This window comes from Polyodon spathula, chromosome 18 (genome assembly GCF_017654505.1).
Source record: "Polyodon spathula isolate WHYD16114869_AA chromosome 18, ASM1765450v1, whole genome shotgun sequence".
In the NCBI taxonomy this organism is placed as follows: Eukaryota; Metazoa; Chordata; class Actinopteri; order Acipenseriformes; family Polyodontidae; genus Polyodon; species Polyodon spathula.
The window spans coordinates 6,723,425-6,856,676 of NC_054551.1; the positions used below are offsets into that span (position 1 = coordinate 6,723,425).

The 133,252-nt window shown below is 37.5% G+C and overlaps 1 protein-coding gene across 1 annotated transcript; it reads right to left on the bottom strand.

Moving 5' to 3' along the window:
- Positions 1–59,119: 59,119 nt before the first annotated feature.
- On the bottom strand, positions 59,120–121,420 carry LOC121331248 (protein shisa-9-like). The gene is made up of 4 exons (XM_041278516.1): positions 120,421–121,420; positions 116,579–116,697; positions 69,522–69,659; positions 59,120–59,548 (listed from the first exon to the last, which is right to left on the bottom strand). Exons 1-4 carry the CDS (start codon positions 120,936–120,938, stop codon positions 59,175–59,177), a joined length of 1,149 nt encoding a protein of 382 aa, XP_041134450.1. The 5' UTR covers positions 120,939–121,420; the 3' UTR covers positions 59,120–59,174.
- Positions 121,421–133,252: the final 11,832 nt, after the last annotated feature.

The following is a 133,252-nucleotide window of genomic DNA, read 5'->3' on the forward strand; positions in this document are numbered from 1 at the left end:
CCATTGCTGCAGAACAGCTGTAAGTTGTTAACCCCTTACTTAACACATTCCCTGAAAAAGTCATTTTTGTATAACTCTGAAATATTCATTATATTTCAGTTTTTGGTAACCTAAACTTTTTTTTAACCTCTGGCAGTTTACCGCTTACCTTTGTACCATTTCAGGTTATTCACTGGACTTGAACTGCTTAAATTTCAATATAAACTGGAAAAATGGGGGTGTTCTGAAACTTTTGACCGGTACTCTGTGTGTGTGTGTGTGTGTGTGTGTGTGTGTGTGTGTGTGTGTGTGTGTGTGTGTGTTTATGCAGCTGGTTATCGATATGTAAGACCACATCCCTTAGACCGACAAGGATGGCTGCTTTATATACACTGTATACAATGAGCTAGAATGGTGTGTCAGCAAGAAAATTGGCAAGAAAAAACAACAGAAACCCAGTGATGAAGTCATACAATAAAGAGAAAAAAAAGATGGTTCAGGCAGGCGGTCTGCAATTAGGTTGCCAATGCTCTCTGAGTGGCATAAGAAAGAAGTCCCTTCTCCCCTGTGTTCTTTATCAGCTTGACATGATGTTGCATTAAGTGGTTCTGTTGAATATATTTGTGCAGATTCTCTCATTAAATCTGCCCGCTCATTCCCATGTTTTCTTTATCTCCCATTCCTCGTGTAGGCAGACTGAAATGTAATAAAGCACCACTTCAGAGTTCATGGTTTCCTTTCAACTCTTTTATTCATAGACTTTAATCTACAGGCAGCTTTGAAAAAAAAAACAAAAAAAAACACTTTGATTAACTTGACAGTGTTGAGAAAGGACCTTCAGTTTAGATTGTTAAACACACACCTATGTGCTCTAAGTTAAAATCTTATTGAGCAATTACCATATTGGCTTTACTGTGCAAAACTAAATAAAAATCCTTAATACTACACAACCTTTATAAACATTTATTATAATGTGTCAGTGCACCGTGGTTAATTATTCTTTGTGATTTATCATGTTTGCTTGTTCTTTTCCATGCTTTTATGTGCTGCCTAACATATATACATTACACAGTATAGCAAAGATAGGAAACTTGACATGGTGCGATTAAACATGCAGTTCTTACTAATTTGCAGCTGTTTCCTGGTTGCTAGGACTCATGAGAAACACAATCATGTGAATCATAGGAGACACAGCGGTTGGAAGGGAGCTCCAGAGGCTGCTGGGAAATCTATTCCCCCATGAGTCATGTGATTATACAACTACGCAATCAGAGAAAAGCACTGGGGCAAATTTCTGAAAATTACTAAACTTAAAAAATCAGATACGCAGAGCTACAATGGATTTGTGACTGGCATAATGCATTGCACTACTTTCAAGTTATTTTATTCATACATAGTAGCTGTGTCCTAAACAATTCAGCTGTAGTTTGGGTTTGTGGGTCTGGCTGTAAATTTTTTTAGTTTGATTTTTTTCCTCTGTATAGCTAATTACTAAGGGCATTTCCATGAACTGCACAGACTATCACCAGCCCTGTTTAGCCACTTGCCACGTTATTTGAATTGAATTGAATTGAATGTTAATTACAGCAGTACCATTTATCACATTACTGTGCCTCTGACATACATGAGGATGTTGGCTGCTGTAATTATATTACATTTTAAAAAAGCCATTTTAATTCCTGACCTTGCTTTCTGGGAAGGTTGTGTATCTGAATCTAATTTATTTGCTTGGTTGGGGATTTACATTAGAAATAGTGATATTTGCTCTAGTACAGAGGTAATTTGCTGTATTTTATCATAGCTACATATTCAATGACAGTGAAGTGGCACTGCAGTGATATTCTGTCTGGTAATGTTTTCATATACTCATGGTATCACAAAGGGTGAACCAATACGCACTTGTTTTTTCCTTGACTGTGGGACACTCCAGCTATAATACAAGGACAATCGCTTTCATTTTATTCAGTAGCTGAAGTGACAGGGAATGCAATGTATGCTAGTTGAGTGACTTGTTAATATCTACATGCCTAAAAGCTGCCCAGCTGTTATGAAAAGTTGAAACAGGGCCGCTGATTAGCACGGATCTGATTGCTTGTTTCCTGTAAAATAAGACTGCTTTTTGAAATTCTAAATGAGATTTTATATAGCCTATATTGCAGGGTTCAGTATGTGATAACAACTTTTATCACACGGGTGAGGATGGCTTAATATCTCATGAATGGCAGAGAGATCCATCCTGACAATATTTTATTCTAAATGATGCAATTTCTTTTTAACTACATAGAGGTGGTGGAATGTTGATTATGTCATCACAGTGGTAACCAATTTATCACATCAACTTTGTTGTATAAAAATATATATCTGTACAGTATATATACAGAACATAACATGTGTCCTGTGCATTCACAAGCAACTAACTGACAGCCAACTCCAAGTCATTTGTGTAATTGTGTATACAGAACCACCAGCCATCCAAGATCCCATTATTGAATATGTTCTATCTGCTGTCTGCTAGAACAGAGTAACACAAATTCTGTGTTGTTAAAAAAACAAACAAAACAAAAAACATTATAGAAGTACTTCAAAGAGAAAAAAAGCAATAATTGATTCTTTGGGTTGCACCATTCTAACACCGACACACTTAACTAATCAATGTTTCCTGTACTGCTAAAAAATAACACCCCATTTTAAAGCGGGCCTTTCTTACACACACAAGCGCGCATGCTAAGGCACACAAAACAAAGCTCGTGTTTTTTTTTACCAATCCTCATTTCCTCTGCACGCAGTACTGCTGCTCTGGTTACTATGACAACCTAAAATCCATAAACTCCATAGATGGCAAGTAACAAACCCAGATACCCACAGTACCAACACAAAATACACTTTGGGAATTGGCTGCACTTAATGTCTTTTCTCATTGTCTAGTGGTAGGGTATGAGAGAGAGAGAGAGAGAGAGAGAGAGAGAGAGAGAGAGAGAGAGAGAGAGAGAGAGAGAGAGAGAGAGAGAGAGAGAGAGAGAGAGAGAGGGAGAGAGAGAGAGAGGTTAAAACAAAAACCGTCACACATAACATACATAACAAAAAAAAAAGGTTTCTAAAGGTTTCTGTTATGTATGTGTGAGAGAGATTTGGCTACACTGAAAGCTTTGGGTCTGTATTGAGGAGCCTTTGAAGACATTAACGCAGATTTATATCACCAGGCTTGAGTCACTTTTATTTCATTAAAAACCTTTGGGAGATTTTAGCCCGTAATCCTTCATAGGCAGTGGTGGTTCCTGACAGCTTCTGTATCTTACTTTCTCTCCAGTGCCTCAGCCATGCGATTTTCTACCTAGTCCTATCAGATTATTATTTTCTTTTTCCACCGTCTATGTTCAGCTGGTAATACATCAGTGTTCACAGGACAGCTAAATTACTCTGAAAGATCTGACACAGTGAATTAGCACCCTGGCACTGCTGAGCAACAGCCGGCAATCTTAAGTGGGACTGAGTTACAAGTACCAACAAGTTCAACACAGGCATTTTTTTTAACTATTGTATTAAACACGCAGAACATTGATGATAACAACTGCAGAGCTGTGTTGTAAGACTGATGTGTACTGCAACAGCAACAGAACAAACAGGTGGATCTGGTTAACAGTGATCTCTAATTAGGATTAGTGCTGATTTTGGGATGTGAAACCAGCAGTATGGGACAGTGCTTGGTGGGCCAGTAGGCTAATTCACTTGCCTTTCATGCTTTTTGACCTGGGTTTGAAATTAATTTAATGGTCACAACTCAGCGCCAGGTGCTGATTGGTTCACATCACACATTTTGGCACAATTGGCAGTCCTAGCCACATTTCTATCTACACCGCAAAACCAGTCAGTGAAACCTGTCTCTCGTGTCGTGGACCTTCATTAGTTAACTTCTACCATCAGAGCGAATCCCAGAGATCAAGTTCTAACAGCCTGCAATCATAACTGGGGCTGACAAAGTCCCAGCTGAAATTGGTCTGATCTCAATCTGCTGGTGCTGGAAATGAAGGAGTCTGATTCCAGATTGTCAATCGCAGTAGCAGATGAAAATGGTTAAAGAGAGTCCCAGGACTGAATGGTGTTCAGGTCAGGATTGAGTTGAGAAAAATTCCCCATAATATTCCTAGTTAGCACAGATGCATCTTCATTTTACTCCTGTAGTTCTGTTTGCACAGTAGAACACAAAGATAGGGTTATCATTGCAGTCATTGTTTACACTTCTTAAGCACCATTTTATTTTCTCTTTTCCTCTAAGTATGTGCAACTTGTAACACTTGGGTTTTTCACTCTATTGAACTGCATTGAACGGCAGGACCAGGAGGCGAACCTGCAACCATACGGTTAAAACGAATGCCTTACCAGTCAACTAAAGAGCAAGCTCTCCTGTTGAGAGGAAAGTATGTGTCTTATGCTGATGGTAGCGTTATAAAACTATCAGTCACTAGGAGGGGGATCATTACAAGCTGACAAGTGTGAATTGAAATGCTCAAGTTAATTTTAAGCACTCTTTCAAGCAAAAAAAAAAATAGATAAAGAGATGTGAAATTAGCTGTACCACAAAAATAGGACACGCATACATTAAAGACTTTTTTTTATTTCATTTTGATCTTTGTTTAAGCCTCACCGCATTTCTCCACAGCAGGTATAAATGCTAAAGTGAAGAGGTGAGACAAAGTAGATGTTTGTGCGCTAGTTGTAACTTCTTTAATGCCAGGATTCACTTGCAACAAGATAAAAAGCCATGTCTTTTATGTACGTACACTGAACGCAATACTGCCTCTCACTATCTAAGCTCTAACAACTCCATTGTGATGATGGTTTACAAAACTGCATGCACTTTAATATACTCTACGTTGGTGACACTGTGAATAACATCTCCATGAGGGGCTGGCCTAGGCCTTATGCAATGTTTTGTGCAAAAGCTGTTCAGTCATGCAGGTTGTATTCCTGGACAGTTGGAGTCCGGGACCAAACTGAAATGACGGATGCACCCGAAGCCTGCCAATTACAGTGGGTTGGATACCGAACAGATGTACTAAATGATGCAGAATGCTCATCTTCTGAAGCGTTGACCCTTGTCCTCACAAATGCTAGAGGTGACCAATGAGCTGTGGAGAACGGTGATTATTGGCTCTAGCTAGGACGCCCCTTACAAGCAGTGAATGCAGGAGCTGGTGGGGGGCTGTACATTAGCTATTAACAAAGTTAGCCTTGCAAAGTGTTGTGTTTGAGTGGATGGACATTTGGTTGGAGAAATTCCTGGCATTTGTCTGCTCAAATATGGACTTGCAATAGAAATCCATGTTAGTATCTGAATTACATTTTTTAAAGAGGGGCACTTTTCTGAAAATAAACCAGTTTACTACTGATTAGTAAAATAGTAATTGAACAATTTCAGTTTTTTAGAAAAGTTTGTGTAAAATGTTAATTGCAAAAACAAAAATCATACAATAATCTGCTGTGTTGGTGCAGTTAAACACAAGGCAGAGTGCTAATGAAAAAATGAAAGTAAACGGCAAAAGTTTTTTTTTTTTTATTTGTCCAGCTTTTTCAATGTTTGCTGCCTCAAGTAAAACAAAAGCACTCTGTCCTAACAAATTCCATATCAAGGCTTCGAGAGTAAAAGGATATGGTAAAAATAAAGAAAAATTCATGATTCTTATTCAGCGTGTCTCCTTTGTACCCACAAGTGTTTTATTCATATATCATAAACAATTCCACCTTTTCATTTCACGAATGGCTAATGTCTTTCTGGTAGAACAGAGTGCTCCTGTATGTAAAGCCAGGATAAGCACATCATGTAATAAACAATAGATCAAGCTTTCTCTTGTAGAACAGTCGTCGCCTCACCTTCTAATCTCGCTGAGTAACACAGTTACACACTTTATTGTAAAGGACTGATCATTCTGGAACCCTGGTGGCCTTCCTTCTTAGTTTAAGTTTTTCTTCTCTGATTTGCTTTGTCCTTTTTGAAGACAGTAGCTTATTAACACAATGTGACAGTGTTTTCTTTGGGGGGGGGGGGGGTAAGGGTGTTAATTCGGTGTGAATTAGGCATTAATTGATACATTAAAGCCTCTAGCTCCTGAACAATAAAATCCAGGGTCTCAACTTTAGCATTAATAATTTTGAATCCAGGTGTTTCATTTTTTAATGTATTTTTAAACCCTGGGAATTCGGGTCTTTGTAATTAACACAAGGTATTTGTTTTCTTCGAATAGTAAAATGGTAATTGAAAAAGACAACAACAAACTAAACAACAACAACAAAAAAAGATGTATTAATTAAGAAAAATAACTCCTGTTTTTTCCAGGAAGCGGGGGTGGGGGGGAGGAAGAAATTTAATGAGGCTTCTTAAAGTCAAGGTTTACAAAAATGCACACATGTACACAAAACCAGTTAATAATATCTTAATGTAGACTCTTTTGCTCAGAACAAACCAAGCTTTTGGAAGTAAGACCGTTTTTTAAGGATGTAAGACTGAATTATTTTCACAGTTAAGAGGTGTTTAAATGTGATGAATCTTAGCAAAAGGCTTGCAGTTTGGGACAACAGCTTGACTAGGTCATCTAAAATGTATTTAGTTTAAATTTCAAACTGCTCATGCTAACACTTTCCAAAGCCATATTTTAAGAATAATATTGTTTGAACACAGTATGATTATTCACAGGTGGGACTGTGTCTGTCTGTCAGTCAGTCTGCCAGAATCAATAATGTAAAGGAACTGTGCTGTGAGGCACCTTGAGGCAATGAGTGGCAGACTCTGCATAAACAAATACTGGTACAGTTTTGATATACAGTATAAAACAAACTAAATTAAATGAAGTCTGTTTTTTTTTCTTTTTACCTTTATTCTGCACACATATTTCTGCTTATATCTATCTATATATCTTTCTAACAAGCTGAATCTTTACTGGACAGACTGTGTGAACATATCTGTCCACCTTTATCCTAAACTATTTATTTATGCACAGATACGTTGCACATATGTAAAGCCCCGTATTTTTCGCAAATACAAAATAGCACGAAATAAAACAAAATATAACATATAAAATGAAATGTAAATATGAAACGAAATAAAACGAAATGCAAATATAAAGCTAAATAAAACGGCAAATCATTACAAAGCAATCATAGAATGATATTTTTAAATTGGAATAGAAAAAGTACTTTAAATAAATACTTGCAATCATAGTTGTCAAGGCTCAGCCGTTACCATAGACACGGTCTGAAGGGAAACGGAAGATCTGACTAGCACTTGCGCAGATGTATAATTTGGAGCGAGTCATTTGAGAATTAAAATGTGATGGAAGAGAAGATATATTTTTTTCTAAAATGCCTAAACCACGCATAACAATTAAGCAACGCTGCAAAGAATTTGAGCATGAGGGGCTGTATGCAGCTGATGGTGACAAAATAATGATGTGCAGATTTTGCAACTGTCAGCTGGAATGCGAGTCGAAAGAAACCGTCGTTAAGATTGTTTGCTTGTATTTTGTATTGTATGCTAATTCTTTGTTTTATTTCAAGTGGTGCAAACTTTGCACTGGAGAAAATGCTGTTTTGGTTTTGAATGGATTTGAATGAATTAATCTTGTTTATACTGGAGCCCTGCTTCAGAGAAATGGGATTGAAATACAATTCCTATGTTTGTTTGTTTTTTAATGGGTAGATTGCTGTGTGTGCAATTATTATTCACGGGCCTCTACACATATGTAACTGTAATACTGTTTCTGCACATCCATATGAAATAAAAATGCATTTTTAGCAATCATAATGAACTCCTATGAAATTCGTAAAACCAGTCTGTGAGTGGCACAATATAAAAATCAGCTCAACCCCTCCTATTTATAAACTTCTGAATATCTGTAAATATAATTGCATTCTTTGCCTTTGGTTGTCATAATAGGATTCCACTGTATCTTACTATATATTTACTATATATTAGTATATATACAGTTAGACATATATATATATATATATATATATATATATATATATATATATATATATATATATATATATATATATATATATATATATATATATACTTTTTTTTTCATAGTTGACAATGTTTTACGTCATATACATTTCTGTAAATACTTGAAAATGAAAACACAGGTTACACTATACAAAACAAAACATAAGGAGTATCAAAGCAATGTTCAAGAAAATTGAAAATTATCTCTAAATCTTGGATTCCTCAAAATAGCCACCCTTTGCTTAAATAACAGCCTCACAAACACAAGGCATTCGGTTAACAAGTTTCAGCAGGAAATCACCCGACATGTCTTCCCAGCTCTTCTGCAGCAATTCCCAGAGATGTAGGGCATTTGTGGGCAGCTTTGCTTTGACTCTTCTGTCCAGTTCATCCCATACAAGTTCTATGGGATTGAGGTCTGGAGACTGGGCAGGCCAGGTCATTAGATTGAGTTGTCCTTCACTTTCCTTCTTCGGGTCATTATCTTGATGAAGAATGAAGGACTGCCCAACTAGCTGTAATCCTGATGGAATGGCATGCCTCTGAAGTATGCTATGATAGCCATGCTGGTTGAGCTTGCCATGGACTTGGTAAAGATCACCAACTCTGTCACCAGCAAAGCAACCCCAGACCATGACACTGCCTCCTCCATGCTTGACAAACTTTTGACTGGTACTATATATATATATATATATATATATATATATATATATATATATATATATATATATATATATATATATATATATATATATATATATATATAGAAAATTAAAGAATTCAGTTGTGCCTGTTAAGCCATTTGTATATCTCAATCACAACTGAGAAATGTGTTAATTGTAAAACTGGTTTAATTTAAGTTTTGCCTTGTAAATTGGCCAAGCCTTAATTTTTGATTAACAAGCACGACATACAAATAAGATCGCAGCATGTTAATAATTGACTAATCTTCATTAAAGCTGTAAAGAAAAATAAAACATTTTATGCTGGACACACTTTACTACAACCGTTCTGTGTGACTGTATTTACATTAATAAAGAGTTGTTACTGCTTTGAAATGATTAAGGCTTACGATTTAAAAGCCCATTTTGTTGTTTCATAGGAAAAACCCTGTAAATGAAATCAATTTGACAATTAACATGTTTCTCAGATGTGATTAAGAAGCCCTGATTATAACCAATATAATTTCTGTGTCCATGTTAATAGATTTCTAAACAATACATGGTTGGGTTTTTGGATACAATTAACAACATTTTACTTAGCATACATTTTTATATATGTTAATTATATTACCACACATTTATTGCAATTATACTATAGACTGTAATCTACAAAGAGTAATCCTTTGACCACTATTGCTTCCCATTATGATTTCAGCACCATGGACAGCAGTTATGGCAAATATTAAAATAATACCAAAAACTCATAATGCACTCTCTGGCTTGTTGAGGACAGTTAGCAGAGCATCAAAACAGTGAAATAGTCAATACAAAGTTCCAGACATCCACTTAACCCCTGTCTAACCTCTATACTAATGTATGGACAGAAATGGGGTTAGGTCTAAGAGGCTGGAGCCAGGTAATGTTAATGAGAATAGTCCAGGGATATGGTGAGACCGAGTGTACTCAGCAGTATACCCTACAGTAAAGTCACCTTTGCTTTCTATTTGAAACTCACGGCTAAGCAAATACTGTGGAAGATGACATTGCCCTAAGACAAAAATGTAACAGTGTAATTACATACAATACAATAACATGCATACATTTATGCACATGGATGAAAAACATATATTGCTTGTTTTTCAACAACAGTATTTCAAGCAATACTGTTTTGTGCTAGAATGTTTTTTTTTTGTTTGTTTGTTTGTTTGTTTGTTTTTTTGCAGCAGCAGCATTGTATATTTCAGCTATAGTCTGTTTTTCCAGTGTTTACTTGTTCAACATTTTCTGACTGGCTTTATATACCCTCATACAGTCCCTTGCCAATTCATTAGAAATACATCCGTAGCTATCAATTCTCTCAATCAATAGCCCTGCAGTGATGCTGGATAAGTGATCCTTGTTTGTTTCTTTTTTGGTTTGATGCCATTTTTAAAGTCTGGCTTTGTTGACATCCTTCCTTATTAAGAGCCTGACTGAATCACAGGCTAGTAATTCAGCACTGACTCTGTTAACTCCTACCAGTCTGGTGCCCAAGGGTACACAATTGAAGAAAAACACTGTTCTGTGAAATGATAGGAGGCATAGGCATTTGCACGTCCACGTCAATTGATGTTTCTGATTGAAAACAAATGATTTCATCACCAAAGTAATTTGTATTACTTCTCAATAGCATTCTTACTAAATCACAAGACATAACTGCTATACATTCAGGATAATTTTGCTATTGAAACCAAGTTTTATCACAATTACAACTACTAATACAAATAATGACTAGTGCTTCTGATTACAGGGCACTAACTGGTTCCTCCTGAACTTACATGGTAACTACTAGTAGAATAATTACATAGAAATGGCAGGTACATTGGAATTACCATGGAATTATATCAGTTAAGAAGATGCTGTTTATAAGGTCATGAAAGGTAATAACCCCCTAATTATAACACTGTAATTACATACTGTATATTCATATCCTTTAATCTACAGTGCTACATACATACATACTACTACTACTACTACTAATAATAATAATAATAATAATAATAATAATAATAATATAATAATAATAATAATAATAATAATAATAATAATGTCTTTATTCACCCAGATAAATGAGGGAAGTGGGATTTGCTGAGTTTCGAGGGGATAGAGAATTCAGCACACATGATAGTGTCTATACATTCTAATTAAATGCCAAGTCCCTTTAGCTAATGCAAAGGTGATCAAACACTCTCAGTGATCCATGACACAAAGGCCCGGAGCTGAACACAGGTGACACTTGAACAGGTGATGATTTATTACCTGGAATCCATGATTAAACTCATTTCCGTCCATATATCTGGGAGAACATTTCAGAAGACATATTAATATATACTGTATAGATATACACCTAATGGCAAAATCATTATCAGACAACAAGAACTTTATTGAAAGAATATATCAGATCCCAGAAGAAAGAAATCAATCTGTATATAATAAATAAGACAAAGAGAATGCCTTTATTTTGTCTAAAAAAATAATTTAAAGATAAATGCATAAGTGGATTTTTCTAAGGTACCTATAACATGAGTGTAAATACATGAATGAACTAAGTGAAGAAAAAGACTTACTGTTATTTCTAATGCAATTATCATTGAATAATAGCTGTTGATTGAAAAATGAGTAGCACAATTTCCATTAGCATAAGAACACCCATGTGTACCTAATTGCATAACTGTCATTACCTTTCTCCATATTTATCTTTATAGACAAAAAGTTGACATCCTGATTTATTTACACAGCTTGAGGCAGTTTAGAATAAGAAGACTGGATCTAGTCTTCAGTGACGTTTTCAGGACACAAAGCCACGGAACCAGACATTGCATAGCGCTTGGCATCTTTGGATTTGCACAGGTCCTTTTGTGTATGGCTATCAATGAAGGAACTTTGTGGGGGTACAATTACAAGTTTGATTTCAATCACAAAGCCCACATGAAAATCAATACTCATGTAATTAGGTTGAGCTGTGACTCCAGTAAAACAATGTGGGTAAAGTTATTGATGAAACAGGTAGCAGTCTGACCTCTCAGTGTTTCTCTGCAATGCATGTTTCATGCAATGCAATTAGCCTGTGAATGTAAGGGACACAAAAAGACATTGTAGGCAGCACAAAGCTGGAACAAGGCAGAAGCTGCCAGTCAAAGCAAATCACTTCAGTAAGTGACCCGGTGTCAGATGTCTTTGTATTACAAGCTGAGGGGCTTGTTCAGGGGAAGAACCATTCGCTTCACTTGCGGACATTCTCTCACAATCGTCCCCCGCTGTCAGCATCTGCTGCCTCAAGAGAATACTGCAAGGTCAGCCCAGAATCACTTCGAAGGGGGGGGGGGGGGGGGGGGGTCACTGTAGGCAGGGTCTTTGTAAAAGGATAGAAACACTAGAAAAGAGGATTATCTTTTCTCCCACTTCATACCTAAAATTTTTTTTATGGACTTTAAAAAAAATCCCATGTGGGTCTGACACAGGTAACCATACCCCGTCCCTGTGTTTATTGGTATTATTTACGTTATTAATTTAAATGCACTATTTTTGTGTTTGTTCCAAACAAAGCAGGTTTTTGTTATTGTTGTTCCAATACAGCATGGTAAGGTTAAAATACACCCATTCACCTAAACCGGTGGGAGGTGGCCATCTTAATTCTAAGTCCAGCACATTAACGAATTAAATTATTGTATCACTTTATTTTGGCCGGTGAAATGCCACAGTAGTGGGGGTTCGGTAGTCATACCACTAGAAAAGCCACTTATGGTGATCTTTTTATTGAATATTCATAAAAATTTAAAATTAAAATAGTAAGGGGATGGTCTTGTTGGTGTTAGTTATACGGTGTCCCCCTACCAGAAGTTCACAATCGTTCGTTGACGTCAAACGTCATTCAAGTGGGCAAGCAACTGCATTTTTGCAGTATTAAATTTACGCAGACTAAAAAAAAACCATATTTAAATGCTTCTGTCAAGGATCCAAGTGATTCCTTTCATGTGGGATACCCCTTTAAGCAACTTAGTTTTACTTATTTTTAAATAAAATACATAAGGCCATTCTTCTTACTGTTAAAATAACAATATATTTGAATAAATCCTTTGATGAAGCTGCCCACATGAACGTGGATGACTGATGCTTTATGGGTGGCTGGGCAACATTCAGTCATACATCATTCATTATACTTAATTAGAAGGACAGTCTATGCCTAACATTCATTTGAACTTAATGATGAGTTCAGGAGTCAGTTGTATGCCTCCCTTTTGAATTCATAATTCTGTATAAAAAAGGGTATCTGTTAGAAACCTTGATAACACTGAATTCTTGATTATATATCATGCGTGCATACATAAAAGAAGTTATGCCTTTTTTTCTTTTAGTGCAATTATTGAATAAACAGCTGTCACAAAGAATTCAGCATTTCCTGAACTCATATGTGAATCTTTGTAAATTAAAAATAATGACAATGCAATTTAGATCCTGTATCTAGTGGCTTCAACAATGTTTTTGAGTTACAGATGCACAGTACATACTTAATAGATTATTTAAAAGAGAGAGCAGAGAAAACTAAGCTTGGATTTATGTTATGGAATGCATCTCAAATGGTAAGTGTAGTAGGTTTGCCGCTGTTTGTTAGTCTTAGACAATAATACCTTGCAAGTACACTACTTATTATTTAATGATTGATCATTTCTAGAATGTAATAATGTTTTTTTTTTGTTTTTCGTTATTGATGAACAAAAAACTGTCCTTTAAAGCATAGCAAAAGCTTTGTATTGTAAAAACATGATAGGTAGCTAAAACTGATAATAGCAAACTTGCTTGGTAACTTGAGATATGGCTATTGTTATATTTTCCACAGGGCTGGTGCTAAACACTGGACACTAAGGTCAAGCCAGGACAAGATGTATGGCTTGACCAACTCTACCCTGTTCAGAACTTCTGTTAGATTCATTTCTCCTAAGGGGTGTAATCTTTGTAGAAGTTGCCTCAAAATATGTCTGCGAGCCTACCCTAGGTCTACTGTGAGCATGTTGCAATTACAACTGGGCTATGGAGATATACAGTATATAACAGAATACACAGGAGTGATTTCATTTGCATTATCCATTTTAAGTAGGAACACACATGGCAGATGTTTCATATGTTCTGTTTAAATGCAGTTGTTGCCCGGATGCCACTATGGCATGTGGTAATCTTTTGATTAAAATTGCTCAGGTAAAGGTACAGTTGGCAGGCAAGATGTTGTAACACAATTATTTTCTAATTTGTGCACCACCAATGTAAGGATAATCTACTGGGAGAAAGTAGAAACCAGGGGAAAAGATGTGTCAATGCACAGCGGAGAAAAATCAGGAAGTTTAATTGGATTTTTCCAGACACAAATTTAGCAATTTGCCTTGTTATACAGCTACAGTTCGATGGCTCCCTACAGTTTTAGCAATACCTACTGTTCTAAATGTGGTTGGTAACTCAATATATAACATTCACCAAGCTAGAACAGACATGATGTGTGGCTTCAGATATGAAAGATGTATGAAGCAGTTCAATACAGAGATGTGTTAATAAAAGCTATATGAATTATGGATAAGATGTTCCTCTGACTAGGTTCTATATCCCTTGCTCATATACATAGTTGCTTACAATATAATAATGATCTTAGCAATCTATTATTGGGAGAAAAGTACAAGTTTGGAATTTAAAGCAAAACAGCACACTGGATGAATAATTAATGTTCTCATTTATTGTAGGACATGCTCATCCCAGAGGGAGTCTCAATCTCAAATCTATGAAGCCCCTATCTTGCAACAGATAAATCTATCTAATTTCTGTAAATCCATGTGAGCCGCAGGCAGTCGCCATAATATTGGTCTTAACGGGTTTCGCTGAACAGTAGTGCTGGGTAAAGATGGAAAAAATTGAGTTTCTTTCACCCAAAACAATATGAGATTTAAGATTTAAGTCAGTTATTATTTATATGTAGATTCTTTTTTTCATCACTTTTCTCATTGCAAGTCTTTCCGTGCTTATAAAACAAAAGAGACCTTTAAAGCCTTAGATTGTGTTTTCTACTAAATACACTATAAATCAAAGCTCAAAGTTAATGTATGTTTGGTAGCATTTTGCAACCCAAAATTCTTGCTACAAGTTTTTTTATGGAGTAACATTTTTCAGATACCTTACCTTCATATGATCTACCCTGAGTGAACGTGTACATAATTATTGGTATTAGTTTTTTTTGTTTTGTTTTGTTTTTTTAACACATAAGTTATTAGCATCTTTCATAAAGCGGGAAACCATTGCTAATAGAGCTTCCCAGTTTGTAGATGACTGAGGTTTGTACCTCTCCCACATAGATATGCGCGGCCCACAATGCAAATCATATTAGACAGTGGAGTACAAATACTGTCACAAATCACAACGAGGATACCATTTCATGGTATGAAGTTTATTTTATAGACCAAAAGTGAAATTAAATAACTGTAAAAACATTTTTGATATTTTAAGATATCAGGCAATGACCTAACAGGATATTACATTTATTCAGTGTCTATAAAATGCTATCGACTCCGGTTTTGTTATATTGTTAACCCTGGTTTCACCCACGCTAAAAATGAACACATAATAGAGAGATAATTATTACATTATCAAAATTCTGACAAAGAGAAAAAAAAAAAAAAACAGGCACAAAATGTCACCATGATCCAAGTAACGGCTTCTTTGTTTTATCAGTACGAATAATAGACGAAATAGTGTTGAGGGGCATTAAGTTATCTATCTGTTTTCTTTTTATAGTAGATAATCACTACCTTGTGTACTTCTCCTGCTTAACTAGTGGAATGTGTGCTTGAATGTGTGTACATATATGGGGTAATTTGAATAATTAAAACACATTTTAAATTATTACAAAACCAGAAACTTTTATTGAGTGTACATCTGCAGTGTAATATAGTCCCAAATTGAATTTAATTCATTGTTCACTCATTCAAAATCATTTGCACATGTTCATTTTATTGTGAATTTCCGGATGGAAAATGTCATCTCACTAGAAACTAGGAGTCTAAGCACAAGCTGTGATGATAGCCGAAGGTTCAATTGACACTAAGGAAGTAAGGGGAGCAGCTGCGATGGAGACTAGGTGAAGTTAGAGCTTAAGTTGAGTTTGTGAACTAATTATATGCGAGGCACACATATTCTAACAGGTTTTCATCCTTTTGGATCTCAAAAGGTGTTTTTTTTAGTTGTAGGACACCCTATTGTCCATGCTGTACCAGATAAACCAAACTTTACGCATCAATCTGAACGCGGTGTCAGGGGACAGTGCCTCCGTTTCCCCCAGACACTTCAAATCCAGGCTGGGGGGGGGGGGGGGGGGGGGGGGGGGGGGGGGGGGGTGTCTGGCCTTGTCTTTACCTGCTTTTCTAAGTTTTCCTGCCTGACAGGAATACATTATTGCCGGTTTTAAACTCACTGTCAGCAGATACTGTATGTTCTGACAGGAATACATGTTGTAAGTGACCAAACTGAGCACTGCACTTTTTAACTTTCCATTGATTGATTGATTTGCACTATTTGTTATAATTTTGCCATGATTTAATTGGTTGTTTTATATTATATTACTTACTATGTTTAGTTTTTGCTTTGTGTGTTTTATAATTTTGTTGTATTTATTATTAGTACACTGGTGATCAAACTGATTGACATTCTGAGGAACCTAATTGCATCACCTGTTACCCAATACCTCATTTAATTACGCACTGCCTATAAAAGGTGTGTTGTCAGCACAGTGCAGGCAGAGAGCAGGGCAGATTGTGTTGCTGGAGGAACCAGACCAGACCAGACCAGACCAGACCAGACCAGACCAGACCAGACCAGACCGGACCGGACCGGACCGGACCGGACCGGACCGGACCAAGAGGAATTGCTGGAGGAACAGACTGCAGGAAGAACCTGGAAAAGTTGGACCAAGAGACCAAGGGAAGTACAGTCAAGTCTTTTTAAGTGGTGAACTTTGTCAAGCTTGCCCATAACTGCACAGGGCTACAATAATTGTGTTCAGTGTGTGATTGGAAACTATTTTATTTGACAGTACAACACACATATATGGACTTTAACACTATAGAGGAGTTATGAAGTGTGTCAAATAGTATTATACTGATGGTACATACTCATTGTGGTGGTCTGTATATAAGATGACCTGCTGGAGTATTGTTAGAAACTTAAAATTGCAATGCAGTATGTTGCAACACAACTGCACTGACTGTGGCTTTTGTTTGTTCTTTTTGCTTGTTACAGCAGAGACCTGGGCCTGGGGTTTTGGACTAACCCCTGTTGGACAGTGACCAGTGGACAGCATTCTGGATAGAGAAAAGCTGGCCTTGGGTTTTGATGGGGCATGTCTGTGGGGAAAATTTATAGTGAAGAGGACAAGGGCCATTTCTGGCCTGGAGTGATACTACAAGCTGGGACACAAGGAATATGAGGTTGTATCTTTCTGTGCTACGGTCTCCCTTCTCAAAGTCGAGAAGCACCGGGATCCTCCCTGCCTATTTTCACAATTGAACTTTTAAGATAATGTTAACCTAATCAGTTGTTTTAGTAAGAATTGCCATTTTAGATAGATGTCATATTTATAGTTTTAGTTGGGATGGTATTTTATTGTGTAAATTGTGATTTGGATAAAGATTATTGTGACCATTCATTGCCATAAAAATTGAAGCTTGCTTACCTGTGTTGTGGTCCTTAAACATTCAGCTGGAGCAGTCTGAGTTAGTGTCGCAGAATCCCAAAAGAACCTGTGGAGAATGGGAAGGGTTAACGTTTGTACACACAGCTAACAGTGTTTGGTTTATTGTCACCTGGTCAGTTCTCTACCAGTTTTGTGCGTTAAAGTGATATACACTATTGTTGGTTTTAAACTTGCTGTCACCAGAGATGTTAACTTCTACTGTTAAAATGTGCATTTAGTCCAGCTCAGTGCTATAAAGCTATAAACTGAATTCTGGTTCCTAGCTGAATTTCTTGCACTGGCATAAAATTCCTTTAATGCTGAGATTTTTTTGACTTGCGTCTACATTTTTTTTTCTCTAAGTACATTAACCAGCCAATGCTGTAGGTTTTTTCTTTTCTTTTTTTTTTTTAAATCTTTGATTTCTTCTATTCATTTAGCTGTTCCTCATCTACAGTTATGTGTCTATTCTTGCTGGTGCCTTTATTTTTCCTTTTTTATTCAGATGGACTGCTGTCTGCACTCAAAGTTGGTGTTGTACCAGTTATGTGGCGTTTCATCCCTAAATATATTAACACTAGAAGCTCCGCGGCAGTCATTTTGATGGTTCTTGGTTTTAAAATGTAATTTTCTCCAGCTGTGTAACACATATGGGGCTGTGCGTTCATGTACCTTTCTGTCAGTATGTATTAAATAGTCTCACAAAGCATGAAACGCAGGAGTGCAGAAATAAAGGAGATATATTACATTATACCTAAAAGCCCTGGGAGAAGTCACATTGATGGCCACACAGAAAGCAACTGTATTTTTATTTACCATTCTGCAATGTGTTTAGCAGTAATCAGATTAGTTTCTACTCTCTGTCTGAATGAATGACTGACAGTCTATTGTTTTCAATCAGCATTTTGAAGGCTGGTGCCTGCTTGCCAGCTGCGCTGCTATGGGCAATCGATTAGCATCGGGACTAGAAAAAATAAATACCAGAAACCGTGGAGTTTTACTACGCAACAAAATATGGAGTTGATGTTTTGGATCAGATGGCATGGAAATATTCAGTGAAAGCTGGCTCCCGACGGTGGTCTGTTCAGGTGTTTTACAATGTATTGGACCTAGCAGCCTTCGGCTCCTGGGTACTTTACAAAGAATGCATGTGGAAGAATTTACCAAGGAGAGAATATATTTTACAGTTAGCACAAGAACTTCACAAGAAGCATTTAGAACAGAGGGAGACTGCCAAGCATAGGCCCACAGCTGAAGCTGGAAACAGGTTGGCAAGTGTAATAAAAATAAAACTTTGGACAGCTGTGCCCTGTGCAGAAAGGCAACATGGACAAGCACATTATCTGTGTTGATTGTGAACGGCCTTAGACTCGGGTAAAGGAATACCCTTTTCTCAAAAAAAAAAAAGAAATATAGATTTTTTTTATAACTTCTTGTGCAGTGCATTTCTGTAAAAAAAAATTTTTTTCCCCTAAGTTTATTTATCTTCGTTGTTCAGTTGCTTTTATTCATCTGATAATAAACAGATTGCTGTTGAAAGTAAAAAATGTATTACTATCGTTTCAGTTTTATAAATATGTACCGTATGTTGTAAACCGAAGTCTGTTCAGATGTTTATTTATTTTTCTTGTTTTGATTTTATATATGTGTGTGTGTGTGTGTGTGTATATATATATATATATATATATATATATATATATATATATATATATATATATATATATATATAACTAGTAACAAATAAAATGGCAGTTTGCCATGAGATTTCTAAAGTAGTGGTGCATAGTGATTTATTCAGTGTGAAACGGCTCATTAGTATGCAAGCCATGCTACACGTTATATACGGTCTGGTTGATATCCCTTATTTTGTTATTACTTAGTCAATTTCTTCAAAATTGTACAGCATTTAAAAATGCAGTGAAAAGGCAGGGTGGGGGCTTACATATTTATGAACAACCCAGTTAGTCTAACACATTGCATTAAACTTTGAAATGTCCCATGCTGGAATTAACTTTCATCAAGACAGCTTGGTTTTTAAACTTCTAATTTATAATGCCGTACAATGCAGGATTCAATGATAATGTGGCACGTGTTACTTTTTTTTTATAATCGCTTTATAGATGTATATGATTTGTTAATTACCGGAGTCAACAACTGAAGACAGAAAAGAGGATAATTTTGTATCATTTAATTTGCACCGATGAAACATAACCTGGTTAACTGTACAGATGGCATATCAAATGCTTAGATGACAAATATGGTTGCGTTCTTGTAGAACTTCAGGATAAAACAAAATACATTTCGACAAGGAATTGCATTAGTTCCATTACTTTTTTGAGCACAAGGTGGTTTCAATAAATATTTTCTGATTTAAATATAGGCCTACTATGTGATAATTTGGGATATTCAGTCTATTTTTAACAGTACAGTACGTAGGTGTTTATATATATATATATATATATATATATATATATATATATATATATATATATATATATATATATATATATATATATATAAAACATAATGTTGTTATTCAGAAATCAAACATAATGTCAACATAACTGATGTAATATTTAATACATATGTCTTGAGTCACCAATTTAGTTTTTAAATAAATAATATTTTTATTAATTTCAGGTGTTAGTTCATGAAAGATATGCAGGTAAAAAAAACAAAAACATACAGTACACATTTCTATATTGAAATGAATGGCTAGCTGACACAAAGCTGACTTACAGAAGCAGATAATGTGGGATGTGTTTAAAAATATTACATTTTTAATTCAGAATACAAAAAGACTTCTCACAATATATGGAAGCAACCATTACAGTGAGGGCAGGTTCCATGCGAAGAATACTAGTGGAAGGCTAAACAGAAGTGGTCAACTATTCACACTCAATTACCTTTGAAATTCTGGTAGTATTACCTTTGTAATAGTATGGGAATTTGAACTATGGTTGAAGTAACTGCACTATAACTGCATCAGGGCATACATTACAGTCAAGTCAAATTGTACATGCAATCAATTCTATCATGCTGCAAGTGTTTAAAGCTCCATGACTGTAGGCTACACACACAGGGCAATGAGCAGAACGCGATGAAAAAAGGAAAGAAAAAGCATTCCAATGAATAATCACTTTTGCTATAACATGGCAGAGTCTAGGTCTATCTAAAATGGTGCTGTTACATCAAATGAAGCCACTAGCTGAAAAGTCTGTCTGCATGACTTATAGTGAAAAGTTTTACATCCCAAAGAAGCAGTGGTGCAATCGGAACCCTATATTCATATTCAATTATTGTATAGACATTTATCAACGAGAATCGATGCACTGACCTTTTATTAGAACACTTCCGATTATAAAAAAGAAATACAAAGGACTTGAGTTTTTAACAACTGAAAAGAATATGCGTGCGTCCATTAACATTGTAATAATAAGAAAAAATACTATATTTTAACAGAAGTCATTTCTATCTGAACTATGGTTGTTCATTACTGTTAACATTTTATGTCCAAAGCGAAACATTGTAATTAATCTCACAAATCCTGACTAATTTATCTACCGTACTAAATTCAGCTTCTTTTTATATACTATTGCCATCTAATCCAAACACAACATACTTTGAAACAAAAAATATAATAATAATAAAAAATAATAAAAAAAAAAAAAAAAAAAAGCAATTGCCTTAATTTTTTAATCAAGAAAACCTGAATACAATAGGCCTACTTCTGATTTGGCTTGTCCAGCGGGAATGTAGACGCCTAAAATGTGTATCCTAGCAATGGACTAATCTACCTTACAAGCACTAAAAGAAGCACGCTCTCATATGATCATGGTTTTAATGCAAACTGGTAACAAGAGACTTCAAACTGGGTTCTAATGTGATACACCAGTTCACCAATATGTAATCAAAGCTTGGGAAATTTAAGGACGGCTGATCAATAATCGATGCATTGATTAATTGTTGCACCCTTAAAAGAAGACATGAGTTAGTGTTATAATGCATTGTACTGTTATACAGTCAATTTATAACGAGCAGTTAATCCCTCATCAGCATACTTGGAAGTTTGCCAATCCTTGAGTATTTCTAGCACAATGGTCCTCTTCATTTTCCAGTTGCACTTGCATTCTCTGCAGTGGCATAGTGGTAAATAAAAAATAAAAAAGTGGGTAAATGCCCTTGTTTGGTGCTCCAGGTCATTGTTTCCAGTTTTTTAATTGGGTTTGGAAAAAACCAAAAAAAAGCAAAAACGAAAGACATTAAAATGCACAGTGGCTGTCAGTCAAGCCGCTGCAACACAGTTAAAATATGTTGTTTTTAACCCAGGATTTTCATTTCACAAGAGAGTAGAAATGAGTAAACTCTGTATCCCTTGTATGAGAAGTGGGTAAATGCTATATTGCCCAAATAAAAAGTGGGTAAATGGCGTTAACCTGCGTATACCCTCGTCTACACCACTGATTCTCTGACTAGCCAGACACACATCCCTTTTAAACTTTGATAACTACTTGCTTTATCATTTTACAGCCAACTACTGTAACCAACTGCTCTTTGACGTATATACTACACAGTCAATCACGTACTATACAGTAATGGTTCAGCATAATGTGCTGCTGTACTATCCTAATAGCTCCTGCTAAAGTGATACATTATTGACCATGTTGCCTATCTGGTACACCACTGTTTCCTTCAGTTTAAAGAAATCTCATGATGCAATCATGGAATCATTCAAAAACACAAAAGGGCATTTTCACAATGGAGTATCTAATAAAATGAGCAAAACAATATAGCCCAACCCTGGGAGCTTTGCTTTAGTTCATTTTGTTGTTACTGTTCTTTTTCCATCTATCCAGCTATATTTTTAGGTTTTTAATTAAGAAAGAGAACTGACTGTGATGTCAATAATCATATTTACCTAGACTAATTTAGTTGGCATTACTTATAAATTATATATACACCCTTCCACAAAGGCATATTTCTTCAGACAGCAGGATAAGACAATTAAAAGCCCTAAGCTGCTGATATTACACGTGCAGTGTTTGATGGGGTTTGTAAGTGTGCAATGCATTTACAATCCTTTGTGGCCAAGGGTAAAATATTATCATGTAAGTATTAGGAGACATAGATGGGTTAAGTGATGTAGTAGGTTAATTAAATAGCTTTTCATATCTGGAGGTCTGGGCTTTCTGTTACAAGTTATAATAGTTATAATATTTCAGTGGTCTCATCTAAGCCTTCAGTGGAAAGTAGTCTACAAAACCACAAACTGTGGGAACTTTGTGACTTGCCATGTTTCCAGGAACTGTAGGACATGCTGTATAAGTTAAGCCATCCTGCGCTGTGGGATGCAGCCCTGAGCTACTCCACCTCATCTCTGCAACGATCCCTCAGTAGAGACATCAGGACTGTACCATGGACATAAGAAACATAAGATCATAAGAAAATTCACGAAAGAGAGCAAGCCATTCGACCAATCAGTGCTCATCTGGGTCATCTCAAAACTCTGACCAGGGGTTACGGGATTCCAATGATTCACCATCAACAACATGGCTAGGTAACCCATTCAATACCCTCAGTCCTAAGCCTGTCTCCACATCATTTCCAACTGTTTCCAAGTACTTGGGCAACCCGGAAAGTTACCAGACAACAGTTGTCAGGCAATCCCTCAAGGGGAATTGAATCACCATGCGAGTAGTCACACAAACATATTAACCTTCTTTTTTCCCATAAACCTTTATAGCAAAGACGACCAATGACAACCAGAGACAAACAACCACATTTGCGGTCCCAGGGCCAAAAGTGGGTAGAATGAAACATACACAAAGCTATCTCATTTTTATGAACAGTTGCTGACAGTTTAAGGCCACTAGAAGGTTTATTATTTCCCATTGGAGAAGCTCAAAGACCTTACTCACCTGATCTGCTAAACTCATATCTCAGGACTGAATGCTCTGTTTAGCAGGCGTGCCTGGAAGTACATGATGTTTATTAAACTATATTATATTACACCAGAAGCAGCTGTCTGGAAAGGCATTGCAGGCAAACTGCAGAAACAAAACTAAAAAGTAGGGCTGTTGGTACAAGACAGAACTACATGCAATGTGTGAACAGTGATGATATAAAAGTTTGATTATTTATTTAATTAATTCTCTTTACAGGGGATTTATGAAGCTATGGGGAGCGAGATACAATTAAAGTTGCTGAGCATTATCAACATTGAGAAGAGTGAGGCAGTCTTTTTATTGTGTCAAGAGAGTACTCAAAAATGCAATTAACAGCAAATATATGTTCATGATTAAAAAGCTCAAGAATAAGACCGGTACGTTGGAGTTTTATTCCAATACATGCTTTTAATTGATTTATAATTACCAGCAAGAGAACACAGAGCTGTTAATATAGAAATAACGGCCTGCATATTTCCCTTAATAACCTTCAGCTCTGAGCAGATGTGGTTTTCTAACATGAGGGGATGTTAGTAATTCTCTATATTGCACTGCCAATGGGTATTGAATGCTACAATGTTGAGACCACTTTACACATTGTGTTACCCTTTCTGGTAAAGCTGTGGTTTGCTAATGAGTTTTGGAATGTGGTTAAACTTCTGATAGGGATGGCAATCACAAACACTCATTTCAAGACCCAGGCTACTGATGAATTATGTGTCGATATATCTCCTTAGATAGTCACCAGACAGTTGACCACAAAAACATGTTCCTTGAACCGGAACCACTTACCATCTGTCCAGGTTTTACTGCTTCAGAATGTGAGAGGTCCTTTGAAACACAATGAGGCAAAGACTTTGAAAAGTGGATTGGGAAAAAATCAAGACCATCCGCTACAGTACTTGTTTAGGATTCAATACATTTTTTTAGATCAAGCACTTGCTCTAGGGTGACATTTAATTAAACTTTCCTAGGATGTTCTGTACATGGGTTTAAAATCAATGGCTTATTAATAACGCTTGCTTTCCAGTGCCGGTAGAACATGAAAATTACCCGGATCAAAAACCTTTGCTGTATTTTTTGATTGAATTTTCCACTTTTACTTTTTAGAGCTTCAAATAAAGCTGTCATATGATGAACCTCTTATTTTCTGGTTCTTAATGCCTGTATTGCCCTTCAAAACTGGAGTAAAATCTAAATAAATGCATTTGAGCTGACAGATCATGTCGTTTCTGTACAATTATATTTGTCTGCCAAAGAGATATCAGCAAGAAGTGCATTGAATTATTGGTGGATATTGATTTATACCATTATTATATCACTGGCTTGTCAATGTTTGAAAATGTTACCACTGCGATAGTATTTAAATAATATTTATCTTCCTCTAATGCATGAGACCTGAACCACCTTCCTTGTTTTCTAAAATGGCAAAATGTATTTGAACTATGGTAGGTCGGCTGTGGGGCTTGTCCATTTTTTAGATTGTGTTGTAAGAATATGAAAACCAGGCTTCTGGAAGTGTGTTTCTAATAACTTTGAATTCCTTCCAGCTCTTTCAGAACTGCAGAGAAATTTAGCTACTGCGGCCATATCAAATAAACTCTTTGCAGACGAATTGCAGATCAATCCCAACCATAACAATTTCAATGGCCTTTGTGTAGCGAAGAAGCTGTTTGTGTGATTTTAACCCTTGTGTACAAGGAAGATGTGTGTTGCACGAAGACACAAACTCCAGGACAGTGTTTCCAGTGACTTAAATGAGTGAGTGAGCCCCCTTAATTTGCTCTTTGAACAGTGAGCTCTGTCACAGATAATTAGTTGCATGCCTCTCTCTCTCTCTCTCTCTCTCTCTCTCTCTCTCTCTCTCTCTCTCTCTCTCTCTCTCTCTAAGTGAGCGCTTTACCTACCCATGGTCTCTAAATGAGACACACTTCAAACACTCGCTGACGGTCTGGGATTATGCATTCATTTCTCTCCAGCTTGTGGTAGAATATATTGTGCTGTATTCCTGTGTAGACAGCTTGCTTTCATCTTTTAATTCAGTTATCACAGGAGCTATGCACTGTTGTTAAACCTAAAACGGGGCGCTCAAACTGATACAACACTATCTTCATAGAACTCCATATGTTTATGAAATCAAATATATATATATATATATATATATATATATATATATATATATATATATATATATATATATATATATATATATATTTTTTTTTTCTTTTTTTTTCAAATAGGCCATTATTGTAACACCCGCTCGCTCAAAGGGGCTACAAACAGATGGGTTCATTTTAATATGTACTCTGACTATGCCAGTTGAGTGTAATAAAGCACAGACCAATATTAAATCATTGATCAGGTTATTTTTATTTGAATACAGAGTTCAAATACTGGGAACAGTGTCACCAAAAAAAAACACAGACAACATAGATCCATAACGAAAGCGAACGTTTTTGTTAGGCAGCACGGTTCAATATCCATGGAGTGAACTTCCATTGCTATGCTGATGATACCCAGCTATATTTGTCCCTCAAGCCAGAAATTTCTTCTACCTGGGTATTATTAGTTACTTACCTTACAGATATCAAGCATTAGATGTCACAGCATTTTTTAATGTTGAATTCAGATAAAACAGAGGTTATGCTAGTGGGATCACAGAACCAACTAAAATGAATCATGGGATTATATGAGCTTGACCCTTGAAGTCTCTCATCAAAACTTAAACTAGAAATTAAAAGTTTGTGGGTCATCTTTGATCCTGATTTCTCATTTGAGACTTACAGTATATTAAAGAAGTTACTAAAGCATCTTTTTCCCATTTGAGAAATATAGCCAAACTTAGACTAATTATTTCTGTATCTGATGCCGAGAGACTAATGCATGCCTTTCTTTCATCTAGAATTGTTTATTGTAATGCACTTTATTCTGGTGTCCCAAAACGTGTGGTATCCCTCTTGCAGCTTGTTCAGAATACCGCCGCTAGTCTCTTTACACTGGCTCCCTGTGCAGTATAGAATTGATTTTAAGATGTTGCTGTTAACTTACAAGGCCCTGAATGGATTAGTACCTAGTTATTTGCAAGAGTTACTGACGCTGTATCTTCCAAACCACACTCTGAGATCACAGGATGTCGAGCTGCAGGTTATTACTAGGGTTAACAAAAGCAACACAGGAGGAAGGGCTTTTTCTTGTTGAGCTCCAAAATTATGGAATGCTCTGCCTTTGTTTGTCAAGACTAAAAATAGACTTTTATAAAATGGCTTTATTATCTTAGTGGGTTTTAATGTAATTTTAAAAGTGCTGCTTTTGTATTATGTGTATACTGTTATTTAAATGATCTGATAGTGGCAGTTGTATGTGTGACATGCTATACAAATGTATCGTGGTTTGTTCTTTTTTTCTGAATGTACTGTACTGTGCATTTATAAAAAGTGAAGTGTTTGAGCAGGTCTCTGATGACTAAATACATTTGAAATACCTTGTTAGCTGCTGGACAGCAGTCAGTTAGCATTGTGTATTAAGTGAAGACAATATATGTGGAATCAGCAGCTATAAACGTTTCAGGCAGAAAACTCTAATTATATGTGATCATTTGATTGACAGGTAAACCTTTGTAACTATCACCAAAAGTCAAGCAGACATCAGACTGATTTGTGTCAACCTTCAATCAGTGCCAGCTACCAAAGGTAATCAAGCCATGTACATTTAAACCTACCTCAAGTTCCTTTGCAAGACTTGTTCTGATTGAAAAATAAATCAAATTTAATCAGTACGTTCTGTTTAAAAAATGAAATTCTGAATCTCGCAATGTTCTTGTAATGGTAGAATGTTCATTCCAAAAAGGTTCTGAGATGCCAAGTTTTTCCTGCCTGGTTGTGTGTGTTCCATAGTTTAGTTACAGGTGAGAGGGAGGAATTGACTTGACATTTCCCACAAAACATTCAGTACTGGTATAGAGTACATAATTCCCTTAGTAGTGCTTAAAAAGTGTTCATAAACAATGTAAGATGATTTAGGTCCAATAATTTCTGTTCCTATTTTTGCACGTGTGACAGGGAAACGTCGCGGCCTGGATGTTATGGACAGGAATTGATAGACACAGAAAATCTGCAGCTCAAAACACTAATGCGCACTTTAATGAATAAACAAACAAAACAGACACAGACAAAACACAATAACAAAATAACAGGCACAAGGGCCAAAACAAAAGGTCTTCATAAACACTCACGATTGCACATACACAAATGAGATGGGACAGCATGAAACACAAGGCACCTTTACCGCCCATATGGAACAAATATATATATATATAATAAGAAGTGTATGATACTTATATTTTACCAACATCATTCTTGAATTAAATTGAATATATTAAACATAGATTATCAAGCTATTTTATACATTTTTCATGAACAAAAATTGGCCCCTTTTCTAGATATGAAAAACATATTAGATATTTGATAAATATATGTTTTCTGTATTTAAAATATGTAAATGTGTATATATGTTAACTATATCATTAATGCTTTTAAAATATAAAGTAAATATATTGAGAAATATATACCGTGCATCAAAAGAAACTTGTTACTATTATAACACATTGTAACAAAGTGCCCGCCCCTGTGTATATTATCTGTTATGTGTTGCGTGTGGTGTGTTTAAATGTTGGTGTATAGACATTGGTACACGGGATATAAACGGGTCTGTGTAACACGAGTGTTTAAAAATGTATATGTGTATTTAGGCACGAGGATTGCACAGCACTTCACGTGCAAGTAAAATGTAGTAATATGTGAGCACGGGGAATTGCACTTTATTAATTCACGTGCTGGGATTCAAGTGAATAATTAATTGGTAATTGAATCCCAGCACAATAGTATATATAGATGCACGTTGTCACATACTGGCGGTTGGGTGTTCGGTGAGCGGAGAACGGGATTGGAGACGGAGGAAATAAGCAGCAGCAGTAGTAATGATAAGAGGAGAAAGTATCCGCTCACCGTGTTTGTCAGTGTCTGTGCGTGCACCGTTTTGTTAAGTTTAGTCTGTTTTCGTTTGTCTATTTATTTTGGCGTAGAGTGCCGTGTCCTGTGTTTTTCGTGTTTGTGTAAACCTTTTATTTGGTATTAAACCGGCGCCAACAGGCGTCTTCATCACTTCATTTCATCCGTCCTGTGTTTTGTGTATTGCATTACCTTTCCTGGTTCTGACGCCGCCCACTTCGGCCGTCTCTGTGACACGTGGTGTCAGAAGTGGGATTTAACAGCGCCTCCAAGCGTCAGACCAGGAGAGGTTTTTTTTTTGTGTGGGAAAAAAAAAAAAAAAAAAAAAAAAGGGGGCGTCTTTGGATTACAAAAAAAAAAAAAAGAAATGGGGAGAAGCAGGAAACAGGATAAAGAGGTGAGGGACAGGGAGGAGGAGTGCCGCCTAAGGGCCAGACATCCCCGGCGATGTAACCAGTCCTTGCCGGGGTGCCTCCTCTGCAACCAGGACCATCTCTTTGCCAATTGTCCCTTCCGCTGCCCCTACCAGGAGGGAGAGGAGGAACTGCCACGGAAGAGGAAGGCAGAGGTCCCACCGCTGTCTCCACAGCCGCACCAGTCTCCTGCAAGGGAGGAAGAGCCGCACCAGTCCCCTGCAAGTGAGGGAGAGCCGCACCAGTCCCCTGTATCAAGGGGAGACTACACACCGCTCCCACCTCCACCACCAGGAGACTACACGCCGCTCCTACCTCCATGGGCAGGAGCAGAGCAGCAGGAGCTGCCTCTGCCTCCGCCACCTCCACCGGCAGGAGCAGAGCAGCAGGAGCTGCCTCTGCCTCCGCCACCTCCACCGGCAGGCGCAGAGCAGCAGGAGCTGCCTCTGCCTCTGCCACCTCCACCGGCAGGCAGCAGAGCAGCAGGAGCTGCCTCTGCCTCCGCCACCTCCACCGGCAGGAGCAGAGCAGCAGGAGCTGCCTCTGCCTCCGCCACCCTCCACCGGCAGGAGCAGAGCAGCAGGAGCTGCCTCTGCCTCCGTCCACCAGCCACCTCCACCGGCAGGAGCAGAGCAGCAGGAGCTGCCTCTGCCTCCGCCACCAGCAGAGGGTGAATGCCTGCTGGGTCCCTGTCCACCAGCAGAGGGTGAATGCCTGCTGGGTCCCTGTCCACCAGCAGAGGGTGAATGCCTGCTGGTATCACTTCCCCCACCAGCAGAGGGTGAATGCCTGCTGGTATCACTTCCCCCACCAGCAGAGGGTGAATGCCTGCTGGTATCACTTCCCCCACCATCACGAGGAGAGGAGCTGGAGCTTCCTCTGCCTCCACCTCCATCAGGGGGAGAGGAGCAGGAGCTGCCTCTCCCTGCACCACCAAGGACCAGGACTAGATGCTGGCGGTCCTCAGCAGCCCTTGCATAGGCTGCTGAGGGAAGCACGGGGAAGAACCTCCCGGCTGCAGTGGCCGAAAAGAGGTCCAACACCCGCACCCCAGCTTGTCCTGACTGCCAGCCTCGCTTCGCCCAAGGATGCCAGCCTCGCTTCGCCCAAGGATGCCAGCCTCGCTTCGCCCAAGGATGCCAGCCTCGCTTCGCCCAAGGATGCCAGCCTCGCTTCGCCCAAGGATGCCTCTGCATCGCCTGGGGTTGCCCGCCGCTCTGCATCGCCTGGGGTTGCCCGCCGCTCTGCATCGCCTGGGGTTGCCCGCCGCTCTGCATCGCCTGGGGTTGCCCGCCGCTCTGCATCGCCTGGGGTTGCCCGCCACTCTGCATCGCCTGGGGTTGCCCGCCGCTCTGCATCGCCTGGGGTTGCCCGCCGCTCTGCATCGCCTGGGGTTGCCCGCCGCTCCGCATCACAGCCGGAAGTACTGTGGCCGGAACCCCACGAAGGGGAGCTGCCGGCCACGAAGAAGGGGGAGGAGGTCTGGAGACCGCCAACCCCAGCAGCAGTTTCGCTGCCGGAGGAGGGGGAGGAGGTCTGGAGACCGCCAACCCCAGCAGCAGTTTCGCTGCCGGAGGAGGGGGAGGAGGTCTGGAGACCGCCAACCCCAGCAGCAGTTTCTCCGCCGGAGATCGTGGGGGAGGTCCGGAGACCTGCTCCCTCTGCAGTTTCTTCCCTGCAGGAAGAACGGTGGTTGAAGCCCCACCAAGGGGAGCTGCCGGCGCCGAAGGAGGGGGAAGGTCAGGAGACCACACCCCAAGCAGCCTTTCCGCTGCTAGGACTACCCTGGCAGGAGAATGCTACCCTGCTGACAGCATTACGACCTGTGGGCCCCTGGAAGCCTCTGGTCCTGGCCAAGGACTTTGGGCGGGACTTTTGGGCTTTTAAGGGGGGAGGTGGCCATTGAGGCCATGTGTGCTTTGCACAGGAGGGGGTATATGTAACAAAGTGCCCGCCCCTGTGTATATTATCTGTTATGTGTTGCGTGTGGTGTGTTTAAATGTTGGTGTATAGACATTGGTACACGGGATATAAACGGGTCTGTGTAACACGAGTGTTTAAAAATGTATATGTGTATTTAGGCACGAGGATTGCACAGCACTTCACGTGCAAGTAAAATGTAGTAATATGTGAGCACGGGGAATTGCACTTTATTAATTCACGTGCTGGGATTCAAGTGAATAATTAATTGGTAATTGAATCCCAGCACAATAGTATATATAGATGCACGTTGTCACATACTGGCGGTTGGGTGTTCGGTGAGCGGAGAACGGGATTGGAGACGGAGGAAATAAGCAGCAGCAGTAGTAATGATAAGAGGAGAAAGTATCCGCTCACCGTGTTTGTCAGTGTCTGTGCGTGCACCGTTTTGTTAAGTTTAGTCTGTTTTCGTTTGTCTATTTATTTTGGCGTAGAGTGCCGTGTCCTGTGTTTTTCGTGTTTGTGTAAACCTTTTATTTGGTATTAAACCGGCGCCAACAGGCGTCTTCATCACTTCATTTCATCCGTCCTGTGTTTTGTGTATTGCATTACCTTTCCTGGTTCTGACGCCGCCCACTTCGGCCGTCTCTGTGACACACATTTATTTTTTAACTAAAATAATGTATATAAATGATGGACATTGACAAAATGTTTTTTTTCTTTTTAATCACTCGATCATTCATCCTTGATGATGACACGCTTGAATGACTATGACTGAAGCATATGCACTTAATCATCGAATTAGTGAGACAGTTGATTGGACACTGGATATGGAGTGATTTCAGCTGTTGAATTGCAAGCTTGAATAAAAGCAATAAAGAAAATCACAGAAAAAACAATATGCCACATCTGTCAAAAAAATATAAGTGATAAGTTTCTTTTGATGCTCAGTATACAATTTATATGAGAAAAATACATCATGTATACATTTGAAATCTGAAATGTAATAGAGAGTATGTACCTTTGTGTGGCACAGAATAAAAACAAAACAATATTATAGCCAAACAGGGTACTTAAAATCATCTTTCTGGATTAATAAAGAAAGTAACACCTTCAGCTCTTATTTGGTAGAGATTGCCAACAGCAGTGACTCAACGCTCACTAACACAAGCACACACACGCAGACTCCTCCCCACTCTTACGGACGCACACACCTCTCCCAGCTCCCAGAAAACAACTAATTTACATGAGTCCACTCAGGCAATATCTTTATATGATAAATACAGTACATATTTAATGCTTTGTATAATAAATATATTGATTAATATTACATTTAAAAAAAGGTAAATACATGTTTCAATATGATTAAATATATAATTTATGTACTGTATCTATTTAATGTTTAATCAATGTCAAAGGTCAACATCACATATTAGCATCATTATACGTTTATGGGAAACTTATGAATACATTCTTAATGTATTTTTATTCAGTTCCAGAATATTTACATCAATTGTTGCTTAATATATATTTTTAAAATATTTAAACAGGAAGGCAGGCAGTGAAGGAACCTATCCTGAACACGTCAGAGGGAAGTTATATATATTGCAATATTAAACTCCAGCTTATTTACTTTTTGTTTTCTTTATCAGATGAAGTTTAATGTAATGACAAAGCTACTGCAGGCTCTCGAAAGGTAAAAAAAAAAAAATCTAAGCAACACTTTACTTTAAAAATGCAGAAGGAAATACTGCATTTCTGATCAGTAGACTAACCTTGGTCAGTCAATGCTTTGTGAATTGCTCACACAAGTGACTGCATCATTATTGGTGATCCACAGAGACCAGTACTAAAAAAAAACACTAGCAAGTCTTGCAGTCTGGAGCTAGCTATAACTCACTGCCTTGGAATTGGTCACCGGGGACCTGAGATGATATAGACATTTGTAGAGAAAAAATACTCTACTCCATTTCTTCCACTCCACTGAATGACATATTATAGTCTAGTTAGCAAATATCAAACTGTGATAAACCCAACAATGCATTGGACCTAACCTAAACTTTCAATTCCACTATAGGCTTTCCATTTTCACTTAAAAATCACTGACCTTTTCCACATACATTTTTTCATCTTCCTTGTTGAATTTCACATTGCTAGACTGACAGCAGGGAAACAACACAGGAGGATACAGCCGCTCAGGTAAACACATGCCAGCTACAACTTTACCAGATACAGCACCCTCTACTCGGGTTAATTTGGAAACAAAAAGGGATTGGATCTTATCATTAAGGTAAGAGGGATAGCATTTTTGTTTCCTTATGCACTGACCTTTTACAGTATTTACAGTAATTTCCTTACTCATAGATGAAGCATCTTAAAATACACCATTACGGTAAACGTTTGTCATTCAATACCTGGAACAGGAAAATTTTTTTTTTTTTTTTTTTTTATTGTATATGTTCTGTAGAGTGTTTTTTTTTTTTTCATATGGTTACTCATTTGCAAACTGTATAATTCTCACCTGTCAGACAAAAAGATACCGGATATGGGATCTGGTGTGATTCAGTCAGCAAATAGGTATTCACAGACATAGTGCATTCCTGAATTAAACTAAGTGCAAAAGTACAAACCATCAGGACATGTTCAGGGTCAGGTTTACTTTCCATGGTGCATACTCACTCTCTGACAACTATACTGTGCATCCAATACCTATTAAGGCATACAGTTAAGCAATGTCTGCCAAAGCTGAAACCACAGCAGGTTTGCTTTATCTCCTCTTAAAAGCTGAGTATACATTATTATAGATCTTATCAATTTTACTTTAAATCAAGACGTTGAAAATAATTCAAATGATTAGGTGCATGTTAATAAAAAACACATGCCACTCACTGTCTGATAAGTTGACGAGCATTCATTCACCCCAAGGCTCAGAGACAGAGTCACTGAGAAATGCAGCAGTGTGTGAACTATACTCATTACTCAGCAAATTATCTGTAATCATGCTAGTTTGTATCCTAACAAGCTGGAGTGGTTAGATTTCTGTTGAGCTGTAGTATTGGAATCCACCACTGTGAGATGCTATCCACACGGAATTGTGTCACAGGGAATTGATTTGACTTAAGATGACACTCTACATGTTCCTTTAGGTATCCTCTTTATAATATCTGTCTTAATAACGATTTAGGAGAATTGAGGTTGCATTGTTCTTAATACATCACAGTTTTCTTCTTCTTCTTCTTCTTCTTCTTCTTCTTCTTCTTCTTCTTCTTCTTCTTCTTCTGTTTGCTGTGGTACAGTTGATAGAATATATCCCTTGCTGCCATTTCTGTAAACAAGGTATTCATCTCAGCTGTTTGTTCTTGAATGGTTTTTTATTTATTTATTTATTTTTGGTAATTGCTGTTTTTAAATGGTAGCCAAAGCTATCAAAATGCGTTGTGATAAGTAGGCAATCTAGAGGCTTCAATGTTAGCCTCAAGAGAGCCCAGGTTCAGGGTATATCTGTCTTTCAGGTTTCTGAAGCTTTCTGGCCTGTCACAAAGGTTCTTTAATTCTCTCCAGAGGTTTATGATGTACAGTTCTCAGCATCAGACCACATTGAAGCCTGTGTGAAAGACTGGAACTCTCTCCTGATTAGTCTCCTAAAATCACAGAAAGCCTCGCTGTTCTATTTCTTTACAGAGTCATTTTATGCTATTTTCCTTGCCCTCCCTTGTCAGTGTATGAACCTGACCATCCAATTCTAGGTATTTTTCCCGATAGCTTCAGGACATATAAATTTAATTGGCTGTAGTTCAAGTTTCTGGTTGAATCATCCCCCTTGGCAGACATTGATGTCTTTCCCCCAACAAAATTTTCACCAGTTTGAAGCGGCTTGAGCTGCAATTTATAGCTGCAATGGGGAGCGGAGGTAATATGCTGTACATCATTAATCCTTCTGTTGGAGATCCTCTTCATCAGACTTCTTTTTCCAGTTGCATTGTAAAGGATCTCATCTACGACTGAAAAACATTGTTCAAAGCATGTAAAAGATATGCCTATATATGAGTATACTTTTTCAGTTTGGGTACAGTGAAACTATCCATTTGACCACACTACTTAAACCTAAACCCAGAACTTATGACAAGTACATACACAAGCGCCACCTGGTGGACATTTATTCATAATAGCTTACAGAACTTAATGATAAACACACAAAGATATTTATGTCCCATTAAAATGAATGTTGGGTGCAGGAACCTGATAAAGATTGCACATTGTAGTTCTGATAATTTTCAACCGTAGTTACAACAATAGTAAGTAGAAATATTAAAATAAACTAATACACTTGTCATTTATCCCTATTTAATATGCTTTTACAGCAAGGATTTATGTTATTGTAGAATGCAATACAGCTCAGGAAGCATCCTGGTTACCAGTCAGACTGCATTATTGGTTTAACTGGGTCAGAGATTTAACACATTTGTCTCAGAATTTTAGAGGCAAAGTTAAGTGAAGGAAATTGAAAAGCTAGGACATGTGTCACAACTGGGGCCTCAGTCTAAGAAGTTATTCCAGTTAGCCTAAATACAGTGCTGGGACCTGATCCAGTTATGTCAATGTGCTCATTTACAGCCCCTGTAAGGACAGTTTGTCCACCTCTATTGGTAGATTTCTCAATTACACACAATGAAAAAAATGTTATGACAACATGACCCCAGAATTTATTTGAAATAAAATGTAATTTTTTTAACTGCGACCTATGCAGTCGGTACCGGTACTGATTTGCCAGCATGAGAGACACAAGTTTTTTCTTTTTATGCATAAGACAGGATAACACAAGCAACAGCAATGTCAGCTTTCCCACAATGCCCTGCAAGCATGCCTAAAAGGTGGAAGTTACATCTCTATGGTCATCTATCTAATACTTGTCCTTTCTTTTGTTATGTCACATCCAAACACTTCATCTCAATTTTTACTCCAATTAAAGTTATTTTGTACATAGTATTGTTTATCCAACCAGTATTGGTAGCCTGTTTTACTCATGAACATATCTTTAATAAGACTAGTGTTAACCTATTGCGCCCCATAGCCCCGGGGGTATGTGTTTCTATTGGCTGTCAAGGTGCTTGGTTTGTGACATGAGACAGGCTTCTGAAATGGTCATACTTCGGTACTTCGAAATGTTTCTTTTTTTTTTTTTGCTTTTTTAATAATGTGTTTAATATAGGAGCAGCGCTATGGAAACAATGCCTTGAATAGGGATTGATGGTATTGTGCTTGACTGTCTCTAATAACCGAATTAACCTCAGGAAAAACAAGAGAGCATTCGCTAACAGGGCTGGAGATAAGACCCTTGGGGCCTTCGCTGAGTTGTGACAGCGCCGATGAAAGATTAGCATAATCCTCAACTCTGTTGTTTCATTTATCGTCTCAGGTCAATAAGTCTGGAGGTGCTGTCTCTCGGCGATCTTCCAAGGGGGCAGGGCCAACCGGGAATAACGGCTATTTGTCAAGGCTGTCAGCAGAGGTAAACAAGAGGGGGGCACAGTAACCTCCATGGAGCGTGGCCCACACAATTAAACTGCCAGCTATACCAGGAGGGAGGCTGTGTGCAGTATATTGTATATTGCAGGAGCTCAGATCGCTAGTCTTGAGGACAAAGCTCTTTGTTATTTTGTGTTATATTTGCTGACAATCAGATCGGCCCAGTACTAAATTTTTTATACTATATTGAGTTGGCTGGTTCTCAAATCCCCCATATCTATGAAAAGCATAGATAGGTGCTGAATGGTGCTATGAAATGCTTAGAAATGCCCTATAATGTATTGAATGTATTCTCCCCTAGTATTCAGTTCTCCATACTGTATTGAATATGAAGACTATTGGACCTCCAGTAAGAGAGTTCTCTCTACTGCTTTGAATCTGCCTACTCTCAGATACCTCCAGTCTGAATGTTCTGTGCTATATTGAATTTGCTAAGTCTGAGATCATTAGTAAGGAATTCTCTAACCAATACTGAACTTTCTGGCCTTCATATCCCCAGTAAGTTTTCAGATTGAACTTAGTGTTAGAAAATGCCCCAGTTCTTATCTATATTGTATAATTTATAAATATATAATTAGCATTTCATTTTCATATCTTGTTCGAAAAGTCATTTTAGAAACCTTTGGACTTCAGGAGGCTAGATACATCTTATTCATAAAAAGTCTTACCAAGATAAATATTCAGATAGGTTACTAATAAAGGATAGGCAGACACATACAAATTAGATGGACATTTAGAAATGTGTACTTACAGATATGTATTTAATACAGTATATTAAAGACCTATACAGTACAACCAAAGCTACCCTCTTCCATTGCACTTTAGTACACTTCCACCCTGTTGTATCTAAAGGGGGAGAGGAAGGCGGTGGCTGCATTCTCTTTATTTTATTTCATTATGCACACAGTAGTACAGACATATGGAGACAATGGCTTGGTTTGCATGCACTTGAAAATCGACTCTACAGTCATGACTGTGTGACGTTGTCACGCCAATACATCGTGAAATAGCAAAAAGGGCGTCCTTTTGGCAGCATGACTTTAAGGGCAGGGTCAATCACTTTCTCACAATAAAAATAGCTGTAAAAACCCATGTAAAACCCATGTACTTTCTATCATTGTTTTAAGATATCCAAGGAACAACAACAGGGCTCCACCTCTTCTACCACAAGACAGAGCCAGGTGCACTGGACAGATGATGAAACCTGTACCCTCTTCCAAATTATAACAGGCCTGGACATGATGGAGAGCTTGGATCAGCCTAGTCAGAGGAATGTAAACATATACCCACAAGTGTTGAATGCTCTGACTGAAATTGGCATCCTTTAAGAAGCTTAAATACTTGTACCTGCAGGAGCGGAATTGCCTGCGGCAGTCTGGGGAGCACTCGGGATCCAAATTCTGTTTCTGGAAGGAGAAGCACCTGTTGATGGGGCAGCAGCCAGTGGCAGTGGCCAGTGACAATGTGCTGGACACATCATCCTCTCAATGTCCTCTGATACAGCAGCCCCAGCACAATCTGAAGGTAACAAGCTATGTAGTGATAGAGATGTAAGATTTATGATACAGAACTGGAATGAACTGTTATCATCATCTGGCATATTGTGCAAGAAGTAATGAGTATCGTTAACAGAAATGTACTGTATCGCCAATATATAAGTGTAAAGTTAGCACTAAGTTTGCATTTGGAGACAGAGAAAAGCATGCATTTTAACCCTGAAAGAAACACGATACTGAATGCGCATTATGGCAATCTTTATTGAAATCGGAACAGAATCCGTACTTAGCCCCTTCAAAGCCTACTATAGCTACGTGTCACTATTTTTTATTTGTGTGTTCGCCTATCCCTAATATTTAGTTTACTGTTACTGTATATGCATGAGTGTTGTACACCTTTAGAATGAGAACTGTAGTTTGAATATTTATAACATTACAAGGCATCCATGTTCTATTATAATGTGTGCATTTTAAGCGGATTCTGTGCCTAGCAGTTCTACCGCCTCTGCACACCCAGGACCAGCACAGTTACTGGCTTCCCCAACTGTTTCTGAGGAGCGCAGGCAAGAAGACGTTGCGGTCCCTGAGGAAAAACCTCAGGGGCAGCGTGAGGGAGGAGATGGACCGATGGATGTACATGAACATCAAGATGCTCAGTCTGGTACTCACCTGAAGAACTGCCAGTGCATCACGCTGCTCAGGAACCTTGTACATATCTGTTGCCTACATATCTCCTGTTTGCAATCTTATATGTAAATAAGGATCAAATACCGTTCTCACCATTTTTACATATTTTTCATTTTTTTGTTTTTAGGCCTATTATATGTTAAACCTGTGTTGTGTGCAATTCTTGGGTAGAAACATATAAATGTATTAATATAATTTAAAATGTATACAGAGTATGCGGAGGGGCTTGTCGGAGGGGGAATTCAGGTATTGCATGCTCCAAGAGCATCGCTCAGTGTGGCTGGAGCATAGGAGGATGCACACCCTGATTTCCCGCACCGCTGTGAGTCAGGATGTGCAATTCAATCGTCTCTTGCAAAGGCTGGACAGAGCAGATCAGCACCACCAACAGGAGGTTGAATTGCACCTGGACCTAATGCGTACACTTAGACGGGAGTTGCAGATGTTTAATGAGGCGGACACTCGCGCCTCTGGATTTTTTCTCTCTTTGTGAGGATGTTTTGGGGAAGAGGGGAAAAGGGATGGGGGGGTAAGGGCATTTATTAGAGGGTAAGAAGGGCATTCCTGATGGCTTAACGATGGATTTTACGTTATACTTTACCATCCACGGTCATCCACTACCTGAATATAAAGTGGGCATCTTAAATGTTAATACTTAATGATCATACTTTTAAACAACTGTATAAAAACGTTACTACTTTACCATCCACGGTCATCCACTACAGCCTGTAGAATTAATGATGCCCAGAATTTACAGTTAAGTAGTCCCAAGCATGCCTGCGTGGAGCAGTGATTGCGATGTGTGTGTGACCTATTGCCCCCATTGTCTGAGGCAGACCATATTTGTCATGCTCACGCCAAGCTATCGTTTGTGCTTCTCTTTCATCAGGCATGGCAATATAAGTGGACTTGCCTGCAGACAAGAGAACAACAGAACATGTGTAGGTAACAATGATCTGTACTTTTGTGGACCCCGAACACATTGTCAGCAACAATGTACTCTGCTGCAGTAGCCAGCATGTAAAGTCCCAGACCTACTCTCTTCTGCAGTGGCACAGGTGTATGGACTTGTATTACTGGGGGCTCCATATCTACCCTCACAAGTTACACCACAAGATCAAACATAGCTCTAGTGACCCGAAAAGTTTCAATCCATTGTTCACCCAAGAAAGACGGATGAAGCACAGTCTCCTCCAGATAGAGGGTCGTTGTTGCACCTACATTTGTCTTTCCTGTCTATATACAGGATACAGAGGTCTGTATATAGGGATGAACCATTTGAGGATTGAAAAACACTCAAGACACGAGAGCAACAGTTACACGATTCCTTTACTGTTGGTGCTGCAACAGGGAGTAGGATCGCTCCCAAATGCGCACGATGCGAGACAGTCATCTCTTCTCTTAATCCTTGATTGTCTGAATACTATGCATGGACAGAGAACACTTTTATATAGTAACCTAGAAATAAAGTGACAATACTGATTGTGCACCCCACCCACACACATACAAAATCTACATTTATGGTCTACTTTAATGAAAATTAACTTTTAGATGTTCCACAAACGCACACACACACACACACATACACACACACACACACACACACACACACACACACACACACACACACACACACACACACACACACACACACACACACACACACAAATATCAATTCTAAGTAGAAGTACTTAGTAGAAATTATATTTTATATAATTGTGTGTGTTGGAAAGGTAACCAGACAAACAAATAGCTGATGTGCGATAATTCGGAATGTGTGCGCCAACACGTGAATTAATTTCTCTTGTTAAATGTTTTTATCTTCATGGCAACACAAGAAGCTCTGCACACGATATTCAGAGTCGTTCTTTTCCTACATAGTAAGCAGACATTTCAATATCCTCTCCCCTCAGTGGCTGTGAATTGAGTAATCTGCATTGCTACGGATGATTTTGTTTCCTAAATCAGAACTGCATAGCAACGCGTTTCCTGAAAAGTACGGCAAACGTGTCGTGAGGAAAACTTTCATGACTTGTGATTGTAAATGCCGCCAATGAGAGACACATTTGCCTAAATAAAAATGATCTAAAACTGATAGACTATTTCATACAGAACATGTTAGTGGAAGGAGTTAAGATGTGTTTCCACAGACTCTAGCTGGGAAGCCTTTTGTTTAATGGAGTCTTCTATTGGCAAGGTCTAATGCAGAATTAATTGGTCATAAACACTACACACACTTTATCTCTATGTTTGAATGCAAGTAATTAATTTTTATTCCAATTAAAGCTCTTTTGTACATATTACTGTTTATCCTACCGGTATTAGTAATCTGCTTTGCTTATAAACGTATCAAAGTCTTTAATAAGAAATTTAAATAAAGAAAGAAATGCATACATAATTCTTCTAAATCGAAGCTGTTGCCAGTGTGGGTACTGCTGTGGTATCCTAATGCAAAAATTTCAATGCATTTGCACTGGGGAAATTGCTAATGCAAATGGGATATAGTTGTTTTGCTATTTACAGAATTTATGTAAGATGCAATACTCATTTAAATATATAAAATAGCTTCAGGCTGTTTAATTAATCATTGTAGTTTTAGTTTTATCCTAGCAACAAAACTAAACTTATAACAGGTTCTGTTTGTTTTCTGATATTTGTTCCTCTTGTCTATTTGGATTAGTGCCTGGATCTTTGGCTTCGAACCATGCAAAACAAGTTAAGTTCCTGTCAAGCTGTAGTTGCAAGACTCATGCACTTTGAAGGCAGAAATCTGGAAACCCAGCCTGTCTTAGTTCACCTCTGAAAATGACACACTATGGAGAAGACAGTGCCTCTATGTTGGTCTGCAGATATTAAGAGTGTGCAGTGCAGAAAAGCAGCTGAAAGGACCTTAGTTTCGGAGACATCATTTAAGACATCCCTATGGTCAAAGAAAAAACAAAACTGGACTATCAATGCAATGTAAAACTTAGAAGGAACTAAGCGAAGTAGACAAACATTTCAGCTGGTGTCATTATGTGTGTGCTCAATGCAAACTACTAAATCACATGATTATTGAAAGGTGAGTTTATTAACATAAACTAGGTCCCCTGAATCATGAAAGCAGGTAAATATGCACTCTTGTCCACGACTTTCCTCCCCAACCCATATATTGTATTTTCATGGTCTGCCTGGCAGTGGGGTAAAGTTTTAATTGATAATCTGTTATAAATGAGCAATAAGGCATCTATTAATATGTTATAAAGGATGCTATTTGCAAAAGCAAATTGTGTTGTAACATCATGTAATTGAGGCATAGATAACACATCACTTCACTACTTTTGAAAATAACATGAAACTTTACACTTGTAAAAGTTATTGCCTTTTAATAATCATCATGCGTCTTAAATCAGAATACAGGAAAACCCTTGCCAGTTTATTGCTGGGCAAACATCCTGCAAAAGTGCATTCAGATACAAAGGAATATGAGATTGCATCATAATTCCAGTTGGAAGGGGGGGGGGGGGGGGTTACTTCTTTCCTTTTAAAAAATTAATATGTAATTAAATACAGAAAAAAAAGTCTGGCAAAAACATAATCTGCAGTTTTGTGTCTACGGCACCAGTGGGATTAAACTCCATACTGGTTTATATAATAATACTGTGGACCTCATTTATGAAGTGGCAGTAATTTGACCAGAATGGCAGGAGAAAAATTTAGATGACTGTGCATGGTATTCCCCAGTCACACCCTATTTACTAACTACAAAAATGCCGGTCAGAAAAATTCTAATTAGCATCCAAATTGTGAGTGGCAGGTCTGAAGTTGCGCACGGTGTCTATTACAGGTGAAGGAGCTTACTTACTGGTGGTGGCAGGGATAAAAATATCAGAAAGATAGAAGAAAATATGCTGAAATCATTTAAAATAATTTTGTATTATCTATGTGTCCTATAACAATGTGAAGCCTACAACGCATCAGAATGGTTTGTTTTGTACCGTATTACATATAGGAAAGACTAAAAAATAAAATCTGCTAGGTGTTCATTTGATTTTACTACTGTACTGTTAACCCTATTGTACATATCTATATTTTTACTTAATGTAATGTGTACAAACACATTAATGTTATTTTAATACGCCCTCGTATTTATTAGACTATTCATATTTTTTTGTCAGCACTATAGTGCTCTCCCCTGTCTTCTTTTACTGATGCTTTTTCCCCAAAGCAAGTTACAAATAATTATTTTACATACAAATTCTGGCACCCATTTATACATTGCTCAAGTGCACATGAGCACTGTCACGATATTGAACCCAGGACCTTCTCAGTCAACAGTCTAAAGCCCTAACCACTACATGTATAATGCTGTTTTTGTTTTAGGTTAAGAATATATACATTTTTTTTGCAACCAGCTGTTGGAGAGGTTTCTTAGGGGGTTTTATTTATTTATTTATTTGTTAGTTTAGTAAGTTTATTGTTCATATATTTGTCTATATATTTATTTTGACATTAATTAATTCAAGTACTATATATGTATTTTTATGCTTTCATTATTTTATGTTTGTTTAATAAACATACATATACATAGTATATATATATATATATATATATATATATATATATATATATATATATATATATATATATATAAATGTACACTAAATATACACTATATGTGTGTGTGTGTGTGTGTGTGTGTGTGTGTGTGTGTGTGTGTGTATATATATATATATATATAATCTGCAGGCCATTCTCGCCTTAGCTAATGTCAATGTTCATGACTCAACTATCAGAAAAAGACTGAACAAGAATGGTCTTCATGGAAGGATAGCCAGGAAGAAACCACCGCTCTCTAAAAAGAACATTGCTGCCTGTCTAAGTTCACCAAAGAGCACATAGATGATCCATAAGACTTCTGGAACAATGTTCTCTGGACAGACGAGTCAAAGGTAGAATTTTTTGGCCTCAAAGAAAACCAAACACTGTGTTCGAACAGCAGAACCTCATCCCAACCATCAAGCATGATGGTGGTAGTGTGATGGTTTGGGGCTGCTTTGCTGCCTCAGGTCCTGGATAGCTTGCCATCATTAGCAACCATAAATTCTGCTTTGTATCAAACGATTCTAGAGGAGAATGTCAGGCCATCTGTCTGTGAGCTGTAGCTGAACCAAAAGTGGGTCATGTAGCAAGACAATGATCCTAAACATACACGCAGATCTACAAAAGAATGGCTGCAGAAGAAGAAATTCCGTGTTTTAGAATGGTCTCGTCAAAATCCAGACCTAAACCCCATCGAAATGTTGTGGCAGGACCTGAAGCGAGCTGTCCATGCAAGGAAGCCCTCAAATGTCATTGAGTTGAAGCAGCTCTGTAAGGAGGAATGGACCAAAATTCCTCAAAATCGATGTGTCAGACTGACCAAAGGAAATGTTTAGTTGAAGTCATTGCTGCTGAAGGGGGTGCCACCAGTTACTGAATCTAAAGGTTCACATAGTTTTTCACACATGGATATTGAATTTTGAATCATTTGTGGATAAATAAATGTTGAAAAAGTATCATGTTTGTGTCATTTGTTTAATCAGGTTATCTTTATCTAGGACTTAGATTAAGATCTAATAACATTTTAGGTTTGAAATATGTGAAATATGTAAAAATCCTAAGGGGTTCAGAAACTTTTTCTCGGCACTGTATATTAATAGCCTAATAAATATGAGGGCATATTAAAATAACATTAATGTGTTTGTACACATTACATCATGTAAAAATATAAATATATACAATAGGCTTAAACAGTACAGTAGTAAAATCAAATGAGGGTTTATTTTTGTCTATCCTACATAAAATACAGTACAAAACAAACCATGCTGATGTGTTGTGGGCTTCATGTTGTTGTAGGAAGCAGATAATAAAGTATTATTTTAAATTGAAACTAAATTATTTCAGCATATTTTCTTTTCATCTTAGTCTACTTACAATTATCCCAAAATATATCATAGTGTCACATTAACACATTATGGCTACACAGGACCTTAAATAGGTGCCATTTCAAATCAGTATTTTTATTAAATAAGACAATGAAAAGCCATTTGTTGTATGTCTTATTTTTGCCAGGTCCTTAATGATGTTCCGTATTAACTCAATATATTTGTTTTAGCTGGAACACCAAACAAAACCACTAACGAATCTTTGCCCTGTGCCCGTGTCCCCTAAATCGCTCATTATTTGTGTTTAACATACTGCTTTACATATATAAACATCATTAATTCAATGCAAATGTGGTGGAGCTTCTATTCCGCCCCTTTCATTTTGCATCCTCTAAATTCTTGTTTTCCACACGGAAGTGGGAATAGTAAATCAGACGGGGACAGAACTGTGCACAGTAATCATGTTTTGCATACGGTAAACGCTTTCTTAAATGAGGCTCTGTGTGTCTTATTTCTAGTACAGAAAAAAAAAAAAGTTTTCAGTTAGGTGAGAAAAGTGATTTATGCATTCTATATGTGTCACAAAAATGGAATTGTCATGGACATGACCAGATGGGCTGTTGGAAGAAAATATGTGCAGTCTTTTGTGCAGTCATTTCCAGTTACCTAACTCCAATCGCTGACACTCTATGACTGAATCCTTAATTGCCTAAAGTCATTGTTAAGTCTCTTCTGGAGAATGATTGAAAGCAGGGGTATTCTCATTCTCCAAAGCTATAATTATAACCAGGCACAGGACTAAGGCACTCAAAACAATGCTCCATGTGGAAGAATTTTAAATGAAGGTCCCTCTGGATCATTTCAACAGCACAGTTCTGTCAGCTCAGCAGCAACTGGTTGGCTTCCAATCCCACATGAAAAATAACTGTACTGCAGTTACAGGGAAGGCGCAGCTAGACTGCCACTTACATGTGGAATATAGCTCTTTAAGTTCTTGTGTTCTTTAATGACTGGTGCTGGAGCACCACAAGACGCACTATATGTCAGAAAACTGTATGTCAGTGTTTAATTATTAGAGTACTGCAGTGGGATGCAGTATTTCAACTCAATAACTTATGGATGCACTACATTGATGGAGGTCTCATGCATATTTTGCAGTACTGTACAAGTGCAGCATTTTTTTTTAATGGAATAAAGTGTCTTTGTAATGCATGATGGGTTATTAATTCTATTGTTTTCTTATTATAGATTCCTACAGTAAGGGTTGGCTTTCAGCTGAGAATGGGAGCTATGTCACCACATGCAATGAATCTCAGAACACTTGATTGCTGCTGTTGAGAAGATCTGTTTGGATAGACCCACAAGAAACAAAAAAAAGTTATTGGTCTTTAAAGTAGTTAATAGTAATGGCTTGTTTTTTGCCACTGGCATTGCCCAGCTGTGTTTTTTTGTTTTTTTTTCTGGGAAAAATGAACCAGCACATATTGCCTCCAACAAAGGATTTCTGGGAGAGATTTTGTTTTAATGAACTATTCCACAGGCAGCTATGGGACTGAGCATCTCTCTAGCTCCTTGGACGATTCAGAAGTTTCATTCTTTCTTTCTTTCTTTCTTATCTTTTCTTCAGTAGGCTTTCAATGTCGTTTCTTTTCTGTTCTGCTACTTTTTCTTACATTCCAGGGTATTTGCTCCACTGAATTTGTAACACATTTTTCAGCTTTATTTTTTCTTATTATTATTTCATATACAGTACGAGATGCAGCACAGCATAACAGATTGCTTAAGACCTGTCAGAATGGAGAAAGATAACTGCTCTGTCCAGTCGTCTATTACAGAGATAGGGGATCTGAAGGTGTGTTTGAGAAATAATCAGGGAAGTTTAATGTCACCTATCTGCTATGCTGTATTACCTCACTGATTTATTTTATTTATTTTTTCGTTTCTTAATACCTCCATTCCCCTTCAAAACTGGAGTAAAATCTAAATAAATATATTTGAGTTGACAGATCATGTTGTTTCTGTGCAATTATGTTTGTCTGTCTTGAAATCAAAGAGATATCAGCAAGAAGTATTGCCTCTCTCTCTCTCTCTCTCTCTCTCTCTCTCTCTCTCTCTCTCTCTCTCTCTCTCTCTCTCTCTCTCTCGGCTGGCTGTGGAAATTATTGTCTTTCAGCTTTTCCACATGAACAGTGAGCAGAGCCAAAAAGGGAACAGCCAGTCTCACAGTGTAAGGTGTCGGTGCTAAATATATAATAACACAATGGCATTGATTTTCTGGTGATCCATACATTTTGTTTTAATGAGGTGGGATTTGTGAAAGGTCGATTTCTTGGATTTTGCAGATTGAAAAGAAAAGTATTTTGATGTTTTTCTGTTAGTCATGGTTATGGAGAGTTACGGCAGGGAAATCTCAACAGTCTGCTATTATGCATAGTTGACCCTCTCCACCCTAGATGTTTATTTATGCCTGCTGACCCATGAGGCACCTTATGTTAGATGTGTTCTGAATAATGTATTTAAAATTACATTGAATTCCAAACAGATATGGGGAAAAAACCCTTTAAGGAATTATCACAGGGCAAATGAAATTGAAAGCCAAGAGGTAAACCAGGCCATTCTGATAAGTGAACACAAAATATACAGCATCATCTCAAACAGCGGTGAAAACACAGAGCTTAAACAATCCGACACACACAATATACACACGTCCAGCTTGTTATCTCTGTGCATTGCATTACACAGCCAGCGGAGGTGTCTTGAGAGTGTAATAATAAGGTGCCGCATCTAGAGGATGGCTAGACTGTGGTCCAGCTGCACTGCTTATAATGACATTGTATCTGCAAATCTGTACAGCATAATTGTTGTAATTCAGAAGCAGACCAAAAAACACAAATGATGACACAGAATGGAGATGAATAAACTATGGCCTGTTTGCTATTTTTGCAATACTTTTCTCTGTATTTACTGTTGTCGGCATATGCACTTCATTCATTGTACATGTGTTTTGATACCATATCTGGCCTAAATCATGTCTTACAAAGGAGCATATGTTTAAATACAAGCAGTGGAGGTATTTAAAGATATATATAGGATATAAATCCTTCCGCTGGAGTTGTTTCCATGGCAACACAGTAGGTGGTTTCTAAGCAGTGGCTACAGCAGTAACATTTGGCTTTTTGTTTTTTGTCCATTGTTTTCCCATTTGTATGCACAGGTATGGAGTTAAGGTGGAGGAGCTGACAGGGACGTGCACTGTGGGATGAGGTCATCGTTATCACTGCCTGCAAAGGCTAACTCTGCATATATATATATATTTTTTTAACTCATTTGTCTCTGGTATGTAAAACAAGACATAAAAGTAACTGTTCTAAAAACAAAAGTGGTACTGTAACAGAATAGAACAGGGGGTGTGGGCAGGACATCGAGACAGCGAGCGCTACTCCTCGATACAGGAGGTCCCGCTAATCCCTGCTCCTATCCACATTCCTTTTCACCCGGTGACCGGAGGAATTTCGCTTTTCCAGTTCTCATTGAGTAGCACATTATTGCATTATAGTATATACTATCATAATGTGCTACTCAGATCACATTGTATATTATTAGCTGAGTTCCAGGAGGCCTCAGCTGAGAAGGAGAAAGATATGCTCCCACCAGAGCAGTGTACACTGGGAGGACTGAAGAAAGGTAGTGGTACTTCCTGTGGAGCAGAAAAGGATGATATCACCAGTGAAGGAGCATCCAGACCAGTACTGTCTATTTTATTATATACCAGACATGAAGCTTCTAAGTGAGTTCAGTTTAGGGACCACAAAGGAATGGGCTTAGGATAAGCATCATAAACAGATACATCTGTAAAAAAAAAAAAAACATAAAACCAAAAACATTTGGATGATTAAAATAAAAAAGTGTAACAAGAAACAAGAAAATCACAGGTAGTGTGTTTAACATTTAGTGAAGTTAATTTCAAATCATAGTCTTGTGTGCTATTTTGACATTTTCTGTACACTACAATGGACTTGAAAGATCGTAGGTATTGTAATACACCTACATTTTTAATTAATGCCAATAATAGCGAAAGCAGAATTGCACCCAACAGGGAAATATCACAGCTGTTAAACACAATAAATTATATTAAGATTATTGTTTTTAAATGTTCAGAGGGGTGCATTGTTAAATGACTATAATTTCACATGACAGTTTTCTCTTCTCTTCCATTTTAAAGATGTTTTTGTCTGTGGAAAAATGAAAGCCAGCAGAAAAATGGAATGTAGAGCATATAAAGTGTGGTCGGCCTACAGACTTTCTTAGCAGACTGCCATGCAACCAAACATTTGTTCTTCTGCACAGATTTGCATGCCTTATTTTTCACAATTCCCTAGTGATGTCCCTGGTTGTTTGAAGCCTTGTATTGCAAACAAAGTGCAAGGAAACTGTATTCATTGTAAGACACACTTGACTCTGGCACTGTTTGCTTATTAAGTCAGGTACTTTAGGACCTTTCCTTGCTGTCATGCTTTTGCTCTGAGCTACCATCTAAGTTGATAAACAGTAGTTGCATGTTTAAATACTAATAGGCCTGCTCAAGTGTTTTATGTATTCATTTTGCATCTAAGCACTGACGCAGACTTTAAATCTTTTTAGCATGACATTGCTGCAGTTATTCAGCACTTTACATTGTATGTTTGACCTATCCTGACCCGTCCTCAATCCCTCAATAATCACTCATGAGCTGCATGAAGACAGCAGCAGGTAGCGCTCCATGTTACAGGGCAAGGGAGAAGACCTGTTGCATTTATTAACCTTGCTTTGCATGCCTGACAGGTAAAGGATAATACTGGTGAAGTTCGGCGTCGTGAGGGGTGGTGGCGCTATGCTCACTAGCTCCTGATACCCTTCACCAAGATCGAACAGACCTTAAGTCTAGTGTTGGGTTGTGGTGGCCATCTTGGTGAAGGTAACTACACATGTGTTTCTGTACTCTTCTTACAGCCATTATCTGATACACCTGTTAATTAGTAACAGGTGTATCATTGATTCAGTAGGAGGAGTTAGGAGTATAGAAGGGGAACGTGTGAGATACCGAGTTGGATAGCCTCAGTTCCAGCTCTGTACCATGTGTAATCACTTGAACTTTATTGGACTTGTGTGACTTGTGTACTCTGTAAATGCTCTTTGTCACACCCTCAGACCTCCCACATCATCTGCTTCAAATTTAATCAAGCAAGGCTTTGGCAGAAGCATTAAATGCAACTGTGGCAGGCTGGCGAGTGGATAGAGGCCCAGAGACAGACTGCAGTTCAAAAAAATATACTTTTATTATAAATAGATACAAAAAAAAAGGCACAAGGGCCAAAACAAAGGGACTGAAACACAAAAAGACAAAAAGCAAGATGTACAAAATAAAGGTTTCCAGGCTGGGCAATGCCTTCACTGGATTTAGAAAATTGAAAAATCACAACCTACAGAACACCAACCTGCTTCCTCAGCTCCCTCCTCCCAAATGAGAAGCAGAGGCCTCCTTTTATGTCAGGTGGCTGGGCGCTGATTGATCGTTAATTAACCTAATCAACAAATCAACCCCGGCCACCTGAACATAATAAACCCAGGCAGGTAGGGGAAATTAACCCCATCCCTGCCAATTTAAAAAGGGCAGAGCTTTGCCCTACCACAACAACACTAAACTTTAAAAGGTCAAGCAGTCTAATCGTATTAATAAATTGCATTTCAAGGTATTTTTATTGCACCAGCCACTGTAGAAAAACAAACAATAAAAGTGGTTGAATACATCTCTGATTCTTACTTATTTGAAAAAAAAAATCATTGTTGCAGTTCACAGGTTGCAGTTATACTGAGTAAATACGCTTTGACGTGTATTATTCATGAACGTCAACGTTAAAGGGTTAGACTTTTGGAAACATGATGTCATTTTAAATTTATTTCTATTTTTAACAGAGAGTGGGTGGGCTGTTTGATAATATTTAGGAGGGAATGTAACCTGCTTGCCAGTCTGTTGATCTTCAATGCCCAAACAAGCTTCCATGACTGGCAATTTGTTCAGAGTAACAGACCCTCATTAAAGGACTTCTATACATTGTCCAAAAATCCATTTCCTCTCAGCAGCCAGACAGCTCGTCAATAGAATGATGCTGTGAGGCACGGGGAAATAAAATCAATGGTTTCCTCCCTATTACTGTACAAAGATTGGAAAGTGGGCCAAACTCCATCTTCCTAAATAGTAAAACTGAACACCATTTTGCTCATCATTTTTATTTTGGTGCTGTGGCTGCTAATATTGATTCCTGTCCATTGACAGTACACACTCAATAAAGTGGCCAAGTATCTTCATGCTGGAGTGGCAATGTGATAATAAAAGTAAAACCTTGTGATTGGTTACCCTCTGTCTCGTTACCTGCAATACCCATTAATTGAGATCTTAGTCAGGCTCTCAAATTCAAACTGGCACGACAATGAAATCTATGTTTAATTCTGTACCTAGATCAATCATTCATTTGCTTTGTAAAGAGCCTTGTGGCACTCCAGCACATTTGTAAAGCTAAAGACTGCTGTTATTATTTTAGTTTTTAATGTTTTTTTTTTTCCTTCTTGCCTCCCACACTTCAGGGTTCTGGGAAAAAAGCAACGCTGTTTTCCCCAGTTAGGGGTAATGTTCACTGTTTTACTCTTTAACTGTGAATTAATAACCTACAAAAGGTTTGAAGTAAGTTTGCCACTAGATCTGTTAGGTTCTGTAAACCTCTAGTTAACTACAGGAAAAGGCAGAAAGTTTGCCCTCTGATGGATGACCATTGCATTTATATAAACAATTGCAAACATTCTAATTTTTTTTTCTTTTCTTGGCATCTTGTCTATTTGTTATTGCACTCCAGATTAATGGGTGAAAGATTTTGTTTGGTGAGCAATCATTGCCAACTCTCAGTGTGCCTGCTGTTGCTGAATAGCCTGTCATTATCTAAGAAAATAAAAATGAAAATAAGGAGGCACATTTCTTCAGTGAAGTTTCCACGGGCTAAAAAAATTGGTTTTTGTAATTTTTGTGTGCGTTTGTGGCAAAGTGGCTTGCTCTGCACAGATGTGGTTGGTGCAGTGCTCAGGAATAACACACACAAGACAGTGAAAGTTCAATCAAAAATACTCCTGTATTTGGCTGGGTTGTGTGTCAACAACACTTAAATAATAAGCACGGCCTCTATACAGCCATGTGTATCGCTCCGTGCAATACAAGGGTTTCAGTCTCCTGTTTGTGTTAGCTGTCTAACAGTGACAAAAGACAAACAGTTAGCACAATCAAACAAACAAAACATGAAATACTTACTATAATTAATTACTTCCGTTTCCTTAAAGTGTCCTTTCAGTAACCATAACAAAGGAACAGATTACATCGTCACACCCCCTGTTATACCCTTAGTCGCTTCCCCCTGTGATAGCTAGTTCAATCATGTCTCCTCCAATCCTTGACTGACACATCACACACTGCATTAGGGCAATGACTTCAGGCATTGTCACTCCGCCCCACTCCTGGATGGCTGGCTTCCGACTGACCCAGGAATGAACTGCCAGACCATCCAGTACGAGGCACGCTGTTCCTGTTATACAGCACCCTCACAGGTAGGGAGGAAGATTGTTGACTAAGATTCATTGGCTGTCTGTCACAGTGTTTTATGATCGATGAGTGTGATAGTACATTCATTATTATACTGCTGCACAGTTTCTTTATACAAGTTTTACTGTATATAATTCCACAGACAATGAAAACTTCAGGCCCACGGATAGATTTGTCAGTATAAAATTCAAGGACACATCAGCTTGTTGGCAATGACTCAGCAACTTGAAGGGCGATAGTGCTTGAAGTTCCCTATATGGAGGATAGATGAGACACTTATCAATGTGAGAAACGGTGTTGAAATCAAGGTAGTGGGGTTGGGAAAGAAATGCACTTGCTAAAAGAAAGTGTGTATTCAGTTTTATTGCCACGTAAGAAATTTAAATATAGTACAGTGAATGAATAGTTTACAAATCAACATTCTGCCAAAAAAAAGGAAAGTCAACTAGACAAAATCTTAGAACATTTTTTTCTTTTCTTTTTTTATTTATTTATTTATTTTTTATATCAATACCAAACAAAATTATATGGCCTAACAAACACCAGTCCACTTTTTTTTTTTTTTTTTTTTTTTTTAATTTATTTTTTATCCAAAACATACAAGTACTACATGTTTGGATTAATACCACTAAATTAAACGTTAGCTTTGTGCAGCACAGGGCATGACAGAAAATAAACGCTCTGCATTTGTTAACACAGAAAACAACTTATAAAAAGAGTGGCGTAACTCAGCGAACTAACAACCACTGCATTGAAAAGCTGAAATAAAGTCTCTCTTGGCATTGCACTTAATGTCATTTTCCTTAAGCATGCTATAGTTTAAACAGCATCGAATCAGTTTAAACGGAAGCTTTTCCAGTGATGGTTATAATATGTAACGCCCATTCAAGCATTCGAAATCGGAATGTAAATGTGCATAGTTGCCGATCATTCTGAAGTACCAAACATACTTTTCTCACAGGTTTGTTCATTCAAATATTATATCAATGAGTACCAAACCTAACCCGGTCCCTAATTTCTTATGCTCTCTGATATGCAGTGTACTAATATAAAGCACCAGTGAAGGAAATGATTTGCCAAGCCTCTTCACTGAAACTGAAAACACACAGCACTTTTAGATCTCATTTTTCAAATGCTTACTGAAAATCTTAGGTACGCATATTGTATGATGCTCTTAATTAAACAGTTTGTGAAACTAAAATGTTATATGCTTCTTTAATTTAGAAAGAAAAAGAAGCTTTACTTAGGATTCCCAGAACAAATGAACATTGCTACCTTTATTGTGGCTAAAATCACTTTCCCTTTAAAGAGATTATTAATAACCTTTAAATAACATTACCTATCATTAGTAAGACAGGCGTACGTTATTTTAAAAGGTAAAAGTATATGAAACTAATACCCCTTTGGAACTGGGATTGGAATTGAACTTTATATGTAAAGTAAATCTGAATTACATCTCTCCACGCACCCCTAAACTCTTCTCAGTTACCATCCTTCAAATCCAGCTCAAACTAAGCACGTATGCAGGAGCTTAAATAGAGCAAGACAGTAAAACTGCAGAAGGACAGGGTTTTTTTTATTTTTTTATTTTTTGTTCTTTCTGCTCAGCAACTGTACTAAGATATTAGATGTAAGCCTTGCTTGTGTGCAGAATATGAATATTTACCTAACATTCACTTGTTATTTTTCTCTTTTTTTTGGATCGTGTTATCAAAACCTCCACATAAAACCAGTAACTGGCATCCTTAGTCCCGTGTGTCTGAACTGGAAATTGAAGAGAATCAACAGGTGGAATTAAATCTGTAACAACTGTTTCACATCTTGTATTTCTTTTTTCCACATCACTTATCAGTAATAATATTCTGTGCTATGTGGCTGAAATGTTCAAAAGCACCGCTCTTCATACCTATTTTGAAGTCACTGAATTTAGCATATTTGTTGAAAAAGCATTGTATTCCTGAATGAACATTAAGATTTCTAAGACCAGGGTGTATCTCTCGTCTGGTTCATTTTAAAGTGGGAAAATATAATAATAAATAAGTTAATGAATTAATTAAAACATTGTTGGACCATCCCGTTGCAAAGTATTTTGAAAGGATAGTTTTTTGTTATTAACCAACTGGAGATTTCCCAAGTGCAATTCTTTAGCTGAGACATGCTGAGGTTCTCTAGCATATTGATATCCTGTGTGCACCCCAATCCAAATGAAATCTGCTAAAAAAAAACATCCCATTCAGATACAGTATACTTTTGCATGGTCTTAGTTTATATGACATGGATAGAGTCTATGTTAATGACCCAAACATTTCCAGATCTTGATATTGCCATCTTAAAAGTTTATTGTAGATCTTTTTCCACTGTATTTTTCTTGTATGTAGTAATGATCAGCACAATTAACAGCAGCAGAATTAATATAGAGTTAAAGAGTAGCCATATTAGGAACCCAGAGACAAAAGTGCACTGTGATGACAGCTGGGCACATGAAAAGTCAATTTAGACCACTATTTATAAATCCCTTTGGGACATATTAGCAATTGATTTACACATGTTCTAAGAATACTAAGGATCTGTTGTCAGTGTTTTTGTGTCAGCATGTTGGACAAACCAATGGCCACTCATTAAAATGAAGATCAAGCATCTTGGTATGAGGAAGGCAATACTTTTAGTAAAGCACAGGCCATTGTAGGCCGACTAGTTCATTGGAAACAAGAAAAAAAAAGTTACAATAAGAAGATTGTTCTTTTAAAAGCCAATTTGCTAGCATCCCTTACCAAATGATCTTCATTGGCAATGCAATGATTCTGTACTGAGGGGGTAATGGTAACACATGGGAAGCTACAATGGTACCAAGAGGCAACATCCCTGGTAATACTGTGACCTGTTAATGGTTCTTCTAAACTTTCTACAGGGTAATTCACTTGCTGATTTTTTAACTTTTCTATGGACTTGCACAGTATACTGTAATTGTAACATACCATTTCATTCTGGTTTTGACTTTCCACAGTATACAGTAACATAGTGCTGTAATGCTCTGGCACTGTGTATGGTGGCATCAACAGGATAGTTATTCTTGGTTCTGAACTCATTGTTTTGCTTGATACTTAATTTATAAATTTGTTTGTAAAAGAATCATCTGCAGCAACAAGGTCAGGTCATGAGAAAGATTGAGTTTCCAGGAGTTCAAGACTGAGACTATAGAAGTGTTTTCCATTTCAATACAATGCTACTCTAGAGAATATGGTGGGCATTTCCATCCTCATATGCGATTTTATTTTTAGAATTTCATTGAACGCCTTGTCTTCTCATTATATCTGCCTTGCCAATTATGTCCAAATTTACTGTATAGATTTTTAAAAATGTTATTTAGAATGGTTTTAAAGAGACAGACATACAGCTTTAGAAAGTATCAGAAAATGATGTTAAAGAAGTCAATTACAACACATTTTCACCAAAGCTTTTCGGAAAGGATAAAAGCTAGTTATTGTTTTCATACTTTAAATATTTTTATTTTTTATTTTTATAATGATGGTCTCTATTTGCAACAATAGATTATGATGAATTAGAGAAAGTTTAATGATATTATTGATTTTGGGAGTAGAACCCTGTGCTACAGTTTGTTAACATACTTTTTCCTAGAGATTGAGCTCCACTTTAAACTGCATTTATTTCTGTTTAGCATGTGATGACAAATACCCTGAAGCTGTTGCACTTTCTTTTTAAAAGAAAACAGATGTGCCCTTAATCCCTTTATTTAGCAGAGAACTTGAATCTTGGCAACAGCATCTAAAAAGGATCTGCTCATCTGTTGCAACATCCAAGCCACCTGTTATTGAAAACAGGCAATTAGGCATTAAAGTTCAATTTGCAAACTCTTAATTATGTGCAAATATGACTAAGCAGTTAGAATGCTATTTATCACATTCCTCCTATGGGGGTTCTCAAAGACCTTTACTTTAGAATTCTGCTGAGATGAATGGCTCAATATATCACCAATGAAGCCTTTCAGCTCTGGGCCATTGGTTTGACTGGGTCGCTTGAGATAGAAAGTTACTTTTTTTTCCCTCCCATTAAGAAGAGTTTCCTTTGGGTAAAACTCAAATTTACTCTGTATCAAAATGTGACCTGGAGCTCTAGAAAGCCAGCACTGTGTCTACCAGAAGCACGCCTTCTGAAAGCACCTTTGACCCTATAATAACCTGTGTCCCAGTAACGGAAAACTGAACATGCTCAAATTTAGAAGGAGTGTTCTCCATATTGCACCAAATGCTTTATTATTATAAAACTGCAAAAGTAATGACCCAAACAGTAATTAATATGTCTATTATAACTGAAAAATACAACAGTAAAAAAGGATAAAATTAGACCAACTTTTCAATAGAAAGTCACATTTGTGTACGCTGACAAAGAGCTCGATTCTCAAAGCTCTTTACTCCAAAACCTCATTACTGCATTTTTTTTCTGAATGGAAAAAAATACCAATTAAATGTCTAAAATGAATAAGAATCAACTTAATTCTTAATTCAAGCCCCGTGCATTAAAAGTCTTTGTTGTTTAATTCTGGTTTTGCAACTTTACTAGGTGTGTTTCTGCTTTGTGATAAAAATGAACAAATGACCATTTGAAATAAAACAGCTTTGAGAATTTAGCCCAGCATGTTTAACTATCTTCTGTTACAGTGCTGTAGTTTGTTTTTTGGAATTTCTCTATATCATATGATTGAATGTTTAAATGTATTAACTTAAAAAGTACTGTATAATTTTAAATATTGCTTTTCAATTAAAATCAATGCAATCTGAATGTGGTTAGTTTTCATATGGGGGTTAAATATCCACTTTCAAACGAATATGAAAATAGAACAAGCTCATAAAACACATGGTGCAAATTGCATAGCTGCCATTAACACATTTATTGTATCTCTATTACTTTCTTTTGTTGTGCCTATTGTCTTGAATCCACTTAATCTTATATTCCCCCTCATTCCACTTACATATCCGTGGAACTCAGATTGCAGACCTGCTTTTATTAAAAGCTACTGTGAGAGGGCTTTCTTTTTTTTAATACCTCGCCAGAATGTTTTACTCCAGTGAAGCACTTCTATTGTCAGAGAGCCTGCTGCTTATCTGAAAGTGCACAACCGTGTTCATAAAGGACCTCCTTGCTAGAGCCGTTTGTTTTTGCAAGCCTGATAATTCACTCTAGCGGATATTCCACCAAGACGAAAAACCATTGTTAGCCTAATAAAGGATATCAATCAAATACATTGAGAGAATAAACACTACCTTGGGTCCAAAGCTATTTTCTATGCTTGTGGATTTGTTGTTTTTTTCAATCATTTTTTTTTTTTTTTGTGAGGAAATGTTATCTTAAGCTTGCTCTTCGGTTTTATTTTGATCTTGTGTTTATGAAATTTGTGGAAAGATGTTTCTTATTGTGTGACAAACTTTTGACTTGAACCTTGTTTTTTCACAATCTCTAACTGTGCTCATCAGTACCTGCACTGGCTCCCAGTAGAGAATACAATACTGGTCAATACACTGGTGTTGTCCTTAGCTGCAGTACTAATGAAAGAAATTGCCATCTCCACATCAAGATCATTTGCATTCTTCACACTAAGCATCTCATCTAGCACAACTACGTATTAGTGATATTAGTGACTTCCTGCCAGTGCCACATCACATCTCATTATGCCTGGCCCCCTTCCTGTCGTCCTTTTACCTAAATCTCACTCACTCACACATGGATTTAGATATCGAAATAGCAACATATGAAATTACATGTGATTTGCATTATCCTGCATGTGGCTTCAAACATTAGAAATGTGTAAGGGCTGTGCAGAAAAATTCAGATTTGACTTTCTCTTTAAGTCCCTGCTATACTTTGTCTTACTGTTGGCACTGTGTGCTGATAGGTACAGTACTCTAGTGCATTGAGCTCAACACTGGATTGATAAATCAGATTGGCAACTTTGAAGCTATACCATACATCAGCTGTGAAAATATACAGTGTATCTAGAGATGCTTTTTTGACCTCAATACTATTGCTGCAGTGTTCTATGCTATCTGATTGGGCCAGTTTTGGTTCCTATTTTCTTGGGTCATAATCCTACTGGTTATAGAATACCTGTGAAAGTACATGCCTGTCTTCTCAAAGGGAATACATTTCTCTTGAGATCCCTTTTATTTAAATAGTTGATGATGAAAATAATGACAGGGGGAATTTAAGGGGCAAAATTTCAGCTGTAATCATTGGATTTCAAGTAGACTTCAGGGAATGAGAAATCTAAAATTTAGTTTTTTATCACATTAGGTTACTTGAAAGAAGCAGCAGCAACATAAAGGAGGGAGAACTTGAAATTTACAACTCAAGACAATGAGAAATTCCATGGACTGCCACAGATAGCTGTTAATATTAGTCTCTAGATTAAGTGTTTCTTTTTTTTTTTTTTAAATAAGATAGCCGTACACCGTAGTTCAGATCATATACGGTAAGTAGCAGTAAACATTTCTGAAAAATACAAGAAAGGCACAGCCCCACATCATTGGAATGAGTCAAGAGAGAAAACACAAGCCACAGGAGGAGCAAGCTGCCAACGGGCACATCTTCTGTGTACACTCTGCACACGGACATGTCTTTCTTTCCAACAGTGTCCTATTGTCAGCAGACACTGAGTGTGCTCCACTTCAACGCCACTGAACTGCGTTTTTGCACATGTGGTAGACAGCCTCTTCCATGAATACATTTCATTGTCAAACAATTGTTCAGTGTGCTGCTAGTTGTATCACAGTTGTGAATTCAGGTACATAAAATATATATATTATATATATATATATATATATATATTATATATATATATTATAGGTATACAATATATATGTGATTGCAGTGGAAACAAACACTTATCAGGTTTTCAAGTTTTCTGTGTGTCATTTCTCATATTGTTTTGATGATGTTCAGTTTTTGCACCAAGGTATTGCTCTGTTTTGGTTCATCTGTGCTTGGTGGACATTCTACGAATTTGCAGTATGCACGCATACATAGGATTCACATGCTCGCTTGCCTCTGAGTCTGTGTCCAAAGATTTTTCCGTGGCTACTTTTGTTCATTGCCACTGCACACTAGCGATGAGCTACAAGCCACAAACCCAACGCCCTAACCCCCGATACCCTCCCCAAAGGTTCGGTCCCACCTCCCCCCCCTCCCTCTCTCTCTCTCTCTCTCTCTCTCTCTCTCTCTCTCTCTCTCTCACTCACTCTCACTCTGCTAAGGGGGTCTCACACAGTCACCTCCGTTTTGCTGTTGGTTACAAAGTAAGGCTGTGGAGGCAGAAAATGCTGGGTGCGGCTGCTGTGTAGCTCGTTAACCTGCTCCACGGTGCAGTGCTTCTTGTTGCTGTAGGTGTGCCGGCGGCTGGAGGTGTCGTTGGGGTCCCAGCCCTTCATCGTGTTGGAGCTGAAGGCCAGCGGGTGCGTGTGCGTCTTGCTGATTTTGTTCTTGTGGCCGTTCTGTTTGACAGTGGTCAGGTCAGGGCTGTATGGGTTGCTCTCCTCGTGCTCCATGCGCATTGGGTGTAGCGGTAGGCTGCCCTTAGCTGCCAACTCTGCCAGGTGCCGGCGCTTTGAGTAGAAGTCATTGTTAGCCTTCTCCGCTGATGGATACAAAAAAAAAAAAACAATTATAAATATAAATGGGAAACATTAGCTGGAAAAAAAGCCAATAAAGGGTAAGAACGTGGATTTCAAAAGCTGAACCAATGCTTGTCGAAAAAACCCATAATTGCTACAAATGTTTCATTTCTTGTCATTGTGCAGCTACATGTGACTGTGACTGCAGGAAACAGGTTTATAACAAAGACAACAAGTTAGACTAAGAAACAATATTAAAACTAAGAGCAATGTACATACAAATATCAATATAAATCAATTTCTGACCCATTTTAGATGCGGTTGCTAATGGCTATGATTTAAATCAGACATGCTGCAATATGCATTCTTCTTTCTTATGCAGCCATATTATCTAAACCTGGGATGAATTAAAATAGGGAGGTGAGCTGGCAGCACTGTAAGGAAGCAGGTCAGTGCCAACCTTTGGAACTCTTGACCACTGTGCCTTGCAAGGCTTCAGTGAAGCTCTATTCCAGAAATCCTGTATGACTCACCATGACATGTAAAGCAAGTCAACAGACAGCTGAATACAACATCTCAACTGCAATGATGGGAATACGGGTGTGTGTGTGTGTGTGTGTGTGTGTGTGTGTGTGTGTGTGTGTGTGTGTGTGTGTGTGTGTGTGTGTGTGTGTGTGTGCATCAGTGCTGTTGCCAGAGTTGTCTGAGTCACACACCTGACACCAACCCGCTCCTCTGCTTTACTGGCACTATTGGAAAGGCTGCCTCTTCTGTGCTGACCCCTGAGTGATAGCAGGATCACGCTCCAGATGCGTAAATTAGGCAAACCCTATCATTTAATCATTAGCCAGCTCCGGGAAAGCTAATGCAGGAGCACAGATCCTATTCCAGCCCCACAAATAGAGAATTATAAATACACCTGCATTATTTTCTTCTCTCTTCAGCTCATTGTAACGGAGTGTAGAGAGCTGCATAAGAGCACTAACACTAGCAGCTAGTGGGGCCAATTCCTTTAACTCAGCTGGTGAAATGTTTAGACTCAGGAGGTCTTGAGTTCCAATTTACCATGTGTAATCTATGAATGTATAATAATGAGCTGACTTGAGGGAAGTAATGTGCTTGGCTTGTAGGCACTTCTTTACACAGCAGTATCAAAAACAACTTCAAAGAAAGTAAATTAGGTTAATGCTGTTTCTTTAGGCTTGCCCTATTTTTGCAGGGGGGTCTTTGAAAACCTAGTTTACGAGCTGTGTTGAATAATGTAAAAATTGTTAACTATTATGATAACCCACTTGCTGTACAGCCAACTCAAAATCTTAATGATATAGTGTAAAAGTATAGAAAAATTAGTTGATTAACTGCACTGAAATAGGTTGAAAAATTACTGTGTTATATAGAATACTCTAACAGTGACCTCTAAAAGCATTCGACTGAAAAGAAGAAGGAAAAAAAGACTAACCTTGACAGGATAAAACAAAACAAAACACGAAAAGAAAATCCAGCACAGGTTCTTTACGAGGACTTTATAAGTACAGGACTCTTCCTGTTGTAACTCAGGTCTAGAAATAGCTCTAATAAATGACATTGTTCTTTGCTTTCTCCTGCTATCTGCAAGATGATATCCTTTCATTAATATTTTATTGATTCTAGACCTGTAAACGACACAAAGAGATGCTAAATTAATACACTATCTCCCCGATGCAGCGCCTTGTGGTAAAGTAATACGAGGAAATCCATTCCACAATATCAGACAGGGGGAGGGGAGGTACCAGCTAAACTGCCTGTCGTGTCTGAAAGGATACTTGCAATATGTTTTCACATTGCATTGATTTTATTATTACAGTCAGGGAAGGATGTTCTGCTGTGCTGGATTGTTCTGAATGAATGCTCTACACTGTGGGATATCTTGGGATGAACACCACTTCATACGCTCAGCATCTGGTTTTCCCTGGAAGTCTCCCATCCAAGTACTCAAGATTCTGATCTCATCAGTTCTCAGAAGCTAAGGAACTGACCAGTACCTAGATGGGAGTCTTCCAAGAAAGTTGTAGCTGCAGTATGTAGGTTGAAGGGTTTGCGTAGCTTAACAGTAAATAGTGAATGTTAAAAATGGTGAGGTCTTGGCTGGCAAGTAAGGAGTGTTTTGGCTGGGGGTGGGGGATTAATGTGGTAGATCAAGCCTGTAAGAGTCAGCATGGCTTTTGGTGCTTCCGTTAGTAATGCTAAATGACACAGATTGGGATTTATGACCAGGTGTGACAACAGGATCCAATCTACCTCTAATTGAACCATCAATTTAGAGAATATTTTCCCCCTGTATTTTAATTCTCGACCAGTCATTTTTAATCAGGACTTTTTTATGAGTGTTTCTGGATAGAGCAGCCAGGCTGGTTGTTTTGATCTCAAATACATTACTGGCAGTGAAATGCAGCTAACCAGAATGCACAGACAATGGTATTGGGAATAAAAGCTTCCATTCAGTGTTTTGGGAGTGATCTATGATGACGATCGGAAAACACCACCTTCCTGTGGTGTCAAATGCTTTTGAGGTTTTCTCATGTGGACTGATCTCTGCAAAGTGCATGATAAACAGTTCACATTGAATGTTTGAGGATCTCATAGAGGAATAAAAACCCGACAAAACGTGATTCAGACATAATTTTGTGTGTGGTTTTCTTTCAGTCAATACGAAGCAAACGTTGAGAGATACCCAGTCCATATGAAAAAACATTTAATTGGTTATTTCTTAGTTTTGCTGCAGTGTGGGTCAGCATTTTCCCAATACACAGCAACTGAATTTGTCAGTCTCCTAGGGGGAGTGAGGTGGGGAGTGTAAGGGTACAGGCGATTGAATGAACTTGTCTTTCTTTCTCTCACCATCTGCTTGTCTTAATTAGGCCATAATTGTAATATCAGGTCCCCCTGTCCAATTAAGGAGGATTCTGTTTCAGCTGCCTGGGTCCTTGTCACTGCATTGAACCGCAGACGCATCAGGTTGTGTTATTTATAGTGCCATTGTGCTCAGGCATCTGGTTTTCATTAAAAGAAGTTCACATAGCAGCCTTTCTAAATGGGCAATGCCAATTCAATCCTAAGTGTCAGTCCTTAGTACCAGCCTATTTCGTGGTTTGTCATATTTTGCTCTTTAGTTACCATCATAAATTCCTCTCATTTGTATGTGAGATAAATTAATTGACAGCTAATAAGATGAAAATTAACGATGACTCAAAGTATTGTTCAATACATAAGTAAAGGTAATTAAAGAGAAAAAGTGAGGAAAACAGAGATGGAGAGTATTAGAAGAGATTAACGTCTAGTCAGTAAAAAACGAAATTAAGTCCAGAGAGCTTGAGCTGGCTGAAGTGAATTAAAAAGGGCAGCCTTGATCAAAAGAGAAACAAACAGAAGCAAAAGGTAACTTAGCACCGACACTTAGAGTGCAAGGCGAGTCGTGTAAACACATCGATTGCACTGGCAAACCAAAAGCAGAAAGTTATTTCACAGCATAAGAAGTGGCTTTAATCTCACCTGTGGAAAATACAAAGGGAATCGTCTTCTAACGACAGTGATTGATTCGTGAGATATTATCTGTCTGTGCAGAAAATAAAACCAGCCTCTTTCTCATAGAAGTCCTTAACAACAATGATTGTGCTTGATATAGGCTTGCAATTATACTCCTCATTATTGTGACATGAATATAGAACTAGGCTGACTGTCTCTGTTGAATAGGGGTTATTTTATTGCTGTTGCATGCTCTTTAAAATTCCTGATTGCATGGTTCCTGTCTCCTTACAATATCTGAGAGAGACATATTTATTTGCCTTTAGTCCCCTTGAATTTAGTAGGAGTGCAGTTTTTTCAGAGAGAGTTCCACAGTGGAGCAAGTTCATGAGTTTTAGGAAGACATTATTAAGATCTATTAAAATACTGTAGAAGCCATTAAAAGTGGTGTTGCTGACATTATGGCAGCAAGAGTAGTCGTTTATCTGCATGCTACGAAAAATGCAGAAAAGTTGTACACTAACAGAAAGGGTGAGGTCCTTTGAATACAGTCTGGGTCTCCAAGCCTCCGAATTTTAAAAAATAAAAAAAAAACATCAAACCACTATTGTCATGAGAGATAGCTTATTAATGTTTTCATGTAAACTTGGCATTAAAAGAATGCTTGCCAAAATCCCATGCTGGGCAAATTGAATAGCTTTCTCATTTCAGATACAGGTCGTTTTTTCATCAATATCTGCTTTTTAAGGCTCTCAGAAATCCAATACTGTGACCTTACTTAGTGTTTGGGGACAGTATTGATTACCCAAGAGTGTGTTCTTATCCGGCTGCTTTTACTGGATACCAGCTTCCCAAAGGTTTGATGGGAGAAGGCAATCAGAAAAAATAACAGAAGTAAATAACATTATCTCTGTGATTTCGTTATTTGTTGTGGTGATAACCTGTCAGTCACTTCTCCACGCCACTGTTAATTTCGTTTTTCATTTGCCAAGCAATACAAATGAAAGATTGATGTGAGAAACATCATGAACTTGATTGATACGCACTATTCAATCTTATCCAGAAACTGGGTTATGCAGGTTATGCTTTTCAATTACAAATACCGCACCTGAAACCACATCTCGTAACTACAGTTAATCACTAACTTTAAACCTTGGCATTCACTAGATACAAATTCAAGTAATCAAACATGTATGCCGTCATCATTGTGTAACTATCCATTAAAATAAAGTATGCAATTAACGATACAGTAGTCAGTAGTTCTACTGATTTATATGTATTTATAATACTGGCAATTAAATTGTCCTAAGTTAAGCTAAACAGAAGTATTAAGCAATGGGGTTAAAGTCTGTTCATTGGTGTAGTTGAGCCGGAACGTGCAGGAACGTGCCGGAACATTCCAGAACACTGTTCCAGTACTATTCTCTATAGGCAGCAATGGCAATAGGCAAGCTAAGTCACATGACTGACATCTCCCAGCACAACTGTCTGATTCAGTCCTCTTCATGCAATGAAAAGAGCCGTAGGAACTTCTATTACAAATTGCTTCTTTAAGAAGGCTAAAAATGCTGACGAAGACGACAGCAACAGTGCATCAACTACGACTGTGCGTAGAAAGAAGATAATTCGCATTACCTGTTATATATTTCACTAGAAGTTCAGTATACAAACAAAATTATTATTATAATAATTCTTATTCAAGAAAAAACTATATTTTAGTGGCATTCACCATGGACTACACCACTGATTCTGTTGTTGCAATGAATACATGCTCACTAGAATCTGTGAGTTATTAAGTAAACAAATCTTAATAATCAATATAATCATAAAAACTCCTAATAAATACATTTAAACAATTTAAAAAATAACACGTTGAGGGTAATATTGTTCCTACTTAAAAAATAAAAATAAAAATAAAAAGCCTGGCAAGATCTCCTTTAAAATAAAAAGAAAATAAACATGAGAATGGCTTGATTATCATTTGAAAGTCTGTCTTTCAGGCCCAGCAGAGAATACCCAGGGGGCCCTGTGTTGTGGACTGAGAGAGAGGACAAGAAGGAAGATGTCAAGGAGTCTGCACTTATTATCATTTCAAGATATTCACACAAGGCCACTCTGAGCAGATGTGTGCATCTCCAAAGGAGCAGTGAAGCCGCTTAATAAAAGGCACATCTGGGATCCAGGTGCTTAAAAACCATGTGAAAAACCACAACTGCACTGCAACTAGGGGTAGTGCAGAGGATTCACATTTCACTTTTTACTTTAAGATTCTAGCTGTAATTATAGAATTTGACAATATTGTCATGCAATTGGTTAATATATCAACAATGGGGCTCAATAGCAGCTATAACTCTGGAGCCTGTTTGCAAAAAACTATGACTAACCTGCTTTTAAGACATTTTTTTAAACCAGGCTAAAGTAAATCAGTAGTTTAAGACAGTTCCATGCATGAAAGCTTGACTTAAACCAGTTGCACATCAGTGTAGACCATCAATCCACATAGCTTTTACAAGGAGGTAAAACTAACAACAGTTAACGAGCACAATATTTGAAAAGATATTTTAATGTGGAAACTCAGTTTGGGGATTATAAATAAGATGACCATATGGCTCCGTGTTCAGTGGGCAGTTTGGGATGCATTCTGGTAAGGGTAGTCCTGCTACTCTTAAAGGGAAGAATGGTACCTGAGACAGGTAAAACGTACCAGAATGCAGTCCCAAACTGTCCTGCTGAACACAAAGTCATATGGTCACCTTAATTATAATCCCAGATGTCTGCAGCTACTGAAAGAAAATCTCCTGCTTCAAATTTACATTTTTTTAATTCCAAAGAGAAATATTTAAACTAAGGGAAAAAAGAAAAAGGATCTAATGTTGCACATGTACATTATTATTATTATTATTATTATTATTATTATTATTATTATTATTATTATTATTATTAATGACAGGGAATTATGCACACATATTTGTTTTAAACAAAAAAAATGGGTGGTGTTTTAAGACATTTAATGACAAGAACTATTAAATGCTAGTTCTTATTTTTCTATTAAATGGTAGTTATTGTTTTCTAAAGAAATATGTTACGTACCAATGCTATACTGTACTTGTGTATTTTTTTAATTATTTAATTAATTCCATTAAAATATTACAGTAGAATAATGATAACTACATGGGCTTCATTAGTAACACTAAAAAAATTGTATTTGTTTTATTTTTGGTGAAAATAAAAATAAAAAGGACAACATTATTGTGCTATAAATGCCAGTTCTTTGCAGGTATTATCATGAATGTATTTCCACCGTCCTTGCATCACCTAGCAAGAGAGAAAAAACAACACTGTATATCTAGCTAGTAACTTAATGATACCATTAACTAATAATATTAATATTCATTTGCAAAGTAAATTAAAGTTAATGCGTAGCAAATTCAATTTGCTTTCGTTTAAGTGTTTTTAAAAGCTACCCTTTCTAGCTTCAATGCCGTGTTCACCTCTTCTATACTGTGCAGTTTCGGTTTTCCAGTCTCTGAATGTTTAAAATAGTAAAGAGTAGCTCATGTTCATCCCACAACCCTGGAGGTCCCTTGTAGCCAAATGATGCTGTGCCCTTGGTTGTGTAAGAAGTGAAGGTCCATAAAAAGCAGACAGACGCTCAGAAGTTGCAGCAGAACTCAGGCTTATTGTGGAATCTCCAGGATCCTTTGGTCATATATAACACTAAGCAGGTTACTTTCAGGCACACACCATTTAAACGCAACCAATTCCTGGTTCCTTTACTGCCTCCCGAAACAGTTGACTCCTCCTACCCCTCACACCTCTGCCCTACTACCTCCACCTCTACCTCATTTTTAACACTATTTTGTTCACCTTAGTCGTCTTAATGAACACTCTGTGTAATCAATCATCATGCTTAATACCAAGGCTGTGTTCAAAGGTTCGAAGGTTCGTTCTCTAGCCAGGAATTCGAAATTAGTTCTAAAGCTTCGAAGGTTCGTCAGGCGGAATTCACGCACTCTGTTTTTTTTTTCTCTGTTAACAGAAACTGTTTGACAATGTGTGAACACTATAAATCACACATTAAATGTCACTCGTATGCAAAACTCAATCTTTTGATTCGTATAACGCATACTACTTAAACAAAAGTTGTATTAAAATCCACTATCAAATCGTTATACGTAGCCACTCTATATTGCACTGCTGCCGTGTATGGAGCAGGGTATAGTATGCCAAAGCACTGGGGCGGTACCTACAGCGGTTGTAGAGCGTCGGTAAAACATGTACTGAATACCTAGAGTAAAAGACAGTGTAAGAGAAGTGCTATGGTATAATATATTTAAAAATTACAAAATATACTCTTACACTAATAATTAAGAAACTAATAAATAAGAAACCTGATCAACATATGCTCCTCCCCCCTCCAGCTTGGGTTATTCAGAGACAAACCTTCAATTTCTCCATTCGCCACCCCGACAGCAAAGCATTGTATAGATTAAGCTGTATTGAAAGAAATATCTTGAACATTTTTTTGTTAAATGCACAGACAAGGAAAAAAAAAAATAAGTTGAATGCAAACTGTGCAAGCAACTATATCATTGTGGCACAACCTCCTGAGTCACTTGACCAGCGTAAGTTCATATTATTGTCATTATTTTCATTTTTATTAGTAGTAAAACGTGACCATGACTGATAACCTTATTGGTAACTGATAAGTAAAGCTTTGTTTTGCCTAAATCAGCTGCAGTTCTTTTAACTGGCTGCAATAAGGTGCTACTGAAATGCAAGCTTACTGTATATATCGCTTACCTGTTTTATTTAAAAAATGTGTCAGTGACCATGCATGTTTTTAAGCACTCATTATTATTCTGCCAATTTTTATAGAACATGATCATCCCCTTCAGCCTCCTTCTGCTATTCCTTTTTAGGGAAATCTGCCAAATTCAGCTTCCTTGCCATGTTATGCAATGTAGCTATGGCACAAACACATTGTAACAGGGTACAAACCATGCAGGCAGTGGAACCTTTTCCATAAACCAATACAGCTCTCCACAACATCCCTTGTTTTGGCTTGGGCATCGTTATACTTCTGTTCTGCTCTGTTTTTCGGGTAGATGCATGGTGTAAGAAGCAATGGCCAAAAAAATAGGGATAGCCACCATCCCCAAGCAAAACACCCTTTACTTCACTCGCTTCAAATGCTGGAGTTTTATACAATTCTCAAATCATGGTTGCTTTCTGACCACACAGCAACACTAAGTGAGATCCCATGCTACCTGAACATTAATATAATGATAGCCTTTGCTTTCCACAAACAATGGTTCATGTTCTTGTAGAGCTTGTGCACTCACATGGGTTCCATCCACAGCACCAGCCACATCTGGAAAGTCAGCCAAAGTATGGCATCTCATTTTGCTTTTTCTCATAGCAGACAGTGATGTTGGGAAGACAATTTGGCATTAACTTTACAAGAGCTTTTGATAAATGATGGAGAATCCTAGAGGCAGCAGATGTACAGTATGTACTCCATGTAAATCCATAATACCATACAAACTTGAATTCCTGGTGGAGCAGCTTTGCCTCTGTCTGCTAGCAGTTGGAGATCAAATTCTAACAAATCTACACGTTCTAGGATGTCTTTCTTTCTAAAACGGAGCATCTCATTTATCTCATTGTCATTAGAAATACCAAGAAGATATTGCCTCTCTAAAAACTCTCTCTTTACTAACCCTCTCACCATCAGCACCTTCAGTAACAGCACAGCCTCCAGCTTGTTGTTATAGTTTTTATAAAAAAAGTGACTTAGGCTTGACTCAGACCAATGTCATTCTTGATTAGATAAGGTTAAGTCTCTTCCATACATCTCTTCCATTTTTAAGACCAATCTAATTTTAAGACAGGCTTTTATTTTGAGACTGGTCTCATAATACCAGCAAGATCAGCCTTGGTCTTTAATGAGGTCTAAATGCTTATTGCAACCAGCCCCTGCATATTTCCCTGGTCTCTAGGATACACCAAGAGTCTCTAACTGCACTGTATAGTATGTGTGGTTAGATATTATATTATAAATACAATTGCAGGGGTGCAAATGTGATAGATTCTAGCACCAGGGTACCACCAGCAACATAAAATGCTGTTGCCAGTAGACATGTTTAATTATTATAATTATTATTTATTTTTTTATTCCTTAGCAACCATAGGACACTCACATGAGCCACCCACACTCATCCACATACACAGGAGAGAAGGCTTGTGTCGTGTGGGAAGTTGTGAGGGGTTGTCTGGTGCTAAACTTTAAAAAACAATTTAGCACCAATTTTCAAAATGATTCACCCCCCTGAACCACTCATGTAAATACAATTTACATAAGGGCTAGCAACAGGCAACATTTTCCTTTTGTAACTGATCATGTCGTTGCATTGTAACTTACACCACCACATGTAGCTGGAGGCACTAATGCACACTGGTCTTTAATAAAGAAGCAGCAGCAGGGTTTCTTACCAACTGCCTTGAGCGAGGTGTACTTGTTGAGCTCCTTGCCGGGTGGCTGCTGCTCGTAGGGGTTGGTCAGCTGGCTCAGGGCCGGGTAGGAGTGTGGGTGGGACATGGTGTGGCCCACGTTGTTCATCTGGGAGGCGTCTGCAGAGGAGACAAGGAGCAGGGAAGCAGCTTTATCCTAATGTATTAACACAAGCTGTACAGGAATCCCCACATTGGATTTAAAATTATTACTACTTACAGCACATCTCAAATTTGCAGTTACAAAGTAGGGATATCACAAAACTATTTCAGTTAATGCAGCTTGGATCTTACACATTAGCAGTGTGGAAACACAAGGGAAAACCAAGCACTAACGAGAGCTGAGTGGTTAACTTGCTTTAATTGACCCCAGAGTTTTCCAGACCCCCACAGGGAGTGTCAGGGTCACAGTGGGGTTTCAGAATGTGGCTCTCTCCTGACAGCAGCTATTTACCAGCTGAAGCAGCACCTAATACAAATTCTGTTTGCACATTTCATGAGCCAGCAGCATTCTTAAGGAACCATCCTTACTTGAAATGCTCAATTAGATGCACAGTAGTGATTAAAAGAAACTTAATAATTAGATGAGACGGTGTTTCAACCTGAAGCTAGTGTATCCCAGAGTAATATAACTTCTTATTTTATACTGTACTTACAGCTATGGCCAAAGTTTTGCATCACCCTAGAATTATCTAATTTTGCTTCATAGCGTCCACATACTTAACGAAAAATGGATACAAATTTAAAAAAATTTGACATTTCGAAATCTAACATATAAACACACTATTTCCAAAAACATATCTTGACAGGTGTTTCTCAATTAGAAGTAATCAAAAGGTGGCAATTAGAAGTGGTTAGTATTGATTTTTGGGGAAGAGCCACACGTTCTCAAAAACATGCTCAGCCATCATTGTAACTCGTAAGGAAGATTGTAGCAGTTGTCACATCGCCAGGAGAGGTTATGCCAGCCAGAGCATAGTATTGTTGAGGATCATCCAGAAATATAAGAAGACTGACGTGAAATACGTAACAACTATTTTTAAATCGCTGTGGGGCACTACAAAAAAAAAAAAAAAATAAGGACATATTTTCCGTGACAAGGGATGAACATGTTTTGTGTATACAATACATGAACAATGAAGCTGCTTATTAGAGTACTAAGAGACATTTCCTTCTGTCCTTTCTGGGGACCCTCTTACATTATTGTAGGAAAAAACATGTCTGATTGACAACTCAAAGATCTGGCACATAGATACAATAAGATGCAGGGTTCATTTTACCAAGGTGACACTTGCATGACAATTTAATGGAAAGTTAAAAATCTGAGGTCTACTACAGAGGTCTGCTGAATATAGGGGGCGGAACGCTCAGCACACAGATTACAAAGAAAAATATGCCTGTCAGGCATCAATCTTTAATGTCACATCTTCAAAGGGAGGCTGTGACAGGCGTCAGGCAAGGTCTATTTATTGACAGGCAACCCTAAACCACCATATACAGATTTCTATATACGAGGCCTGCTGGAATCGGCACTCATTAAAAATGTTTTCCATTTGATTTAAAGTCGTTTCTACAGAGCGGGTATCACTTCGTCACGTGGTTCAGACAGTGATACAGGGTGCTCCCTTTGATGCTGATAAAAGTTCATCCAGGACCTATGATTGGGATCAAATGTTTCAGTTTACTGTCTTTAATAGATGCTTGGTCCCTTTGTTTTCAGAGTGCATCTTTTAGAAATTGAGACTAAAAAGAAACAAGTTGAAATAATACATTTTAAAAAGTTACAGAATTGAACATGAAGATGCAACTTCTTATCAGCAAATGTGCCCCAGCATAAATTATCATAAAATAATATAACAATTACAGGAAAGAGGACAAAAAATGCATGAATAAGTAGAGATTATTCAGAATACCAATAAGGATACAAATAGCAAACTGTGTGTAGTATTAATCACTCTTGTGTGCGCTTGTTTTTTTACATTTAGAAGACTTCCTTTGCCTGCGGGATGTAGAGGGATGTTATTGATTTGTCCAGGATCATGTGGTAAGCTTTTCCAGTGTGTTGGGTTCAGATAAAGAAAGGATACTTTTTCCTCATGGTTAGCTCCCAATTTGATTCTGTGTGCCACAAAAATTGCATGGCACAGTTTATATTGATTGCCAGGGGAAACCTACTGTACTCTCTCCCAGAGATCCTGCAGTGTGGTGCTAATGTTGTTTTCCAGAAGGAATTACCATTCTTCAAATGACCTTATAAACTGCATTTCTACACTGTTTCCAGTTGAAATCTACCTACAAAGTATGGTTGACTTTTTTATTATCTAAATGACTTATCAATTTTATCTCAGATTTTTTTCGAATGTCGTCTGACTTCTACAACCCTCTTACTGACGAGGAGAGAGAGAGAGATAAAGAGAGACGTCCACTGTCAGGCCAATCCTCTTTCCGCCCAAACCCCATGGCAGTGCAAGGCCAATGCAGAGCTCCATGTGGGTCCTCAGCCAATATTGGCAACTTTGTGTGAGTGGGATTGGAACCAGACTTTCATGGCTCACCCTGCACTCCAAAAGTCAGAGATTGTACTGTGTAAATCACTGGGGAACCTAATTTGTGTGAATAGACTGTGCTTCTAAAGTAGTATTTTAAGAATACTATTTAATAAAGGAACATTTGTTTTGTGCTTTGTGTAACTCTCATAAAGGCAAGCTATAGAGCGGATAGGATTTGCTTTTTTGAATAATCAAACCAAATAAAGATGTGAGGTTGCTTTAGGAAATATCAACAAGTACGCATCTGCATACACCCAGACACGAAGTTTGCTCATCTCAAATTTAAAATGCCACTAGTCTGGTAGTCGTTCTCCAGATAGTTATTGACCCCACACCAGGATGATTGACACAATACAAGATGCCTTTAATCACCATTAATGCTCTGCTCACAAAAGGCTATTGGGCGTAATGACCCTTTCTGCATGGGACTAATTTCAAAACAATGATAATTAGTTTGAAAATGAGATGAAGAATCAAATGCACTATAACAACATCTACTAATGATAAAATTAGCAGTAACATCTGCTTTCCACACATCCACAGTGAGGGCAGCTCTCAGAGATACTTATTTAAGTCCACGGAAAGAAACAGGATTTCATTTGAAAATGGAAGACCACTTATTCACATCAGTCTGTACTATGGTAGCATTCACATTACAGCAGAGCCGTGTAATATGGAATGTGAATGATCTAAGCATAGAGGACAATCACTGTTGTTTAAAATGAAGCATTGCACTTTCATTGGGTCTGAAATAGGTCACTTTTGGATTATGATTTGTGATGGATTAGTTGCACATAGAATACTGTACTGTTTTTCCGCCTTTAGCTTCCTTTCTGGATTTCAGCTTTCTACAAAAACAGTACATAGACTCAAAAACATTCCTTTCTTTAACTACTACTTACTTACTATAACCAAGAATATATTTGTCACCAAATGGACACTAATGAGTATATACACCAATGCCACCTGCTGGACATTTAATATATTACTGCTTATTCTATTAAATTTTGGTTTTGGCCCAGTTAATTATAACTAAAAATTTTTTTTTTCAAAAAACTAACATGTCTGGCTAATTTCCTTCTTAGTATAATGGTTTTCTCTTAATTTGGAACAGTGTTCTGTTATTTGACTATGAAAGCTGTTTGTGATTTTCTAAGGATCTGGTTCATCTTGTGGTGTGTGGATCCTGCAATGCCATAGTTCACCCATAATTTATAAAAAAACAAATTAATCTAATCCAGGTAGACAGTCATGATAGCTAACACATTCAGCTAGTTGACTTCCATTTTTAAAAGACATATTACTGGAGCTAAACTACAGTGAACTTTCTATGGCGTGGGACAAACAACAACACAATAAAGTTCAAATAGAGTTTAACTGAACATCTCCAAAATACAGTTGTTATGTTATTATCTCAGGCTCCAATTGTGTTTCCAGTATATTTATTAAAGTGCACCTCTACTTTATTTGTTCTAATTTACTGCACTTTGGCGACAGTTAACTTCAGTGCTATTTTTCATAGGCTGTGGGTTGCCATGCAACAGCTGTTCCTGTGTTCAGTTCTGTTTATTCTGGCTTCAAAGCTTATTGTACAATATAATTGGACAAACAAAAAACAAAGCTGTACCTTATATTAAAGTTAGGTATTTAATGGTGGGAACCTAATTGTGACCTGTGTAATTTTGGCATATTTATATTTCTTCACTGTCCAATCTACCCATTTTTTTTTTTTGTTTGTTTTTTTAATTTGCCAATTTCTGAATATAACACATCCTCATATGGCTGACATTTTCCTTTTTGTACAAATGAAAGGTCAGACTTTCTAAGTCAATTTGAGCTTCCCAGCAATACTCACTCCAGTCCTCTGACTACCCGCCTAGGGATGAGGGAGCAGTTCAGTGATGAAGTTCCGCAAATTAGCTACTGTCCATGGAGGGCTGCATTGAGATGACCAGACTAATTTCACTTGTGGTATAAGCTGGATTTGAACACAGGCCTCAGGATGTCAAAGGTTTGTGCTAGCTCACCCCCCTTTGTCAAAACACCTATTGTCACTGCCGTTTGCCTTGTCAGGTTCCTGTCTCTGCATCTATCTGTGAGCAATGTGGATGGACACGAGAGGCAAAAAAAAAATGAAATGAGAGAAACTGAAGCCTGAGACAACGAGGAGGAATGACAGAATGACAGGAAGGGATATAATTGAACCCAATTTGTTCAGACAATCATAAGCAAAATGTTGCGGGAAAGAGATGTCAACTTTCACGAGCGTCAGATTCAGTGGTCTGTGTTTCGAAACATGGATATGAAGAAACAAGTAACACTGTCTGTTCATTTTAGAATAAACTTCAAGAGAACAGGGTCCTGGCTACAGGGATACACCACTGGTTTAACCTTAAGACAAGTAACAACTCTTTCAACATAGAAAAACAAAGTATTATCCTTTAGAAAGGACAAAATAATATGTAATGTCTGGCGTTTTAGTTCGAGGGGAACTTTGACATAGTACAGAAGCAGGTTGAGCAAACAGAGTTGAAAAGTCAAAGTCATACATGACTGGTTAGAAATCAGAAAGTATGCACTTTGGGTGACACTCTTTCTTAAGGCCATACAAAATATACATGACTTTCCTCCCACGGGTGAGCAGTTTATTGCCTTCCATTGATTTGTTCTGTGTAGATACAGATCTTTTTTACATCCATTTAAACCCTTTGGAACCAAGAGATGGAGAACCAATTATGGCTAAATGTTAACTATTACATCTTTAGGTACCTGACATCGATTTCAAGAGTATTTGTGATATTCAGAGAGGTTCATATTAATTAACAAATCACCAAAGCCTGCGTAACACTACTCTATTAGTTTTTAATGGAAAACGGTTTTCAGGTGGGATTTGCTCAACTGCATATTACTATGTAACTCAATGACAATCAAGTTTCTACGTCTCAGCTCCATCAATGCTGCTGCACGCTGCCTCGCCTGCAAGGCAACACATTCACGGCTGCATTCAGAACTAAGCACATAGGGCCTGTCCACTTCCTCTTTTGGAAACATGCCAAAATGAGTGCTATTCTGATTCCCGGGATGAAAAAGAAGTCAGAAGTATGGCTATAAATCAGCACTCTCTCATTTCATTCCCTGCAGCTTCAGGGGACTCAGACCTGGCTGAAAGGGAGCCGAGAGAGGTCAGCTCCTGTGTTCCAGAGAGAGCCTGGTCTGGGGAGTCAACATGAATAAATAATGTGGAACTCTTATGTGTGTGTACCGGGGAAAAAAAGAGAGAAAAAGAATGGAATGTGACTTTTAACAGAAGGAAAACAGAGAAGAATGACATACTAGGAAGAATAGAAAAATTACCTCCTGCACTCACTTAGTTAAACCAAGTTTTTAACGAAGAGTAAGGCATGAAGCTTGTATGTTTGGAAACTGTATTGGGAGAGTAGTGTATGTAGATTGATGCCCACCTTTCAGACATAAAAAAAAAGATATTTTCTAGGATTTTTGTAGGAACAAAGGGGCCATATTCACAAGGTTTATTTAAATTATTTTTGACTAATTGTATACAATTTGAAATGTTTGTCTCATTGTACAACTAAGTTTCTGTATTCAGTATAATATATATATATGTGTGTGTATGTGTATGTGTGTATATATATATATTACAGTACAATGTTGAACAAAGTGTGTGCATTTGGGTGTGCAGGGGGGGGGGGGGGGGGGGGGGGGTTGGGTGGTATTGGCTGATACTCTCTTTGTAGATCCTGACGCAGTAGCGTGGGTTGTATGAGATCAATGTAAATTACTGTACGTCGTAGAAGGCATAATATCACAACAGAGGCATGAAACACTGCAGGGCTTCTCCCAGTAATGCAGTCATAAGCATGTGTTGGAGCAGCAAGCACTATTTATATGTGTAAATAGATCAGAGTGTAGGTGTGGATGCACTGTTTCACAGCAAATGCTTAGTGGAACTATTTTAATATCAGCTTTTGGGATACATTTTTTGTTGTGAGGGTTTATGATCAGGAATTTTCAACACATCAATGTGGTACTCAGAACCCTCAAGATTGCAGACAGGTGTCACTCATGAGGTTTGCTAATACAACACAATACAACACATTATATGGGGAGTGTTGATAGGGCATCATTCTTTAGGATTCTACATCAATACCCTGTCAACACTACCTAAATACTGCACGATCAACATGTGTTGAAACCCTGTGAAAGCGTGACGATCACTCATTATGTAGGTAGTGTGAATAGGGTAATAGACAAATGCAAGTAAATATACTAGTATGTGAAATATATGAACACTGCAGATGCTGATTAACAAATAATCGACTTTATATAATACTGCAGCCATCTCCTCCTTGTCTGACCTAGACATACTTTTCACAATGCCCTTCCTAATTAAATTGAACTAATGAACCTCCTGAAGTCATTTATTTATACCTTGCTTTTGTGAATACCAAAACCTGAAGCTTGCCCATTCTTGGATTGTTCCACCAGTTGCAGTAAGTAGATGGCCCAATGGGATTGACTTTTGAAATCAATATACTTGTCATGTTCTCTTTCAGGATTCTTGTCCTGAAGCTTGTTGCAATGCCTTCTTGAGCCCCAGACAAGACAGAGCTGTCTCCCACACCAATGGCCCTTTGAAAACACAAGCTACATCAGCTGGACTACTGCACCATGGAGACTAGTTCTAGACATGTACTGTGGCTCTATGTTGGGATCATATGGGATCACCCAATGCGTATCCTGTTTATCTCCCTGTCTTTGTCCATTTTAAAGGTTTTCACTGTTAGACAAAATATTCAAAATTGCACTTAGAATTGTACAGTATGTAGGATCAAGAAGATGAACAACAAACAAAAGGGTTTGTAGATTTCAAACCTGAAAATGTAATAACAAAACCTTTATTTCGTTTGTTAACATTTTAGACTGTTTGAAAACATAAAAGTCATGATACACAAAAAACAAACAAAAGGAAACAAAATGAACACAGACGGATCCTTTTGGACGGTGATTAAGATGCTTGGGGACTGCAAGGTTGTAGGTTCACACCTAGTCTACAGACTAAAACTAAATCTGCTTTAACCCTTTTTTCCCCCTGTTCTGATGGCTGCATCTGTATGCATATTCTTGCACTATTAATACAAGTAGTTGTTTACAAAGCTACCAGTGTTATTCCATTTTATGACAAACTCCTTTACCATTCCTCACCAAATGAAGTAAAGCACATAACATAAACAACCTCCAGACAAACATAATTTTAGATTTCTATTGAAAAGCATCCACTTTTTTTATTTACAGAACTTTAAGCTTCTTGTTGACTGACACCAGTGATATTTAAAAGTATATTAAAATGCCTTTCAGTCTTGTGAACCCAATGACAGACTAGTGCCAGTCAGGAGAGAAAGCATGTGCTTCGAACTGCAGGTTAGCTAGCCTTGAGAATCCACCAGAATCCATAAAAAATGTGAGAAAAGCCACCCAAGGATATAGAAATAATCACAACTTAATGAAACACATTAGAGATTTTGCCAACCAGGCCAATAAAAAAACAAGCATGAAGAAACCAAGAGATTTTCATTAAAATGAAGGGAAGACCAGTGATGAGGATGCTCAGGATACCAATAAATTTTGCGCTCAATTCAGTCATGATATAAATAGTGTCCTTCAATACGGAGGCTGGTAACAGTAAGAGGCTCCGACTCCAGTTAATAGCCTCCTAGATCTGAAATGGAAGTCTTCCCTTGCGTAGGACACAGAGAGGCCCCCCCTGTAGGTCACTGCTCCCAGAGATTACCCACAGCTCTCCCATCACTTTAAAGAGGCTGACAGCCCCTTTGAAATTACACGTTGTCACACTCGTCCTTGGAGATGTGAGATCATTAACTGCTCTTCCTCCTGTCACTCTGCCTAATGTATTCTCTCTCTGCTGAACAACAGGACTGCCTTCTTCAGCTCAGCTGTATCTCAGTACATGTCATATAGTTAGACATTGATGCTAACCAGATTAGGATTGGAACCAGTTATCGGTTAACATTAATTATGCACGTTTATCAAAGTAACTAATTTCGGTCAGATGGAGGCTGTTCAGCAAGTACAAGCGCCTCCCTTTGCACAGAGGGAGGTCGTGGAGCTAGTATAAGAGCCTTGTCAAGCCTAAAAATACACTGCACAATGATTATGCCTGAAAAGGGTACCTGCAATAAAGGAATGCAAATATCCTTTAAGGAAAGTAGTCTATTCTTGTCTGGCCTTCCCCCATTTTCAAGTCTACAGTTTGTTGTTTAAAACCTAAAGATGCTGGAAATGTTCAGGTCAAACCCCAAGGTCATAACCAAAAATGGAAATAGTTTCAGAACAACAATTTTGAAAACATCGCCCATGCATTGGGGAAAGCCAACGAGCTTCAGAAAGTGATACATGACATGCCAGTCTTTAAGCAGTGCACACGGCACCGACATTTCCCAAATAGAATGTGATTTTTTTAAAGCATGAACAAGACAGTGCTTTGCTCTCCACAAACACTAACACAGAATTCTCACATACACTCATTCACTGCGTGCTCTTTTTAAAGGAGCTAACGAACACCGGTTGTGAATTACACTGTTGTTGTTTTAGTAAACAGATCCACTGCCATAACGGTCAATTGTGTTGAGGTGCTACTGTGCATGTTGTTGCTGTTTTCTTTTTTGGCTCCCTCAGAGGGATCATGTTCAAAACAAGACACAAAACAAAATAAAAACATATATAATTAAAAATAACAATAAAACATTTAAAAGAGGGCTATCTTAGATGTCTTTTCAGTAATTAGTTGTTTGTCTCAGTTGGCATCTGATGTGTCCTGGCTGCAGATGCACGCATACGCACACAAACACAGATACAGACACACAGCGGGGCAAAAAACATTCTGGAAGTAATTTTTTAAAAAGTGTATATAAATTTAATTTTTATAGTAACATGAAAAAAAGCGACTAGTTAATCCCAGTTCTTAGCTCTCGGATGAGTCAACACAATTTTCCATTGAAGCCAGAAAATGAAAAAAATGAAACACAAATAAAAAAGCCACACCTACCGCAACCCTTAACCAATTACATGGGGATATTCACTGTAGCCATGGCTATATCCAATTGAGAAACAATATAGTTGATTGGACGGCTGAGCAATATCATGTTTCGTTATCATAACAAAAGTTGCGAAATTAGAGCGCGTCGGCAGCAAAGGGTTAATATGAACCCCCTGTAGCAGTGGAGTGGTGAAGTGAATTTATATATATGGCAAGAACAAGGTAATATATTTTTATATTGTGAGTTATTGTGAGTAACACTGCGATAAGGTCAGCACGTCGAAGTGGGTGGGGGGGGGGGGGGGGGGGGGGGGGGGGGGGGGGGTCATTACCAGACACGAGACAATGTAGAATCAATGTTAACAAAGTGTAACACCCAAGCCCAGAAGAAAATAAGAATTTAATATCTAGAAACAATTATCAGATCTGTCTCCTAAAACTATAGGGGAGGTAATTTAATTTAGCACACAGGGCAGAAATGTGGAAAAGTCAAACTTGAAAATAAAACCTAGAAAGAAAATTGTGTTTAAAAGTCATTTACCTGTCAACTTGTCTTTGCACTGCCATATTTTGCAGCCTACCCTTAGCCCCTTGAAAAGGTGAATATGTCTAAGTGTACCGAATTATTTGAACCACCTCACAAATCACAGCCTGGATTATAGATTGGTTTATCTGGCTTGCCTCCAGTTAAATTGACTTTCTTGCAGTGAAGTTTGGAAGAAAGACTTGGTCTGTCATTGTCCACTCAGTGCCTGTGTCAGAGTGTGGTGGAGATTCTGTTTTTACCAAAGATAAACTAGGAAAAAGGATCGACAAAATATAAAATTACAAGATCCAGATCACTGTTATCCAGATTAAAAATTTAGAAATGACAGATGCTGATTCTCAGACGGGATTATGGTAATGACAGAGGTATAAAAGCAGGGCTGATGGCTTGCTCAGTGGCACAGAAGAGGTGCCGTGATTAAGAAAAATCATTTCTTCGGCATTCCAGGAAATCCCATTCCATCTACTCCTAATTTTCTCATTTCAAAACCATTAGAGGAAAAATAAAAAGAAGAAAAATGCATAAAGCCAGCTACAGCAAAAAAAAAAAACAAAAAAAAAAACACATTTGACGTTTGTTGAATTTGCTCCTGCCTTGAAAAAAGAGGGTCGCTCGGCGGTCTTAAACAAATTGCAGAGAGAAAATTTCACCTCAAGCAACCCCATGAATAACTAAATACAGTGCATAACTAAACCATTAGAAAATGAATCTTAATTCTCTTGTTTTCTGGTAAATAAATACATTTTCAATTGGAGAGCCTTCAAACAAGAACGTTTCTCTGATTCTACCTTGTGCGTCAGGGTTGTTCCCCGTCTCAATAAACTGCCAAGGGTTTCCACAAACAGAACTGGAACCCCAACTGGGACTGCTAATGATCTTTACTTTTGTATTTATTTTATACAAAATAATTGAAAGGACTTGCCACCTTTCTCCCTCTTCTTTGTGAAAGTAACGCTGAATGTTCCAGTGCTTAAGGAACAGACTTTCGTCATAGTCCCAGTGCTGCTGCTTAAACTGGTACTCTTTTGGAAAGCTGAGCCCTATCTCTAATGACATTTATTGAGTTTCACACAAAATGACAAAACAGAATCTTCTTTATCTTCCCTAGGGTCCACAGGTTTCGTGAACCAGGAGACATAAAATATGATCCCTGGACTCTGATCTTACTTAATTATAGCAACTAAGCAGATGGGATTGAAAAGAAAAATACTTCATAGAGATAGGGGGAATATGCATGATTTTGCCACGTCCTTTTTGTTCTGTATTGACAACTGGGTGAACATGACTGGAACCACAAAGCAGACCTCTGTTTAAAGGATAATAAGCCAGTGAAAGGATTCCACCATCTTAACTGGACTGCACAGTCGTTCCCTATGAGTTTTTAACAGAAAAACACAGCCTGGTAAACATGTAACTTGATTTCACGTTATATAGTATTTATAAGATACATTATTTGGAGAATAGAGATTACTTTCTCAATGCTGGCTCTTGCCGTCCTTTCTCCGCTTGTATTTCCTGAGGTCAGTGTTGACATGCTACAGGTGAACCACATTAGACAGTCACTCCTACAGACATGAGAACTAGGTAGAATAATGAGACAGTTATTTGGGATAATTAAGATAATTGCTTTTTATAAATCTGTCATCATGAATTTTGGCATTTTAATGACTTTTTGTTAGCAGTTGCAAAAAAAAAGATTCAGAGAGAGAAAAAAATATATTGTTTGGCTCTAAATACAAGAATCGTGTGATTTACATAGTTCTTTTTGTGTTTTAAAATGTATGCAGACAGACTGAAGTTCAAACCCTGAGAACAATGATATATTTTTAAAGTCGTCAAATAAACTTTTCTTTCTTTATGCATTGTTTTGCTTTTAGTTGTTCTGAAGGAGAAACACCAGCTCATTCAAAGATTATGCTAGTTTCCGTTTAATCAACAAGCCAAAAAAAAGGAAAAAGCTGACACACTGTACCATTCCTTCTGCTGTTAATCATATAATTTATCTTCCCTCATTAAAAATCTCATACTGTAGTTAAAGCAGAATTTTCCTATTTATACATGTTGATTGAGTGAGTAATTAGAGAGGAGATGTGGTGTGATAAGTGTATGTTAATATGATCATTTTAATAACTGATTATTTCAGTGCATAATTGGTGGAACGTAGTTAAACATATAGTACATCTACTAAAACAAAGAACTCAACTGAATGCAAATGTAGTATCAAACTGGAGTAACTATACAATACAGGACAAACTTCAAAATATAAATACAACTGCCCTGTACAATAGTTATTACCATGTTTGGACTAGTTACATCTAGTCACCTTGGATAAAGATGTAATAATAACACTTTGCATGCAGTTCTGTGATCGGGATATTAACAAAGATACAAAACACCATCTATTCAGCAGTTATTATTCAGATTATAGTAGGATGTGTTATAATAAATGTGAGTGGTAAATAAAGCAGTGAACATGCACAGCAGATAACATACCTGTTTTTTGTTTTTTGTTATTTAGTCCAGTTTATTTCTAAGGCATTATAGCAATCAGCCTTTTGGTGCGTTCCCGTTTAAGAGTTGGCTGTGTGCGTGCGTGTGTCAGTCAGCTGTCAATAAACCAGTTGAGAAGGCTTTTTTTTTGTTCAATTAGTTTATATGATGGAGCACAGAGTTGCAGATACTGACAACATATTTTTGCTTTGAAATGCATTTGAATTAACAAAGCAAGATTCATAAATGCAATGCTTACTGATCGTTTATTTAAACTAGCCAAAGCAATATTCAAACAAAGCTGATTATCTGCTGTTGGCAATATCACGAAAGAGTGCAAAGTACCATGACAGAGATATTAAAAAAGCAGAACCAGGGAGGCAGGGACTTCTAGAATTAAGAATGAAGCCATCAGTTGCAGGTTACTGTACATTTACCGTTTGTTTTGTATTTTATTTTTTTAAAAAGCGGTAACACTTTATATTTAGGTGCTGCTTATTAATGTTATATAAATATGTAATATATACTTAACAACTATGCTATAAAGTGTTAATAAAGCATTATAACAGGTTTATAACCATGCAATAGCCATAGAGAGAATTATGTTTTTAGAAGGGGGACAGTTTTAGCCACCTATTGTTATAAACCATCCATAATGCGTTATTACACTTCATAATATAGTATGTATCTATTATACATTTATAAAACATTAATATGCAGCACCTTAATATAAATTGTTACCAAAAAAGCTTTGTGTTGAGATGGCTTATAGCAAACCACAATACTGTGTATTTGTAGCCTAATTAATCTTGTTTATGTTTGCTTACTTTTAAAGCAAAACAAATTCTCCATGTTTAAAGCAAATTGCATGTTGTTTTTGTTCACTAACCTGTTTATAGATGTGTAAATGCTTTTTCTATAGATGTTCGCAAATCCAACTTTTTCACATATCAGTCCACAGGGGGTTGGATATCTGATGTGTACTGTACATACAAATGAAATAAAACCTAAAAAGCAGATTAAAAATATCAGCTTGGACCAAAAATGCTATGATAGAAAAAGGCCGGGGTAAACACATCCGTTTTCAGGCTGGGCTCCAAAAAAGAATCCTACATTTCCATTGGAAGGGAATTACACAACTTGAGTGCACAATAGAAAATGCCTCATCACCCATGCTTTTTGATGCAACAGATGGTTTCTATAACTGTCACTGCTGAGTGACAGGCAGGAGACTGAGACAGAGGTTGATGTTGACATGCCTGCAGGCACACAGGTTTAATTCACATACACACAGTCAGAACAGCTCATGCGACACTACCAACAATGGTAGCACACTATGGGCAGCATACAAAAAAAACTAAACATAGTACAAAAAACAATCAAAATAATAAACATAGTACAAAAAACAATCAAAATAATAAACATAGTAAAAAAACAATCAAAATAAAAGTGACGTGAAATCGACGTGCGCTACTCCCTAAGGCTGTACTAGATTAAGTAACTGCAAAACCTCTTAATTCTAGAAGCCAATAACGTTAGTTTACTTACCGTAACCCAGCTTCTTCTATGAAAATACCTACCAATAAGCAGGCATATCCCATACCAGAATGTTTTGGTGGTCATCTTTGAATTGAAAGGGAACAGCTTTTTAAGGCTTCTACGCACCAGGTGCAATGCAGAAAGTGAAACTGTGCAGCGATGTGACAAAACGAACAGAACCTATTCTTTTGATAAGTATCATTCACACCACAAGCGACGCGACAAGCGGCACCAGAGCGACTTGAAAGGATTGAATCCTATTTTTTGTGATTTGACGCCCGTTAACTAGTGCATTGAGCAATTAGAGGACAGCTTCAATGCATGTGGTCCAGCAGGGTGAAGCAATATCCAAAATGAGAGAGGAAACAATAATACTTGCTGTTGTAAAAATACCCAGAGCTCTGTGACAAAGGGCATCACAATTATAAAGATACAGATTTGAAAGATAATATATAGGAGTCCATTTCGAAGGAACTGGATACGCCTGGTGAGTATGATTTATTGCCATATGTGTTGAAATACCGTCAGAGAAGACACTCATAATTTCCACATCATGTTGACGAATATGTACCAGTCTTGATCGTAGTTTTGCAATAGCAATCGCATCGCCTCTGTCGCTTCTGGTGTGCATGGTCATGTTGCTGTGAAATCTTCTCATCGGCAATTTAAAAAATCTCATCGCATCGTGTGTGGCAGTCTTTAGAATGAGGCCAATTAGACTGCAAGCCAATATTTCAGTTTCAGATTTGTCATGTGTTGCAGGGCAGATGATTTCAGTAAAACTAAGTGGGCATTTTAAAAAAGTGCCTCGATTTGCTGACTCACAAGGCACACAGGAAAGGAGGAGGGGCTAGAGTTCAGCCAAATACTGCAAATATTGCAAATAGAAAACTTCTGTCAAAAACTAACAAAATCAAATTAGTTAACGACGGTGCAAATGCACCAACTAAAAATGCTATGTCAAATTATTTTAAAATCCAGACTCCAATAAGTATCCCGAAATGAGTCTAAATTGTGAGTCCTAAAACAGGTTATGCTTCTGAAAAATACAATTAAGTGTAGCGTGCATGGGGGAAGGCAGCAGCAGAGTTGATAGGTGACGTAATCACATACAAAGACATAAGTCCAATATACGCTCCTTGCAAAGGAGACAGCTCTTTTGTATAGCGGTATCGGCGCTACTCTTTAGTGCGAGAGGTCCCCCGCTCGCGTCCGCCCTCCGCCCGTGTGTGGATTACCTCGCCCTGTGTGATGCGCCTGCCTGTGGGAACTGATGTACAATACAGAAGGTTCCAATGTAAAACAAAATCAGAAAGCAATTCTCAACAAGTCATGCATTTCTTCCAACAAATGAAGAAGTGTAGAGAGAAAACAGATAAGGCAGTTTGCATAAAAACATTTTAAAAAGTTACAAATATAGGCTTATTTTTTTTATTGAACTTGAATGTAACACTTAAGCTATGTGTGTCTTGTGTGGTATCGAATCTAGCCAGAATAAGCCATTGTTTTAAATTGAATATTTCCAAAAGCTAATTTGTTGAAAGCAGAAAGGGGATATTTATGATATTTATTTTATATTTCTGTGTGTCGCTCCAATGCAGAACAAGTGAGTTATTTAACCAGGCTGTCCAGCTGCTCCACTCAATAATACTTTAAAATAGATAAAACACTGAACTGATTAAACTACTAGCACTGTATATTTAAACTTCAGAAAGTAAACTTACCTAGTAAATACTACACATTTTTAAAAGTAACATCACACAATGACAATCTTTGAGATTTTTTATATTACTTTTATCCATAGCTGGCAATCACACACAGACTGTCCCAGCAGCATCAGGTATGTCATCAATAATTTACAATAATTACAATAAACACACACTATTTACAAAATAAATGGTATCTCCAAAGATGGCTGTGTCTTTTATAAGATTAGTAATGTGCTTCAGACATTAAGAAACTGAACTGCTGTCCCTCAAGCTGCTTCCTGGCCTTTCTTAAGGGAGTTGCTGTAATTTGTTTTCACTAGCTTGTATGTCATATTATACTGCAGCATATGCACATAGGTATGTACATCACACAAATCAATTCACAGCTGACCAGTACAAAAATACAAGATGGATACATTGGGATTGTTGGGGGTTTAGTGGTCTGCCACAGTTTGCATTAAAAAAAAAAAAAAACCTGTGTACAATATAATGGTGCATTAAATAAATTGTAATGCATGCCATAAAAATGCATACAATATGAAAAGAAAATTTTTTAATACTGTACATTTCTTCATATTCTAGTAATTTGACTGCAGTACAACGGTTGCATGTATATGTTCAATGACATACAGGGCATGCTTAAAATGATGACAACTACAGCAGAAGCTCTGAGTGCTTCTCATCCTGTTTGCCATGTGTTCCAGCATTTAATAACTACTGGTATATGATCAAGTTGCAAGAAGTTGCACTATTGGAGTATCTCAACTTTGTATTCACAAAGGAGAAGACTGACATAGTAATAGTTCATTTAACTGTATTTAACTCAAGAGCAAGAAAATCACGAGAATGTCATGTCAAAGAACATTCAACAGTAATTAGATCTGTTTTTGTGATGTGTGGCAGAGACCTGAGGCACACATCCTACTATATATGTACAGAGGTATCTCTGGTACATAACACCAGGCTAGATAAGGACAAGGATGGGCTGAGTAAATACTTTGACATATTCAAAGCAACATTGGATGACTTACATTACTTAAATTATTCTTTCTTTCTTGTGCACAAAACCTGTCTCATAAACAAAGTGGTCAGGGGTGTTTTAGTCAAGATGCCTCAAACGTGAACCTATTGGAAGACCGTTGGACAAAGATCCATCAGTTCAAGCAATAATAAAAAAAAACACACAGACTGCTGTAAATGTTTTACACATTACAAAAAATAATTATGGTAATGCAATCTGGTTTCTACGGCTGTAATCAGCATGCCTTTCATTATGACAACGTGGTTCAGATTATTACCGGGGTATGGATTAACAAAAGTCTCCTGTATGGTTAATTTAAACCATTTGAAAAATCTTTGAAATGCTTTTCAAATATTATAAATGAGCTCCTTTGTAGCCCGGTTATTAAGAAGCCAATGCTCAGTGTGAGTTTTATTTTATGCTCATACCTATCCACTGTCTCTTTAAAAAGAAAGCATGTGGCCTAATTCTATACACAATGAAATTCATCCCAGTACTTTCTTTCTTTCTCTCACTGGCATTGAGAAATGCACTTGCTGCCTTTAGGGTTTAACAAACAGACTAGGGTTGCCCAACTTGCTGGTAATTCAATTGCTAATAAACAAGAGCAGTGAACAGCTGTCATCATCACTGGAGAGTTCTGCTTCACTGCACTTCTCTTGTTTTGGGGTTTTTTTTTGTATATTTTGAGTCTACAGATGCCCATTACCTTGGTGGTACTGGACTGAATATTCACAGCATGAATATTAATTGCTATCCAGAGTAATTTCTAAAATGGTAATGTTGCATACATGAGAAGGTGTGTTAACGATCTCTCACTCAAACCAGCTTCAGCCACTTCACTAACAACAAATTCGAAGGAACATTGATACGATAATGAGCGATCAAGTCCTCTCCACAGCAACATTATTTTAGCAGTGCTGTGACAAAATGATAATAATATTAACTACCCATACATTTATAGCTAGTCGAAAAACCAAATCAAATCTCACTTTCTTTAAAAACTGCCTTCTGAAAAAAAAAGTTGAAAATACTTTGCTTGAAAATGCCTGTGGAGATAAAGTGCTAACTTTAATGAAAATATAATTTAATTGTGGGTATCACTTGTAAACATTACCATGCCTGCATTACAATAACAAAACATTATTATTATTATTATTATTATTATTATTATTATTATTATTTATTATTATTATTATTATTATTATTTTACTTTACAAAATATGTAAGTGTGCTCTTGAGTTAAATACAATTAAATAAGCCATTACCCGTCTTCTCATTTGTGAATGCAAAGTATTCCAAAAGTGCAACTTCTTGCAACTTGATCCTATAATTAGTGAACTCCAGAAAACATGGCATACAGGATGAGGCACTCATGTTGTCGCTGTTATTGCCTTTTAAGCATTTCCTACATGTCATTGACTATACACATGTAACCATTGTCCTGTGGTCAAATGACTAAACTATGAAGGACTTTTACAGTATTAACTGTTTAATTTCCAGTTTTTATGACATACATTACAATTTTTTCATGCAAACTGTTTCAGACCAGTACTAAACCTCCAACAATCCCAATTTATCCACCTTCTGTTTTTGACTGGCCAGCTGTGCCTGTGGCCTGAGACCTGCTTCTGATGTCCATTAATGTCCATCCCCTCTTAACACAGGCAGCTTTGTCCTATTTTCAGCATCACAAGCATCCTTTAACTAAGACATCTACTTACACAGTGTATGCATTCACTGACATCTACCTACAGCCTTTCACCTAGTGTAATACGTTACCATCTCTGATGTTAACAGCTGTAGTGGGTGGAACCCAGTAGTCCAAAATACCATAATGTATTAAGAAATTAGAGCAATTTTGGAATGCCTGAGAGGCGAGAATTACCCCCCCCCCCCCCCCCCCCATTCCGGTGTCATTTAGCAGCAGAGCAGTATTTCATTTCCTGAATTTTGTATTTCAGGATTACCTAATAAAATCATTGACATCTATCAGCTTCTCAAAATCTATATAATAATTATTGGGAATTTTTTATCACCAAGATTGATAACATTGCACGTCAGCTTCAAGTCACTGATAATTTGGGTAATTATAGGCCTATATATTCAATTTAGTTTTTTTGACTAAAATTTTGGAATGTATTGTGGCACATTATATCAATAAATAAACTCTAGGAACTCAGGCCTTAGACTGCTTCATAGCATTGAAACAGCTCTTGTCAAGGTTGTAAACAATCTTTTAATGGCTTCTGACTCAAGTGCTCTTTCTATTTTAGTTTTACTGGACCTTAGTGCTGCTTTTGATACTGTAAACCATAATATTCTATTTGCTCAGTTTAGTTGTTAGAAAGTTAGTTGTTGAGAGAAATCATTTGGTCTCTCTGGGTGGGTTTAGGTCTGTTACTGGGAAAGTTTCCTTTAGTTTTCTCAACTTCAGAATTCAGCACTACATGGCAATGCCTAGAAGTTGGAATCATGGCATCATGGCAGGATGTACCATTTCTCCACTGGCTTTTACCATGGCAATGGAAGTAATTATTAGGGCATCAAAATGGGTAGTGGGAGGAGACCGCTTGGCTTCTGGAATGCGACTACCACCAATTCAAACATACATGGATGACATGACAACAACAGTAGCCTGCACTAATTGGTTATTAGACAAATAAACCAATAACATTGAATGGGCATGAATGCAATTCAAGCACACTAAATCAAGGAGAATCTCTATAATTAAAGGTACAGTAGTAGATAAAAGGTTCTATACTAATGGTGAGGGAATACCAACAGTGTCTGAGAAGACAGTGAAAAGTCTTGTGAGATAATATGAGGGGGATCTAAAGGACACAGTTTGTGTGGGAGAAGTTAGAAAACAAGCAGTGGAAGGGTTGAAGAGCATAGACAGCAGCGCTTAACCAGGCAAACTGAAACTCTGGTGCTTTCAGTTTGATCTACTGCCAAGGCTGCTGTGGCCACTGACTGTGCACAAGGTTTTCTTGACAACAGTTGAGAAGCTGGAAGCTTTAATCAGTTCATACATAAGGAAATGGTTGGGAGATCGACGCTTCCTCTGCGACAAATGCGTAAGGGAGGCAGCACCTGTGTTGAAAACTGGAAGAAACTCGAATCAGTGATATTATGGGGCAAGTTCAGCATGGAAGAGGGTGTCTTGGTCTCAGTTCAGCTCCTCCTACATGGCACAAGGCAACCTCAGCTCAACGGAGAAAGCTGGTAGTCAATGAGGTACAAAAGCAGGAGGAGAGTATCAGGTGTCTAAAGGCCATTTCCCAGGCCAAGCAAGGAGAATGGATGAGATGGGAGAGTGTGGAACAAGGCAAGATTGGCTGGCAAGACCTATGGACAATGGAACAGAGCAGGATCCGTTTCCTCATCAGATCAAACTATGATGTTCTCCTATCACCACAGAACCTAAACCTCTGGGTGGGTGAGGATCCCTCATATCCTTTGTGTTCATCTTAGCCAAGGATGGTTTACTTGGCGCCATGACCAGGTGCTGCGATGTTTGGCCTTAGCATAGGAAGACAAGCATAACCTGATCAACAAGTTGCTTCCAGTTCCATCAAAGCATTATACACAAAATACAATATTCTTCCATCCAGGAGAGCAACCACCAAGAAGAGGTGTTAAAGCCAAGCCTCTCCCAGGACAACTGGAAGCTGCTAGAGACTGGAAAATGCTGGCAGATGTTGGTCAAAGGCTTATTTTTCCATGTGAGATTGCCACCACTAACCTTCAACCAGACATTGTTAACAGTGCCACGGGAGGATGTTGTGGATGGGGCGTATGAGAGGAAGACATTTTGGTATGCTGCTGAAGCAGAACAGCGAGGATGGAGAGTCCAGGTTTACCTGGTGGAGGTGGGTAGTCGAGGATTTGTGGCACACTCTACAACCCGGTTTCTCAGAGATGTCGGGTTCAGTGGCCAAGAGTTGCGTCGCACAGTGAAGAACTTATCTGAAGCAGCAGAAGGGAGCAGCAACTGCCGAGCCCTCTTGAAGTGTTGTGAGCTAGTTGACAAAACAGCACGGACAGAAGGTGCCCACTTGAAAACCCCAGAGATGTACCCTACCTAGCTCACTCCAGAATGTTGTCATGCTGATGCCCTGGGTAGACCACACTGTGGTTGATCCCCAGAGCTAGCATCACAGCCATTGTGTGTGCTGATGCGCTGGGGATGCAAAATAAGCTGATCCCTGGAGCCAGCATTACACTTCAGCCATCAACACCAGGCAGAAGGATATCAACATCATCAGATGGAAAGAAACACAAATGGATGGAGATGCAGATGGATCACATTAGTTTACTGTAAAGCTAAAACGGTCTCTTAGTAAGTCCCTGTTTAACTTGGACCATTTAGTTTTTTAGGTTTAATCCCGAAGGTTTTATTAAATGCATACTAAAAAATATTCTGTAGAGCTGAGGAATACAGGGATTTTCCATTTGTATGTTACATATATATATATATATATATATATATATATATATATATATATATATATATATATATATATATATATATATATATATATGCAAGACTTCTCTGACCATTGCGTGGGTGCTGCTAAAAGTCCATTAAAATTTAACGTTTGTGTGTGTTGCTCTTGAATTATTTATTTCATTTCTATTGCATAATCTGATACACTGTCGCTGTTGAAACCATAACAAATGCACAAATAAATAATTTGGATTTCAGAAAACAAGCCACTGTGCTCAAAAATATGAAATAGATTACCTCAGGAGCCATATTTTTTAAGTGTTTACTCTTTTTTAAAAATCAAAGTAACTTAAGTACTGCTATTTGCCTACAGAGATTTATCAAATGCAGCAATATCTATGTGTGGAATTTAATGAAACATCACACATTCAACTTTGTTGCTACCGATGCTAAACGTCTTTGTTATCTTGACTACATATTAGATTCAGCAATCCTGCGACTGTCAGTGATGTAACAACGTGGGCGTCCAAACAGCTGCCTCAGCACTGAGCTGTTATCTGCTGCCTGCCTTTTTCAAAATGACTCACCCTCCCCACCCACTCCAACACCCCACCAAAAAATAAAATGAGCCCACCTCTCCAGACCTTTGCAACCAGACAAGCCTTCATGAAATTGCAAGCTGACCACACAGAAATGGCTTTTAAGCAATTCCATTTCAGATGCTGGTAAAAGAGTTATGTGTAAATTGCAGTACTGACAGAGTTAGCTTCAGTTTCTGCCTGACACAACCAGAGTATTTTCTAGTTTATTTGGTAACGTTGTTTTTTGTCTCCTCTGCAGCTTCAAAAATATATCTTAACTGTTGACATTTGAGCTCCTGTTCGGTAGTTATTACAGTGTTAACTGAAAGGAAAGGGTAACCTTTCCGTTTGACATATTGAAATGTAATTTTGTCTCAATAGAAGATGACAGGCTTTTCAAAAAAGAGATTTTATTCATCCAGGTGAGTGTTTTGGCTTGCAGTTCAGTGCAGGTGAAGAGAATCTCCTTACTCATCAAACAGAAGTCGTCCTATCTTAGCCGTGCAATTGAAACAAGCCTTTATACATGCTATTTTTTTTATGCTTTAGAGTGGAAAAACGTGCTTCCTTAAACGAACCTTTCAAATAAAAAGTTATTCCATTTGTTTTGCTTCAAATGATAATTTATGGCTTATGTTATTAAAAGAATCCAGCTCATTGTAAATTTAGCTGCACTCCTTGATGTAAGCACAATTATTCCTGTCATTACTGATTTTATATAATCACATCAAGGATTAGTTCAGCTATAAGTTGATTAAAATAAAAATGTTTTTCTACAAGCATTTCTGAGTTTGGTGCCTAAACACAGACCTGTATTCGTTTTTTTTTTTTTTTGTGCTTCTAACGTTTTTTTTTTTTTTCGTCAGCACATGCTATATATATATATATATATATATATATATATATATATATATATATATATATATATATATATATATATATATATATATATATTTATTTTTTTTATGGAAGGTAGAAGTATGGTTGTAGCTTGTACCAATCTCTTGCAAGGGAATGGGGAAGTGTCTAGCAGCATTTAGCCTTTCAAATGTGCACAATGGAAGGCATAGAACAGACCACAATGGCCACAGAATCGCCACAGAACTGCAAAGAACCTGGGACTGGTAGAGTCCAGACCCTCAGTGGCTCCAATCTCAGGCGTCCTTAGGCACTATACAAATATAGGAGGACCAAACCTGGCGCTAAGCTGTGTTCATTCTATATCTTCTTTCAGTCTTTATCTGCCAGGTTCAGCACCTACACAGACGAATGAGCAAGCAAAGCTGTAAAATGTCTATGTTTAAGGAGCTTCTGATCAAAAAGTGTGTCACTGAAATGATATTTATTTTACTATTTCTAAACTCAGCATCACTGTGTGTTGAATAGTTATGGATGATATTTCTTGGTTCGCTTCAGAAACTTTGTTTACTCCACAACTCACCAAGCATTTGGTTGAATCGATCCCTTTTCTATCACGCGGAACTGCTTTTTTGAGGGGAGAAACTGCTTGCTTTCTTCCATTCACATGACCCAAAAGGAAATAAAAAGTAAAGCGAATGCAGCATTTGGTTGAGAACACTCCCCCTTCAAAGTCACCTCAATATAACTGAATAAACAGCCCCATTGTAGTCAAGCAATGGACTGTGTGTGTGGCTCTCGATTGAAGCTGTCTATAGATAGAGCACTGTTTGAGTGTTAATCTGGATTGGCAGCTGCTTAACTTCCTTTAAATTACTGGAACACAACTCACACAAATTGGCTTCTCTGATGGTGTGGTGGAATTATAAGCAATCAACTTCAACTGAGACCAGACTTGTTTCAAACAGATTGTGTCTATTGATGACTGCATTGTCGTTTGGTCCTCAGAGACGGCACTATGTCAAGAAATGATGCCTGTTTCTTTCACATTTTTTAGTAACTAGATTTCCTAAAATATCTCAATCAAGCTGTTTAGATATTAACCCTTTCACAGCTCACAGTATGGTGCGGCTTTATAATGATATACAGTATACCTTACTGGCGAGTAGGCAGTATATTACAGCACTCAGCGTCTCCTGAATTGAACGGGATGGAAACTAATATTACTAAAATGGGTGAAAATCGAATGCCAATGAAATATAATTTGCTCTCCAAAGAAGATATCTGACTTTATTATGTTTCCATAAAATGTCTGTAAGAGAACAGTAACAATAAGTGGCTGAATACATACAAAAAACCTTTTTTTTATGGCTTTACCAATGTGTGGCTACAGCCTTCATCAGGGTAGATGAGACAGGAACAAACACACACATCAATGATCTTATTTATTAGCTTATGTTTTAACAAAGATCTGAGTGTTGGAGATTTTGAGTTTTGATCCGATCTCCAGCAACCCGTGATACATTTTAAAATTCCACGTTGCATTGATACGTTTTAAAAATGCTGAGGAGAAATTTACCGGCCTGACTAGGGACAGTCCTTGGGAACAGTTCTAAGAGCTCAGAGTCCAGCTGGTGGATTATACACAAGAATGTGCTTCTCATTTTAAACATTTCAAGTCCTCTTTTCAAACTAGGATAAAAAATAATTAACAATTCTAACAGAAAACTATTTGCATGAAAAAGTGAACGAATTGAGTTAAACATTTTACACTGTACACGGGAGGCATTCGTACTGTGTGGTGTTGCTCAATAATTATGATTTAAGCTTGTGATTACAATAGGCTGACAGTAATAATAATAAAAAAACAGTACCCTTTTATTGCTCTGCAAAATATGTACAAATTCCTCCACACATAGTACCTTGTGCAATCCACTGGTGTTTCTCATTTGAATAATAACAAAAGTTAAGTTTAATAATGGTCTTTAGCTTTAGTATGGTTTAAACACACACGTCTTATTTAAAATAAATATAGTATATATATATATATATATATATATATATATATATATAATATATATATATATATATATATATATAAAATAACAGATCTGATAAAAAAAAAAAAAAAAAAAAAAAACATAACACCACAGATTTGGTATATTGTGGAGATCGATCTGTGTTTGTGCGCATCCTATGACAGAAGACTAGGCTTAAAAGTAGGAGTAGTCGTACTTGTATCATAGCAGGGAACGATAATAATATTGGGGAAAAAGGGTTTTACAATACCTTTGTCTCAATAACAGCTGTTGCTGTGAACTTTAATTAGATGTTCTGCTAAATCTGCAGTTATCAGTTCTGCATGGGTTTCCATGCCTGTTTCTTTAGACTCTTTCTGTTTTATCTGTAAATTAGGGTGACATGGTAGTGGGCTGCAGTTCATTAACATTGGAAAAAAATTAAGTTAAATTACAGAGCTTTAACCAGCCTTTAAAATTCACTAAAACACCGCCTCACTCTACAGCCTGAAACATTTGCGGCAATAAAAGACGAGATAAAAAAGAAAAATGACAAAAAAGGAAAATGCTGAGAGCCCCCTTCCCCCTGCTCTGTAAAAATGCTGTCAAGTCGCTCTGCTTTGTGAATGCTGCTGAGTAACTTTAAAACTACTTTGCATAGAAACCAGGGCTAACAATGGAAGAATGTTGCAAACAGAATGCACCAGCGATCTTTCAAATAAACTGAAATTATAATTTGAAGGCTTAACTAGTTTAGTGAGCCAGCATCCCTTCAATGTAAGCAATAGTGACAGACAAGTACATAACAGTTTCAGTGGTTTCTCCAATGTTGCAATCGGAAAACAAACAGTATTTGATTCCTCCCCTTGTGAGTGGGAGACATGGCAGGGTCTTGCGTGACAGGAACCTTCCTTTAGTCTGGTGACATGTTGCTGCAGGCGTTTCCACTCACAGCCAAACACACTCATTTTCCAGCTCTGTGCAGCAAATACACTGTATGTGAATTTTTTTGGGGGGGGGACTGTCTTCAATTTTTCATACAAGTAAAAAAAAAAAAAAAAAACAATATCTGCCTGAGGAAGGACCCAACAAAATAAAATAAAACTGCTCAGAACCTTTTTTTTTTTTTTCAAAAGCACTGGACTGAATTGTTTTTCAATGCTGTTCTGTTGTCCTCCTGTGTTCTGAAGCCTGTAACTCTAAGGCAGATAATTATTATTTGCATTAATTGTGTGTTTCACTATTTTTAAAATGCCACTATTTTTATGGCACACATTTCTGAAAAGGGGCAACAGTTCAGTTTTATAATGAGTTGACACACACCACTTTTATCCTTCACATGCAAACTTCTCTTAGCTAAAATGTGTAGACTTTGCAAATTTGGTCTCATTACTGGAATTTATAAAACAGACAAACTCATTTTTCCAACCCAATATTAAATTAGGACTGAAATTCGTGATGCCTTTGTCTATCAGTATGCAAAAAAAGCTTTAGAAAGCTATTATGTTATAAGCTGAAGATGTTTTTAGCAGGTACAGCAGAATCAAAAGCAAGAGGTGTGATTTAAAAAAAAAAAAAAGACTAATAGAAAAAAACAATATGAAAGTATAGACTCAGATTCTTTGCAAACAAATGTTCCCTGGAGAAAAGAAATCTTAGCAGAAGAGTTGGGAAGCTGGCTCTTCTGAGAAAAAAAGATAATAGAATTTGATATAATATATTGCGCTGATACATTTTGACAATTAAATATAATGTTTTCAGATTTGTTCACAATACAGACACCTTTGCATAGATTGCACCCTCTATACAATCACTGGAAGGTGGAATCAGATCTAATGTAAATTTTAAATCCAGTTCCATGGCTTTTTTCTTTTCGTGGCGTTTGAATCAATTTGCCCAGAGAATAAAGCAGCCTTCTACAGTCGTCAAAACATTACAAAAGCAATTCCTTTTAATTAAAACAGATGTAAAAACTAGACTAATTAGGAACCACCAAACCAGCAACTAAGTATCCTGTCTTAAAAAAGCATAATTAATTCATAACTTGAATTTGAACCATTCTCATCCATTATACAACAGCCTTATCATTGAATTGAAGCAGATTGATCCAGAGTCAGTCAAATAACTAGATGTGAACACTGATATGCTACCTTAAAGGTGAACCAATATTTGAGCTCAGAGAATCTTAAGAGCAGTAGAATGATACGTTAAGCCTTGTGCTGTAAGGAGACTGAAGGACATCACTAAAAGATATATGTTATCTGAGAACAAAATGCTTTTCTTATAAAAAAACAAAAATACATTCACCCGAAAACATTTTAAAATATTGCCAAAAATCCTTCCGACAAACTCTATATAACTGCCTGTAAAATAAATATCTTCTTCTAGGTAGATCTGTCCCTTCATGAAAAACATGAAGGGGGGATTTTCAAAAGTTATTCAAAAGTAATTGATAACTCCAATGTTAATGAACTAGTATGTAGCATTGATTTTGGCATTTTCAAGTGTTATACCTGTTTTGTTATTTAATAATCCTGCTAATGTGATTTCTGAAATTATCTTGATTTACAAAAGAATGTTAATATATTACCAAGTAGTGCATCTTGTGTTTGTTTGCGTGGGAATTTAAACATAAATCTGTTAATTGTCATAATTTGTCAGGAGTTAATTTGCACTTGAAAAAGGAGAGATTTAATTAATGAAAAGTATATAACTCATCTTGAAACAGTATTTAAATTATTTGATGTTAAAAAAAAAAAAAAACAGAATAAACAAACTGCAGAATGGACTTGCAGGAGTGGCAGCAGCTGCAGCAGCAAATTACATTTTAGAGCTTGATTGCGAGCCTGAGATTGACAGACCCCGGCTGCGACGCCTACGATACAGAGAGGACCAGGACGAGGGTTCATTTCTTAAGCCCGTTTTACACTGGTATGCTCTAACTTGGTCGGAACCTACCCGGTCAGGACCCGGTTTAATGAGGTTTGGCTATACGATTTCACCCTGCTTCTAATAAAGCAGGATTGACCTGGGTGATAGACTCAAGTACACAACGTGCATATCAATGCCCCGGAAGCAGCTTGTTACAGACGCTTCCATCCAAGCTTCCCTGGATTGAACTGTTGGCCCAAATGTTGATTAAAGCAAATGTTTCTTCCTCCTTGCTGCAATCTGGCTCAAGCTGTGTCTCAAGCAACAAAAATATGGCTAAACAGAATAAACAGAAATGTTCCTTGCGGAAGTGAAACCTTTTCACAGGCATAGATGTTTGTTATTTCGTTGGCTTACGAATGGCCATCATGCATTTTGTCTTGCTCAGCCTAGGTCAAAGCGTGTCGACCCACATCCTGATGGGCTGGCAGCATTGTCCTTCTATATCCCTGGGTCAATTCAAAGGGTCACGGGCGATTTGATAAAGAGGCTTAACGATTGTGTGAGTATCCCACTTGATCAGGAGCAGCTACAAAATATTAAAAGGGAGTTTTATGACATTGCTGGATTTCCCAGAGTAATGGGAGCCATTGTTTGCACACACGTTGCACTCAAATCACTGCAGCATCATGCAGGTGATTTGTGATGCACCCTATAACATCTGGAACGTACGTGAAAATTTCCCTGGCTCCTGACTCTTATATTTTGACACAATCCACTGTGTTTAATAATTTCAGAGACCCAATACACCAAGATGGCATTTAGGTCAGTATTGTAAGACTACCTAGATAATTCAATATTTGTAGTTATGAAAATATGTTAGCCTTTTCTATACGTGTGGTTATCACCATTTGTAGCCTTACTGAATGTTTGTTGTATTGCTAAAATGATATACCGTTATTTGCACCCAGTGAAATGTTACTACCAATAGATTATCAATGCAACTGTAGCCGGAACTCTGCATATGTACATTATATGAAAACTTACCTCTAACGTAGATTTTATTTGAACAATGCAAATAAAAACCTAAGAGTAAATAATGAAATCTTGGTATACAAAATGGCATACAATTAAATTGCCTTACGTGGATTTGCAATCATCCTTGTTAGGAAGTTCTATCGTAATTTTAAAAGCTTAATAAATATATATATATATATATATATATATATATATATATATATATAATATAATAAATAAAGTTACATACATGGTATACATGTATAATAACTAACAACTACAAACACAAATGGCACTTCAAACATATTTATTTATAGCCTACAATCATACATAATAAAATACATACAAAAGTAGATGTCAACATAAGAAAATAAATTCCAACCAAGCCTACATAGATAACTTAATGTATTTTTTAAACAAAATTGCAAAATTTTTTTTCTAACGAACGTTTTAAGTATAATTTCTCAACATATATTATTCGACACCTTTTTTATAGGGAGACTTACTCCCATTTAAACCGTCACTTTTGTTTTGTTTGTCTGTTTTTAATCCATGCTGTCCAATTTGGTACGACAGGTTAAATGCCAGATGTACGGTCTATGAACTCAGTCATTAAAAAGTGAACTGTGTCTAAATAATAATAATAATAATAATAATAATAATAATAATAATATAATAATAATAATAATAATAATAATAATAATAATAATTATTATTATTATTATTATTATTATTATATTATTATTATTATTATTTTATTTTATATAGCGCAATTCATGCAACACAGCCAAAAGCACTTTATAGTCCAAGAAAAATAATACCTAATCATAAATAATCACAACAGGCTATATACGTTAAAACAAAACATACAAAACACAAGTAATGTGCAAACTCATAACAAGACAGTTCCTTACACAGGATGAAATGCCAATTTTAAAAAAAAAAGTGTTTTTAGGTGTCGTTTAAAAATATCCACAATCTTTGAATCCTTAATTATCTGTGGAAGAGCATTCCATAACTTAGGTGCATAGCAACAGAAAGCCCTATCTTCCATAGACCGGAGCCTGGTTTTTCGGACTCTTAAGAGACATCTAAGTGACAATGTGATGGGCGGCTAGTTAACGAGCTATTAGTTATTCTGTGAGGGGGCACAGGAGTGCAGCAGAGATTCATTATGTGCACCTTAATGCCATTAAGCCACTGGAACCTCTTCCAACAATTACACACAGTTCCAGGCAGTCTCTGGTAGTACAGGACTCTGCACATGGTACATGGTATAGAATCTATTGAGTCAAGTAGCTCAGGGATATAAACTCTAGCAATTAAAGCAATGAACTGTGGAACTAATGGTTAGATCTAAAGGATGAAAAGCCAGGTTAGCCTAGCAATTAAAGTGAAGAAACAGAAAGGCAGTATGGCCTATAGAAGCTCAAACTTTTAACCCTTTCTGCTCTGCGCTGGTGGAGTTAGCATAAATCCCTTACCATCAACCCTCTGCTCTGTTTCCTGTTACTAGGGAGAAATGGTAGGGTAAAGGAAATCAAATATGTTGACAGCCTGACCGTTATCAAACAATAGGAGAGGAGAGAAGATATTAGCGGCCATATGCATACTGTAAAGCATTTGCCACTGTGCTGAGTTAACACTGCTAATGTTAGGCAAGAAATCACTGAGAATCACTTGGATCACTTTAAAAAAAAAAAAAAAAACACTACAGATATTTACTGGAAATGTTTACCCTCAACACAATCTTTACCTCTCCTGCACTTCATTTCCTTAAAATATTAGTATGACAAATCCTTACAAATAGAAACAAAACGAATTGAGTAAACTTTAATAAAATGTATTTAAAATAATACAATTACACACCCTAGTGTACCGGTATTTTACTGTAAAGTTTATGTAACCAAAACAAAAAAAGAATACAGTAGGTACACAGCACGATGTACTGATACTGGCATGTGTCCTCACCTAGTCAAACACAACTTCTTCTCTGTCGTTGTCCTCTTCTTCGTTTTCCTCGCTTGAGTGATCATCTTCATTTGCATCACCATCGGAAGCACTGGTATGAAGGAGGAACTCCTGTGCACATTCTGCTAATCCTTCTTTTTTTTTTTTGAGATCTGGGTCCGATGTTGTTGTTCCACACACTTCAAAAGATCTCACAATGATCTCCCGGCTCACCATTTCCCATGCTTTCTTTATCCACTCCACCATCTGAAGTGGAGTAGCTCAGGGATTTCCATGTACTGTTAAATCATCAGCATGTTCAGGGAGTTGCAGCCACTCCTCATAGAAATCCCATTACTTTGCTTTAAATGGAGCATTCCAAGAAACCTCAGCTGGCTGGATCAACTTTGTGCAGCCACCAGGAATGCAAGACATTTTTGTTTTTGCCTCCCTGAGATTTGCACATACCTCATCATCAAGGAGGCTGTGTTGGTCCAGCGGTTCTTGTGACTCTGTAGCTGATGCATAGTTCACACACCCTAGTCTCTGTAAGTCACCTTGGATAAAGGCTTCTGCTAAATAAACAAATAATAATAATCAATGGTTAGATGATGCAATTGCTTTTCGTGTTACCCTTAACTGTCTCTGTCTCTGTTGCAGTATCCAATTGATTAGTGCCTCTTTATTATCGGGCTGAGCAGGGAACTTGCATTCTCCATTCCCTAATGCAATGCTCATCAACTCCAAGTTCTCAAGCAGCGGGTCAATTGTCTTTCTGATCTGCGAGCTCAACAGCTTTCAGTTTAAAAGCTAAGTTGTACGACTTCTTCGCCATCCTGATCAAGTTTTATCTGCAGAAATAAACTTCAATATACGCCTCCCTCAAATACCGTAAAAACTGCAATAAAAAAAAATGGTGCTTTTCAAAAACCGCCAATAAGTGCCGCAGTTGTTTTTAGCAATTTAAAATAAACGCAGCAGCATTAATTCAAAGTAATATGGTATTTGGGCCTCTGGCCTGCTCTGAATCATAGCAACATATTCCCTGGGCAAAAGCCAGAAATAGTTTTGCAGGCAACCTCCTAAAATACACAGGCAGTCATTTATTTTTTCTTATTTAAAATCTCGCTCTGCGGTTTTGAGGCGCTTGTTAGGTACAGAATGACAGCTTATAGCTGATCAGTTCCGGTTTTCATTATAAAGCAGCAAGAAGCACGTTTGAGAAGCTTGAGTTTCCTTGGATCCCATGCACACAGGGGTGAGCGACTCTCTTGGGTTTTGACTGAGGTTTTTCTGGTGCTAAGGGGATATGATCTCTAGGGGAACTAAGCTGGCTGCTCTGTCAACATCCCCAGCTCCACAACATCCAAGACGAGACGTCTGAATAAACATCAGGCCAAGCCATGACACAATTGACACTGATTGGTAGTTTCGCAGTCAGTCAGTCTTAGAGAGGTCACTGATTGGACAGGGCATGGGACTGAACTCCAGATCTTGGCTCGGGCAAAGGGGGCTCTCAAGATTTAAGACAAATTTGGAAGGTGCTACACAAAGAAACAGAAACACTGTAAATCAGGTGTTGGGTCACAATAGGGCAGCAGTAATTTGATGTGACCTAGTCATTTCTTAAAAATTACTTCCTCTAATTCCTTCAAAGAATTTGGAGGCATGGTCTCCTCCTTAAAGACCATGTGGCTGTAGCCTAATTAACTATTAATCATTCAATTAAGGCTCCAGCCACATTCTCACATGTTTTATGGCAGGGAGGATTTTAACCCCCTCCCTGCCAACCCTATATTCTCAACACCCACGCACTGGATTCCTAGATTCTTAGATTACTCTGCAAATATCAAAACTTTCATAATGACTTTCGTCAGTAATATACTAATAAAACATTGTACTGGATTATTGATTTATTTCCCACGTTTTCTAAGAGGAATGACCTAGTTGGTTAGGCACTGGGCCCCTCCAGCTCCAAATTTCCATTTTATCCACTTGTGAAAATCAGCAAAGGCTGCCCCCCAGAATAGCCTGTCAATTTTGACTACCTGCCATGGCAGTGGGTCTAACAAAGAAGATCTAAATAATTAGTCCTGTCAAAAGAGGACACAAAGAACTACTATCCTGGTACCTCAGATTACTGGAGGTAGCCATTTGAAGCAGACTTATTTGACAGGTAATTAGGCGCTTTTGTAATTTGATTATAGCTACACAATTACTATTTGTCTGCAGTAAAGCAGATTTTCATGAGGAGCCTTCCATGGTGTGTGACCTTCTTTCCTCGATTCTAGATCTATCACAGTACCTTTATCTTTTATAATTAGCAAGTTATATATCTTTACAGATTCTGAACAGCGTGTCGCAGAAATAATACAACATATGGCACACAGTTTATAAACAGAACTGTAAGCTACACACTCTGATCAGTCACTTTGAATTGTAACCATTTTAACCACAAAAACAAGAAATAAAAATGAAACACCAAATACAAGTTGCATGTGCTACCCTCCATGCCACTCTGACATTGTATATTTCACCTATATTAATTATAGCCTTCAACACTTCAATGCACTTATAAAATGAACATTTAAAAAGTGATTATAGGAACGTGTCACTGGAGCTAAAATAAGCAGCTGGTGGTTGAACTATACTGTATTTCTATGCTTGTCCCTGAGGTTATGTGTTCATCCTTAAATAGACTTGCTGGGAGGGCTTTCACAATCAGAAACTCAATTCCACGCAGCACCACGCTTTGTTATGTTTAATTGCAATTCCTGAGTCTGATCTTTCTTTTTGTGATTTATATGTTGCGTGTACATATCACTTGATTTACCACGTTGCAAAAATTGAGCTACATCTTCAGTCAGACAGACAGACAGGCAGACAGGCTTCCACATTCCTACCGATTGTGATACACTCAATAAACTGTGCTAAAAATAGCCCTTAGCAAGTTTCATCACACTTAGACTTTGTCTAGAATGCTAAGAGACAGATACATTCTTTACACACACAATTATGATTCATTCGAGATATATGCAAAACTACAAAATGTTACATATAGACGTGTATACCACCCACCTCCACTATATCGCTGTGGGGGTGTGCATTCACAGCAAGGGATAATACAAGCCTGTTCATCATCACCCAGATTGTTATAATGATTGCTATTAGGAGGCATCACTAGAAGAACACATTACCTCTTTTGAAGGTTTTATTGAAAGGTGAAGACATTGATCAGAAAAGGTGATTGCAGTGGTTCCTTCAACTCTCATAAAAGATACTGAAGGTACAGCCATGTAATCTAGGTTTCTGAGAATGAACTTAATTCCAATAGATCCAGCCACCCCCATAACAAAGAGAACAAGTGTAATGGAGAATTGAAAACGGTTCTTGAACTGAGCTAGTTATCAGTCTAAATTGGAAATACCAAAATTATATATATATATATATATATATATATATATATATATATATATATATATATATATATATATATATATATATATATATATTTTTTTTTTTAATTTTCCCTGCCTCATTAACATCTGAATTATATTTTAAGGGCTGGAGGATTCCGCCTTTGTTTGCTTTTTGGATCCTGAAGCCTAATTAGGAAAGATAAAGTTAAGTGCTTCTTCATCTTGTGACAATGGGTTTTCTAAGAATCCAACTGATAAGGAAAATAATCTTTAGATTCTATGGGCATACTGTACATAACCATGTAATAACATTGTATTAACTGGGAAATAACTAATGCTTCTTGCACTTTCATAGTGATTACATGTAAATGATCTGAACCACATTGATACAGTGTAATTACATCAGGTGAGAAGATGCTCACAAGGCTTTTTCCATGCATGTGCACAGCAGTTACCATGTTAGTGCATTGGTTATTACATGGTTATTACATTGCAATTACTGTACATGGCTTTTATAAACATTTATTGTGCTGTTTCCCAAATCTGCAATGACCCACAATCATTAAATGTTTCAAATAGAATGACTTGGTGTCAGTTTATTATCTTCTGTGGTTTAGCCTCCTGCGCATTCTACTTTCGGAAAGCAGACCTTAATGGCACATTGTTCTCGGTTTGCTTTGTAAACTTTCCTCAATAGTAGTTTTTAGGGACCCTCCCTCTTTGAAAGAGGCTTGTCTCCATGTCAGCCCATATCTAAACTCATTCATATTATTGCCTGTTCAGATGTATTATTATTATTATTATTATTATTATTATTATTATTATTATTATTATTATTATTATTATTATTATATTTTACAAGCTAAATGTACTGTATAAAGCTGGTATGTCAGTACAGGCTTATACAGTGACAACCTTAGTAACTATGTAAGAACCTTACATACTTACAACCTTACAGTGTCTTTGGACCTCAAGCCATGCCGACATGTTTCCTCCTTTTCCTTTGATAGCAGTGTGTTTTATTAGCTTGTAGGCATTAAACCAAAGAGGCAATGGGAGTCACTTTCTAATCTGCAAATATTTCATAGGTGGTAAAGATTATAAAATAAAGAGACACACCCATTTTAATCTAATTCCACAGCTCCTTTTGTATTGCTCTTTTTCTCCAGCTCTCAGTCGGTCTGTGAAATTCTGGGCTGCCCTTGGCTCAGAATATGCCATCTTCCTGCTTGTTTCCTTCACCTCTCTAACACTTTTCTTCTACGGGTCAAGAGGCCATAGCGCAGGATAGACACCACATGCATTTACAGTGCATCATAAAACACGAGAGCTCTGCTATATTGTATGTAACACACTCCTAAGCAAATGGCTCCCCTTGTATGTAATTACCAAAAGCTACAACCAGACTTTTTACAATGAAGAGAAAGAAGAAAACTTGGCTACTGATCTGAAATATGGCTTAATGACGCTTATCTTTCAAAATGAGGCGGGACAACATTATGTTCCCTTTTTATTTTATTTCAGCAGTTGATGATGATTCATGTGTTCCAGTCTTTGGTTATATCTATGAATTATTCATCCAGCAGGGCTGTGAATTTCATTAAAGCGCCCCTCAGCTCCAAAGTTAATGGCAACACTAAATACCACCATTCGAAAAGCCATTAAACTGCTCTGAAATGCTAGTCAGTGTTTGTGCGTTTATGTCTGCGTGTGTATCAGTGCCCTTCCAGGAAAAATACCATTAGGGTATAATTACAAGAAGAAGAAACACTATGATTTGACCCAGTGATTTGACAGTGGTCATGGTAGCGCACTGGTACTAATCTAATACCATGTTAGAGCAATATATTATCAGTGTGTATTGACGCATATCATTATGAGCCAAGTGGCACTGACTATTGTTCCGTATACAGTGTGCTACCTTGAAGACCTTTTAGTTAGGGTGTGTCTGAATAAGGTCCAATAAGTGAGGACCCCATCAATAATATTGTGTTTGAAAGGGAAATACATTGTGCCAACTTGGAATATCATTAGTTTTTCAAAAGCATGGTTTATCTGCATGTGATTACTGAGGTCATACGTGTGTTACAGATGAGGCCAGGGTGATTGGCATTCTTGATGGATGTAGCGGCTTGGTGCATCATCAATAGAATCAGGTCACCATTCAGTTTTATTTCCCACCAATTCCAACAAGCTATGCCAGTTTAACATAGAATTGTACCTTATTCGTCTCCTTGACAACTGCATAAACCTAGATAAAGTCTCTTTTCTCATTATCAAATCATACCTTTCACAGGCACCTAATGCTTTTGTGATAAATTTCTCATTTGTACAGTTAGACAGGCAGCATGTGCTCTCCTCCTTACTGTATATCGCTCAGATATGACATATGTGTATAAAGACAGCCTGGCAGATCTGCTTGTGTGTAAATGTAGATAAAAATAGATTTGTATATTTATACTCAAGCGGTAATCAATGCTTTTTAAATTCAGCTCACATCTCTCGACAGTAGAAGCTGCAGGGAATGTCATAAAATATTTAACATGTATTTAGTCTTAAAAAAAGTTTGTAATTGCATTATTTTAAGCATAGAGCCATGCTGTGATATAGCGAGAGGCCCATAGAAAATCAAAGGCTAACAAATACTGTAAAACCACTCCCTCGTTTTATCGGGGACGTCAGGGTCCAGTATAAATCCTCTATGCAACCTGCTTTTTCCCATTTTTCATATAAAAAACAGCGCACCGTTTGAATTTGTACAGAGGAGGGTAATTGCTTCTCATCAACTTGAGTCTCCAATTATTTTCATGAGTCTTCCTCTCCTTTCTCAAATGCACAAACCCGCTGTATTGAAGTAATCCATTCCCAGCATAAGAGGCTTGTTGCTAGGGAGCTGACGTCACCACCTTGTGACTTTTGCTGCCACCTGAACACCTCGTTGACTAAAATAAAAACCGCTTCAGCAAGTAGATATTTAATTTGCTTTGTGTTACTGTGCAATGCGTGCGTATATGATAACAGTATGATATTAATGCTTTGTTTGTTTTGTATATTGTTGTTTGTGATGTGCAGTAAGAAATAAAACGAACAGTAATTCTAAGTGCCTATGTATATTTCAGCTAAGCCATACAGAGTTAGACAGTAAAAATGGGAAGCCAACTCCAGGACCGCGATATATATCTGAATCCACAGTATGAGCCTGTTCACCGTCCCAAAGTGAACTGGAAAAATACAATTACAACAAATCTGCCAACATTCACTGAGGCCCATTTTACCCACACTGCCAGCTGAGAGTGGCAATGTTGCCTCCATCCTGCATACTTCATAACTGCAGTGAAGAGATAAGGGAAATCTAACATTTCAGAAGTCCGGATTCCTGACCATTAAAGTGATGGTAGCTGACAAAATAATTCTGTAAACCTTACCTTCCATTAACTGCGTAGGTCTCAAATGTGCAGTTTTGAAAGAAGCACATGTTATAGCACACACGTACTTTCAATTTGCAAACACCTGGTACTACTGTACATTCTTTTGTTAACTAAATCACTGTGTTATCAGCAATCACTTTAAATCAGTACTGTAATACATTTCTAAAAAGATCTAAAAAGTGGCAGATGTAATACCACTACACTAAAACATTGAAACCTGCTCTATCACAATCACAGACGGGAACCCCAGTGGGATTAACTTAAAGTGTGGCTGTACTTAGATTATTAAACAGATGGTTCTGTTACTTTATTCCAAAATTCAGCTACTCTTTTGTTTTCCATTTATCTTTAAGAAAATGTCAAAGCTTGTTTTCCTTAAAAGGGGGTTTAAAATAAATCATCAGTACATGTCTATTTACTACACTATTATTTTCCTCAACAAATTTAAAGTCAGACTCAGAAAGGCAGGTATTACAGGCGCTATGCTACATCTCAGTAAGGTGGTAAACCTGTGAATGATGATGATGGTGGAGAAGCTGATTACTTTTTTTCCATCTGATACTTGAGCAAACAGCAGATGTGTCTCGGGAGCCACATTGCTATCGGCCCCTTAAAGACTGCATTAATGAGGATTCAGTGTATTAGGAGTGAATACAATCAGACTGCTGAGGGCTTTGCTTTGCAATAGCTCTGATACAAAAGAAAGTCCCAGAAAGAAGACATGGTTCAGATCCAATTTAGATATACTCCTCCAATAAAACAGGAGTTAAGAAGCATAATGCATCCGGTGGCATTCTTCCTCTTTCTATTCCCATTGCTTGACCGGTTGAGCAATGGGAATAGAAACACACACACTTGCCCAGCACACCAGAAGCAAATTTCAAGGGTCAGAAGACAGGTTGGGAGGAGAGACAGGCAGATTTCACAGCTCCGGCCACCACACCAGTACAGCATGCTTCATTTGCTTTCTTTTGGTTGGCAGCGGGGGAGAATAGGATGCTGTAGTGCGTATTATATAAGCAGTGCTATAGGCTTTAGAATAGTGTGCTTAGATTAGCTATCATTATTAACGTCTCCAGGAATTGCAGTGCCGAAAATAGGTGCTTTGTTAGTAATGTGCAGGGTAACAGTGCTGGACAGCTGATCATGGGGAATTTAGACCAGTGTTGGAGAGGTGAGAATGAAATGTTTTTAAGGTAAACTAGAATTCCAAGATTTTCAAAGAGTTGGCCTTACTGACTTACTTTTGAGCCAGTGTAACATTGTATTCTACACCAGTTTTAATAGCCTAGATGAATTCAGACTATATTTGCAGTCTCCTTTTCCTGCTGCAGCATTTGACTCAAGCAGCCATAAAAAAGTTAGTATTTCATTCTGGTATTTCTCTTTTTCTTTTGAGTATCATGTCACTCAAGACCTGATTAGAATTATAGGAGCCAACCTGACCCATAGAAACAGGAGCCCAGTCATTAAAGGGTTCAGGAGGGATCAGGAATAAGGATGGCTAAGTTCTAAAAATACACAGTTATAGATAGTCTTTCCCAGTGTCTTTACTATGGTTATATCTTTGTTTCTATTTAGTGCAGTACTACTGAAGCGTTAGTTCTATTTCAGTGTAGTAGCTGCCACTATAATGTTGGGTTATATACACAAGAAATGCTCAGTTAACCATGGTCAAACAGTCAAGCACGATACAATGATGCAAAACTGTAGTACAATATTGTTAAAGCACTGAAACATAGTATCGAGTGAAATGACTATGCCTCATGCAAAAAAAAAAAGAACATTATAAAATTGTATAATGCAACCTTTGGGGCCATTTTGTGCAAAGTTCAAAGTGTCAAAAAACATGTGGTTGACATAACACTAAAAGTACTGTGAGGGTCTGCTTTTAAAGATTTACTCTGTGTTTAATATAGCAAGACTGGAATCCTGAATAATAATGAGAGTTATTATGTGTCCCTTCAGCCTCATAACTACATGTAGGTACAATTCATTTGCACCCACTTTGCAGTAGAATTTAAACAGCCCTATAAAAACAGCTTGATTGAGGTGTATTAGTGGACTGATGGTAAACGGGGAACAGTTCTCTTTATATTACAACTCAAAATTGACTAGAGAGTGATTTTGTGGTTCATACTTTCCTTGCTTTGAGCTTTGAAGCACAGGCGCTGTGTTTTTTTCATTCCTTCTCAAATTAAAAATGGATCAAATCTGAAAAGGAATTGAAACATATAAATCACCTCTTTCATCTAACAGATGAGTTAAGTGGCCTTTTCATTTACTTAGTCTTGCTTGGTTTTTGGATTGACCTGCTTTAAAACCTCAATGCCACATGTCAGGTATGTCATTTGCTTAACACATGACTGAACCATACAAAGTACCATCATTGGAACAAAAGTGTGTGCTTCATATCACAGGCGAGCAAGAGACTTGTTCAGGGACAAATTCAAACAATCATTTACACCTGAGTTTTGTCATGTAAGCACACCATACACAGCTGAACGGTCACTAAGCTAAGGCTGTTACCATGGATACATGAGAGAGAAAAAAAAACACAGAAAAACAAAGTATAAAAGCCCTAAATGACCCATGAAGTCATTCTTATTTTTGAATTGAGAATCATCAAGTTTTTTTTTTTTTAAATCTTCCCTTGAAACACAATTGCTTATCTTAGGCCGAGGTTGTTCAAGTGTTGGGTGCCGATAGCATGCCTTTGAATACTAACAGAACAGAGCAAGAAAATGCCTTGGAGTCATCCTGATCTGATGATCTGAATAGAACATTATGTAACAGCAGATTCACTAGGCTGAAGAATACCTGGCACTCTGCTGTACTGTACAATGGGCAATTGACTACAGGAGCTCTGCCAAACAATACTTAGCATCTAAGTATAGCAGCACAACAGCTCTGGCATAAGAACGCTGGTTTGAACTTATAGAAAGTGGTTGAGCTGAATTTTGTTGGCGATGGATTTCTTTTATCCGTGAAAAATCACTTGTGCCGCGTTGAAGCAGCGCTGACTCACTCTGAAAAAACAAGCCCTTTATAAAATAAATATTGCTGGAAATAGGGATCATGCACATTAAGCCAGGTGGGGTCTGGTTTCAAGTTAGGTAGGAGAGCTTTGCCAAAAAATAAATGCTGTAGGAATGAAGTGGTGATAGTGGCTAAAAGAGAAGGGGTCAACTTTAAATAAATCCCCAGCATGGTTAAACTATACAAAAAAAAAGGAAAGTTTCTCTTTCTTAGCAATGGATCACATCCTCAGCTGCGGGTCAAACTCACCTTTCTGTCTGGGATACAACCAATAAGACTGACCTGGAAAAAAGGAATTGATCGAATAAGGGAAAGAAGCATAAAAATGGTCCCAAGAGCAAACAGTAGTGCATTTCACCCCTGGCACCTTGGCTAGATTATGTGCTGTGAGATACACAGTCAACAGAGCACAGGTGGGTGATTTTACTTTCATAAAGTCCAAAGGCTGCAACTGAATGTATCAAAGAATGTGCAGGACTCGAATGAGAAAGGCATCAGACATGAATCCAGCCCAGGGATTGGGCAAGCAGTGAAAAAAAGTTTAAATAGAAAGGGCCTCATCAAAATAATCATGTTTTAAAACACATAACAAATGTAAATCTTGCCTTGGATTTGGGGAATCAGCACAGATTGAAAAGGGTTCTTATCTGCACAAAATGTATAACGTCTTTTTAGCTGTCACGGGAGAGAGGCAATCTTGAACTACCTGATGTTCTTGTAATATCTGTACCAAACAATTCCCTTCACTATTCTCTTGCAGGTAAAGGTGCACTAATATAGTCACCCTCTTCTGGGCATCAGCATTTTTAATTCCCTCACATTTAAACCCCTTCCCGTGCTCCTCAGCTAATGAATAAAAGCACGGCCTGGATTGCAGCCTAATTTATTCTAATGAAAACTTCTCATTTCATAAAGCAGTGTTTCAGCCACAGAGCAGTGATTTATTCTGGTTGATTGGAATGTGCCAGCGCACACTTCAATCGCCACTGCCAGCAAATCAGAGGTTCAGGCTGACAGGTTGCAGGGTTAATAAAATCAGAAAAAATTACTCCACCACTTCCAGATTAAAGGATTACGAGTGGAAAAAAAGAAGTAAGAACTGTAACCGTTCTGATCTCACTATTAATGCACCCAAAGCTAATTTCCTCATCATTAACAGAAGCTGAAAAGGAAAATCGATTGGATTATTAAATAGCTTTACTGGCCACGCTTTAGAGCCCTGGATCATGGTGCTAAGCTGAGCTGTAGAGGATCCAGCAAGAAGGATAATACCCTCTTTATTACATTTTCAATTTATTTTATTTAATTGTACTGTACGGTAAATTTGTTATCCTTTCCCACTCAAAAATTAAGATTTCTGAATCACTGCCGTCAGAGCTTGCAAAACTTGTATTAAAAGTTTACTCTGGCAGAACTTTTTACTCCTTGGGGTTTTGCTGACTTTTTATGGCTAATACACACTAAAGCAACTTATAAATATAACATAAATCAAGTAAAAAATCAAGTGAAAATGATCAGCCCCAGTAGATGGAAGATAATGTGCAATATTGACATGTTTAATAAATATTTATTAGTTTACCCTTGGAGTAAATTCATTAGGAAATGCTCAGTCCATGTTTTTAAATTGCTGTGAAAGTTTCTTTACAGTGTTTAAAAATTGCTCCAAAGCCAATGTGTTTTTAGATCAATTTGACAATCCCACCAGAGCCCATTGTGCCATTCACTGCATAGAGAAAAGACATGCAGTGATTTAATTTTGGACTATTACATGTGTCCCTTTGATAAGCCTACAGAATATAAGACATGCTGTGAAACCATTCAGTATTATAATAGTGTTTTTCTTACAGGTTATTCCCCAAAAGGAATCTAAAACTGACTGAGAATACAGAGTAGATATGCAGTCTCGGACAATATCCACAAAAGTGATTGAAAGTTCTCTGCAACAAACATGAACGCTTGTTTTAGGCCAGTTGGGGTACATTTAAGATGGATTTCCAGAAGTTTCACAAGAGATCTGGGGTAGGGATATAGAATTATACAACAGATAGACTACAAACACACACTAACTATACTGTACTTCTTACCTATTGGACATATTATTTATAGCATTTATAACCTGCTAATCACACTCATGCTTTTAAGCTTGGAACATACCTTACCTTGTCTATTACTACATTATCACTTCCAGGCAACCTGCTGGACACTAGTCTTAAAACTTCTTACTGTGACTTGAGGTTAAGGAGAAATCTATACTGACAGTTGTTAATGTCTATGCAGATGACATTCTACCTAGAGTCATATTGCAAAACAATGAATCATGATTAATCTCACGATTAAAAATTGTAATCTTAGTTAATCTTTGTTTTAATTTCATGTTTAATTGATACAGTTACTACATCCACCTAATTTAAATGTGTTTCAATACTGATGCTATTATTATTACTATTTTTATTATTATTATTATTATTATTATTATTATTATTATTATTATTATTATTATTATTATTATTATAATAATTATAATAATAATAATAATAATAATAATAATAATAATAATAATGTTTTTGTTTTTCTTATTATTACCTATAAGGCCTTACATGGTCTTGGACCTTCTTATCGTCAAGATCTGCTAACCTCATGTGTCCCTCTCGTTCCCTGAGATCGGAAAATGCTAATCTTCTGACAGTTCACAAAATTCATTTGAACTCTGTCGAAGCCAGGGCGTTTAGTTATAATGCCTCTTGTCTTTAGAAATTGCTCCCGATTCATATCAGGAATGCTATCACAATTGAATCTTTTAAATCCTGGCTGAAAATGTATTTGTTTGAGTCTGTTTATTTGTAGCTGGATTATATATTAGAAACAGGCTTTTTTATATTTCTTTTGTAAAGTCCCCTGGAATGCTTGCATGAAACAATATATAAGTGAAATTTGTATTATTATTATTATTATTATTATTATTATTATTATTATTATTATTATTATTATTATTATTATTATTATTATTATTATTCAAAAAACAACCCATCATAAAAAAAACTGATGTCCTATTTCTGGATGGATATTGTTGCCCCTTCTTTATAGTTTTATATTTCTTTACACAGAATTATACAGAAAACTCCAGCATTTGCTGTTAAACTGTTTAAACCAACTGCTAGATCACAATGGAGTCAGTTTATTATTCGCCTTAATGCAATTCAAATTATACTGTATAGTTTCTTATCAGTCTACTTTAAAAGGGTATCATTTACTGATGTTTTTCATTGTCGTTTAAAGTTAAAATTGTCTAAATAAAACAAAACATTCATTGAGTAATGGTTATATTCTCCATACAATGCATAAATGAGACGAGTTTAGTTTTGATTGCAGTGACTATGGGAGTATCAGAGACTAACAGAAAACATGGATCTTAATCAAAGGGCATGACTGTTGCTAAAATACACTGATCAGGAACAACTGAATTACGGTTGCTAAGATGTAGCCAAGATACAGAATGGAACGTTACAAATAACAAGCTTTTAACACTATCGGCAAAGCCTTGCTTTAGTTTAGCCTGACTTCTCACCTGAGGAACAGGTATGGCAGAAATCCGGTCTCCTGTAGTATTTGATCACAACCAGCCTGAAAAAGAGAGCTTGAATCTCAGAAAAGTCCCCTTAGGGAGTGGATATAAAATCACCATCATTCATCTCCTCTGGGTGCACTAAATAACTATAGAGAGATACCGACACCTTCCCAGCTGTTGAACCTGATATAGCCTATATCCCCTCAGGCAGTGCAATAACCATTTACATCCCACTCATTTAAAACATGTAAACATTTACTCTGAAACCCACCAATGAGAGGGGACACAAAGTAATTGTTGCTCTGATTTGTATAGTTATAGTCTGTTCTCTTTATGACCCATTTGGGACATTGTCACGTGACTCAATGTGAAATGCACAATGGGAGCTAGCATCAAAATGACAGAAGTGATAAGTGAGTTAAGGAAGAATAATCTGTAATAAGATACCTTGCTGCCTCTGGTACTGACATTTTGTAAAGAGTGAAGGCTGTGCATAGTGCTAAGAGGGGTGTTTTCAAAGCTTATTATTTCCAATTTATCTAGTAAAAGGTGTACAGTGATGGCTGCCTGTTCCTGCATCACCTAGTTTTAGGATGGAGACATAATTTAAATAAAAAACTATATGAACATAATTTAGATCTTTTATTTAACATCATGTTTTGAAAGAAACTACAAAATGATCTTGTAAAAGTCTACTGGAAGCTATAATAGTAGTACAGTATTTCATGTTAGATTTCGAAATGTCTTATTTTTCTACTTCTGTCAGGTTTTTTGTCAAGTATATGGAAAACGACAAAGCGGTACGTAATTAAATATGTTAATGTAACATTATTTAGCAGGAACTTTATGAAGTAACATGTGTTAATTCTATAGGGTGATGCAAAACTTTTGGCCATAGCTGTAGTTTCCAATATGGTTAATGATAGACACAGATGATGAAGCAATTAGTTGAACAAGATAAAAGTAGAGCTATTGGTATTGATATTTGTATGTTTCTTCTAACTCATTTTGCATTATTAATAGTGTATGTCATTAATTTTCATTTTTCAGCACCACAGCTAGCTCCTTTAAATGAATCAGTAGACTGGGTACGGTGTATATTTCTGTGCATTTAGTTTTACTGGAATAGATTTGGAAATTACAGCGGCTCTTCTTTCCAATCAACCTGACATGTTTTAGTTTTTAACCTTATAACCCCATCATTGTCTTCAGGGACGATGGTAATACAATTCGTTTTTACTGGACCCTTATGTGTTGGGGATCCACAACAATTAATTAGGAATGAAGGCCTTTACAAATAGTAAATGCATTGCTTTAGCCCTCATTAAAATGAACAGAAAGGACACTTTGGCCACAGAAAGCACCATGCTGTTAAATCTGTGCAAGTGTTCCTTTTTTTATTCATAGATAGGGGTGAATAGATGAGCTTAAAGGGACTGTGTGTGTTTGTGTGTCTGTGCGTCTGTTATCTTTTATTAACAACAAACGCATCATGAGTAGCACGTCACAGTTCTGATACGCACTAATATTTAGATTACAGATTTAAATAATTACAAAAAAGGCAAAACCAAAATGTTTGTTCTTAGTTCCATGTGCTGTCCTCTCCTGGCTGTTCATCGAGGGCCCTGTTGACAGTGGTGTGCGTTGCCTTGCTGTAGATGCCTGACGGTGTAAATGTAACCACTAAAGCAGGAGAGCAGGTAGATCAGCATCTACAGTCACAGACCAACAAGTGGACAGTTTAAATGCTATCTGTTTGTGCTTAATCTGTAGTTCTGGGCTCTTATACCTACTGATGTTTTTCTCCTAAAGAACAAAGAATTGTTTTCCCGGGATGAGTGGCAGGGTGAACAGCAGCAGCGACCAAAAGGGTTAATGATACTGAGCATCAGCATTGTTTTCATACAGCGGCTTTTTTCAGTGCGGGTTTCACTGAAGCAATACAATGTTATACGTTTTCTGAATCCAGATGAATCTAACTGAATCTTATCAAAAAGCCAAGTGTGAGTCTTGCTCTTAAATAACCATGAAGCTAAAACTGTGTTTATTTCTATGTATTCATTCGTAGCACCAGTATTATTATAAAAGCCGGTGTATTTGAACTGCCTGTGAAATTATCAGTATACATATTAAAACTTGTTGTTTTGCCGAGACAACCATCCAAACTAGTCATATTTCAGTTTTTCAACAACATGGCTGTAAGTGGTAGTTTGATAACTTGCAATCGCACTTCATGCATCTGATAGTGCAGAAACATAAACCCTTTGTATAATCATTAAGTAGATTTGCAAGAACCAAGCAATGTATTTCCCAACCAGGCAATGTATTTCCCTAAGGGAAATCGCAGTAAGTCAATTTATTAGTAAAGTAATATTGTTACACATTTTCTAATATCCGCTTCGTTTCCCAGTAGATTAAAATAGATAGATAGATAGATAGATAGATAGATAGATAGATAGATAGATAGATAGAACATATTGGATACATTGTGTGTGTGTGTGTGTATATATATATATATATATATATATATATATATATATATATATATATATATATATATATATATATACACACACATTCCATTCCATTAATACATCTGACCATTCCTCTGTCTGAAATACCAACTATTTGTACATTCTATTGGAAACTTCCTCCACCAAAGCTGCACAATACATTATTATGCTGTATAACCAATTTTTGATGGATAAAAGCCCTTAACTACTCCTAATAACAATCTACAGGCGTTTGCCTCTGATGTCTGTTCACATTAAAAGCAAATCCAGTACTTCCACTCTACAGATCTTTTAACCACAAGTGAATGGTAAATATACATTAACCCTCACTGAACAAGACACTAGTGCATACTGTGTGTGTGTGTGTGTGTGTGTGTACACAATCCGTGCGACTCACGCAGATTGTTGGTGGAGGGTCTGGTCTGCATGTTCTCATAGTGCTGTATGTGCTTGCCATCTCGCTCCAGATGTTCCCCAGTGCAGGGACCCTGCGGGCGCATCACATCTGCTAGGGCTCTGGGGATGAAACGGAGGAGTTAGTTACCACAATTACACACACTGAGAAAGGGATACGGGAGATATGTCATTAAGACAAGTCGCAGGCACTGCTGACAGGATAAAATTGTAATTTAGATTTAGGGTGCTGTTTTACATTTTCTCCAAAGAAAGAAAGACAATTCCTGCTTTTACGAGCTGTTGGGGAACTATAGGGTGATGAATGCTTAAACATTTATTCACATCCTGCTTTTTTGTCAAGTTTGACGGATATTCACTTTTTCTAGCAATGTGTGTGTGTGCATATGGGGTATGTTTACAGTAAGATACAAAAGGGCACCAAAGTAATTTTAATCGAAGGAGACAAATAAAGATTGTATTGTGCTTTTAAGTAAATGCATCTGCAAGGCTGTGGTTGATTTATGATCATGTAAGTCCTTGTAACAGCAGTGTCCTAATGTTATATTCTCGCTTAAGACTAGGTCAAGTGTGACTCATGAGCAGCTGCCAGGGACACCCGGTGTACATAATTATCAGGGTTATGTAATGTATAACAAATGAGGCAACCAGTCTACTATACAACATTAAAGCAGTCACAAGTGGCACAATTGTATAATGTAGAACAGGGGTATATATTTGAAACCAATGTCTTGGGGAACGCAACAGCGTTTCAGGCTGCAGAGTGGTGATCCGAAAGTGCTGAAGAGAATGTGAACCGAGCTGGTTCCAGCTTCGTTCGGGTTATCCGCTGTTAACTGCTGCAGCATCGGTTTGGTAAAGTTGCTGATCGGGAAAGGTTCTTCATCACTGTATATAACAGCAGCAGCTTCGCTTATAAACCTTACTAAAAGTATATTTGTTGGTTTGTTGTTTTTTAGTTAGCATCTCACATATGGTTCACTGTAGTTGTTTAAGCATACATTATACCTTGGTCAGTGTCTTCTGTCACTGATGTTCAAAAAGGCAAAATACAGCTGAAAACATTAATTCATCATTTCTGGGCAACTATGAGTGTTCTGTAATTCTTTCGGTAATTCTCTTGCAATAATACACAAATCTAATTTGCCTTCTGATACCAAAAAGAAAGCGCACATAAAGAGATGCATATTCAAAAAATATCTTAATATGCCTTATGAGATTTATCTGTGATATGCATGCATTGAAGCTCTCTTGGGCAGAAAACAAAGGGTTTATGTAGTTCCGTTCTCTATCTTTGCATATGGCTCAGTTTTTATAAATTCTGTTTTTAATGCATTTACACATTGTCTGTATTGAACACGCATGTCGGATCCACGGTGAAACCAGGGCATTGTTAAAATCGTTCTAGCCCAGAGCGCTGTTGTACACTAGATAACACTTGTGAGACTGACTGAAAAAAACAAGAACACGGACTGACTAGAAAAATAACACACGAGCCTTGACACTCGATGGGATAGTTGTTATAAGCTACCACGACATTATTATTATTATTATTATTATTATTATTATTATTATTATTATTATTATTATTATTATTATTATATTTATGGGGAGAATTTGTAGGTACTAAAGCTTTCTAAAATATTGAAAGCACCAAAATTGAAGAAATAAAGCTAGAGTGATATAGGCACTCAAACATTTTTTTTTTTTTTTAAGAAGACCCTTTAAATAACTAATTTGAATACCTTAAGATACAACCGTTTGGAATGTCGTACTTTTATTTAAACTATCTCTTAACAGAGCACATACCAAAAGATAGGGGGAGCTCATCAACAGTGCTTCAGCTACATCATGCCTTGTTATTGTGTAAACCTCGTTAGCTTATAGTTTGTTCACCTGACCACAGTGTCAATACAAAAACCATATTCAGCATTAATCTGCAAAATATCTGAATGCCTAACCCTCACATCCACGCGACTACTGTTTATGCTAATGTTATCTATCTAATTATTGATTTATTTATTTAAATCTATCACGGTAGTAACTCGCCAAGGTCCTTGCCAGATTAGTTTGCTAAATAGCCTACATTTGATTAATGATTTAATTAATTCTCAAAAGGACTAATAAAACATTGACCTAATTCTTCATTTCGCATGCTTTTTGTTCGTGCTAATTTATGCGAAGGGAGATATTTGTTATATAATCTGATATGTCGAACGACAGTGGTTAATTGCGTTTCAACGGGGAGTTCTCTCTTGCTGTGTTCGAAACTAGACAGAAGTACCAGCCTGCATCACATGAAAGTCCGCGTTCTTTTGCAAAACGCATCTCCAGTTGCAATACATACCGCCAAATATGTACATGCCAGTGAATGGCAGAACATTGAAAAATGCACTCTTCACACTGTAAACTACACGTATGCAATTTTAAACACATTTTAGAATTCATATGCTTTTCACAATGACCCAATGTTTCTTTTAGTGACACTTTTTTGTGAGTCTAAACTATGTACTCGCCGTAAACAGTTGGCTGTTAGTACATTTTCCTAGTGCTTGAAATAGTGCCAGTTTTCAACAAAACCCAGTAATACCACATATCTCTTCTAATACATAAATGATTTGGAACGCTGTGGGTAGTCCACTTTAAACACGGCATTGTTTTTTTTTTAATATGCAGCGCAATCTACAGTTCTAAAATGACTGACCATGACCAGAACAGATAATATGATCGATCTCAAGGAATACGTGGAGAGAGTGTTTTGGAATGTGTCCTATTTATATCTGTTTTTTATATGCTTTCCATATTCGTTTTTTCTTATTATATAGACACTGAAGATATTATCTAAAGTATTGTTTAAATACAGTTTTTAGTGTGGGTACATGAGTTTTACACAGGTGTTTTCCTGGTTCAATGTAACCAGTTGGCTTGATTAATAATAATAATTAAACAACACATTTAGTATTTGTTCTATGTAGTTGATACGGTGTTGATCAAGCTGTCACAATCAACACAGGTGCGTCTCATCGGTGCAACGGATCCTGAAGCACAGACTGGTGAATAAAAAGCGACCAGAGGATAAATAAAAACAAGCGCTCGCATACTAAAGGAAAGTGGAGTCATGCGTGTTTAAACGCCGTATAAACTGACACACTGCGCGCTCAAATATATTACAAACAAACTTTTAGTATTTAGCCTATAGCAATGAGCATACGAAGAGACAACGCAGGAAATACATGTTTCACTGTTTTTCTGGAGAAGCAGATCGCATTCCATTAATAAGAGTGTATCGGAGTGTACATTTGTTGCATGCTGCGTGTCACTTGCACGTTCACACACACACACACACACACACACACACACACACACACACACACACACACGTTTGCATTCCTGTATTTGTGGGGACTTCTCATTGACTCTCACTATATTTTTATTTACTATTTCTAACTCCAGTCAGACAAAACTCCACACAGGTTGAAAGTCGACAACAAACTAAATATTTTGACAGTTGTATCAATTTTTGAAGGTATATTTTGCTCTTGAAAAACGTGTTTTTAAAAAGTGGGGAAGTCCACAGAACGTCGTTTTTTCAGGAGTTACTATATATTATGGAATTTCTTGTATTTACTGCATCTTGTAAAGCGCTTTGTCATGGTGTTCCACTATGAAAGGCGCTATATAAAATAAAGATTAACTGATTGATTGATTGTGGGGTTATTTTCTCAATTTTCTCAATTTTCGTTCACACATTGATAGTAATACCTGCCCCCCCCCCCCTGGGTTGTGTGTCACATATATATAATGATTCGTCTCTTTGAACCTTACCTGGACATGTTTTCTCTTTGAGGTCTGTGTGCTTTTTCCAGACCCAGTTTAGTGAAAATCCCAACCAGGACCATGATTGCGACTACTCCACAAATGATATAGACAATCAGGTTAGTTTTATCCTTTGTGGGGTCGTGCGTGGGATCGTCTTTCTTGGAAGGGGGTCTGCCGGTCATAAGCCATACCGGGGTATCATAGTTGGTGCAGGTGCTTTGATCCAGCCTGCTCTGCCTGAACTGACAGCAGAATCTAAAGCCACAGGTCCCGCAGCAGTACAGGTAAGTACCCGCGCTGCAGTTAAACGGGGGGTCCCACTGCCCCATCACATCAAAGTAACCCCGACACCTGTCTGCTGAGGGTGGAGGGTCTGAAACGCTGTTAGCCCCGTCTTTAGACCCGTTGGACCCCGAAACCATCACAATGCTCCCCAAATTGTGCCCGGATTTACCCTGCGCTTTGCACACCAAAGCCATGAATTCCACCAAAAAGTAACACAGCAGCAGCCCTATTTTGTTCATCGTGTACTCCCGCTTGTCAAATGTCCTTTGACAGACCTAAAAAAAGCAAACGGCGTGAAGTGAAGACGACCTGGTCTCACAAGAAGCCAAGAAGCATATCCACAACAGCCACTCAGTAAAACTGCATCATATCTTCTCGCTACTGTTACTACTACTACTACTCCTCAGCTCCGCCACACAAAACAAATAATGTATTGTGAAGCTCACGCGTTGTTGTTTTGAGTGGTTGGACTCCCCCCGCAATACTCTGGGTGGTTACTTTTGCAATTTGATGAGAAGAGCGCGCGTTCTCACGCAGTTCACCTCGGAAAATGTGGAGCTAAAACTGAACAGCAGATCTTAGTGTGTGTGAGTGAGTGAGTGAGTGAGAGAAAGAGAGGGAGCCAGAGAGGGGTGGTATCTGACAGCGCAATACCTCAAAGAGAGTGCGTTTTAATAAGAAGGGTGCTAAAATCAAGCAATAGGAGGCCTTAGACCCTCAGATCGCAGTCTCCACAGCATTAAACACACTTTGCTTTGCGCCTCATGTACACAATTCACATTACGTGGGTCTAGCTCCACATTTACCAAAAGCTGTATTTAACATATTGCATTTCCTTTCCGACTTGGTGCATAGGAGTATCCAAGCGCGATCCTCTGGACTTTGTGATGTATAGCAGGATACACAATAAAATACATTAATGCCACTAAAAACGTCATTAATAGGTTTGAATTCAGGTAAGCAATTAATCAAAGTAAATAAATACATTTTAAAAAAGCGTTACCCATTTTTAAGTCTTAAGAATGCCTATAGTATCAACACAAAGAGTATTACATTTTCAAATTTAAACATGCACAAAAAGCAATGGATAACTAAGTGTTTCCAGGACCACTTTGTACCTTAATTAGTCGTATTGCTGCGTTAGCGTCACATGTTGGATGCTGCATTGTAGGAATACAACATTAACACAACAGCAATCATAATATATCTTTAACTGTGCCCGATAGTAATCTAATATATCTCACTTGGGAACACCCACACTGTTGTGAGTAAGACACATATGGAAGTACAGTATTTCAGTGGATATACCGACTAAAGTTATATGTTAATGCATTGTAGTGGGTGTAATAATAAACGCCTTATAATTGAGGTGTAAAAACGAGGTCCTAAGTGACTGCAGCAGCAGATGTTGATGCATAGGTCACCCCCAAACTCTATAAATCACTGCTAAATTACTAAAATAATAATAATAATAATAATAATAATAATAATAATAATAATAATAATAATAATAATAAGTACAATACGATTTGTTTCCTCCAAACAAACTTAATTAATGTACACTTCATAGGAGCAGCGAAAAAGAAAATGATAGATATGTGCCACTTTGAGAAATGTTAACATGAACAAAAAGCTGCATCACAGCATCAAAACGGAGATAACCAAGGATACCTTTCGACAGCTGTGTGAAGCTAGCAACAATTGCTGGCAACAAGCAACAACTTCCGCCAGGAGCATCGCACATTTACTTCAAAATAAAAGCCCCTTATGGAAAGCAGTCGTACATACTTTAAAAAATAAAATACGTACACATAGCTTAGCTATACTAATATAATATGGAAGCTTGGGAGGAAATTCACCTTTCAGCAGGACAATGATCCCAAGCGCTCGTACTTACTCGTATTGTAGTTTTTCATATAAAAATTACTCGTATTAGTCGTATTGTAGTTTTTCAGGATCAGAAACTGTAACATCCTGAGTTTGTAATCTAAATAAGATTGTTTCCCTCATTTTCTCAGAGCACTGAACTAGATGGTTTCCTCCAAATAACACATTTTTAGAAAATACGGAGATGTAAGGTATACAACTGCTAGCATCTGTTTGCTTTGGAAAAAGCAGACATCTATGTGCATATTCAACATGAAACTTTATATGACAGATTGTGCCTGTCAGAGACAAGTACTGTACAGTAAAGTATAATTATAGACGGGAAATAACTCCTTTTAACTCATTTTCATATATTTGTAATGAATCCATCAGGTATATGCAACCTGATCATTTTAAAATCTGCATTGTTCCTATTCATCTTAATTACTATCAAGAATGTCTATTAACCAGAACAGACCCATCTTGCAGCACACTATATGTTAATGCAATGGGAGGTTTCCACCGCAGCTTTAAACTGAAAAGTAATGTTTTGTTCACAAGCAGAACAACAAAGAACAAGCATGCATGGTTAATCTCTGCTGTTCTGTATTCATTTAGATTGTGTGTAGAAATGTAGTCATATGCACAGGTGAGGAAGGAACATTTAGAAACCATTTTCTGAATCATTTCAAAACTATGCCTAATTTTGTCAGCATCATTGCAGTACCTTTGCAGATTCTCTTTTTTCCTGAATAACTTTAAGTACGGATCATATTTTAAGACAAACATTATAGATGTCATCTTATAGTTCTTAAATTTAATAGTGATTGAAGACAAATAAGATAATCAATACAAGATGGTGCCCCCCCCCCCCCCCCCCCCCCCCCCCCCCCCCCCCTTTTTTTAGCATACAATTTGTCGTGCCAACTTTACACTTGGTGAGTGAACATTTAGCTGACATGTTAAATCAGGGTTTTTAACAAATAAATCTGTGCTTTTCAATATTTTTTTTACACCTGGCAATTTAACATTTAGCTAACATTTCTAACAAATAAATCTGTGAAAAAAATGATGTAACTTAAATTTTTTTGTTTGTTTGTTTTTTAACTTTCAACATTTACCCAAGATATATATATATATATATTTGCCAGCTAAATCTGAAGTTAACATGCAAGCGCACGTCCATTGGCACGTTTGATTCCCTTTCAATTCGAAGATGACCACCACCAGATAGGTATGGGATATTCCTGCCGCTGTACTTGTTTATCACACTGGACCGAAAAAACATGGATTCCACATTCCTATCTCCGCTCCGCCTTACAGCGTCCTGAGTTTTCCGTGCCGTGATTCGGCCTCTCCTTAGCCCCCCCCTGTACGTTTTCAAAGTGCATGGATGCCATCCTAGTTCCCTTGTGGCTGCAAGTGATCAGGGTGATGAATTTCCTGGAAGATTGATCTGCCCAGTCGCAGGAAGGAGCAGTGGCCCACACAGCTATTTGTGATGAAGCATCTGTTTGAGGTCCTCAACTATGCCAGAGCCAATTAATAGCAGCCTACCTGTTGGACGACAGAGTAGCTTCCTTTTTGCAACTGTCTGGCCCTGTTCAACAAGGTTTCACAGTACAATTGGTGTTGTGTTAAAAACTATTGGGTCTGATGGCCACGGCTTCATCACCCACCCAACTAAGGTTACTCCCCAAGTGTCCGATCCTATTGTGACTCAATGCCTTCAGCTGCACCCCAAGCTCAACAGACACCATCGGCTGACCGTGTCTCGCCAATGCTGGGAAGCTCTATGCTGGTGGAGGCAAGCCTCTCACCTGAGCGAAGGCGCAAGGATAGGAGTGATACACAACCGTCAATTGGTGAGGACAGACAACTCTGTCTGGGGGGGCTCGGCAGGTAGAGGAGTTTGCAGACCCTGCACATAAATGGTTGGAGCTGAGAGCAGTCCACGAGTGGCCTAAAACCTTTTTGTACGCTTTCCCGCCTATACCGCTGCTCCCAGCTTTTCTCTAAAAGTCCGTTTAGAGAACGCATCCATTCTCCTAGTGGCCCAGGAGAGTATGGTTTTTGACCCTGTGCCAGCTGTTGCATGGCCAGCCCAGGGAGAATCCACTTCGTTGGATCTCCTCAGTCAGACAAAAGTCTCTTTTTGGCACCCGGAACCGGGCAGGTTCTGGCTATGGGTCTGGCCCCTGAAAGGGACCACTGGCTAGCCCTAGGGGTATAGGATGTGGTTGTGGGAACGATGCAGAGCGCTAGGCCAGACTCTACTAGGTCTGTGTATACCTATAGGTGAAAGTATTTTCAATCTTGGTGTCTGGCTGGGAACCATGACCCCATTACTTACCCTTTGTCAGTCATTTTGCAGTTTCTGCAAGAACTGCTCGATGCCGGAAGGTCACCTTCCACCTTGAAGGTGTATTTAATAGCTATCTCTGCTTGCCATGCCCCCATAGATTCCATGTCTCCGGGTGTGCATCTGTTTCCTTAAAGGTGTACGGCAATTACGCCCTCCTAGGAGGACTGTTCTCCCCAAATGGAGCCTTGATATTGTACTAGAGGCTCTCAAGAAGGCCCCATTTGAGCTCTTACACTCCATAAAGCTGAAGACCTGTCTATGAAGACAGTCCTCCTCTTGGCTATCACCTCCACTAAGCGGGTCAGTGAGCTGCAGGCACTGTCTGTGCACAACTCCTGCATTCGTATTTGGGAGAATGGCAGCAGGGTGTCACTGCGCACCAACCCCGCTTTCCTCCCCAAGTTGATTACAGCCTTCCACATTAACCAGTCTGTGGAACTGGAGTCTCTTTATCCACCTCCATTTGCTTCAACGGAGGACGAGAGATTGAATTTCCTCTGTTCAGTGCGGGCATTCAGATGTTACAGACATAGGGCAAAAGCTCTGTGACCATCTGACCAGCTCTTTGTCTGTCACGGGACACAGACCCTAGGACAGTCCTTCTCTAAGCAACGTCTGTCACACTGGATTGTGGACACAGTCTTGACTGCGTATAATGGTGCTGGCTTGCCCCCACCTGGTAGGGTAGCCGTACACTCCACTAGAGGGTTGGCTACATCTTGGGCCCTTTTAAAGGGCACCTCGATGTCTGGCATTTGTACTGCAGCTAGCTGGGCCTACGGTAGGTAATCTAACGTTTTGCATCGTATGCTGCAGAGCTGCCCTTACACTTTGACTTAAGAATGTGTTTGTTAACATTTATGTATTTTGCCAAATCTGGACTTTTTTGGTTAAATCTAGAAAAAATATGTGATTTACATTAAATCTTCTTTTTTTACACTTATTGCCCCATACGTGGAAGCTGTCATTTCGGCTCTGTTCACTGCAGTTTCATTCACACTCTCCACTTCAAACATCACTGATCTGTTTCTACAGATCCTAGAGTTGTCATAAATGGCTCATTTGAAAGGCAAGAACTTTGAATAATTTATTTTAAATGCTGTCCTTTAAGAAAATAAATAAAATACTGCCCCTTCAGTCATAGTCGACTGCTCCACATTGCACACCACTACAGATTGCACAATACTAACAGTGACAGTGAGAGATGTAAAATATAGTTTTTAAAAAAATTGTTAGAATCAGAATTTGCACAGCATTTAAAGACCATATTTGTAATGACAGGGTAGTCTAAAAAAGTGCATTTTCAATGTCACTTTTTGATATTTGTACTGAATTTATCACCCTTATTTCTAAATAAGTAGCATTTCAAATTGTTTGACCTTAGTCACACAAATACATGTGTACAATACTGTGACATAAAGAAGGGCATCAGCAAGACAATGTGCTGAATGATTGGTATTTCAGAAAATATGAATAAACTCAACCATATTAGAAAAATCAAGTTAACTGTTTTAAACGGCCAGTGTAGAGACATACTTTCTATATATTTTTTGCAGTTTTAAAAGTATGTTCTTGAAATTCTTGACTGTACATTTTTTATTGCATGTTTTAAATGACTGCTGTACTGTTAAGAAGATTTAATATGGTTTTAAAGTATGTTCCATGTTATCTAATAAACACATGCTCTCAAAAATAGCAAAGTCAGTATTATTTATGGATTTTTTTTTCATTTTTCTGGATTTCTCATACATCATTTTCAGTACTCTTACAATGGATGATGTGTTTATTCCCAGTATATATGTTAGTTATGTCTTTAAACACGTCAGTCTTTTTATACTGTGCCTGTTTCTTCTTGGTTACAAGATGATGGTGGAAGCTGCATATGCAAGCATATAAACAGCTATTGTATTATTCAGCAGTACTCACCAATAACGGCCTCCCTCGGACACTGATTTCCCTGCATGACAGATCATGGAATTCAGATTATACTGTTTTTCTTTACCATCACATGTTTTAAATAAATGTTATGGGTAAAACACTTGTTTGCGCAAAAAACAACAACAAAAAAACACGTTACGCTGTGCTCTTGGTAGAGAAATGACAAGTATATCTGGGCATGCATTACACAGATGCTGGAATAGCTTTCTTTATTACTTTTAAAACAGGACCTATAACTGTCTTGGAAAAAATACAACCTGGATAATTTGCTAAAGTTAATCTGGCACAAAAACACATTGGAAAGATGAAAAAATAACAAGTTATCAAGTGCCCAGCCATTTAAAGTGGAGATATCAAAAACACAAGCCAAGTTTCAAGAAACCATTGGGGCAACCTTGGCCAGTGCCAAGCAAGTAGGCACAACGTGTCAAAGCGATGTGGTGCCAAGGTTGCCCCAAATTGTTTTTACTAACTTGGCATGTGTTTTTGATACAAGTTCGATCCGCTTTTATTGTGCCTGAAAAGCAATTTTAGATAGGGTAAATGTAAATAGTAGCCTCGTCTGTTGAAAGGATTATGAGGGTTATTTGTGTAGCATAGCTGTTATGTAATTGATTGAAAGTCAAATCCTGCCATATTTATATCTATCTATCTATCTATCTGTCTATATGTGCATGCATGTTAAAGTTGTGTACAAAAGTAAGGGGAACACAAATAGTATTATTTTCATCAACCAGTATTGAGAGGAACCATACTTCCTTGTCCTTGCGCCAATAGGGACCACAATGACAGGAAACCAACATTCAGAGATCAAGATCAGAATTTCAGAATGATGATGACTCAAAAAAAAAAAAAAAAATAAAAAAATCTCCAAATCTCCAAAATGTAAAAAATAAGTGTACAGAATCCTCAGCTAGCTGACTTCATCTTTTAAAATACTGTTTGTTTTCTCAAAGAATTGAGTAACGCTGACAGTATAACACAACATGCTAAACTGAAGGTTATAATTTCAAATCTCACGCGTGCCAGACATTTTTTCCATTTTAAAACAGAAATAAATCATTTAACATAAATGATACATACGTTACAATAAGTGCATTCCCTAGTATATTTCCATGTTGACAAGCAAATTATCATTAAACTTGGATATCCTGTAATATACATATGCGTGGATAAAAGTGCCTGAGGTCTTATCACAAAGACAGCTGCAGTGGGTGACGCCAGACCAGAAACAGGAACCAACGCAAAATATACAGAGAGGTGGAAATTTGGTGAAGCTGAGCGCTTGCATGCGCTCAGTATTTAATAATTAAACAGAGCAGAAAATAAAAACTTGCAAGACAAACAAAACACAGGACACGGCACTTTAGCCAAAATAAATATACAAACAAAACGTACTAACGCTAAACAGACAAACAAACGATTGGACGAGCAGACAAACACGTGGAGTTAAATTAAGATTCTTTACGTTTTTACTTTCCTCTCTCCACACCCATTCTCCACTCACCGAACACACAACCCCGAGTGAGTGAAAACATGCAGCTTTTATGCAGCTGTACCGAGACTTGATTGCTAATGATTCAGTTGGAGTCTTGGTACAACTGCACGTGAATTAATAAGTGCAATTCCCTGTGCTCACATATTACTACATTTTACCTGCACGTGAAGTGCTGTGCAATCCCTGTGCCTAAATACAAATATACATTTTAAACACTCGTGTTACACAGACCCATTTATATCCCATGTACCAATGCTTATACACCAACATTAATACACTACACGTAACATACAACACAAATAAATAGCCCAGGGTCTGGGCACTTGGCCACAGGTCTGCAAAAAACATTGGGAGAAAAAGGAGGTGAAGGATATTTTTACCTTACTTTGGCAATTTATTTCTCTTACTGTATGACAGGTACTGACTTTTTTTGTGCATTTCACCTAAGAGCATTGGGAAGTACAAATTAAAAGTGAAATGGTGCTTTTGGCTGATTTACTTTTGTTGCGCCAATACCTGTAAACTATCCTTGCTGTATAGAGAGTTTGGAGGTTCCCGCTGATAGGCGTGAGGAACTACAGAAGATGTTTTCAATTTTGTATTGACAATATCAATGTTAAGGAAACACTGCATAACAACAATTAAGAAAAGCATTCTCAAAAGTACATGTTTGTTTTAGTTTTACAGATCAATGAATTGGTCTGTGCTTCATCAGCTACAACACACTGTCAGTAATACATTCATTATCTATCTTAGGTGTATTTGTAGTAAATACACAAACTACTTTTGGTCTGTTATATGCTAATAAATGTTAAAATATTATTTCTGTTCAGGAAGTATTGTGGTCCATTCAACTGCAGCTACAGAAATGGATTCATGCACATTTTTCAATGGCACATAAAATGACGGTCTTTTTTTCCTTCTCATTTAGATGAAATATGTTAGTATTTGGTAAAGGTGGATATTGAAATGAATGCGTTAGATGTTTTGGAATGTTTTTCTCCTTGTTCCAGGATTCTTCTGGTTGTTTAGATATGCATTTACTTTTAATAATGTTTAATGGTATTTGGTCACATAACTCTCCCTTGCCTATTAGCAGGTAAAGTTTCCTAATGCATTCATCAATTTTATCTTATTTTATCATTGAAATATTATATATTTTTTTATATTTTTAAAGCTAGCTTCACAAATTGAATTTGTCTTATTAATCAAACGTTTGGGAGTTACATATGATTTGCAATGTCTTTTTAAATTTCCCGACAATAAATCAAACCAAATTGACTGACAAGGAAATATGTTTCTGTCTTTACCTTAAAGTTAATTTTTGTGTTTAGAAAATGGTGATTTTATACTATTTACATCTTCTGAATATTTATCATCTAAAATATCACAGCTTGCTTCCTCAAAAAATATCTTTGTTGTTTACAGTTTTTAATCTGCCCTTTAGAAGTAAAAGACATTTATTTACTAAAGCACTGCTGTTTCTGCCTCCTAATATAACAAAAACTTCATCAAGTATGTCACAGACCACAACAAGAGTTATACGTGTGTGTGTGTGTGTGTGTGTGTGTGTGTTCAGTTAAAATCAGTAAGTACTTCAGCATAGTAATTAGAAAATACTTTTTTTCTGTTTTCATAGGTATATCTGAGATGGGGGTACGTTGTAGACTAGATTGTTTGGAAAGGGGGCTAAAAAGTTTGAAACCCACTGGGCTAGATTGTTTCTCCTCAGCGCTCTACAGCGACCCCTACAGGCCAGGTGCTGAGTGAGCTTGGCGTGGAGATTTGCTGGGCTGGTCTTTGTCCTCCAGAGGCTGATAGTCTGCAGACATCTCAAGTTCCTGGGTGTAAAAAAGACGCCAATTGGCTAGTGGGATCAGAGGGCGCTCAATGAACCTCTGGTCCCTGAGCTGTGTGGGAAATCGCTGTGGTGAAGGAGAAAAATAATAACAATAATTGGGCATTCCAAATTGGGAGAAAATCAAAGGTAAAAATAACTATAAATTCTAAATTAATTAAAAAAAAAAAAAAAAAAAAAAAAACTCTGTACATGTGTTTTTGGATTTAAAACAATCGATTACAGAAAAGGATTGATTCCTTGTGCATTAAAACATAGCAAAAGGGCAGCAGAAATGTAGCTTTGCTCTGTTATCAGCCCAGCATTTTCAGAAAGTTGTTAAAAATGTCAATTATATTTTTTGTTGCGTTTAAGTGCTATTTTCCTGCTGTATTGAAGAGTGCGCTGTGTCACAAGTGGTGTATTTGTGTTGCTTTTTCATTTCTTCCACTTTGGCAGTGGCTGCAATTTGATTCCGGGAAAAGTGCCCCTTTTTTCAAGCAGCGTCATGCAATCAAGGGCTGCAGGGAAGAGACGGCATTGTCCATTGCTTTGTGACAGCCTGCTTTCAGAAGGACCTGGGGAGAGAACATGAAGAAATTAATTTATTACACACATAATTTATTACTTTTTACACCTTGTGTGCCAGACACATGAGGTCTAGAACTGCATCTCTTTTTGATCTGGATACTGGTTAAACTAACCACTAACTGCATCCAACCTGGTTTCCATCAAGCACAGAATGAATTTCCATCAACAATTAAGCTAGAGTAAATAGCTATATCACTCTATTCTTAATATAGGGGTGGGGTATCAGTTTTGCTGCTATTATTATTGCTGTCATTATTTTGAAAATTAAACAAACTTGCATTCCAAATGATATATAAGTAAAGGTTTTTGCTATGGTGCTGGCTGCTTTCTTAGTTTCGAATTTCAATAGCTCAGTGTAGAGTACATGTTTGAACCACTCTGCAGTTGCGACCAGCATTTTTAACCATCACCACAAACTGACAGCTCTACAAAAATTGCCACTGACAAAAAGTAGGCTGCTTGAACATTGAAAGGAACAAATTCCTCATTATAGTGTAAATGTGTCAGCTGAAACCGCACTCAACTCCCAATGTGAGAAAACTGGCAAGCGATGAAAGTAAATAAGACAATTACTGACCTTTTTCAGCCATCTCCACTCTGTTGGTAAGCCACAGAAAATGACATATCATTATACATTCATACAAACCTAAAATATACATAACATGACTAATCCAAGTGGTCACTATAAACATGGTGGTCCTAATACATATTTGACTGTACATGACAATAAGGAAGGACAGTCATGTGCATTGTGCCAAGAGACTGATACTGTTTGCATCTCAGGATGCTATTCACCAAACCTTTACTTATTTTTAAGGTGTGGAAATAGACCCTCACTTTAAACCACAATTACCTATGACTATAGCTACAAGCTTATTTGCATTTAGCTGAGCAAGTAATATTGTAAAACATTATTAGTATTATTAGTATTTTTATTGATTTGTTTTATTGTTTAATTTCTAAACAACTACTTCCTCAGGAGTTGACTAAGTATAGCGATATGCTGCTTTATATCTTAAAATATATCTTTCATTCACCAATCAGGAAGTTGCACTGCAGGAGACGCCCTTACCATAGACCTTTCTGATGCATCGTCGACCTTTACAAAACGGAAAGAAAGCAAAACATTGAAAAAGTAAATAAAGTGGAAATTACAGATTAATAATGTTTGCAATAACAATAAAGCCAATGTTTACGAGTCTGCAATAAAACCCTCATTACAAGACATTACCGTGATAGTTGACCTTGTCTGTATAGTAGCGCCCTCTATGGTTCAGCCTGTGACCTTCCAGATTTGGTCAACTATTCAAAGTTCTATTGCCTAGTCTTGCTGCTTCATATGAACAGTGTATTGTATTATATTGAAGCAAATGTGTTTTTAAAAATAATCTGGAGCAGTTGGGCTATTCCTACACATGTGAATTCACTGCCCACGTTTTGTATTGCATTTTGTCATCTGTAAGTCATAGTATTGCTTGTTCTAGTGTAAAATACTACTACTACTACTACTACTAATAATAATAATAATAATAATAATAATAATAATAATAATAATAATAACAACAACTAAAACATGCATGGTGCTTTTGCCTTTGAGCTTGCAGATAGGCTGGGGAACCACTTTACATGTTCATGTTTGCTCTAGATAGACTATAAGGGAAGAGTTAAGACGTTAGTTAATATTTATCTCACTATTAGGGGAGACGATCATTGCAGCACAATGGGCTGCTTGGAGGAGTTCAGTCATTAATTATTCTGTTTGGAATGTCACAGACCTGAAGCGCAACATTTCAAAGTGCAAACTCCATTGCCAGGAGCTGTTCTTTTGTTGTGGAAAAACTTGACAAATCTCTTTATGTGCAAACGTTACCTGACTGTACCGAAGAATAACAAAGCTTAGCTCAGCTCTGGTGTCCAGTACACAACCCTGCTCATGACATTTTCTGAGCTAGGTTTTTGTATTTTTTTTTTAATTAAGGGAATGGAGTGGTGTTCCACTCTGATGTGCTCTTTTTATTATTACAAGCATGTGTTACTGTACTCTTTTGAAAGCTGCAGCAAAGGCAAATGCGCTGAAAACAGATTTTTCAAATGTTTAATTTCATATGCAGGTGGGTTAAAATGTGTTTAACAGTCCATATTCTCAGTTAATGAAGTAGCCTTTCACCTTGGTGAGAGTGAATCCACTTTACTTTAGGTCACAACCCTATTCATTTAGTGGTTTCATTTTAGCTATCAACATTATCCCCAACAGCCCAGTCACAAATCACAACATAGTTCTTCATCAAAACTGACTACACTAGGCACTTAATTACTTTGTCAATATTGTCAGTTTACTAGAATGCAATTATTTGAGCAAATTGAGTAACACTTGCAATAACGCTCTCAATAGGGGGCAGAAATCTATGGTCTGTGCTTCATAATGGCTTATCCCTTTAGAGACTGGTGTTCTGTGTGA

Coding starts and splice junctions, on each gene's coding strand:
- LOC121331248 (XM_041278516.1), bottom strand. CDS start 120,938: ATGAACAAAATAGGGCTGCTGCTGTGTTACTTTTTGGTGGAATTCATG. Junction 116,698..120,420: donor CAAAGAGAAAACATGTCCAG/GTAAGGTTCAAA, acceptor TTTCATCCCCAG/AGCCCTAGCAGATGTGATGC. Junction 69,660..116,578: donor ACCCTCCACCAACAATCTGC/GTGAGTCGCACG, acceptor TCTCCTCTGCAG/ACGCCTCCCAGATGAACAAC.